At 45.4% G+C, this 144,179-nt stretch overlaps 5 protein-coding genes, 4 non-coding genes and 1 pseudogene across 12 annotated transcripts; 4 read left to right on the top strand and 6 right to left on the bottom strand.

Moving 5' to 3' along the window:
• Positions 1-31,240: 31,240 nt before the first annotated feature.
• LOC147982560 (uncharacterized) lies at positions 31,241-37,748 on the bottom strand (annotated as a pseudogene). The gene is made up of 3 exons (XR_015599416.1): positions 37,461-37,748; positions 35,450-37,342; positions 31,241-31,518 (listed from the first exon to the last, which is right to left on the bottom strand). The product of XR_015599416.1 is annotated as an uncharacterized LOC147982560 (transcript).
• Positions 37,749-86,579: 48,831 nt separating this feature from the next.
• On the top strand, positions 86,580-88,084 carry LOC125546397 (soluble inorganic pyrophosphatase 1-like). Of its 2 annotated transcripts, none has more exons than XM_087514466.1 (4): positions 86,580-86,680; positions 86,872-87,504; positions 87,611-87,692; positions 87,789-88,084. In XM_087514466.1, exons 2-4 carry the CDS (start codon positions 86,928-86,930, stop codon positions 87,829-87,831), a joined length of 702 nt encoding a protein of 233 aa, XP_087370592.1. In that variant the 5' UTR covers positions 86,580-86,680; positions 86,872-86,927; the 3' UTR covers positions 87,832-88,084. The 2 variants fall into 2 exon arrangements, with proteins under 2 accessions (XP_087370592.1, XP_048566612.2); XM_048710655.2 differs by having other exon boundaries at positions 86,586-86,680; positions 86,862-87,504.
• A 1,026-nt stretch (positions 88,085-89,110) lies between these two features.
• LOC125546392 (F-box/kelch-repeat protein At1g55270-like) lies at positions 89,111-93,123 on the bottom strand. The gene is made up of 2 exons (XM_048710649.2): positions 92,866-93,123; positions 89,111-90,915 (listed from the first exon to the last, which is right to left on the bottom strand). Exons 1-2 carry the CDS (start codon positions 92,893-92,895, stop codon positions 89,662-89,664), a joined length of 1,284 nt encoding a protein of 427 aa, XP_048566606.1. The 5' UTR covers positions 92,896-93,123; the 3' UTR covers positions 89,111-89,661.
• A 4,911-nt stretch (positions 93,124-98,034) lies between these two features.
• Positions 98,035-99,649, bottom strand: LOC125546394 (soluble inorganic pyrophosphatase 1-like). The gene is made up of 4 exons (XM_048710652.2): positions 99,463-99,649; positions 98,674-99,292; positions 98,486-98,567; positions 98,035-98,358 (listed from the first exon to the last, which is right to left on the bottom strand). Exons 2-4 carry the CDS (start codon positions 99,248-99,250, stop codon positions 98,316-98,318), a joined length of 702 nt encoding a protein of 233 aa, XP_048566609.2. The 5' UTR covers positions 99,251-99,292; positions 99,463-99,649; the 3' UTR covers positions 98,035-98,315.
• A 12,594-nt stretch (positions 99,650-112,243) lies between these two features.
• TRNAI-AAU (transfer RNA isoleucine (anticodon AAU)) lies at positions 112,244-112,317 on the top strand. Its single transcript has one exon. It is a non-coding gene; the product is annotated as a tRNA-Ile (tRNA).
• A 70-nt stretch (positions 112,318-112,387) lies between these two features.
• On the bottom strand, positions 112,388-112,461 carry TRNAV-AAC (transfer RNA valine (anticodon AAC)). The gene has a single exon. It is a non-coding gene; the product is annotated as a tRNA-Val (tRNA).
• A 7,074-nt stretch (positions 112,462-119,535) lies between these two features.
• Positions 119,536-119,609, top strand: TRNAI-AAU (transfer RNA isoleucine (anticodon AAU)). The gene has a single exon. It is a non-coding gene; the product is annotated as a tRNA-Ile (tRNA).
• A 288-nt stretch (positions 119,610-119,897) lies between these two features.
• Positions 119,898-119,971, bottom strand: TRNAV-AAC (transfer RNA valine (anticodon AAC)). The gene has a single exon. It is a non-coding gene; the product is annotated as a tRNA-Val (tRNA).
• An 846-nt stretch (positions 119,972-120,817) lies between these two features.
• LOC125546391 (hexose transporter) lies at positions 120,818-125,564 on the bottom strand. Of its 2 annotated transcripts, XR_007300629.2 has the most exons (4): positions 125,402-125,564; positions 125,136-125,296; positions 121,347-121,477; positions 120,818-121,145 (listed from the first exon to the last, which is right to left on the bottom strand). XR_007300629.2 is itself a non-coding variant. In XM_048710648.2 (2 exons), the coding sequence occupies exons 1-2, from the start codon at positions 125,486-125,488 to the stop codon at positions 125,144-125,146; spliced, it is 240 nt and encodes a 79-aa protein (XP_048566605.1). In that variant the 5' UTR covers positions 125,489-125,564; the 3' UTR covers positions 124,930-125,143. The 2 variants fall into 2 exon arrangements, 1 of the variants encoding a protein (XP_048566605.1); XM_048710648.2 differs by lacking the exons at positions 120,818-121,145; positions 121,347-121,477 and having other exon boundaries at positions 124,930-125,296.
• A 13,410-nt stretch (positions 125,565-138,974) lies between these two features.
• Positions 138,975-139,749, top strand: LOC125549576 (protein H2A.5-like). Its single transcript, XM_048712954.2, has 2 exons — positions 138,975-139,222; positions 139,318-139,749. The coding sequence occupies exons 1-2, from the start codon at positions 139,046-139,048 to the stop codon at positions 139,504-139,506; spliced, it is 366 nt and encodes a 121-aa protein (XP_048568911.1). The 5' UTR covers positions 138,975-139,045; the 3' UTR covers positions 139,507-139,749.
• The last annotated feature ends 4,430 nt before the right edge of the window (positions 139,750-144,179 follow it).

Raw genomic sequence — 144,179 nt, 5'->3', positions numbered from 1 at the left:
ACCTGAGATAATTTCCCCAACTCAGAGTGCATTTGCCTGGAAGAATGATTACAGATAATATCCTGATTGCCTATGAATGTGTCCACAAGATAAAGAACAAGAAAAGAGATCAATCGGGCCTATGTGCAGTTAAGTTGGACATGCACAAGGCATCTGACAGAGTTGAGTGGTCATTCTTGCATGATATGATGGTCAAGTTAGGTTTTCATGAGCAATGGATCCAAATGGTGATGGCTTGTGTGAGTTCTGTTAAATACAAAGTAAGATTCAATTCCCAGGAAACAGAGGCGTTCTACCCATCTAGGGGCATCAGGCAGGGTGACCCCCTATCTCCCTACTTATTCCTTCTTTGTGCAGAAGGTCTCTCTAGTCTATTGCAGTTTGAAGAAGCTGGTGGCATAGAGGGGATTAGAGTGTGCAGAAATGCACCATCAGTATCACACCTTTTATTCGCTAATGATTCTCTGATCCTCATGAAAGCAGATGTTCTAAATGCAGCTTCCTTACAGCATGTTCTAGAGGCCTATTGTGAAAGTTTAGGACAGTTGGTGAGTCCTGCAAAATCAAGTGTGTTCTTCAGCCCCAACACCCCAGCTTCCTCGAGGACTGAAATATGCCAAGAACTACACATTGATATAGAGGCTTTATATGATAAATATCTTGGGCTGCCAGCTATGGTAGGAGCAGATAGAAGTGATTTCTTCAGACACTTTTATGAACGAATTAAGGAAAAACTGAATGGGTGGATGGAGAAGCAACTCTCCACGGGAGGAAAGGAAATTTTATTAAAATCCGTGGCTCAGGCCATCCCAGTTTTTGCAATGTCAGTTTTCTCTCTACCAAAGAGTCTGTGCAAGGAGATAACAGATTTGATAGCACAATTCTGGTGGGGAGATGATGAGGATCATAAGAGAATGCATTGGTACACATGGCGGAAACTTTGTTATCCTAAATGTGATGGAGGGATGGGATTTAGAGATCTATACTCATTCAACCTGGCAATGTTATCGAAGCAGTGTTGGAGGCTCATTACTAACCCCGACTCCTTATGTGCTAAAGTTCTAAAAGCCAAATGCTACCCGAATGTGAGTCTTCTTCAAGCCACTTTGAAAAATGGGGCCTCTTTCACCTGGCAGAGTATAATGAAAGGGTTGGATACCTTCAAGCTAGGATATATTTGGCGGATTGGCACGGGGGGAAACGTGAATATTTGGACTGACTCGTGGATCCCTTCGAGTCAGGATAGGAAAATCATATCACACCGAGGCCAAACCATTCTTTCTTCCGTGAGTGACCTCATCGATCCAACGACAGAAACATGGGACGAAGAATTGGTCCGAATAATCTTTAATCCAGTGGATGTCAGGAGAATACTCCAAATCCCTCTGAATGTCGGAGCTTTTGAGGATTTCATTGCGTGGAACCCAGACGGTAAGGGTATTTTTTCTGTCAAATCGGGCTACAAATTGCAGTGGAACCATTCTTTACAGGCTCACGTAAATGTTCTACGTCGTTCGGGGGCCTCAAGATCTCCAGAAATATGGAACATACTATGGAAAATAAATGCTCCACGAAAAGTTCTCATTTTTGGATGGCGCGTCCTTCATGGGATTATCCCGCTAAAATCCATACTTACAAACAGACACATCGGCTCGGATGCGGCATGCCCGGTGTGTCATCAAGATGCAGAAGATATCCGTCATCTTCTGTTTGACTGTTGCCATGCTAGGGAACTCTGGAACAACCTTGGCATTTCAAAAATTGTGGATGAGGCCAAGCAAATTGATAGATCGGGCTCTGTTATTATGGAGCATCTATTAACAGTACCGGACAAGATCCTGCCAATTAAGCCAAACTTGAATATCAAACAGGTGTTGTTGGTTGGCGCATGGTATCTGTGGTGGATCAGGAGAGAACTTACTCATAATGGTAAACCACCACCCTCTATGAGATGGCATATGTCAGTTCTAGCTATTGCAAGTAACTTCCATGAGGCGAACAACAAACAGAAGTGTATAGGTGATCAGAGATGGTGCAAACCTGAATCGGCATTTGTGAAGTTGAATGTGGACGCCGCTTTCTTAGTTGAAGAAGGTGTGGGAGCTACCGCAACAATTATCAGGGATGACAAAGGACAATTCCTAGCAGGCCAATGTGAGTATATCATCCACGTACCAGATGCAGAAATAGCTGAAGCAACAACAATGAGGGATGGTCTTCTTTTTGACAATTCCTTGGGATTTCTGAGGGTAGAAGCTGAATCGGATTGTCTCAGTGTCATAAAAAATTTTCAAGGTCAGTCAAGATGGTGGAATGCAACAGCACCGATATATGCAGAGTGTCTGGATCTGACGTCTTCGATTGGGAAGGTCATTTTTAAACACTGTTTACGTTCGAGCAATCAAGCGGCGCATGTGCTAGCTAACTTTTGTTATTGTAACAAGATCTCTACTACTTGGACGGAGGAGCCCCCGAGCTGCCTCGTCTCTAGTCTCGTGGACGATGTATTTCCTTCGTTGAATCAATAAAGCTAGCCATGATGGCCTTCCCTCAAAAAAAATCTATTGAGTAGTTCTTGCGCTCATCCAGTAGCAACATCTTTCATACATGATCAGTGATCATGTACCAAATTTTTATTTAAACTGAATTTGCAAATCACCAAGAGCTCTACTACTTTCAGACTAGATTTACACTAAATACACTAGAGTATTTGACCAGTAGTCATGTGAACTCTTTGAATTTGTAAACACTTCTAGACTTGAGCTTTGAGAGTTCACAATTGCAAAAAATGCTCACAATTGCATTGAGAGCATTGATGAATTGAAGATCAACACAACGTTAAACTCAGCAATCCTAGATGACAATAAAAATGGAAGCTTTATTACCCCTGAACATCTGCATCATAGATGCATATAGCCACAATTAACATGGTTCAAAAAAGGGGGCAGTACTGTTGCATCTTTCCATGCAAGATCCAGACATTGTATCATGCAAGATTCAGACATTGTATCATCCAATGCTCATATACATTTACTTTTAGTCTGAAGATTATTTGCATAGATGGGTCACTTGTTTGTACTACTTCACATACCCCGAACACCACAACAACTGCTACTGCCGAAGGTAATTCTTTGCGGGTCTGATTTCTACCAGCGCCAAAAATATACAGTGTCTAATGGATCAATGGGTTGGATCAAGGAAAAAAATTGGGGCGAGGGGGAAGATGGAATCGGGGGCTCTGTACCTGCGGCGGCTGCGGCTGGAGGACGGCGCCGTCGACGAACTCGAGGGCGGGGGCACCGAATGCTCCTCTCATTGATGGGGGAGGGAAGGGGCTGGAGGCAAACCCTAGCCGCCAAGCGCACGAGTGCTGCAGCTAGGTGGAGTAACCTCTGCCGGAGATGACGGAGCAGGTGGCCGGCGTCGTGGTTGGTGAGGAGCAGGTGGCCTGGCGTCGTGGTTGGTGAGGAGAGCACGAGGAAGAGCGCCCCGTGCGCGATGACGGGCCGCTTGCGTCGACAAGGCGGCGCTGCCTCCGAGGCTCTGCCTCCGAGGAGGTGGTTGGTGCCTTGGCGGCCAGCGGCGGCGGAGGCCTAGAGGATGGAGGGACCGAGGAAGAGATGGAATCGAGGGCTTGAGAGATGTGATCGATTGGGGGAAGAAAGGGGATTGGCGATTTTAGTGGGGGGAGGCTTAGCAATGGCGCGCCCCCTAGCGGTGTGCCATTAGAATTTTTTTGGATAGCAATGGTGCACCCCTAGAGGTACGCCATTAGTAATCTTTTTTTTGGATAGCAATGGCGCACCCCCTAGCGGTGCGCCATTAGTATTTTTTAGGATTTTTTGTTGCCTAGAGGAGGCCCGGCAGCGGCGTCTTGAACCCTAGGTCTCGCCCGGGGGGGAGGGAGGGGGTGGGTGGTCGTCGTCGGCGGTGGAGCGGGGGAGGATGCGGGGGGTCGGCGACGACGGTGGGAGCGGGGGAGGGTGCGGGGGGTCGTCGGCGGTGGAGTGGGGGAGGGTGCGGGGGGTCAGCGGCGGCGGTGGAGCGGGGGAGGGTGCGGGGGGTTGTCGGCGGCGGTGGAGTGGGGGAGGGTGCGGGGGGTCGGCGGCGGCGGTGGAGCGGGGGAGGGTGCGGGGGGTTGTCGGTGGCAGTGGAGCAGGTGAGGGTGCGGGGGTGCTCGGCGGCGAGGGGGATCTGACGAGGAGGGATAGCGATCGAGATGAAGGGGGGTCGAGATCGAGTGTCCTCATGAATATTCAATATTTTTTCATATTGAATATAAAAAAATATCATCAAATTTGAAAAAAATATTCATGAATTCAAAAAATGCCCATGAATTAAATTTAATTATATTCATGAGTTCAAAAAATATTAACAAATTCAATACTTTTTATGAATTTGAAATTCAATACCATAATAAACATAAACAAATATTCGTGAGGACACTAGAACAGAAGAAATATCATTTCAATATGTCGAAATACAATCGAGAAATGAAGGCTACAATTTAAATACAATCGATCTTAGCTAGCTATCTGTTCACAATCTTTTTGCCCTTCTTTTTCGCAAATGGAGTTCTTCTATGGAACGGACGTCCTTTAGGTAGGGTGGTCCTGCTTCTTCTTGTGGTGTATGGCACTTCATCGTCGTCGTCATGTTCCATCTTCGGGTCGCCGTACTTGTCGAAGTCTTGCTCATTGGCGACTCCATCCATTCCGATGATCTTCCTTTTGCCTCTCCTCACGACAACACGACTGGGCTTTGACGCATCGATAATGAAGAAGCATTGGTTCACTTGGGAAGCCAGTATCCATGGATCATTTTTCATGGTGACGTTTGCGCCCGCGGTCTTGGATTTGGCTTCGGGTATAACCATGGTGGTGAAATACCGGTCTTCTTTGAGGACGCTTTTGGCCCATCTGACACGGAACATCGGGACCTTCTCTCCTGCGTAGCTCAGCTCCCAGATCTCCTCGATCCTTCCGTAATATGTGTCCTTGTCGTTACCGGTGTAGGATTCCATCGTTACCCTGGAGTTCTGATAACCATCGCTCTTCATGTCCTTGTCCTTGGTGTAGAATGTGTAGCCGTTGATATCGTATGCCTCATAGGTCATCAGGTTGTGCTCGGCGCCCTGTGACAAGGCGAATATGAATTTTTCTTCCGCGGAAGAATCCTCATGTAAAGGGTACGACAGAAGCTTCTTCTTGAACCAACGCGTGAAACATGAGTTGTGCTCTTTGATTATATCTCCGTCCGTCCTCTGTTTGCCTCGGTCATTGTACGTCTTCTCAATAAATATTGTGTGCTCTACCACCCAAGGATCGACCACGTCTATGTGTTATAGCGCAACTAGGTTTGCTCTTTCAAAGTCGGCGAGTCGACCCTCGAAGTCGACATGCATTTCGCGGCGACCCTCGCGGTGACCCCATCCAGCGAGCCTGCCGAGGTGCCTGTTGACGGGAAGACCAACGGGGTTCCTGATGCCTAGATAATTCGTGCAGTAGGAGATGCACTCTTCGGTCAGAAAGCCCCTGGCTATGCTTCCCTCTGGACGTGACATGTTGCGAACATATCCTTTGATGACACCATTCATCCTTTTGAACGGCATCATGATGTGCAGGAACGTCGGCCCGAGTTGGATGATATCCTCCACGATATGGACCAGCAGATGCACCATAACGTCGAAGAATGCAGGGGGGGTACATCTCAAGCTCGCACAGTATCACCACGATCTCTTCCTGTAGCCTTCTGAGTTGCCTCACGCCAACCGACTTCCGAGAGATGACGTCAAAAAAGTTGCATAGGCCAAATAGCGTTTCACGAAAATGCGCGTCCATGATCCCACGGATTGCAACTGGAAGTATCTGCATCATCAGCACGTGACAGTCATGAGACTTCATCCCGCTAAACTTCTGCTTCGCTGGGTCTAGGTATCTGCTTATCTTCCCCGCGTGACCGTAAGGAAGTTTTACTCCTACGAGGCAGGTGAAAAACTGCTCGATCTCCTCCTAACTTACAGTGAAGCACGTGGGAGGATAGTCATTTCCGGTCTTCTTGGCCTTTTTGCCTTTGCGACGACTTTCCGTGTCCTGCTTCGCCTCATCATCATCATCATCATCATTAGCATGAAGCTCCTCTGTGATGCCCATTGATTTCAAGTCTGCCCTTGCTTTCGGCCCATCTTTGTGAAGGAAATATGCCCTAGAGGCAATAATAATGTTATTATTTTATTTCCTTATATCATGATAAATGTTTATTATTCATGCTAGAATTGTATTATCCGGAAACATAATACTTGTGTGAATACATAGACAAACCAAACGTCACTAGTATGCCTCTACTTGACTAGCTCGTTAATCGAAGATGGTTGTGTTTCCTAACCATAGACATGTGTTGTCATTTGATTAATGGGATCACATCATTAGGAGAATGATGTGATTGACATGACCCATTCCATTAGCTTAGCACCCGATCGTTTAGTATGTTGCTATTGCTTTCTTCATGACTTATACATGTTCCTATGACTATGAGATTATGCAACTCCCGTTTACCGGAGGAACACTTTGTGTGCTACCAAACGTCACAACGTAACTGGGTGATTATAAAGGAGCTCTACAGGTGTCTCCAAAGGTGAATGTTGGGTTGGCGTATTTTGAGATTAGGATTTGTCACTCCGATTGTTGGAGAGGTATCTCTGGGCCCTCTCGGTAATGCACATCACATAAGCCTTGCAAGCATTACAACAAATGAGTTAGTTGCAAGATGATGTATTACGAAACGAGTAAAAAGACTTGCTGGTAACGAGATTGAACTAGGTATTGAGATACCGACGATCGAATCTCGGGCAAGTAACATACCGATGACAAAGGGAACAACGTATGTTGTTATGCGGTCTGACCGATAAAGATCTTCGTAGAATATGTAGGAGCCAATATGAGCATCCAGGTTCCGCTATTGGTTATTGACCGGAGACGTGTCTCGGTCATGTCCACATTGTTCTCGAACCCGTAGGGTCCGCACGCTTAAGGTTTTGATGACAATTATATTATGAGTTTATGAGTTTTGATGTACCGAAGTTAGTTCGGAGTCCTGGATGTGATCACGGACATGACGAGGAGTCTCGAAATGGTCGAGAAATAAAGATTGATATATTGGACGGCTATATTCGGACACCGGAAGTGTTCCGGGTGATTTCGGAGAAAACCGGAGAGCCGGAGGTTTACCGGAACCCCCCGGGAGAAGTAATGGGCCATATGGGCCTTAGTGGAGAGAGAGAGGGGCAGCCAAAGGTGGGCCGCACGCCTCCTCCCCCCCTGGTCCGAATTGGACTAGAAGAGGGGGGAGCGGCGCCCCCCTTTCCTTCTCCCTCCCCACTTCTTTCCCCCTCCTAGTAGGAGTCCTACTCCTACTAGGAGGAGGACTCCTCCTTGGTGCGCCATAGGGGCCGGCCGGCCTCCTCCCCTTGATCCTTTATATACGGGGCAGGGGGCACCCCTAGACACACAAGTTGATCCACGTGACCATATTCTTAGCCGTGTGCGGTGCCCCCTTCCACCATAATCCTCGATAATATTGTAGCGGTGCTTAGGCGAAGCCCTGCGATGGTAGTACATCAAGATCGTCACCACGCCGTCGTGCTGACGGAACTCTTCCCCGACACTTTGCTGGATTGGAGTCCGGGGATCGTCATGGAGCTGAACGTGTGCTAGAACTCGGAGGTGCCGTAGTTTCGGTGCTTGATCGGTCGGGCCGTGAAGACGTACGACTACATCAACCGCGTTGTGCTAACGCTTCCGCTGTCGGTCTACAAGGGTACGTAGATTACACTCTTCCCTCGTTGCTATGCATCACCATGATCTTGCGTGTGCGTAGGAATTTTTTTGAAATTACTACGTTCCCCAACAGTGGCATCAGAGCCTAGGTTTTATGTGTTGATGTTATATGCACAAGTAGAACACAAGTGAGTTGTGGGCGATATAAGTCATACTGCTTATCAGCATGTCATACTTTCGTTCGGCGGTATTGTTGGACGAAGCGGCCCGGACCGACATTACGCGTACGCTTACGCGAGACCGGTTCTCCCTACGTGCTTTGCACAAAGGTGGCTAGCGGGTGACAGTTTCTCCAACTTTAGTTGAACCGAGTGTGGCTATGCCCGGTCCTTGCGAAGGTTAAAACAACACCAACTTGAAAAGCTATCATTGTGGTTTTGATGCGTAGGTAAGATTGGTTCTTGCTTAAGCCCGTAGCAGCCACGTAAAACTTGCAACAACAAAGTAGAGGACGTCTAACTTGTTTTTGCAGGGCATGTTGTGATGTGATATGGTCAAGACATGATGCTGAATTTTATTGTATGAGATGATCATGTTTTGTAACCAAGTTATCGGCAACTGGCAGGAGCCATATGGTTGTCGCTTTATTGTATGCAAAGCAATTGCGCTGTAATGCTTTACTTTATCACTAAACGGTAGCGATAGTCATGGAAGCATAAAATTGGCGAGACGACAACGATGCTACGATGGTGATCAAGGTGTCGCGCCGGTGACAATGGTGATCAGGACGGTGCTTTGAAGATGGAGATCACAAGCACAAGATGATGATGGCCATATCATATCACTTATATTGATTGCATGTGATGTTTATCTTTTATGCATCTTATCTTGCTTTGATTGACGGTAGCATTTTAAGATGATCTCTCACTAATTATCAAGAAGTGTTCTCCCTGAGTATGCACCGTTGCGAAAGTTCTTCGTGCTGAGACACCACGTGATGATCGGGTGTGATAGGATCTACGTTCAAATACAACGGGTGCAAAACAGTTGCACACGCAGAATACTCAGGTTATACTTGACGAGCCAAGCATATACAGATATGGCCTCGGAACACAGAGACCGAAAGGTTGAGCGTGAATCATATAGTAGATATGATCAACATAGCGATGTTCACCAATGAAACTGCTCCATCTGGACCTAAGCCTGAAACAGAGTGCTTCTACTGCAAACAGACTGGTCACTGGAAGCGGAACTGCCCCAAGTATTTGGCGGATAAGAAGGATGGCAAGGTGAACAAAGGTATATGTGATATACATGTTATTGATGTGTACCTTACTAATGCTCGCAGTAGCACCTGGGTACTTGATACTGGTTCTGTTGCTAATATTTGCAACTCGAAATAGGGACTACGGATTAAGCAAAGATTGGCTAAGGACGAGGTGACGATGCGCGTGGGAAATGGTTCCAAAGTCGATGTGATCGCAGTCGGCATGCTACCTCTACATCTACCTTCGGGATTAGTATTAGACCTAAATAATTGTTATTTGGTGCCAGCGTTAAGCATGAACATTATATCTGGATCTTGTTTGATGCGAGACGGTTATTCCTTTAAATCAGAGAATAATGGTTGTTCTATTTATATGAGTAATATCTTTTATGGTCATGCACCCTTAAAGAATGGTCTATTCTTATTAAATCTCGATAGCAGTGACACACATATTCATAGTGTCGAAGCCAAAAGATGCGGAGTTGATAATGATAGTGCAACTTATTTGTGGCACTGCTGTTTGGGTCATATCGGTGTAAAGCGCATGAAGAAACTCCATACTGATGGGCTTTTGGAACCACTTGATTATGAATCACTTGGTACTTGCGAACCGTGCCTTATGGGTAAGATGACAAAAACACCGTTCTCCGGTACTATGGAGAGAGCAACAGATTTGTTGGAAATCATACATATAGATGTATGTGGTCCGATGAATGTTGAGGCTCGTGGCGGATATCGTTATTTTCTCACCTTCACAGATGACTTAAGCATATATGGGTATATCTACTTAATGAAACATAAGTCTGAAACGTTTGAAAAGTTCAAAGAATTTCAGAGTGAAGTTGAAAATCATCGTAACAAGAAAATAAAATTCCTACGATCTGATCGTGGAGGAGAATATTTGAGTTACGAGTTTGGTGTACATTTGAAACAATGTGGAATAGTTTCGCAACTCACGCCACCCGGAACACCACAGCGTAATGGTGTGTCCGAACGTCGTATTCGTACTTTACTAGATATGGTGCGATCTATGATGTCTCTTACTGATTTACCTCTATCGTTTTGGGGATATGCTCTAGAGACGGCCGCATTCACGTTAAATAAGGCACCATCAAAATCCGTTGAGACGACGCCTTATGAACTGTGGTTTGGCAAGAAACCAAAGTTGTCGTTTCTGAAAGTTTGGGGCTGCGATGCTTATGTGAAAAAGCTTCAACCTGATAAGCTCGAACCTAAATCGGAGAAATGTGTCTTCATAGGATATCCAAAGGAAACTATTGGATACACCTTCTATCACAGATCCGAAGGCAAGACTTTTGTTGCTAAATTCAGAAACTTTCTGGAGAAGGAGTTTCTCTCGAAAGAAGTGAGTGGGAGGAAAGTAGAACTTGACGAGGTAACTGTACCTGCTCCCTTATTGGAAAGTAGTACATCACAGAAACCTGTTTCTGTGACACCTACACCAATTAGTGAGGAAGCTAATGATAATGATCATGAAACTTCAGAACAAGATACTACTGAACCTCGTAGATCAACCAGAGTAAGATCCGCGCCAGAGTGGTACGGTAATCCTGTTCTGGAAGTCATGCTACTAGATCATGATGAACCTACGAACTATGAAGAAGCGATGGTGAGCCCAGATTCTGCAAAATGGCTTGAAGCCATGAAATCTGAGATGGGATCCATGTATGAGAACAAAGTATGGACTTTGGTTGACTTGCCCAATGATCGGCAAGCAATTGAGAATAAATGGATCTTCAAGAAGAAGACTGACGCTGACGGTAATATTACTGTCTACAAAGCTCGACTTGTCGCAAAAGGTTTTCGGCAAGTTCAAGGGATTGACTACGATGAGACCTTCTCACCCGTAGCGATGCTTAAGTCTGTCCGAATCATGTTAGCAATTGCCGCATTTTATGATTATGAAATTTGGCAAATGGATGTCAAAACTGCACTCCTGACTGGATTTCTGCAAGAAGAGTTGTATATGATGCAGCCGGAAGATTTTGTCGATCCAAAGGGAGCTAACAAAGTGTGCAAGCTCCAGCGATCCATTTATGGACTGGTGCAAGCCTCTCAGAGTTGGAATAAACGCTTTGATAGTGTGATCAAAGCATTTGGTTTTATACAGACTTTTGGAGAAGTCTATATTTACAAGAAAGTGAGTGGGAGCTCTGTAGCATTTCTGATATTATATGTAGATGACATATTACTAATCGGAAATGATATAGAATTTCTGGATAGCATAAAAGGATACTTGAATAAAAGTTTTTCAATGAAAGACCTCGGTGAAGCTGCCCACATATTGGGCATCAAGATCTATAGAGACAGATCGAGACGCTTAATTGGACTTTCACAAGGCACATACCTTGACAAAGTTTTGAAAAAGTTCAAAATGGATCAAGCAAAGAAAGGATTCTTGCCTGTGTTACAAGGTGTGAAATTGAGTAAGACTCAAAGTCCGACCAATGTAGAAGATAGAGAGAAAATGAAAGATGTTCCATATGCCTCAGCCATAGGCTCTATCATGTATGCAATGCTGTGTACTAGACCTGATGTGAGTCTTGCTATAAGTCTAGCAGGGAGGTACCAAAGTAATCCAAGAGTGGATCACTGGACAGCGGTCAAGAACATCCTGAAATACCTCAAAAGGACTAAGGATATGTTTCTCATATATGGAGGTGACAAAGAGCTCATCGTAAATGGTTACGTTGATGCAAGCTTTGACACTGATTCGGACGATTCTAAATCGCAAACCGGATACGTGTTTACATTAAACGGTGGAGCTGTTAGTTGGTGCAGTTCTAAACAAAGCGTTGTGGCGGGATCTACATGTGAAGCGGAGTACATAGCTGCTTCGGAAGCAGCAAACGAAGGAGTCTGGATGAAGGAGTTCATATCCGATCTAGGTGTCATACCTAGTGCATCGGGTCCAATGAAAATCTTTTGTGACAATACTGGTGCAATTGCCTTGGCAAAGGAATCCAGATTTCACAAGAGAACCAAGCACATCAAGAGACGCTTCAATTCCATCTGGGATCTAGTCCAGGTGGGAGACATAGAGATTTGCAAGATACATATGGATCTGAATGTAGCAGACCCGTTGACTAAGCCTCTTCCACGAGCAAAACATGATCAGCACCAAAGCTCCATGGGTGTTAGAATCATTACTGTGTAATCTAGATTATTGACTCTAGTGCAAGTGGGAGACTGAAGGAAATATGCCCTAGAGGCAATAATAATGTTATTATTTTATTTCCTTATATCATGATAAATGTTTATTATTCATGCTAGAATTGTATTATCCGGAAACATAATACTTGTGTGAATACATAGACAAACCAAACGTCACTAGTATGCCTCTACTTGACTAGCTCGTTAATCGAAGATGGTTATGTTTCCTAACCATAGACATGTGTTGTCATTTGATTAATGGGATCACATCATTAGGAGAATGATGTGATTGACACGACCCATTCCATTAGCTTAGCACCTGATCGTTTAGTATGTTGCTATTGCTTTCTTCATGACTTATACATGTTCCTATGACTATGAGATTATGCAACTCCCGTTTACCGGAGGAACACTTTGTGTGCTACCAAACGTCACAACGTAACTGGGTGATTATAAAGGAGCTCTACAGGTGTCTCCAAAGGTGAATGTTGGGTTGGCGTATTTCGAGATTAGGATTTGTCACTCCGATTGTCGGAGAGGTATCTCTGGGCCCTCTCGGTAATGCACATCACATAAGCCTTGCAAGCATTACAACAAATGAGTTAGTTGCAAGATGATGTATTACGAAACGAGTAAAGAGACTTGCCGGTAACGAGATTGAACTAGGTATTGAGATACCGACGATCGAATCTCGGGCAAGTAACATACCGATGACAAAGGGAACAACGTATGTTGTTATGCGGTCTGACCGATAAAGATCTTCGTAGAATATGTAGGAGCCAATATGAGCATCCAGGTTCCGCTATTGGTTATTGACCGGAGACGTGTCTCGGTCATGTCTACATTGTTCTCAAACCCGTAGGGTCCGCACGCTTAAGGTTTCGATGACAGTTATATTATGAGTTTTGATGTACCGAAGTTAGTTCGGAGTCCCGGATGTGATCACGGACATGACGAGGAGTCTCGAAATGGTCGAGACATAAAGATTGATATATTGGACGGCTATATTCGAACACCGGAAGTGTTCCGGGTGATTTCGGAGAAAACCGGAGAGCCAGAGGGTTACCGGAACCCCCCCCCCCCCGGTAGAAGTAATGGGCCATATGGGCCTTAGTGGAGAGAGAGGGGCAGCCAAAGGTGGGCCGCACGCCTCCTCCCCCTGGTCCGAATTGGACTAGGAGAGGGGGGCGGCGCCCCCCTTTCCTTCTCCCTCCCCACTTCTTTCCCCCTCCTAGTAGGAGTCCTACTCCTACTATGAGGAGGACTCCTCCTTGGCGCGCCATAGGGGCCGGCCGGCCTCCTCCCCTTGATCCTTTATATACGGGGGCAGGGGGCACCCCTAGACACACAAGTTGATCCACGTGATCATATTCTTAGCCGTGTGCGGTGCCCCCTTCCACCATAATCCTCGATAATATTGTAGCGGTGCTTAGGCGAAGCCCTGCGACGGTAGTACATCAAGATCGTCACCACGCCGTCGTGCTGACGGAACTCTTCCCTGACACTTTGCTGGATCGGAGTCCGGGGATCGTCATCGAGCTGAACGTGTGCTAGAACTCGGAGGTGCCGTAGTTTCGGTGCTTGATCGGTCGGGCCGTGAAGACGTACGACTACATCAACCGCGTTGTGCTAACGCTTCCGCTGTCGGTCTACAAGGGTACGTAGATCACACTCTTCCCTCGTTGCTATGCATCACCATGATCTTGCGTGTGCGTAGGAAATTTTTTGAAATTACTACGTTCCCCAACACTTTGGTCCTCTCTGGCATGTTGAGCAGGGTACCAAGCAGACTCTCGCACACGTTCTTCGTGATATGCATGACATCAAGGCTGTGAGGCACACGGTGGATCTTCCAGTACGGCAAGTCCCAGAAAACAGACCTCGTTTTCCATACCTTCAACAGCGGCTCTGGCGCCTTTCGCTTCTTTCCCGGCTGTGGACAATCTTTCCAATTTTCCATTAGCTCGTCTATTTCCTCGCCGCTCCTCGTACGCGGGCGTCTTCGGGGTTCGGTTTCACCATCGAACGGATTCTTGCGTTTTCTCCATGGGTCATCGTCGCGAAGCCACCTTAGATGTCCCATGAACACGGGTTTCGAAGACCCGGGATCTCTATCTAGCTGGCGATACGTTGTGTCATCCATGCACCTGACGCATTCAGAAAATCCGTGGACCACCTGCCCCGCGAGATATCCGTAACCGAGATAGTCGTGCACCGTCGTGAGCAGTGCGGTTCTCATAGGAAAATATTCTTTCTCTGCGACGTCCCACGTATTGGCTGGCGTTTTCCAGAGCGTGTCTAGCTCCTTTTTCAGCAGCCCTAGATACAGATTGATGCCGTTCCCTGGTTGTTTCGGCCCTTCAATTAGCATACTCATGTGAATGTACTTCCTCTTCATGCACAACCAGGGGGGAAGGTTGTACATCCACACAAACACAGACCAGGTGCTATGTGTGCTTCTCTGGCTGCCAAACGGATTGACTTCATCGGTGCTCGCGCCCAGCACGATGTTCCTTGGATCGTCCCCAAATCCTGGGTGTTCGAAATTCAATGCTTGCCACTGGCTCGCATCCTTAGGGTGACTCAGCATCTTGTCTTTTTTATTTATCTCCGGATCATTTCCGTCATCTTCTCGCTTCTTCTCCTCCCTATCCGTGTGCCAACGCAGGAGCTTTGCTAGCTTAGGGTCCACGAAATACCGCTGCAGACGAGGAGTGATCGGAAAGTACCACACCACTTTTCGAGGAGCTTTCTTCCTCTTCTTGTATCGAGTGACGCCGCACACCGGACATATGGTAGACTCCGCGCGCTCGTCCCGATAAATGATGCAATTGTTCATGCACACATGGTATTTCACGTGCGGTAAATCTAGAGGACACATGATTTTTTTTGCCTCCTCGAAACTGGTCGGGCACTTGTTCCCCTTGGGAAGACGTTCGTGCCAAAATGACATGTTCTCGTCGAAGCATGCGTCGGTCATTTTGTGTTTTACCTTCATCTCCAGAGCCATGAGCGTTACTTTCAGGCGGGTATCCTCGGGCCTGCATCCTTCATACAATGGAGTAACCGCGTCTATCTCCAGTTGATCCAGCTTGTCTTTCTCTCAGGCGGCAGCTCTTGCGTTATCCGTCTGCTTGAGAAGCAGCTCTTGAATATGAGGGTCCTGCACCCAGCCCATCGATAGTCCATCATTGTCTGCTCCGGCATCTTCATCTTTCTCATCATCATGTCCGGCATCTTCTACATGATGACTGTGTCCTGGAGATTCTTCGTCTTCTCGCCCGCCCTCGCGGCGGTGGTTGTCTTGCTGCCCTTCCTTATTTCTTTCCCGGCCCCCATGGACGACTTCATAGTCATCTTCATCACCTTGCCACCGATAGCCATCCATGAAACCACGCAAGAGCAGGTGGTCCCGCACCTGCCCGGAATCCGGGTCCGCAATAAGGCTCTTCAGCTTGCATCTTCGACACGGACATCTTATCTCCGTCTCGTTCTTTTGAAGCATCTCGGCCTTCGCGGAGCTCAAAAACCTATTCACGATGCCTTCGGTCATCATGCGGACCATGGTCGCCTGCGGGGTAGAGTAAAACGATATTTTAGAACCAAGAAAAAAATTGGCATGACTTTCCCTAAAAATAGGACCAAAAAGGATGCATAGTGCCAAAATTCTCGCCGAAACGGAAATGAATCAACATTCCGGCAAAATATTGGCAACTATCGCATTTCAAATACCGGTACCTGCAAACACAAACATACATGCAACACCACAAACATATGCAACACCACAAACATACATAGATCTAGTTAGGCCATAAAAAGTGCATGTGCACGTTGTTGGAGGGAGAAAAAAGTAGATCTACAACATAAAGAAAGCTTTCCCCTTACTTACCTATCAAAAAAAAGTAATTTAACCACTTAATTTGGATGAATCTATGGTGCAAATGAGGTGAGGATGAGGAGGCAGCCGAGACAAGCTTGGAGGAGGAGGTGGAGAGAATGAAGTGGGGAAAGTGAGTGTGTAGGTGGCTGTCCAAAATATCTAGCTGGTCCCAGGTTACTAATGGCGCACCACCTACAAATGCGCCATTAATAACCCTGGTTACTAATAACGCACCAGCTGCCATTAGTAGTTTTGCAAAAAGAAAAAAATGATAGTAGTGACGCACGTGGTGAGTGGTGCGCCATTACTAGTTACTAGTAATGACGCACCGTTCCGTGATGCGCCATTAGTATTTTTGGAAAAATAAAAAAAATATGTTAGTAGTAGCGCACCATGAATATAGTGCGTCATTAGTGTGTATCATGCTAATGGCGCACCGACACATGATACGCCATTAGTCATATTATTTATAGCCCTTTTCCTAGTAGTGTGGGGACGTGGCCCACGTGTCTTCACGGCACGACCCAAGTATAAACATACTTAAGAGGGTCGTGATGCGACTGGCCCGTTCAAGCATGGGCAAGGCCATGCCTACCCACTAGGACAGGTCTGCTTCCGTCGGTATGTTCAGCTTAAAACGGACGTGGTTTATGTCTTATGTTGAAACGGACTTGGGCCTTTCTAACCTGCATGCGTCAATTTGGGCTCTCACGTGATAAGTTGCACCGTTGTCCGATGAAAACCCATGTTGATCAGCCCAGTTTGTGAGACGTTTTTTTTTTTGCAAGTAAACCATTCAATTTCCTTGATGAAATAAACAAATTACATTATATCAAACAAAAGTGAAACAACCAAGATAAAAATAAAGTTACATCAACTATTCCTTAGGTCATTAACTCTAGATCCATCTCTTGCATCTCGACTTTTTCTTTGTACATCTAGTGAAGAAACAATAGAAGACCAAACCTGCACAAGCTAGACTAACCTCAAAGGTTCCAAAAAGTCATATAAGCCGACAGCCTAGGAGGCCGGAGGCGAAGAGAACCAAAGGAAATTATGAACCTAGCCGCCGGCGGCTAGGTTTTTTTTTCTCTTTCCTGATGCAATCTACCTCTCTCCATGGCAAGACAGAAAGTTCATGCAGTGTTTGATTTGAAGTTCTAAGTGGCTGTCCCGCAGCCAACTGTACTTGGTTGACACGGTATAGCTAGAACTAATGCTCAAAAGGATGTTGAGAAGCTCTAAAAAAGTAGCTTTGATGCTAATATTTCACATGCCAATTGTTAGAAAGTTAAAAAATTGGCTACCTATTCGTTCTTACACATCTCAAAAAAGTTTCTCGTTTTGGCAACTTCAAGTTTTGCCAAATATTGGCATGAAAGCAATTAGCCTCATAATAAAGTTGGAGACAAAATGCTAAACTTCCATGAAGGTTTCACTACTGCACTATGAGCAGAAGAAAGAGATGATACAAGGTATGGTACAGAAAACTCCTAGGCGTGTGGTTTGGCGCATGTGCTCCCTTAAAAATACGTTTTTCACTTATCCCGAAAATAGAATAAAATTCTCACATTTAAGTGACTCAAGTTCATTTCCAGATTTCAAGTTCCATGAAAATCGCAATTCATTGGCGAGATGTGAAAATTACATACCATAGAACCTTTTCAATCATGAAAATTGCCATCATGGCTCCCCCACTTTCGTTTTATTTAACCATACCATACCACAAGATAAATAATTTTTTTCATAAATATTTGCTGACACAACGAAAGTACCCTTCTCAGCTCAAGTTGAAATGAGCTCGGGTGGACAGTAAAATCGATTTTTTTGAAAATAAATTCAAAAACTTCAGCATTTTCTTGTCGTAAAACTTGACAAATGTTCTAACTGTTTGCAAATTTTTATCATGAAATCACATACGTGGAAGGCGTGGCAAAAAAAATCAATGCTCCAAATTGCTTTCAAAAGTAGCATCTTCGGAGAATCAATTTTGTTTTTTTCACCCCTTCAAAGAATGTGATATCATGATGGAAATTTGCAAGCACTTAGACCATTTGTCAAAGTTTATCATAAAAATATTCAGAATTTTTTGAATTTATTTTGATTTTTTATTATACTGCTCGTCCAAGCTCATTTGAGCTCGAGCTCACATACTCCACGTCCCTGACACAATATTCACTCTAATAATGAGACATCATGTTTATAAAAAAAAGGCACTACTAGGCGCCGGCGCACCGGCCCAACTTTGGGCCGGTCGTACCAGCATCGTCCGATAAAATAACGTGTAGCCGTACGATTCCCTCATCTTCTTTCGTCAGGCTTCTTCTTTCACAAAAAGAATTACATCGCGCCTCCATGGATGAGCTATGCGCCCGGCCTTGAAGCACCGCCCGGCGCACTCACCTGTTGTTGCCCTCCCCGCCGGTCGCCGGTCGCCGTCGTCATTGCCGGTCGCCGGTCACCGTGTTGCTGCCAGTCGTCGTCATGGTGGAAGCAAAAAATATAGCTGGATCTAACAAAAACAGAACATGGTGAAAGCAAAAATTAGAGTTGTTTTTAGTTAAAAAAAGATGGTGGTAGCAGAACAAATTGCTAGATTCAGCTTCCAGTGATAATAGCGCTCGGGTGGCTAGTTGTAGCATCTCTGCGTCTCCCGCCCGCCGGGTCAGAGTGCCAAGCAGCAAAAATTGGAAGCAACAAAAATCTTCTCCGCGGGTCAAAGTCCAGTGGTTAGTTGAAGCAAAATTAGAAACGCTTCCGGCACAAACAAACTTAGGTCTCAGCAAAAAAAGACATGAGCATTTAAGAGCTCTGCAATCATTGAAGCAAAAAAATATCTCGGTTCCAGCAAGAAAATACATCGGTTCCAGCAAAAACATAATTGGTTCGGCAAAACGAGAACAAATCCACAAAAAGTGGCCTCCCCTCTTGCAGCTCCCCTAGCAGTCGGTCGCAGCTCCGACGTGCACGCTTGCAGCTCCCGACATCGAACGGCGTTGGATGCAACACTCTTCACCGCTGGATGTAGCTTCCTTCGGCGAGGCATCGACCTTGTAGCATGTACAACAGCTGGTTGTAGCAAATCAGGGCACCGGTTCCAGCAAAAAACAAAGATGTTCATAATAATCGAATGGGGATGGTAGCAAAAAATGAAAAGGGTTGTAGCAAAATAAAAAGGTGGATCCAGCAAAAAAATACCTGGTTCTAGCAAATCCCCTCGGTTCTAGCACGAACTCGCCGCCCTCGTGGCCGGTTGCAGCTTGGCATGGCGACTGGTGCACCTTGGCCGCGGCGGCCATAGAGAGGGCGCACATCCAGCTGCTGGAGGAGGCAGACAAGGAGACGAGTGCGCCCTTGGATGTGAGCGGCCATGGAGAGGGGGTGCATCCTACGCCATCGATCCACACAAGGCGCATCAAGTCGCCGGCGGCCATGGCGACGAGCTCGCCACATCGGCGGCGACCACCAGAAACGAGTAGTTGGAGAGATAAAGAAGATAAGATGAACGAGAGAAGGCAACCACGGCGAGATCTTATCTGTTCCCCACCGTCGCGCGTGTGTGCGTGGGGCCCATGGCACGTGGGCCAGCAAGGTGGGCCAGCAAGGATGCGTGGAGAAGCTTTGCACGGGCTGCGTCGTGCGTAGTCTGTTCGATTGGGTTTAATCGAACATTCAGCGTGAGTCCGGCACAAATCTTCCGCCAGTGTACCGATCACCAACGTTTCCCTTATAAAAAATAAGTCAACTTTGTTTTGAATTTTCTGAATTAAATGGAATGCGTGCTGCTGAGGTTAAGCATCCACGTTCTGTATGGTCCATCTTAAGCCCAAGCCCCATGGGCGTGCGTCCTGTGGGCCCGCATAGGGTCCGCAATTGCCACGGGACCAAATTTCATGACACGGCTAGCCTAGCCCAGAAGCCGAATGCCTGTTAATCCCATCACGCCTGGGCTGTAGACCGGAATTACCTATCTGCCGGTTAACGCGTAAGGTTATCGACCGTCCGAGGGAGCGATGCACACGGGCCGGCCCACCTCAAGTGCGAGCCAACTGGTATTTGAAAGGTTCTAGAACCTTCCTTGAACTAAGTATTTCTGGTTTTCTGTTTATTTCTGGTTTTCAATGTTTTTATTTTTCATTTTCTGTCTCTTTTTTCGTTTTTATGCTTCCATTCCTTTTTCAATCAATTCCAAATTTTAAAAAAATGTTTAAATCTTCAAAAATTGTTGCTTCCTTAAAATAATGTTTGGAATTTAAAGAATGTCCGAATTTTAAATTTTCAAAATATATTAACGTTTCCAAAAAATGTTCCAAATAATCAAATTTTGTTCATATTTTTTAAACTTTTATTCAGTTATTTCAAAAAATGTCCACAAATTTTCAAAAAAGGTTCATAAAATTGAAAAAAAATGTTTGTGTTTGAAAAAAAGGTTCATAAAATTGAAAAAAAAATGCCATATTCCGGTGGAATATGCCATGCACCACATTATTTCATTAAACAGAAATTTTGCAGTTATGGCAATATCATCAATCTCCATTATTCTCTTTCCTTTTTCGTTATCTATTTTCTGGAAAATATTTTCTTTCGTATCCAAACAAATAGGGAACTGTAGAAGCTTCGTTGAGTTTCACATTTCTTTTCAACAATTGTTTCGGCGGGATTAATTGAGAAACAATCCCAGCCCTTAATGTTATTTCTCTCTGCCAAAAACCCTAGACCTCTTGGCCTATATAAACTCACTCTTCATCTACTGCCCATGCACCCCTCTCCACAACCAAGAGACCAAGGAAGAATACCCTGCCATGGCGCGCGCAGGACTAGAAGGAAGATTGGTCGTTTTCTTCCTCTTCACTATTAAGCTGAACCTCGACCTGTCTGCACCAAGCTTGAATATCTTCACCTTCACGGCTAGGTAGCCATCCAAGAACGCAAGCTAGAGGAACTCACATTGTTGCAATCTATCATGGCCGAAATGTTTATCTTTATCTTTTGATATTGGTCATGTGCCTCTGTAGTTTATCAATGAATAAGCTACCTAGGTTTTCTAATCTGGCATCCACTTATTTAGTTTTGACGACCATATATTCTTGGCTTCCATCTAATTTAGGCGCCACATGGGAAGGTCTGGTTAATTCTTCCACTCTTTTGATTTTGGGCCTACCTTTGCCATACTTTGTCATTGGCACCTCGGATAGAGGTTGGTATCAATCTCTCTAGGATAGATCGATCAATGGGTTATTTTTACTGGAATACGTTAGGATGTTCATTCTCTTAATCATGTAATAAATTGCATTTTGTTGGTTGAATAAGTCGTGTCTTGCACATAGTAGTTTTTTATCTGCACCGTGTAGTGGTTTTTATTGTGCGAGCTTTATTCATATTTATCAGTTGGCATTCCTACACATGCATGATAATGTTTTCAACATAACTTAGAAATTTTGATAATTATGTTCAAGTCCACTGTTTATATTTAGCATTCCAACTATTTTGTAAGTCCAATATATGACCTATAGGAATATTGGTGTACAGGTAGAGAAGAGGTGAGTCAGAGAGGGAACGGCGGCCGGCATGGACGTTACTTTTGAGGCAAGGAATGGCTCGTTCACCCTAGAAGTGTGGTACTTTGCGACCGTGAAGCAGATGAAGGAGATGATCCACAAGCGCTACCGCCACCTCCCGGTGAAGGCGCAGCGGCTTTTCCTCAATGGCAAGGAGCTTGACGACGACCGCAATACCGAGCACTACGGTATCATACAGGGGTCATGCATCCGCCTCGACCTGCCTGCAAGCGTGACCATATTACCTTTGTGATTTGTGCGTTTCGTGTTGTCGGCAAGGAGGAAGCACCGGATAGAAATAATAAGTTCACCACTTATCTATTTTACGCATGCATGCATTGTACTCCATACTGCTCCAAGTATGTACGGAATAAATCAGAGTCTCCGCCTCCGCCAGCTGCGACGCCCCTTGCCGTTATTGAGTCTGTATGCTGTTACGCTAGCAGGTTACGTGCATGCATGCACACATGCATCAACGAGTAATTCCTTGCATTTCTTGTTCTGTTTTGACGATGCTTGCTCGTCTACCAAAATTTTCTTCCTAAGCTCCAATGCGGCCTTCCCCTGCTGCTCCAATGGACACAGCGGACCGAAGATGCAGGTCGTTCTTCGTCGTGGCAGCCACTGGCGACGGCCGGCCATGTCCCGCCTCGCCGCTTCATATAAATACGGTCAAACTTTGTGAAGTTTGACTTCAGAGAATTCTAATATGCAGAGTAAAAAGGACCGGAGGGAGTAAATCTTAGGGATGAGATCAATTTTTGTTTCGCTGATCAATCCTTCCAACGAACAAAGGAAAAGAAAGGCAGGCCCAGCTCGACCCATCTGGCCCATGAACGTGCCGTAAAGAAAAATCGGACATGCACGTTATTTTAGTATCACCTTGTTAGCGGCTTGTGCAAAATGAAAAGCGTAAATTCACGTGAAGAAGTGTATTGTGACGATGAACCCGACCAAGTCAATCTGTGCTTTATTATTACTAGCAAAAATGCCCGTGTGTTGCAACGGGAAAAAAGTATCCACGTACTTGCTTGTCGAAGAAAAGCTTAAAGCACCAATCAAGATCTTTCACTTGTCAGACACGAGAAACTAAAATTCTCTTAATAAAATTCTAACTCTATAAGATCAGCAATAACATTTATAACTCGCAAATACATTTAATTCAGTGATGCTTCCCTACAAGCAAACATCGTTTGCAATGTACTTGGGTTGACCGGGTGGAGGAACTGGATGGAAGAGTGTGTTTCGTATCCCACTGGCGAGAGCAGGATAAAGATACTCCGTACTTGGGCTAATACAATAGGGAAAATCGAGGAGTTCATGTCACTGATCTGAGCCGCTAACTCTGTTTTCCATTTAATTCCGATTCCCTCTCCATTCTCTCATGTTGTTCATCTTGTTCACACCACATAAAGGTTCTATGTTTAATTGCGTATTTGTATCTTGGCTTCTGGTTCTGTTTGCAATAAACATAATAAAATTGTTGAGAAATAAAAACATGTGATCAATTGTATGGGAGGGATGCCTCCCAGTAGGTGTCTGTTGGGGAAGAGGTGTCTCCCCAACACACCCCTTCACCATGTATATAAGTGGGTCTCCCACATTGCAATGGAACTAGTGGATCATTTGGACTCTTCATGTGTCTCTTTTACTTTCACTCTATAACACGTTATCAGCACTTAGACTCTATCGAGAGCAATTGGCGACACGAAAAGAAACTGTCGAGTGGCCGTCCTTCTAAACATCGGCCAGTATGCATGGAGGCGCTCGGCCGTGGCAGCGCTCCTCCGAGGCGGAAGCACGACGCCAATACGTGAAGGCGTCGATCGCAGAACTACAAGCGGCGGCAACAGCATGCGATGGAGGGTTGATTGCGCAAGGACATGCAGCGGCAACACCATGGAGCATGCATGCATCCGTACAAGAGATTAATCATGAGAATGTTAATTTCTTTGTCTTCTTATGATTAAGGGATACAAGAATCTGATCCATTTGTTTTCCTGCGAGGATTGCTTGGCTTTTCGCTGAGAGGAAAACTCCATCTAAGCAGCAGTTATGTACGCTCGCGGCAGCCGGTGGAGTTGTCCTGTTGCATTCGCATCCGGCAAGCGAAGGCCTCTGATGCGGATCCATTCAACGCGGAATTGCCTGGTTCCACGCACAGATTGGGATTAGTCAATTGATTGCTTGATCAATCATCTTTCAATTATTTTTCCCTTGTACATCTACGCACTCACGAGATTTACTTCCATCTGAGCACGTACAGAAGGAGAAAACAAGAAGAAGAATCTCGGACATTGGAATCCATCGATTCCAGGAAGAACGAGAAAAGAGTCATGGCGGTGACGCGCCTGACGGCCACAAGGAATCGACGAAGGTGGCTATGCGTGCAGAACAAGCAGCGCGACATGGGGCGTTGTCGGGCCCGCGCGACGGTATGAATTACGGCGGCGGGAGGCATCATCAGCAAAATGCCTCACGGTCGGCGACCATGAATCTGTCCAAGTGCGGGAGCTTCCATAGCCTCAGGGCGTGATGGCAGCTGAGGCAGTGCCAAGTGCGCACGAAGCCCTCGGCTTTGGCCGACGAGGCTCCCTCCGGCGTGGCCTCGACCGCGTGGCGCTCGGTTCGCCGTATGGTAAAGCGATCCGGCGCGGCTGAAAATTTCCGAAAGGCAACAGTGGCTATTCCTCTCAGGGAATTGGCAATCGCATAGCAAAAGAAGAGAAGAGATATCCTCTCTTCGGTGATTTTGCAAATCAGCCTTTTTGATTGTATGGAAATCACGGATAAATCCTGACACTTTCGTTAGGATTATCCAACTTGCTACTAAGCTCTCAGGCTTATTGAAAATTACCCCGAGGCTTTACTATTTTTAGCACTCTAACCACATGGTTATTGATATTTGCGTTTTATGCCTGAGGCTTCAGAGCAAATATACATGATAGACCACAGGGTCTTGCTGAACTGCATAATAATTAATTATGCATCATTTTACATCATGTAAAATGACCGTTTGAGGCCCCCAAGTCCTCATATATGTTGCACAAGTATGTTTATACTTCTGCATTTATTCGTATTACATGAGTAATACTATTGCAAAGCAATATATTGATTCCATTATTGGCAACAATATGGAACTTGCTTGCAAATTTGGGAAACATAAGATTATCCAATGTTATTGTGAGGTCTATATTATGTCAGTCTGACATAATGACTACCTTCAATTTTGCACACAACTTATGGATTGCATAATGGCAACGAATCATTTTCGTTCACAACTGCGAGGTCTACACTACCATGTGGTGATTACCTTCAATGTGTTTTTATAATTAACACAAGGTTGTGAGAAGCTCCATAAGAGTGAGATCTACACTACTTAGTGATTATCTCCATGTGTTCGAAGCAAAAGTGATGGCACAAAACTTATGACATAGCCATTATGAGGCCTACACTGTTGATGCCTACCTTCAGATGTTTTTCCAAATACTTGTCAATTTCATAGCATTTGTCATTGGTTGTGACTATAGTGTCAAATACTCCATCAGGAGATGAATCCAAGGCAATGGTGACTATGCTGCATATTATGCTATGAAGAGAATTATGCAAAACACTTGCATATTTTGGTGATTACCTTCCATGCATACACAACTTATGGGACGTCATCATAGCTATGAATTAAGTTTCATGCACAGCTGAGAGGTTCATGCTATTTTATGGTGATTACCTTCATGTGTTATAAATAACATAAGGTTGTGGAGGCTATGATCAATGGAAACTGTCCATAAGAGTGAGGCACCACTAGGTGGTCGGCTACCTCTATGTGTTTTAAGGAAATTAATTAAAGGCTTGTCCCTTTCGAGGCGACTACCTTTAATTTGAAGATCTACACCACACTGTGGTGTTCTTCTGGAAGGCTTGCACTTTGGGTCAATAACAATCACCATGACCATGATTATGCTTAGCCATAGCATTTTCATCCTACATAATTTACTAAAGGTAAATTAATGCATGAGTATTTCATGCACCATATGGCTGACCTTTTTAAAAGGAAATGCGATGAGATGACATTTGGTGGGAGTAAGTATTTAACATGGGTCATGGACATAAAGATTTTTTCGACCCGGGCCTTATTGCCACGGAAAATCCACCTGCAGAAAATGTCATGGCTATTTATAAATAGCTAAGAATATGCATATTTGCATTTATGTACCATCGCAATGGCTCAGTTCTCAACTGAGTATGTAATGGATAATGAGCATCCATTTTTCCCTTTGAGCCTTCATTGAGGCGAGATATATTGTTATAAGCATCACATGAATGATTACTCATTCATTGTCAGGACTTCGAGTCCGTTGAGCCTTATAGTTCCGTTGTCAATAAATCAACACTATGTTGAGATTATGTGATAAGGCGGCTCCAGATGCATATCTGAATATAAGTCCTTATTGCACTTTACGTTCTCCTAGGATGATAAACAGAAATATCATCTTTGTTTCAGGTTTGCAATGCCTGAAATTCATGCTAGTGCTCTTAGTACTAAGCAATAGTGGTTAGAGAACCACGGGAGTTGAATGTAAGGTGAAGGAAAAATGACAAGCAGAAATGGAGTGTATATCTCAAAAGGGAATGTGTCATTTAATCTAAATGATCATAATGACAACTTTCAAGTTTGTCAAAGTGGTGGTTGTATGAAATGTTATACCAATGATTACCAATTGGTCAAGTATTGGGTTGAATCATACCACCGACTCACTGGAGGCAAATGATTTTAATGGGATAAGTTCGAAGTTCTACTTCAAAAAGGAAACAACCAGAACATATTCTGGCATGGTGGAAGGAGAATGGACTCCTCTATATTGATGATATGCTTGTGGAATGATATTACAAAGATATTTTGGAGATCTCATGTAGTCTCCTAGTTATCCCTAAATATCATTAGCCTGTAATTGTACTACTACATGTAGTATAAATTGCAACATCTTGTCTCTCGGACATGATAGTTGAGATAATTGAATGTATGAGTCAGTTCATACTCAATCTTGTTGCATACATAATAATTTTCCCTCCTTTATCATCATGGTATTGGACGATTAGAGAAATTATTGACAATTCTATTGGCCACAACTTGACAAGTTGCAATATTCCCAACAATCATCAGATTGTTTTATGCACTACATGTGACATTGGGGAATTAATTTTAAGGCACTCTCACCTTAAAATTTGAAATGAGCCAGCCAATATTCTTGATTGAATGCAAGAATATGTTTGGATTATTCAACCATTATCTGGGTTATCTTGGTACTTCATGGTGTTCATAGACGCATCTAGAAGATGGTCTTAGGTGTGTATATCCACACATAACCATGCATTTATTGAATTAAGTGCTCAAATTGACGAATTTAGAGCAAATTATCCTAACGTGGGATAATTCCATTGGAATGGAAATGTCGTTGAAGTTGATTCACGGACATTCAATGGTTATATTCAGTATATGGTACATAACCAGAATGGTTTGGCTGGATATCTTATGAAAGAGATTCAATATTGCATAGCCAATGTTGCAGAACTGTGATTTACTGACATTTTGTTGATGGTAACATGCGGTCTCACACTCCGCATATTTGGTCTAAATGAGATCAAATGATACTGCACCCCCTTGTAGTTTGTACGTGGAAATAAGTGAAGTATTTCCCATCTGCGGTAATTCGGTTGTATACCGATATCACCACCCCAGCGTACATCATGGGCCTTCACATATGGTTGGGATCTATGTGAGGAATAACTGTGGTATGTTCGTTAATCCGCCAAATACCTTAACCCTAGCAAGGGAGTTATTTGCAGCCCATACGCTGATTGCTTTTGCAATAAGAACATTTTCTGGCATTAGGGGGAGATGTGTACCACAAAGAATGCCAGGAAATGGATAACAAATGTCATAGACATTTTGTCCACGTACTTAAGAATCTGAACTGCATGTTCAGGTTATGAGAAATTTGCAGCATACTGCAAATAATCTGCCAAGTATATTTACTGATGACAAAGGTGTCAATATGGTCAAGTACCAGAATGAGTGGAGGTACCTAATAAACCACTCATCTCCCTAGATGAGAGCAAGAGGGGGAGAATTCTGGTCGCATGAGATTAAGTTCTCATATGTTTCAGCGGAAACATGGGAGATTGACTCCTCGATCAGTAAATATGATTCAACCTCGGGTTGAATGACACCCGAGGGATGCGCGGCATCCAAAGTCCAACACATATGTGCACACATTTTTAGGTGTTGGGAAATCGAAACACCTTGACTCTGTTGTTGTGGGAAATCACAAGGAGTTAAGAGGCGTAGTAAGAATTCCACAATGATATTGGTTCCTGAGAATCGTATATGAGAAAGTCTACATATGTCGACATAAAATTCTTCTTGAGAATTGCTAGAATCCTTTTGGGCCCTGAACCAAAATCCATGGAAACTGTTGTCTGCACTTATATTGGTTCAAATGAAAGGAAGCAATTAAGGAAGAGTGGCACTCGCTCATCAAAAGAGCGGTATTTACCATTGTAAAACCTGCTCCTCATATGTATCTTCCAGAGGGAAGAGAAGTGAATTTTCGTTTGGAAACGAAAATAAATGAGGTGGTGAGAAAGCGAGGCTTGTAGCACAAGGGTTTTTCGCAGAGACCCGACATCAGTTACGATCTAGCATACCTTTTTGGTATAAGTGGAATTATGTTTCGATACTGAATGTTAATGGCAGTACAGATCCATACGGTTGATGTATGTAATGTCTACATACTCCATGGGTCAATTAGTTTGGATGTATATATTGAAGTCATTGAATGACTTGATAGTCTGAATCCAAAGGTAAATCGCAACATGCATGTGTGGAACTTCTGAAATCATTCTATGACTTGAAGTAGTTGGAGATTTGTGTGGTGCAACCGACTAAGTGAGTTATTCCTTGACAAGGATTACTCTCATACTAATGATTGTTGACGTGTATTCATGAAGAAATCCTGGGTTGGACTTTACATCACCTTAATTTGTGGTGTCGATGATCTTATCATCAAAGTCTATATAAGACATGAAATACACAGAATCATGTTAAGACGGATATTTGGGTTAAACCAAATTATGCTAAGCTTATGACTTGAGCACATCCCCCTAAGATATCAGTCTTCATATATCCGAAAGTATTGGAGAAGTTCAATATGGATATATTATATCAAAGACACATATGGTCATGTTATACCTAATATGGGATATAGATCCTTGATACATAGGGGAGATGGTGAAGTGATAGAGGAGCATGAATTGCCATATCTAAATACCATCAAAGCACTCATATATCTTGCAAAATATGTTAGGCCTGACACTATAGTTTTTGGCAATTTATTGAGAGTGCAATTCCCTAAAAGGTATAAGGTTTGTGTAAGGAATATCCTGGGATATATCCAGGGCACGAAGGGTCTTGATCAATTTCATTCGAAAAATCAAGATGGGACCATGATTTGATATATTGATAGTGGCTAATTATCTGATCCCACAATGACATATCAAAGACTGGGTTTGCTGGAAGAGTACTTTGAAGGAAGTATTCAGAATAGACTCTAAACGAGTCCTTCCAGTGAACATTCTATTTCATTTGAAGCATCGGAAAATGTGGATGACTTCATAGAATGATTGGCCACATGTGAAATCATGTGGAGATTATCATTATCTACCAAGATAATGTCACTTGTATTGCTTATGGGTTATATTTATCCTTGTGAATTATAGAAATGTAAGAGGATAATATGCAAACAGATTATTGTGATATTCACAATATCTCTATCAATGTTTACATTCTAGAACTAGGTTCGTGGAATTGGTATGAGATATTCTTGAGGTTTGCAAAGTTCAGGGGGAGTAAAATCCCAAGTTATAACCCGTTGGTGATCCTCAAATCACTCATATTGTACTCTTTTTCCATTTATGAGTTTTCCATGATGGTTTCTCATATAAGGTTTTTAACGAGACAATATAAATACAAGTGCGGATATATGCCATATTGGTTTCTTCTTATTTTTTCCCACTGGGTTTTAAAGGAGTTTTCGATGGCATATTATTATAAGGTTTCTCCTCAATTTTTCCCACAGGGTTTTTGGAGGAGTTTTCAGTTTGCAATATACATATGACGAATTGATCAAGGGGGAGTGTTGAGAAATAAAAACATGTGATCAATTGTATGGGAGGGATGCCTCCCAGGAGGTGTCTGTTGGGGAAGAGGTGTCTCCCCAACACACCCCTTCACCATGTATATAAGTGGGTCTCCCACATTGCAATGGAACTAGTGGATCATTTGGACTCTTCATGTGTCTCTTTTACTTTCACTCTATAACAAAAATATTAGGTTGACTCACAATAACTTCAGTATAGAGACCTTACCGTGTCTCGGATCATCTAAAAACTCATCTAATCTTGTGCTTTCAGACACCGAAATTGAGACATGGCCAAGCATGTTGTCACTGCTGTGCTGCAAAGGTAGGCACAAGAAACATGTATGAGGCCACCAAACAATTCTTTTGTGTTATGAATGTACTCCAAAAGGACCAATCATACTAAAATATCATGGTACTGAGTTTTAACAGAATTTATTCCTCTCCAGCTGAACTAAATGAATATATAATTGAAAAGATGTCATGTGACACCTTCAAACTTCAAAGAAACGATTATCATGTATAATGTTTTGTCCCATTCAATCTTGTACAATTAATCTAGTTTCATAAGAAGACTTTGGGCTTTCCCTTGGCAATGCTCTGAATCTGGTTCTTCAACATGTGTAAGACAAATCTAAACATAAACGAAAATCAAGATCCAACAAATATGCTAGAAAAAGTATTTAGTTTCATCTTGCTGTCTGGACATGAAGTAAGAACATGAATCAATTTACCTGACGAGGATGTGTCAAGTTTCAGCTTGAAAGGAATTGTTATGATTACTATGAACAAAATATTTAGTTTCATCTTGCTCTCTGGAAAGGAAGTGTTATGATTACTATGAAAAATCTCCTCATGCACCAAACCACCTGATGAAATTAGAATGACACTTCAGGGTGTCATTACCTGAGAACTTGCTCGGTATTCCAAATTACAAACCTTACCTACACGGAATGGACGAGCAACCCTACCCCATTTATCTATTATACTAATCTTCCGCCAGTCAATACATTTTTTTAGATCATCAGGGGAGTTTGGAGCCCCCCCCCCCGGTTCCATTCATTTGTGAATAAATGAAACCACATAGGTCTAACATCCAAGCATGCCTCAAAACGCATGTCTCAAAGAGCAGGAAAATAAAACAGTAAGGGGGAACAAAAAATGCCTGCAGCCTATTACAGGATCGAGGATCCGACTTTCATGACACTGAACTTAACCGATGAAACACTACAGCAAAGTGATCCTCATTCCTCCTGCACCGTCTCAAAACCTCGTGTCTTCTGCAGCAAGCATCTCGCGGACCTCCTTGATATGCTCCATGAGTCCCCCTTTCATCTTCTTGAGGGGTTGATTTGGTGTGCCAGGCCAGTCGAGAGGCGATGCAGGGCTCGAAATCGCCTGAGCAGTTTTTTTTATGACGGATCACTTGGCCTTGAAGAGTCAGTACTCTGGAACCCACCTTTACAAGCCCCAGAACCAAGCTTGGGATAAGAAGAGTCATGAGTGGCACCTCCAGTGCCCATCAGGTTCCTCTTCACCCCAGAGTCAATTGGAGTGGGCTTTTGAGTATGCAGGATATCCAATGTAGTATCCCCTGCATTTTCTCGAGTGAGTCCTCGGAGTACAGAATCATCCACCTCTTGAGGGTCTTCCAGACCAGCCACCAGATCTGTTTAATATCATACCAGACTTCATTATCAAAAACATGTTTTATTTCTGGTTTTCCACAGGCACCACAAGACACAAGCACAAAAGGCATTAAGTACTTTATGTTTCTTGTTGGCAGGCCAAAATTTGGCTATGGAATAATAACTAGATCCTACCTCTATGGAAAGAAATGAGGAGACTGCATCCCAGATGTTCTTTGCAACCACACAGTCAAAAAACAAGTGGTTTACAGTTTCCTGTTCAGAACAAAAAAGACAGTCAGGGTTCCTATCTATGCCCCTTTTAAGTAAATTGTTCTTAGTCATAAGTTTGTTATGCGCCAGGAGCCAGAGAAAAACCTGGATTCTGGGGGGCACAACAATGGACCAAACAGAAGGGATGTAGACAGGCTTCACACCCCTAAAATTGATGATGGCATAAAGTGAGCTAGAAGAATAGACCCCTTTGGATTCATATTGCCAGACCATAGCATCATCATCTGTTTTGAGCACAGTCTCCTTTATGATTTGTTCAAGGGAGTACCACTCCTCCATCATGGCAGGGGTGGAAATTCTCCTAAAAGTAAGCTTAATGTTGCTCCCATCCCAAACTTCAGAAAATGTCACACATTCTTGATGACAAATGGAGTATAAAGGCCAAAATTGAACTGAGAGAGGGGAGGTTCCAAACCAAATATCCTCCCAAAATCTAATTTTCCTACCATTTCCCACTACCCATCTGTAGCCAAACTTAAGGGCCTTGGCAGCCCACATAACCCCTTTCCAAAAATTTGAGGAGGCTTGTGGTCTACATGCAAAAATATTAGGAGCATTCCTAATATACTTGCTATCTACAATTGATTTCCAAATTTTACCCTCATCTTGGGCGTATCTCTTGACCCAACTGCCCAATAAACACAGGTTAAGATCCCTGATATTGGGGATCCCAAGCCCTCCATGTTCTTTCTTCATACAAACTAGGCGCCAGTTGGCCAGGTGGAGTTTCTTGTTCCCCTCAAAGTCACTCCAAAGGCAATGAGCTAGTTGACTATTAATCAGATCTAGGGCCCATTTAGGGAACTTAAAGAAGGACAGTAAATAAATGGGGATACTAGCTAGACAAGCTTTAATGAGAGTTATTCTAGCCGGGTAGGACAGTAGTTTTCCCCTCCAGCCAGCCATCCTCTTTAAAATCTTATCAATAAGAGGCTGGATGTCTTCCCTCCTCAGCTTGTCATAATGTAAAGGAATCCCTAGATATTTTATTGGAAATGTACCAGAAGTACATCCAAAGGTATTCATGAAGTTCCTTAGCTCTCCTCCCTCAACTCCGAATGGAATGAGTTCACTTTTAGTATAATTGATTCTCATACCTGATACTCTCTCAAAGCAAGTCAAAACCATTTTCAAGTTAGCAGCCTTAGATTCATCCTTATCCATGAAGAGGATAGTGTCATCTGCATATTGCAGACATATCACTCCACCAGGGATAAGATTAGAACAAAGCCCTTTAATCAGGTTGTGAGAAGCTGCTTTAATGAGCATTCTAGTTAGCACATCTACCACAATGTTAAAAAGTAAAGGAGATATAGGATCTCCTTGTCTTAGTCCTTTGTTGGTTACAAAGAAGTCACTATCAACCCCATTGACCTTGACTCCCACAGAGCCCATATGAGTAATTTGATAGATCCATTTGGTCCAAACAGGACCAAAATTTCTTTTTTGGAGAATCTCCATCAAGAAATCCAGATTAACTTTATCAAATGCTTTCTCATAATCTAACTTTAGCACTAGTCCTGAATTATCAGAGTGGAAAGTATAATGTAAAACTTCATGAGCTGTCACTACACTTTCAAGGATGTATCTCCCTTTTATGAAAGCTGATTGGTTACTGGAAGTAAGGAAATTCGTGAGAGTGGCAAGCCTATTAGTTAAAACCTTGGTAAAAACCTTAAAAATACAGTTCAGCAAACTAATGGGTCTAAATTTCCTCATATCAGTAGCATCTTCTTCCTTAGGAATGAGAGTAATCATAGCAAAATTTAATCTATATATATCAAGTTTCCCTGCATGGAAGTCATCAAACAAAGCCATAACATCCTGCTTGATAACTTCCCAAAATTCCTGAAGAAAAAGAAAGGACAAGCCATCTGGTCCAGGTGCCCCTTCAGAGTATGAACCAAAAATGGCATCCTTCACCTCTTTTTCAGAAAATGGAGCTTGGAGATATTCATTATCATTCTCAGATATTTTCTCCTCAACAGAGAAAAAGTCTTGTCTTAAATTGAATCCTTCTCTATCTTCATTCTTAAAAAGATCTTTATAAAAATCAAAGGCTATTTTAATCATCTCTCTGGTGTCTGAGGTAGGACCATCAGGGCCAGCTAGAGAATGAATAAGAGTCTTTCTTCTCCTTTGGTTGGCTACAGCATTAAAGTATTTGGTATTCCTGTCTCCCTCTAATATATCTCTATCTCTAGATCTTTGTCTAGCCTTGGTTTCCTCTTTAATCCAGATATATCTAAGTTCTTTTAGAATATTCTGCATCCTAGCAGCCTCAACATCAGAGAGACAAGTTGTTTCAGATTTGATATCCAACCCATCATACTCTTCAGTGAGGGCAGTTTTCAGCTTCCTAATCTCTGCTTCTACATTTTTACTCCACCCTTTGGAGAATTTTCTGAATCTTCTAACTTTTTCTTGCCAGACATCTATTGGTTTGCCCTTCTTGACTAGAGCAGTCCAGTTTTTGATGGCCAAGTCCTTAAAATCTTTATGGAGCAGCCACCATTTTTCAAATTTGAAACTGGAGCCTCTAGTACTGCTCCCCAACCCTGAATCCCATAGAAGGGGAGTATGGTCACTCCCAGTTCTAGGGAGGGCTTGGGAGGTACATAGAGGGAACATAGCTTCCAGCTCAGTGGTGCAGAAGATCCTATCTATGGTAGTCATGATGTTATTCTCTTGGTTATTAGCCCAAGTGAACTTCCTACCTGACATCCTAATTTATAGAAGGCTCCAAATTTCTACCCAGGCATTAAATTTATCAGCCCAGAGATGATTAATGTTACCACTACTCTTATCTTGCTGATACCTAACTAGATTAAAATCTCCTCCTATGAGAGTGGGCATTTGGTCATCCACAAAGAGGCTATGAAGTTCAGAGATAAAAGCATCTTTTCCCTCATCATATGGAGACCCATAAACAGCTATCACTCTAAAGCAGGTCCCATTAGCTTTAATTTTTAGGTTGCAGGACACAGAGTAATTCAAAGAGCTCCATTGGAGGACCTCAAAAATATCTGCATCCACACCAACCAAGATACCACCAGCAGTGCCTATAGCAGGGAGATGGTGCCAGATAAAATTCTTATTCCCACTAATGGACTTAAGAAAGGCAGCAGTAAGCTCTTCTTTCTTAGTTTCCTAGAAAGCAACTATACTAGCATTTGTTTTAGTCAAGGTATCTACAATACAAGGCTTCTTCCCTGGGGTAGTGATACCCCTGATATTCCAAAATAAACAATTCATTTAAAAGAGTGCTCTCTTGGGGTGCTTGCCCCGCCTATGTTTGGAGATTTTGGACCAGATAATACTCTGGTCATCAGCAGCATTAGAGGTCCTGTTTAACCCCACAAGTGTAACAGGAGAATCTAAGACAGCTTTTTGGTTTTCAAGCCCAACAGGCTTACCCAGGGAGTCTATTTTTTTCTACACTATCTTTTCCTAAAGTGTTATGAACCTTGTCCCCAGTTATGCTATCTTCTTGAGCTATGCTATTTTCTATGCGGATAGGCCCTGCAGGCCCTTTAGGAATTTTGTTCTTAAAGACTATTGAAGCATAACTTTCTTTCTGCACATCAATCTCTACTCCCACCATTCTAGCTACAGAAATAAATGCAGGATCATGAAAATTCTCAAAGTAATTTTTCTTAATTGTACCTTTGTGTTTACCTTTAGCCTCTTCCAGGTTCTGGACCTTCTTTGACCCCATGGCAATCTCCATGATTGTTCTCCCACCAATGTCAATCCTGGAGCTCTTTCTTTGTGCCTGAACTGGTCCCCATTTTTGTAGTATGGGTGAGGCATGGGTTGTGTTTGTGGCAAGACTGGGGCTGAAAATCACCTCTTCCAGGGATTCACTTTCTACTACCACCTCAACTTGTTCTTCAAGCAAGCTGATGTTATCCTCCTCATCATCATCTCCAATCTCCATCTCTTGCAGCATCTTGAAGCTTTCATCTAAGGAAATGGGGTCCTGGAGTTGCTGTAAGTAGGCCAGAACATTTTGCTTAGTTTGGTGAGGAGTTCCAGAGGTAGAACCATTTCCCCAGATTGAGATGAGGAATTTTTTGCAGTGTGGTGAGAGCCTCCAGCCCCATCATCACTGTTGGTGGTGTTCAGTGATTCTTTTTCTTTGTTCTTCTCAGTGTCTTCATCCAGAAGATCATCTTGCTCAAGGTCCTCTACCGGTGGTTCCACAACTATTTTGATCTTATACAGCTTGTCTCCTATACCAAAGATTCTTTCAGCAGGAATTTTGGTAAAGTCTTTGCATCTGATTTTGATTCTAACCACCTCAAAGAAAGATTTGAAGTTTCCCTGCCAGTCCACATCAATCAAGGTGCCCAGAACAGAAGCAATTTGCTCTAGAACTGACCATTCTGCCCATGCTGGAGCCACTCCTCTTAACTGAAGCCAAACAGACTGGAGTTCAGCATGAAATTCCATCTCTCCTTTCCACACCTCGACATTGACTGAAACTCCCTCAATTTCAGGTAGTCCAAAGTTGGGGTATCCAGCGACTGTTGCTACAGGGATATGAGGGGGGAATTTGACAAGGAAAGTCTAGCTATCTAGCATCCTGATGTGCCATGGTCAATTGGTTTTGTATATTACAGAGAATTTATGGGCCAGTTCTTCCTTGGTGACCTGCCCAGCTTCTATGTAAACAATCCCAACGTTTTTCCTGTTCCCTACATGTTGATCATTGACATCTGGGACATCAATCTTGAAGAACCCTAAACCTGAAGCTGCACTGCCCACATACTTAGCACAATTCCTAGGCTTCTTTCTGACTGGACAGTCCTCTACCTTGTGTGTCACCATCTTGCAAATAAAACATGAGGGGGGCTTTGGGCACTGGGCCTTATGGTGCCCAGGCTCTCCACATGTGTAGCAAGTAACATCACTGTAGTCACCTCCAGTAGAATCCTTGGCCTTGTTAGCATTCTTGTTTTTGTTCTGTGGCTGCTTCTTCTTCTGCTGTTGAGTCTGATTGTTGTTCTCTCTGTTGTTATCTACTGCTGACTGCATCAAGGAAGCTTGCCCCTGACTTCCTTGCATTTGCATCTGGGGTGGTGCTTGCCCTTGGAATTGTTGCCCGGGGCCTCCTCCTTGTTGCTGCAGCTGTTGATTTTGCATATGATTTGGACCCCAATTGCCTGGCGCTCCCCACTGGTTCATCATCGGAGGCGGCTGCAGGAACGGCCCCTGGTACCATGGGGGAGGGGCACCTTGAAAGCCAAATCCGAAGGGGAATTCCTGTTGTGGGGGGCCAAACTGCTGTGGCGCCCACTGGTTCTGCCCGCCCCCTCCATGATTAGCTTGATCAAGATGATCATCGCCTCCCCGCTGGTTCCTGTTCGGGTCGCGTCTGCCTCGCCCTTGACCCCGGCCTTGAGCATCAGCCATCGCGATTAGATCTGAGAAATTGGGTTGTTCTCCTCTCCACTCACTTGCAGAAATTGAGATGGTGGGCACTGAGGGGAGGTGTTGATCCTGATCGCAGGCGGGGTGGCAGTCTGCCACGGTGAAGGAGCGGCGGCGGAGGAGGGATTTCTCGATCTAGACTAGGATCGAGGGGGGATTAGGGTTTGTGGCCGCGTCTCCCCCCCCCCCCCCCCCACAGCTGCCCAAAGTAGGCCCTGATGGCATCTCCTTCTCCCTCACGTGGCTCCTCCACCTCAGCACGCTCCGCTGTCTTTTGCTTCGGGTCGCACCTCTGTCTAACTTTCTCACTGACGAGTGGGGCCTTATACGGCGCCCCATCTGCAAAGCAGAGTATCTCTCCGACCTTGGCAACCAGCGTCTTCTCCGGCAAGGCCATGATCGCCGCAGAGTGCTGTCGGGAATTCACCCCATCTGCCATCACTCGAAACCCGGGGTCAGCCGCCCACTTGAGCGGCATACCAAGGTCCCAGGCAGATTGCTGGAGGCATGGGGGATTCGAGATCTCGCCGCCCAAGCTCATGGGAGAAAGGGTTGGAGAGACCAGAACGCCCTCCACTTGACTCTGCTCGCCGACGAGGGTGAGCTCATCTCCGCGCGCGCCCACGCAATCACATCCTCTGGTGAAATCTCTTCCCCCACCATCATCCGCTCCATCTCTTCCTCCGACGCCTCCATGCAGATCCGCGTGACTAGCTTGATCTTTGAGTCCCCCCTGAGAGGAAGCCGCATCGTCCTCCTCATACGCGCGCGATGCATCTCCTCCGCCATCTCTTCCCTGTCGTATCGCGTCCCCTCCCCCTCCTCTCCATAGCGAGTCAACAGGCGTGGGGGAGAAGCCAATACAACCAACGGCCGAGGGGGAGGAGTCAGCGTGACCGACGAGGAGGCTGCGGCGCGCCGGCGTGCGGGGTTCGTCGGCGGGATCTGCCGGATCTGGTGGCTACAGTGGTAGGTGGACGGGGCGAGGCAGGTTGCGTGCGCGAGACCGAGACCGAGAGCGGTCATTTCAATATCTATCCAGGCAATACATTTAGCTCCATCAATTAACATGAGCAGAACAGTCCAGCCCAATTTTCCTTCAATCTGAACCCCATGACGTGCAAAGGCAGCCCCTCTTCAACGGCAAGTAAACAGAGTGCATGTGCGCTCCCAGACTCACAATACCAATGAAACTCGATTGACCATGTGTTATGGGTAAGCTAGCAATGCCAACACGCTACAACAAATCTGAGCCAACGAAAATTCAACCTCGTCCTTGGCTAACCTGAGGTACTAATGGATTTCAGAGTTAGACCAAAAAGGCGTAGATGAGCACCATCTTAAACTGCAGGTCTCCTGTGTTTCTAGTCAATTCAAGGATTGTGGCCAATGCCTATAATATGTCATACATGGGGAGCGGATGTACTCCATCACGTCGCTAGTAATGGCTGCTTTATTGAACATTGTCCATGGTCCGGCGCGCTTCAAATTGTCATAACATACATCGAAGTGAACATGTATTAGTGAGGGTGCCAAGCAAACTGAGACGCCCATGTCAATGACACGGCAGGCGAGTTAAGGGGATACGTAGCTATTGGGGATGTGCCGTCGCGGCCGACCCGGCAAGCAGGTCCTGACCAGCCTGCCGCCGAGCGAGGGAATAGTGCCTAAGAGCCATCTGCGGTACTTCTCGTACACCATGAAGTAGATAGCTTTGGAACAGAATACGTATCGAACGTTGTTGATGTTCCTGCGGTAGAGCTCCTTGAGGACCTCGCGGTGGTTGATTTCCAGCAGCCTCCTGAAGGCCGGGAGAGATTTACTCGATCGAGAGGCATGGAGGCCGTCTTCGGTGTCATGCCGGCGATGTTGGCGGGGAGCATCTCCTCGTAGTCGGCTATGTCTGTCCCAGAACCATCAGCGCTTAATACACCTCCTCAGCCTCGTCATTGACCAGGTGGGTGCTCATGCGCGTGCTGGATTTTGCCGGGTTGCGCCGATGGGCTGATGGCCTTGGATTTCGCCGCGACCGACGCCATCCATCCGAGGAGAGGATGGGCTCCGGTAGCCGGAGATGGGGTGGGTGGTGGCGCTAGGTCGGGTAGCAGGGGATTTGGGGTTGCGGTCGAGAAAAATAGAAACGAAACAGCAGCTCGATCCCCTCCTCCGAAACGACGACAGAGAGAAGAACATCTCCACTTACCTAAAGAAGATCGACAGTGACCCCTACGTTGGTGCGTCAATCGTGGCCTTGTACCGCTGACGACACGGATTTGCATCCCCGTACCTATAGATGGGTCGGAGCTCTCCCGCTGCACCACCGTTGAAGCTTGTGTAGAGGGCGCCACCGGCCTCAGCTTCGGTCCATCCGTCCTCCTTCCCTCCCGATTAATAAAAAAATTAAGCATAAAGGATACCTTGTCCGCAATGAATCTAAATAATGTGTCTACATTTCCTTTTTAAGCAGTATATTTATGACCAAACTTGATGCCTTGGTCGAGCCCGGTACGATAAGGTGGCATTTTGTGAACCGATGTTTAATCAGTTTGGAATATGGAAATAAAAGGCATAAATCTTTAAGTCATTGTTAGCGGGGCAAAAAGATGTCGTTATCGCGGTCGCCATTCGTCAAACTCTATTAGTTGTGACATGGTATAACCATGAGGTGTTTTCTCAATTTCCTGCTTCTACTCTCTCATCACAATAAGCACTGGCGGACCTCCCTGGTGGGCAGGGTATGGCGCCTGCCATACCTTAATTTTGCCGTACCTTAATTTTGAGCAAAAAAAATTATATGTATGCATCGATACAGAGGCTGCCTTGTCCATCGATCGCTAATGGAAAAGGCTGCATCGTCGTTCACTCGTTCTTATGGGCCAACACGGCCAGTGGCCTGATGGGCTGAGACAGCCAGCCACCCACGAAACGACGAGTCACGGCTGGCCTGGCCAGGTTCGAGCGTAGGATTTTCTCTCGTCTCGACCACTACTCGACCTTTCGACACGACGCTACGTGGCAACCCTAGCGAGCGGCGGCGGCGGCTGGCCAGGTCGCCAGGAGCACAGGAGGCAGGAGCGGCGGCGGCGGCGACTGCCCAGGGCGGCGGCGACTGCCCAGGGCGGCGGCACCTCGGGAGCAAGTGAGGCGGTGCAAGCGGTGGCGCAAGCCGGGGCCTAGGCGCCTAGCGGTGGCGGCAGCAGCGGTCCGATAGTCCAGCCACTTCTGACTCCGGCGCAGTTCCGGCCAGATTGCAAGAAGATGGAAAAGAAAGGAAAGGGAATAAAGGAAAGGGTAGGAGGTAATTTTTGAACTTTTCTGAATTTTTATAGCAAATTTAACAGTAGCTGTAGCTTGAAGCAGATTGTAGATTTGTAATGACCGAATGGATGATATTTTAACAGTAGCTTAAAGCAGATTTGTAACAAAATTTAACAGCAGCTTGAAGCCTTAAATTCAATGTGAATAAGCCTGCTAGACTCACAGAGATTTATCATGAGGATTTCTCAGATTATGAACGTGACCATGTAGTTGATAACCTAGAGCTATTCATTATCCATATGAGAAGAATTGAAGACTTTAGAGCTTGTCATGATATTGCAAGCCTAGCTAAAAAGATGGTTGAACTTGAAAGCATGTTATGTTTCCCGCTGTTTATCGTCTCATTGAGTTGGCATTGCTACTCCCGGTAGCGACGGCAACAGTTAAAAGAGCCTTCTCATCAATGAAATTGCGCAGCAAGATGTCTGATGGCTGGCTTAATGACTTGATGGTGTGTTACATTGAGCGAGAGATCTTCAAAAGTATTGATCTTGGTAAAATTAAGAAAGATTTTTAGAAGGAGGGTAGGGCACTGCCATTGCCTGTGTCTACATTTTTATTGTAATTGGTTATTGGTTTGTAGTGAGCATTGTTAGTGTGTATTGACTCCTTTGATTCGCATAAAAAAAATTCTAGTAAGACTTCGCCCCACCTTAATTTTTTTTCGTGGTCCGCCTCTGACAATAAGTGGTGAAATATGATCATCTTTAGATGCTCGGTGGATCTCTCCTAATATTTCTATATATCTAGCAACAAGATGAGAGTTGCATCCATGAGCAAAAGATCTCCTTGGCTTCTCAAATGCATAGAATTTGGCAGACAATGATATGTTAGGTGACGCGCCGGTGCCGAGGACTTCTCAAAAGATCTCAGTTTTTTTGGTACTTTTTGGATTTCCTAGTTAGTTTTATTATTTTTCCTTTTTTCTTTTTATTTTATTTTATTTTATGTTCATTTACTTATTTAATTTTCTATAAAGTTAAATTTTGAAACCTTTTTAGATTTCTGATATTCTCCTAAAGTCATGAAATAGTTTCAAATTTGTGAATTTTTAAAATGTCTTAAACTTTTCAAAATTCATGAAAGATTTTAAAATCATGGACTTTTTCCTCAATTCATGAAATTTTCAATCCATAATCTTTTTTTAAATAGTTGAACTTTTTCACATTATTTAACTTTTGAAATTCATGAACAATTTTCAAATTCGTAAAGTTTTTTAAATTCACAATATTTTTTCAAATCCACATACTTTTATCAAATTTGCAAACTTTCTTCAAATTGCTTAATCTATTCAAATCTATGAACCCTCTCCAAATCCGTGGGCGTCTTTTAAATTGAAAAGTCAATACGTGATTGGTTTTTTTCTTAAAAAATAGAGCAGCACCCGAAAAAAAACTAGGTAGGTGAACACATGTCTGACCAGTCAGCAAGCGAACTGAGCGGTCCAAACTAGAAAGCGGGCAATCCCAGTCATAAATGGTCCACGGCCTACGGGACGGCCACTAGAGTGCTATGTGTTAATTCCGCGCCTGAAACGCTCATTAGGAGGACTCATCTCGCTGGGTGCACCAATGTCGCCCTTATAGTGAGATGAAGGGAACCACCGAGTAAAGGGCAGCACGAGATGAACAGTACGGGTGCGCTAGATGTCACAGCCTCATTTCTTTTTCATGTTTTTTGTATCTGTTTTTATTCCTTCTTTTTTACTTTTGGTTACACTTCCAAAAACTCTGATCATATATATACAATAAATAATGTTTTTAAATGTTAATCACGCATTTCAAAAATTATAAATGTGTATAGAAAAAATGTTGACCAAGTATACGAAAAATGCATACAAAACAATATATAATGCGTGTGAAAAAGTTGATCATGGATTTAAAATTGTTAATCGGGCATTTAAAAATAGTAAACAAGTATTTAAAAATCAAAATCAAGCATTTCAAAAATGTTAAATGTGAGAAAAAATTGACCATATATTCAGAAAATCTTGCATTTAAAAAAATGTTAATCAAACTGGAAAATGTTAAATGTCTATAGAAAAAAAGTTGACCATGTATCAATTTTTGTTTAATCTTGTACTTAAAATTTTTGTTTAATCTTGTACTTGAAATTTGTATAAAAAAGCAGACATAAAAAATATAAGATTCAAAAAATGTTTATTGTGTTTTAAAAAATGATAAACATGTATATAAAAAATGTTTGTACTGTATACAGAAAATGTTGAATGTGTACTAAAAAATTAGAAAACCAAAAAAGGAAAAGGAAAGAAAGAAACAAGAAAACCCGATGAAAACCGAGAAAGAACAAAAACAGAAGAAAATAAGAAAGAAAAGGAAAAACCTAGTGAAAATCAAGAAAGAACAAAGAAAACCTATGAGAAAACAAAGAAAACTGAAAACTGAAGAAAGCCGTGAAAACTAGAAAACCTGTAAGAACAATGCAGAAATGAAGAAAAATGATGAACAACTAAAGAAAAGAAAAAGGATCCAATGAAAACTTATAAAGAAATGAAGAAACGGAAAATAAAAGAAACGATTGGTGCAGAAAAAAACAATGAATTGGTCACTACCAAAACGTTCAAACCAGTGAAGCGTTCGCAAGTAGAAAAAAAATAGAAAAATGGGTCGGCTTGGGATGTTTTTTTTTATCGAAAGGGGTTTCCCCCCGCTCCATTTTATTATGAACGGAGCAAAGCGCAAGTCGCCGAAGGACTGTTACAAGCATTCGGGACCTGCCCGAATGGCAGGACCAGAGTAAACTGAAAATAAAAGAAGTTCAGTGACCTAAGCAAGCACCTAGCCACGCAACACATCCACCATAAAGGAAGATTGACGAAAATGCAGAGTGCCAACTAAACAAAACAGAAGGACTACGCCCTCGACCAGCCCAAGACAAGGCAGTATCTAGGATATGTAGAGATCATCTGCTCCACTCTGAATGAGTCTTCAGCGCCTCGTCCCGGGTCCTCTTCTCACAGGCTCTCAGCGCAACGCACATGCAATCCTGAGCAGCTCGCCTCTTCGCCGGTCTAGGAGTTGAATGCATCTTCTCAGCAGCACCGATTGGTCGCCCACACAGAGGATCTTCCATTGGTGCAATGACGAGCTGATCATCGTCAAGATTGCACGGGTGCTTGTCCACTGCACGCCCTGAAAGCACATGTCATTACGCGTAGTCCAAATGCTCTAAATGGTAGCAACACAGGCAATATTGGTAACAGATTTTTTGTTATTTAGGTTCCAGAAGGAAGAAAGTTCATTCATATTATTAGGACTACTAAACTCAAAAGAGTCAGATACATCATTCCAAACTTGTTTAGCAACCACACACTCAAAAACATAGGTGACAGACAGTTTCATCCTCATCACAGAACAAACATTTTAGATTTTCCACCTCCCTCCTTTTATTCAGGTTATCTCTGGTAAGAATCTTGTTATGAAAAGCTAGACAAAGAAAAACTAAATATCTGTGAGGCACAACGATTTTCCAGAATTTTTTCCAAATAGGGGTAGATACCCCACCCCAGTTAATCATGTTATAAAATGATTTAACTGAATAGATCCCTGATGATTCCAACCTCCAAATGGGTTGGTCCACCTCACCAGTAATAGGTATGTCAGAAATGATTCAGATCAAGTCATGCCATCTCTCCATAAACCCAGGCTCCACACATCTGTTGAAGGTAAGTTTTAGAGTAGAACCATCCCACACCTCAGAAACTGCACGATACAGCAGTTGGCAGATTTCATACACATCCCAGAATTGGGTTTTGAGGGAAGAATCCCCCGCCCAAACGTCATCCCAAAAGCTTATCTTTTCACCACTCCCCAGTTTCCATTTATAAAAAGGTCTAATCCCCTCCAAAGCCCAGGTGACCCCCTTCCAGAAGGGAGAGCCCACACCCTGCTTAGCCCACAATACATTTGGGTTGGCAGTTTTGTATTTGTGGTCAACCAGCCTAACCCGGTTTTTGTCACTGTCCATAAAATATCTTTTAGCCCAGGAGTCTAGCAAGGCCATATTGAATTCTCTTAGGTTAGGTACCCCAGAACACCAAAGTCCTTTTTCTGAGAGATTAACCCCCAGTTAGCAAGATGATACTTATGCTCATCCCCTAGGTTCCCCCAGAAAAAGTGTGCCATCTGTGAAGTGATGGCCTTGATTGCCCATTTGGGAAACTTGATGACAGACATTAGATACATAGGGATACTGGCAATACATGCCTTGAGGAGGACTAACTTTGCTTCATAGCTAAGTAGTCTCCCTTTCCAACCACATATCCTTTTGATGATTTTGTCTATTATATATTGAATGTCTTCTCTCCTCAATTTGAGATAGTGTAAAGGAACTCCTAGGTATTTTAGAGGGAAATCCCCCAACTTACAGCAGAAAATTTGAGACGGTAGTTTAGCATCATTTACATCCATATTAATAGGCACTAACTCACATTTGTCATAATTGATTTTCAACCCATAAAGGTTTTCAAAGCAAGCAAGTAGCCATTTTAAATTCCTAACATATTCAGGTTTGGGGTTAAGAAAAAGGATTGTATCATCAGCATATTGTAGGCATATCAGTCCTTGTGGGACGATATGGGGAACAATCCCAGATATGATATTACTATTAACAGCTTTGGCCAACATATGAGAGAACACATCAGCCACCAAATTGAAAAGCGTGGGGGAACTTGGATCCCCTTGTTTTAGCCCTCCCCCCCCCCCCCCACAAAGTAAGGCCCAAGGACATCATTGATTTTAACGCAGAAGGAGCTTTGTTGAAAAATGGATAGGTTCCATCTAATCCACTTAGCTCCAAAGCCCCTAAAGGTTAGCATTTCCACTAGAAAATCCCAGTTCACCCTATCATAAGCTTTTTCATAGTCTATTTTGAGAACAATCCCAGACTCTTTTGATTTATGGACTTCATGAATGGCCTCATGAGCAGTAACTACACTTTCTAGAATGAACCTGCCTCTCACAAAAGCAGATTGGCAGGGAGATAAGAGTATGGCCAACAGGGCCAACCCTGTTTGTCATAGCTTTACTAAAGATCTTAACAGAACAGTTACTCAAACAAATTGGTCTGAACTTCCTCATATTCTTGGCATCTGGCTCTTTAGGGATCAGAGTAACAATAGAATAGTTTAGTCTTTGGACATCCAGAGTCCCATTTTCAAAATCTCTAACCAGAGCCATAAAATCATGCTTGATCACCTCCCAAAAGTGTTGATAAACGAGAAAAGATAGACCATCAGGGCCAGGGGCCCCACTAGCATATGACCCCATGATGGCCTCATTAATTTCTTCTTCTGAGAAAGGTCTTTCCAGGGAAGCATTCTATGCATCTGTTACCATTTCTTCCTCAGACCAAAACTGGTCATCTAAGTGGATATTAGGTCTTGGCTCAAACCTAAAAAGGTTTTTATGAAAGTCAGTAGCAACCTCCAACATGTCTTTAGTGGAGTACACAGGCCCATTCAGGCCCTCCAGGACAGACAACTGATTTTTCCTTCTGCGTTGGTTAGCAACAGCATGGAAATAAGATGTGTTCCTATCCCCCTCTTTGATCTTCCTGTCTCTAGATCTCTGCCACATGGCAGTTTCCTCTTTCCTCCAGATTTCTTCAAGTTCCTCTTTGATTTGTTTCATTCAGAGGACATCCCCAGCATTGGTTCTGTTTTGTTCAGCAAAGATATCCAGGATATCAAACTCCTGGAGGAGGTCTTTCTTTTTCTTTTTCATGGCTGCTTCTAAGTTTATGCTCCAACCTTTAACACTTTTTCTAAAAAGCTTGGTTTTAAACTGCCAGGTCCCAATAGCAGTTGCACGTGGTGAAGGTGTGGCCCGGATTTTTTCCACCAAGGTTCTAAAATCTGGTTGTTCCAGCCACAATTTTTCAAATTTAAAAGGTTTAGATGGGTTACCATTACCCACCCCAGAATCAAGGAGAATTGGGGCATGGTCACTTCCCACCCTTGGAAGAGCACATAAGGTGGTGAGAGGGAAGTGACTGTCCCAACTAATATCAGAGAAAACTCTGTCAATAGTGGCAAAGATGGGGTTGTCTTGATTATTACTCCAGGTATAAACCCTGTTAGCCAACTTATACTCCATAAGTCCCATTTATTAATCCAGTCATTGAACAAGAAAGCCCAAGAAGTGTCTATATTACCTGAGGATTTATCTTTAGCTTCTCTGATCAGATTGAAATCTCCCCCCAATAAAACAGGATAACATAAGTTGTCCATACTCTCATGCAATTCAGCAATAAAGTCAAGCTTATCTACAGCATAAGCTGTACCATAAACCACAATCAAATGCCAGCAAAACCCATCAGTTTTATTTTTCAAGGTTATGATAATACAGTAATTTTTACTACTTACACTAAGCACCTCAAAAAGATTGGTTTTGGTACCCACAAGGATACCCCCAGCAGAGCCTACAACAGGAAGTATATGCCAATCATAAACAGTAGAGCCAGCTAGGGCATTAAGAAAGGAGTCAGACAAGGTTTCTCTCTTAATTTCTTGAAAGCCTAAAAAATCAGGCTTATACTTACTAACTAAGTCAGATAGGCACTGTAATTTCTCTTTTTGGCCCAAACCTCTAATATTCCAAAAAAACACCAATCATGGAATTTTGAAAGGGTGTATCAGACTAAAAAGTCCACCTCTCAAAGCATTCCCAGAGCCACCCACAGCACCAGCAGTGCCCCCTGGTGAGTAGGTGTTGGGAATGTCTCTTTTTGGAGTACAAACTCCATTATCAGTATTAGATCCAATGTCTAAACTATCAGGTAAGGATATTTGAGGATTCTGAGAAGCAAAAATAAGGCATTTTTCAGTTTCATCTCTAATAATTTTATTAATGATCTGATTTTTGTCTATCTCATCATCATCAATCTTAATGTTAACTGCAGAAGCATAAGCCTCCAAACTGGATGTAGATGCATCAGTAAATGACTTACTTTTAAAAGTGGGGGGGATCTTCAGGTTTTGTTTCATCTTGTAAGCTGCAGCTTTCTCCATGATATTTTGCCTGTTGTGGACCCTGGAACTCAGTCTTGGGGCAACCACTGGACCCCACTTGGGTTTGGGTGTAGCTTTTTCCTTGGTTTTACCACAAGTTCCACTATCTTCAGGCCACCAGCTATGTGTGCGCCAACAGTAACCATTTCTTCATCAGGTTCAGCAGCTTCACTGTCAGTGTCAGAAGCAGAATCTTCCAGTTCCTTCAGCAGACCAGAACAATATATCTTTTGAGCAGATACAAGGGAAGTGGTAGCAGCAATCCCACGTGATGATGCAGCAATCAGGGTGACTTCATTTGTTCTGTTGTGTGGGATGCTGAGGGTTTTGATTGCCTCAGCATAGGGTATTGAGGAGCACATGCTCTGGGCCACATTATCTGGATCAATCTTCTTGATGATGCAGCAATCGGCTTGGGATGTTTGTAGAGGGCCAGCCTATAAATATGGGATTGTTTGTTTTAGATTAACCATCGCAGTAATTACAAAGGAGAGTAAGAAAGACAGGCTATCCAATCGTTGCAGACTATGCAATTTGTGAGCTCCTGCTTGTTTCTGGCTGGAGAATTCAGCATCATCCCAAAGCTGTCAACGTCGTCAGGTTCATCTGTCAGCGCTTCTTTGCCCATTGATGAAGCAACGACATTTCTTTTTATGGACTTTGCTTCCAAGTTTGGTGACTGACTGGTGGATCACTTCAGACTTTTTTTTTCCCATTGGTGGGTGGATGGAGCTGGTAACTAAATTAAATTTGGGCCTTCGAGTATCGGTGCCGCTGTGTTTTCCCACTGGTGTTGGCGGATGTGTGTATGGGTGGAATTGGTAACTAGATCAAATTGGTAGAGTGAGGAGGACCATGAGTGCTGAGTGTGTATGTGTTTGTCTGTTGGAGGTTGCCATCACACGTACACGCACCACCACCATCGTCGGACGTGGACCATAGTGGCTAAGCTAGCTTTATTAGTTCTGTTTTTCCAACGCATATGGCACGTATGATGACTACTTGTAACCCTCTTTTAAGAGAGAATTGATCACGTGTTTGTTGCGAGGTGAGAGATGATGATGCCTCAATTCCTTGCTGTTTTTGGTTGAGTTGCAGGCAATGTTAGTGTCGGTGCGTCTGTATGTACGCCGTGTATGTTCCACCATCTACATTCTCGGTTCGTTGCGGTTCAGTTAGCACGTTGAATCTGGCGTAAAATTTCCAACGATAAGTAATTTCGCCGGGTCAACAGTATTACCTATTAGTAGTACCGGAAAGGCCACTGGCGTTAGTGGCCGTTCCAGTGTGCATGTTTACCAGGGCAAGCAAGCCATTTCAAGGCTACTTGGACTGAATTTGCTGCAGCCGTCGGTGGCGTGCATGCGTTCCTTCTTCAACAGATAATTCGGCCAGGTCAACAGTTACCTACTAGTACAGGAAAGGCCACCGGGACAAGTGGCCTTTCCGGTGTGCATGTTTACCAGGGCAAGCAAGCTAGCCAATTAAAGGCCGCTTACCTGGACTGAATTTGCTGAAGCTGTCGGTGGCGTGCGTCCCTTCTTCCACTGGAGATCGACGACTTGATCGTCACCAGCCGCCTAATTAGTTTGCTTGGCCGTAACAGCTAGTAGATGATGGTGCGATTCCAGCCTCCCATACATCCATCAAACGCGCCATGACTGCCCAACTGACCCGTGGAGTATTATTGTATACTGCCCAAGCATGCATTAGAATGGCCAAAATAACAAAATTGGTGCTTCAAAATGCTTCCAACAATAGTCTTTTCGAACCATAATTCTTTTTTTGCCCAGACCTCCATGAATGTCATTTCAACCTGAAATTTTGCACGTAGTTAGAAAATTTATCTATGCTCATCCCAAAAAATATTCAGATGTTTTTGAAACTTTTTTCTATTTTTTTCATTTTTTACTGTTCATGCGGGAGCATATGAGCTCGGGATCAAATACTTCATGTCCACTAGTATAACGATCGATCGATGTAAACAATCTTCGTTAACTTATCACAGATTCACAGCGTGATCTCATCTGAATTGAACTCTCCTCCAGGCTCCGGCACCAGCACGTACGCGGAGACAGATGGAATTTCTCCTCCCAATTACTCCTAGCTAGCTAGTTTAATTTATATATTTTCCTTTTGCGAGATGATCGGGTCGCGCCGGGTTGATCTTGAAACTAAAGAATAGTTTGACGTGCATGGGTCGATGGATCCATGCGGTGTCTCGGAAAAGAAGACCATGCAAGCAGCCAGAAGAAAATAATCTGTAAGTATACATAGGGTGTTGGTGGTGCAGCACGCATGCACGCACTACAAAAGCTCTAGCGCCTCGTGTGATTATTAGCTTATAATATTGGATCCGTGGGTCCCAAGCTATCATTGTTGCTGGTTAGATCACACGTTACGTTTTAATCACATCTGAATCCATTCAGATTATGCAGATGCTGGAAGGAAGGCCACCGACAGGTAGGGAGGCAGGCAGGGGATCGACGGTGCAGCAGATTCTGTGATGGATTGGGGTTGGTAAGGGCATCCCCAACCCCAACCCGCAAAACCGTTCGCATACGTTTGAAATGCGGACGTCGTCCAACGCGGTCCTGTATCGGTCCGTGACATAGTTTGGACGTATTTTCTCTCGTAAATCAGAGACAAATACGAGGGTTTTGCGGGAGTCCGGACCGCTGTCAAGCCTGCTTCTGACCGCGCACTTCCAACCCAAACCACTCATCCCTCCCGCGCGTGCTTCCCGTCCGAAACGGTCGACGCCCTCCAGAGCACCAGTCCCCCAATTCGTGCCCGCCAGAGCGGATGCGACCACTCACTGACGCCGGCATTGAAGCGGCGTGATGGCCAAGTCAGCGTCGTCTGCGCCGCTTACCGGTGCAAACGACACGACAACCATTCGTCCGTCCATATGCCGCCCATATTAACGAGACACGGTTGCCGAGGTGCCTACTCCGGCGCCACCTATTCATTTGTTCGTCGCCCACAATTGCTATATAAATTGCTGCCTCCGCCATAGCCGTAGTCATCCGCCTCCGATTCATCTCCGCACCACTCCCTCCATGGATTCCTCCCCCACCAAAGCTCTCTGGCACGGGCTGACGCCGGACCAGAAGAAGGAGATGGCCGCCATTGCTGCTGGCGAACAGCCGGAGAACGATGACAACCCAACGGAGGACGCGGACGACGACGAGCCGGCGCCACCCTCCTCCTGCTCTGCGCCACTCTCGCCGGTGCATTGCACCGTCACCATCGGCGAGGCCCATGCCCATTACATGGACATGGTGTGGGGGGAGCGGGAGGACCAGTTCCGGGAGGCGCGGGCTGACGCCACCTAAAACCAGCACTTCCTCCAGGAGCACCTACAGGCGGAGGAGCGTAGGGTGACCGCGCCGGATGCGGACCCGACGGAGCAGGAGGCGCTGCTATAGTCCTATCGCTCCGCCCGCGAGATCCGCCTCGCTCGCTGGTGGGTGGCGAATGTGGCGGCCACCTACAAGGAGTGCAACGACAAGGCGGGCGAGGCGGTGTTCGGCGAGACCGGCAACGAGGTGGAGAACAACACCAAGGTCGCGTCCTGCCGCCACGATCACAAAGCCGGCACGTCCGCATTCATCGCCGGTAACAAGGAAGAGTAGTGCACGGTAGGTCACTGCCGCTCGGGTCTTAGGAAGGCCACTGTCCTCCCCTCCCGTCGACACCAAGCTTGGAGGGCTCAACATCAGCGGCTGATTAGCCGTTGGCGACGACGTAGAGGCGGACAACTTCACTTCTCTTCGGGTCTTCGGAGGCAGAGGTTACGGAGGTGGAGCTGGAGAGTGCCGAGTCGGAGCTGGAGAAGGAGAAGCGCTTAAGTTCTCCGGGCTCATGACCGGACACGGTGAATGGGCGCCGGCGACCATTTAAATTAGGTATTAATTATACCTGCAGAGCTGGACTGGCATCGATTAGTTGATGTAAATGTAATGAAACCTGTTATGTTTACTCTATATGTAATCTGTATATGTTTGATTGAATTTCTTCTGGATGGTTTGAACTGTTGTCAAAATAAATGCGGCCACGGTTGGATGGTGGCCTCCCACATGCGGACGAAAATTTACTGGTCGCCATTGAAGATGCCCTAATAGAGCAGTACTACAGTCATGTACAGAAAGAGCAGTAGCGACTGGCCTGGTGCATTGTTTACCTTACATCATCATGGGAGCTGTCGGTGGCGTGTAGCTAGGCAGAGATCGATCGATAGATAGCTTGAGATCGATGGATGAATATTCTGACGGGATATCTATACATCAGCATCGTAACCACCAGCTGCTGCTTAATTAGCATGCACTTAGCTTTGCCGTAACAGCCACATACATGTAGATGGTTCAATTCCATCTTCCGGTCGATCGATCGATCCAGTTGAACCGCATGCACTTGCAATTGCAATTGACGCCACCACCATATATATGACGTACAAGGAACTAATTAGTTGCCGGTGTTGATTGTGTTTGTCAGTGCCTGATTGAGTGCCACCAAATCATATATATCACGAGGAGCGCGTGCGTGTGATGTGTATCATCAAAGCATAGGTATTGCCTGCTTGCCTGCACCGACTATACTAGAATGTATTCGTAATAAAACCATGCCTAAAGTACTCAATTAAAGAGATGTCCATCTGTAACTAACAAAGAGTCGCAACTTTTTTGCTTAACAAACTTGGAAGCGGCAGGTCACCGTCAGTCGTTGTACTACTTACATCTCAATCAGTCGTTTAGGAATCAGCTTTATGATTAATTAAAAAGTTACTCCCTCCCTTTCTGTTTATAGGATTCAATTCAAAAATCTCACCAACCAAGATAGATGGTGAGTGATGAAATACTTTTTGTAATTTGCAAAAGCACCAAATTAATGCTCTTATTTTTCTCAAAAGATTATATTTACCAATGTATTAATTGCAATGCATTCATGCATAAAGTATATGCATTGATTAATTTTCTCTTAATACTTGTATGCAATTATTTAATGCACCTTGGAATCTGAACTTGTGATGGAGAACAACCAAATTGAGCCTTATAAAATAGAAAAACTAAGATTTTGAGATAAGCTCTATAAACCGGAAAGGAGGGAGTATGTACTAGTACACATACGATCGAGCTGGTGACGATATCTTACTGGATCTCCCGACTGCTCGTCTCCTGTGTCCACACTCACTGGCACAACTCTCTTAACTGAGACAGCTATGTGGGCGCAAGAGTACATTACTACTCCCTCCATTCCACAATGTAGTGCTTCCTTTATTCTCGTGCTTCAACTTTTACTGTAAATTTAACTACCAAGACCGATTGCGGCGGGAGCAAAAATTATATCACTAAATTCGTATTTGAAAGAAGTTTTCAATTATATAATTTTTCTCTCCGCCGCAGTTGGTCTCATTGGTTAAATTTATGGTCAAAGTTAAACTTCGGAAAGCGCGGGCGCATTATATTTTGGAATGAAGAGAGTATATATTAGTCCCTTCCTCAATTCTTTACGTATTTTCTGTAAGCCTGAACCTTAGAACAATCAATTGGTATCGACGTGTGCAGATCGATCGTTGCCTGTGTTCAACATATCACAGCACAGAAATGGGTAATAACTAACTAAACGTGCATCCATGTATGTACTGATCTTTTCTGTGAGGTATTTATGTATTAATCATAGTGAAAGGAGTACATCAAGTGCTGTTGCATGTCGTGCAGCAGCAGACCTGGAAAAAAATCTCTACCAGTACAGAGGTGCGATTGTGATCGTGACTGGTCTCGGTGTCTTTTAGGTTGGCTTGATCATGCATTAGTTAATTCTGAAAGTTTTCCGCAAAAAAAAATGTTAATTCTGAAAGTTCAATCTGTGTGTGTGCGTGCGCTTAATTACTTGTGTGCCATGGATATGCGAATCATTCTACTCGTTCGACTGGTACACATATAAGCGGCATATTCTGTTTATAAACCATCTGATTCGATTCGGTGGCAAGGAATGTGCTAGGTAGCTGTGAATGCTAAGCAAAGCATCTCTTCTATTTCCCGCTGAACCGATAAAAGAGGACAAGAGAAAAGAAAGGCAGACGAGGAAAAAACTCACTGAAGTTACATATAGATTTCCGTGTTATTCCACCAAAACATCTACTCCCCCCGTTCGCGAATAAGTATACATCTAGTTTTTATTCTAAGTAAAAGTTTTGAAACGCTGATCAACTATATAGAAAAAAAGTAGCAGCACTTATGGCCCTAAATTAGTATCATTAGATTCGTTTTGAAATGTACTTTCATAATATATCAATTTGATGTCATATATGCTATTATTATTTTTTATAAAATTAATCAAAATTATAAAATTTTGACTTAGGACAAAAAGTAGAAGTACACTTATTCATAGACGAAAGGAATAGGTTCTTTCCGGTTCAGTTAGACACAAAGGCCAAGTGTTATCCTTCTTTTTAAAAAGGAAAAAGAAAAAGTTAGCCCCAAAGACGCGTTGAAGCTGGCTTATAATTTTCAACTGATAGATAATTTCGCCAGGTCAACAGTAGAGTATTACCTGCTACTACTAGTACTCCTGCCATACAGCAAAGGCCACTAGCGCTAGTGGCCTTCCCGGTTTGCATGTTTACCCGGGCAAGCAATCCAAATAAAGGCTACTTGGACTGAATTTGCTGAAGCTGTCCGTGGCGTGCGTCCCTTCTTCCATCGAGAGATGGATATCCTGACGGCATATCCATATCATCGTTGTCGTCATCGCCGACGACTTCATTGTCACCAGCTGCCTAACTAGTTTGCTTGGCCGTAACAGCTAGATGATGGTGCGATTCCAGCCACCGATCCATCCATCAAACGCGCATGACTGCCCGTTTGCGGCCTAAGGACCAGGGCGGCCTGGGAGTCATTTCATCCAAACGGTGAATATTGCCCTTCTCTTCAAATGGCTCTGGCGTATTCAGGCATGTGGCTCGAGATTATCTGCGTGAAGTATCTCCACGGGCAGCCACTGGCATTCGCTCCCAGATCCGGAGGATCCCAATTCTGGCAATCAGTGATCCGTCTGATGACAGTCTTGCGCATAGGGACCGCTATTAAAGTTGGTTCCGGATCCGGCACATTATTCTGGCTCGATTGGTGGGCGGGGCCTCGCCCGTTTGTGGAACGCTTCTACACGTTATTCTCGTTTTGTGTCCGACCACAACTCTCTGTAGCTGTGGCCTTAGCTGACTTGGGTGCCATTGCTTTTCGCCGTACCTTCGGGGCGGTTGAGCTCGAGCAATGGGACGAAATGCTCGATTGTATTGCCCTCCATCCCCCCTCCCTTGAGCCCGACTTGCTGTCTTGGCACCTGGAGCCAAATGGCAGATTCTCGACTAGATCTCTTTACCAAGCGATCGTTCCCACCCCTGGCCCGATGGAACTATCGATGATCTGAGAGATCAAACTCCCATTGAAGATACGCATCTTTCTCTGGCAATGGGTCCGAGGCCGCCTCCCGTCGGGGACGGAGGTCAGGAAACGTAACGGTCCTGGGGATGGCCTCTGTCCCATTCGTTTGGTCCCGGAAGACTGTAACCACATCTTCTTCCGGTGCCCTGTAGCGCAGTTCCTATGGAGCTGCTTCCAGGAGGTGGTTGGCGGCAATTGGTACCATGACAACCTCCCGAACCTATTTGGGGAAGCCCTTAGGCTCCCCGGCCCTAGCCACCCTCCAATTTGGGTGGCTTTGGGCACTCTTGCTTGGACCCTTTGATGTTCCGGCAATAAACTAGTCATCGAGCGTATCATTCCATACCGTGTGACTGATGCAATCTATAAAATATGTGGCTTCTTACAGCTCTGGAGACCGTTTAGCAGGCGGTGCGACCATGACGTCATCGACAACATTATGACAGGTCTTCGTTCCGTAGCATCGGCTTTCGCTCCTCCACCACCTCCACCGTCACCACCCCCGAGCCGGATTAGCTCTCTTTTTTAGACTTCTTTGGGGCTTGTTCCGATGTGCCCCCAGCATGACTTTGTACCTTGTTCCTACTATGTATTGTTGTGTTGGATGCTTGGTCCGTTGCTTTATAATATAAAGCGGGGGAAAACCCTTTTTCTCAATGCGCATGACTGCCCAACTGACCAGTCAGTTGCAAACACATACTAGTAGTAATACTATGCCGTACCAGCAGCAAGCTAATCACCATAAGTTAAGTAATGAACTCATATTGTGTTGTTGATCGCTAATACCCCCTTCATTTTCCCTTAAACATGGCCACTATAAAAAATACATTTCACATTTATGCAAAACCACCAATATTAATCGAGATAAAAACTAATGATACTCTTTTTTACGCAAAAAAAAGATATTCCCTCATATTTGCAACCTGTTTAATACTTGCATGCATGCATTCATAATGACACTCACTCACTTCCTCGCTCAACGCCCTCTCAACTTGCTATTCCTTCCTTGCATGCATACGGCGTATTAATGATCCTAGTAAACGAAAATAAAAAGATGACTTGCAAAGAAGTCATTAAATTTTACCTTCGCATCTGTAATCTTGGTTTGTGGCATTCTATATAGAAATAAAGAGAGTATGTAAAAATCTCATCAATTAAATTTTCATGATTGAAGCCCGTGGTATTGAGTGTCGCCAAAGTATCATGATAAATTGAGACACAACCGCTGGCTTGTGGTGTGTGTGCGCCAACGGCATACTCCGCATGATCGATGACGACGACCCCTACATGCAGCCTACGTGCACCACGGTATTTTGCACAAAACATTGCTGCTCAAGGAGAGGTCTTTAGCAGCTCATGGTTTTTCACTTTCAGTGAGATTTTGGTGAAGCTCGCTGAATTCCAGTGATTTTACCGGACAAAGAAATAATAATATATCTTTTCCGGTAAAAATGTTTTGGCAGTCTCAGTAGTTCACAACATTTGAAAACTGATTTATTTGTTTTATATTTGGTTGCATCCTAGCCACATGAATGTTTAGGTCTTTTGGTCAACCGAGATCGTCGAATGTCGGTGATAGTCTAGCTAACAAGTGAAAAGTTGTGACTAAACCCGGACAACCTGTTTTTAGGCTTATGTTTGTGACTCCTTCTCCTGATTAATGAATTTGGTAGATCTCCTACCAACATTCAAAGAAAAAACCCAGACAAGTGATCTCCTGACTGCTTTTGTCGACACTAACCCAGACAGGACCCTCCTAATGGTGACAGCTATGTGGGTACACTACTGCAGTACTGACGGTAGATCTAGGAGCCGTCGGTGGCGTGCGTGCAAGCAGAGATCGGCCGATAGACAGACAGTTTCAGATGTGAATATGCGATGGACGGATGGATATTCTGACGGACTGGATATCCACATCGTCGTCATTGTCACCAGCTGCTTAATTGGCAGTTCCTTGCTTGCCCGTAACAGCCACATACATATTGATGGTTCAATCCCATCTCCCGATGGATCGATCCAGCCCAACCGCATACAATCACAATTGGACGCCACCACCTTTCTTCAATCAAAACACATACGATATATGTTGTACAAGCCACTAACTAATTTGTCCGTTGTTGATCGTGTTTGTCAGTGCCGGATTGAGTGCCACCAAAGCGCATAAGTATCACGAGGAGCGTGTGTGTGTGTGTGTGTTGTGTGTATCATCGAAGCATAGATACTGCTTGCTTGCCTGCCTGCACCGACAATATTAGTATAGTGTATTCTTAATAAAGCCGTGCCTAAAGTGCTTGAATTAAAAAAAATAAAGTGCTTGAATTAAAAAAATATCCATCTGTAACTAACAAAGAGTCACAATTTTTTTGCTTAACAAACTTGGAAGCGGTAGGTCACCGTCAGTCCTACTTACATGTCAATCAATCGTTTAGGATTCAGTTTTCTATTATATTAATCAAAAAGCACTCTCTTAACGGAGTACAGTACGAATCTACAATGAGGGCAGTTTGATGTTGTTGAGTATATTGTGTGCGTGTATATTTGTGTGTAGGGCCCACCTCCTGTTTCCTTGTATAGTTGAGGTTGTGGCACACCTCTGTACTTATATATACATGCCTGGTGTATCGATCAATACATCGAGATTGCACAGCCCATGACTTGTCCTTCTACATAGTATCTATCGCAGCACGACCCTAAACCCTAAAGCCGCCGCCGCTACTACCTGCCGCCGCCGCCTACACCTCCCTCCCGGTCGCCGTCGCCGCTGCTGGTCGCCGCCGCCTCTTCCCACCACCTCCCACGCCGCTGCCGCCGCCTCTTCCCGAGGCCGCCGCCGCGGCTTCTCTCGCTTCCGCCCGCGCCCTCCCTCTCCCTTTGCTCCCACCCGCGCCGCCCCTTACCCTCCCACCCGCGCCGCACCCGCCCCACCCCACCTGCCACCTGCGCCACCGCACCTCCCAGCCCGCGCCGCAACCCGCCCCGCGGATCCCAAACCCTAACCCTTGCCATGAGCTCCTCCTCGTCCACCGTCTCCAACTCGTTCGTCGGTCTCGATGTCACTCTCGTCCGCGACCTCAACATCCATGAGCGTGTTTCGGTCAAGCTTGATCACACCATCGCGTCCTACTCCGCCTGGAAGCGGTATTTTTTGCTTGTGTTCCGTGAGTACCTCCTGCACGGCCACGTGGACGGCACCGTGGACTCGACGCTCATGATCAACGAGGAGGAGTGGATGATCCTCGACGCCACCATTATCCGCTGGTTCTACCTCACCATCTCCAGCGACCTCTTCCACACCGTGGTGGACGACGAGGATGACGCCCATGCGGTCTGGACCAAGCTCAACGGCCTCTTCACCGACAACCGGCTACAGCGCAAGGTCCTACTCTATGGTGAGTTTTACGGGTGCCAGCAACTTGACTCATCCATCGATGATTTTTGCATGCGCCTCAAGAAGCTCGCCGATGAGCTCCGTGATCTCGGGGAAAAGATCGGCGACGAGCTCCTCATCAGCACTCTCTCCGGCGGCCTCAACGAGGACTTCGGGAACGCGGCCTCCAACCTCACCCTCATCCCGGAGCCCACCTTCGCCAAGGTGGTCGCGTACCTCAAGTTGGAGGAGCGACGGATGCGGGTGGCGCGGACTCGCGCGACCCACACCGCCCTCGTCGCCGGCACCCGCGGGGGTTCTGCCCCGCCGCCGCGCCCGACGCCGCCACAGCCGGTGGCGCCTGCCTTCCTGCCAGGTTTCCCGCCCGCCCCGCCCACCCCCTTCCCGCCGCCCCAGCCGGCGGCCAATGGGGGGGTCGTCGCGGCGGCCGTCGTGGTGGCCGCAAGCAGGGGGCGCATGCGCTCAGGGAGGAGCACGCCGCCCACCGCAGCAGGCTTATCAGCCGGCCCCGTGGTACGCTGGCCAGAACCCATGGACCAGCGTTGTGCACGCCTACTCCATGCCGGTTCCTCGGGCCCCTGCCCCGGGACTTCTCGGTGCCCGGCCACAGCCACATCAGGCGTTCTACGCCGCGTCGCCGCCCTACGCGGCACCCTACGGCCAGCAGACGCAGCCAGGTGGGCCGCAGCCGCTACTGTCCCTGACAGCCGCGCCACCTCTCCCGCCGGCGCCGTGGGACCCGGCACTTCTGGCGGCTCTTCACACCGCTCCCTCCCCGTCCAGCTACACCGGTGGTGGCGACTGGTACATGGACACCGGAGCCACCGCCCACATGGCGGCCTATCACGATACTCTCCACACCTTCTATCCTATCCATACTTCCAACCGCATCACCGTCGGTGACGGCTCCTCTCTCTCCCTATCACCCATATAGGTCACGCATATTTTCCGTCTAACTCCACTCCAATATCCATGTCTAATGTCCTAGTTTCCCCTAAACTTATCAAAAATCTCGTTTCTGTTCATTCTTTTACACGTGAAAATCCGGTTAAGGTTGAATTTGACGCATGTGGTTTTTCTGTTAAGGACGCTCGCACGCGGATGGTGCTCCACCGATGTGACAGCCCTGACGAGCTCTACCCGGTTCACTCCGCCACCTCCACCACTTCCGCCGCCCCTATCGCCCTCGCCACCGGAGTGGATCTTTGGCATGCTCGCTTGGGTCATCCTAATCCTGCCACCCTTCGCCACATACTTCGGAGTTTTTCTTTCACGTGTAATAAGAACAAGGATCACTCATGTCATGCATGTCGCCTCGCAAACATGCTCGTCTTCCGTTCAGGGCTTCTTCTTTTGTCGCATCGTACTCGTTTGAGTTAATTCATAGTGATGTTTGGACCTCTCCTGTTGCTAGTAATACGGGCTTTCTTTATTATCTTGTCATACTTGATGATTTTTCGCATTATGTGTGGACCTTCCCGTTACGCCGCAAGTCGGATGTTATATCCACTCTCGCCGCGTTCTACTCCTACGTCCTCACACAGTTTGGTCGTCCCATTCTCGCGCTGCAGACAGACAACGGGAAGGAGTTTGACAACCTCAATGTTCGTAATCTTCTTACCACACATGGCACAATTTTCTGTTTCACTTGCCCGTACACCTCGCAGCAGAACGGTCGCGCTGAGCGCATCCTTCGCACTCTCAATGACTGCGTTGGGACTCTTCTCTTTCATGCCAATGTGCCTCCGCGCTTTTGGCCTGACGCTCTCGCCACCGCTTCCCTTCTCATCAACATCCGTCCATGTCGTACTCGCGGGAACTTTACACCTCATCATCTTCTCTTGGTGCACCCCCCTCTTATGATGGGCTTCGCATCTTTGGCTGCCTCTGCTACACTAGCATCGCCGCTACTGCGCCTCATAAGCTTGCACCCCGCTCCATCGCCTGCATCTTTCTCGGCTACCCACCTAACGCTAAGGGCTACCGCTGCTATGATCCCATCTCCCATCGTGTTTTCACCTCCCGGCACGTTTACTTTGATGAGATGGTGTTTCCGTTTCAGCAGCAGGTACCTCTTGTCGCCTCGTCACCGCCGGCCACTGGCGGCTCTTCGACGACTTTGTCAGGTGGACGGTCTCGTTCGGCTCGTGGACCGCCTCCGGCCTTTGGCGGTCCTCGCGCCCTCATGCCGGCGCCCGCTCCCTCGGCCGACCCTGTCGGCGCAGCTGGCGCCTCTCCTTCACCCGCCTGAAGGAAATATGCCCTAGAGGCAATAATAAAGTTATTATTTATTTCCTTATTTCATGATAAATGTTTATTATTCATGCTAGAATTGTATTAACCGGAAACATAATACATGTGTGAATACATAGACAAACAGAGTGTCACTAGTATGCCTCTACTTGACTAGCTCATTAATCAAAGATGGTTATGTTTCCTAACCATAGACAAAGAGTTGTTATTTGATTAACGGGATCACATCATTAGGAGAATGATGTTATTGACTTGACCCATTCCGTTAGCTTAGCACTCGATCGTTTAGTATGTTGCTATTGCTTTCTTCATGACTTATACATGTTCCTATGACTATGAGATTATGCAACTCCCGTTTACCGGAGGAACACTTTGTGTGCTACCAAACGTCACAACGTAACTGGGTGATTATAAAGGAGCTCTACAGGTGTCTCCAAAGGTACATGTTGGGTTGGCGTATTTCGAGATTAGGATTTGTCACTCCGATTGTCGGAGAGGTATCTCTGGGCCCTCTCGGTAATGCACATCACATAAGCCTTGCAAGCATTACAACTAATTAGTTAGTTGTGAGATGATGTATTACGGAACGAGTAAAGAGACTTGCCAGTAACGAGATTGAACTAGGTATTAAGATACCGACGATCGAATCTCGGGCAAGTAACATACCGATGACAAAGGGAACAACGTATGTTGTTATGCGGTCTGACCGATAAAGATCTTCGTAGAATATGTAGGAGCCAATATGAGCATCCAGGTTCCGCTCTTGGTTATTGACTGGAGACGTGTCTCGGTCATGTCTACATTGTTCTCGAACCCGTAGGGTCCGCACGCTTAAGGTTTCGATGACAGTTATATTATGAGTTTATGAGTTTTGATGTACCGAAGGAGTTCGGAGTCCCGGATGGGATCGGGGACATGACGAGGAGTCTCGAAATGGTCAAGACATAAAGATTTATATATTGGAAGCCTATATTTGGATATCGGAAGTGTTCCGGGTGAAATCGGGATTTTACCGGAGTACCGGGAGGTTACCGGAACCCCTCGGGAGGTATATGGGCCTTAGTGGGCCTTAGTGGAAGAGAGGAGAGGTGGCCAGGGCTGGGCCGCGCGCCCCTCCCCCCTAGTCCGAATAGGACAAGGAGAGGGGGGCGGCGCCCCCCCTTCCTTCTCTCTCTCCTCTTTCCCCCCTCCCGAATCCTATTCCAACTAGGAAAGGGGGGAATCCTACTCCCGGAGGGAGTAGGTGTAACACCCTCGATGCGACTATATCTCCCACGTGTCGAGGAACGACTTAGAGGCATAATCGCATTGAAGGCATATGTCGCAAGTTAGGCAATCTTCACAACATCCCATGTAATATAAATAATAAAGGGGAGATAACATAGTTGGCTTACACTCGCCACGTCAATCAAGTACATAATTAACATTACATCATCCAAAAACTCATGGCCCGACTACGGCGCCAAAATAAAAGATAACCCAACAAGCGACACGGTCCCGATCACCCCCAACTGGGCACCACTACTGATCATCAGGAAAGGAAACATAGTAACGTTGAGAGTCCTCGTCGAACTCCCACTTGAGCTCGAGCGCGTCTCCTGGAGCGGAATCATCAGGCCCTGCATCTGGTGTAATAGTAATCTGTGAGCCACAGGGACTCAGCAATCTCGCACCCTCGCGATCAAGACTATTTAAGCTTATAGGTAAGGTAAGGTAAATATATGTGGAGCTGCAGCAAGCGACTAGCAAAATATGGTGGCTAACTTATTCGCAAAAGAGAGCGAGAAGAGGCAAAGCACGAGCGAGAAACTAGAGAGCAACCTGCGCAAACATTACTCCAACACCGTGTCCACTTCCCGGACTCCGCCGAGAAGAGGCCATCACGGTAACACACTCAGTTGATTCATTTTAATTAATTAAGGTTCAAGTTATCTACAACCGGACATTAACAAATTCCCATCTGCCCATAACCGCGGGCACGGCTTTTGAAAGTTCAAATCCCTGCAGGGGAGTCCCAACTTAGCCCATGACAAGCTCTCACGGTCAACGAAGGAATAGACCTCCTCCCAAGACGTTCCGATCAGACTCGGTATCTCGGTTCTTCAAGACACTTCGACAAGTTAAAACAAGACCAGCAACACCGCCCGAATGTGCCGACAAATCCCGATAGGAGCTGCACATATCTCTTTCTCAGGGCACACTCAGATTGTCCAAACTTCTGGTAGGCCAGCCCAGAGTTGCCCCTGGTAGCCACCGGCGGCTGACAATTTGGACCAACACTCAGAGGAGCACTGGCCCGGGGGGGTTAAAATAATGATGACCCTTGAGTCTGCAGAACCCAAGGGAAAGAAAAGGCTAGGTGGCTAATGGTAAAATCAAGGTTGGGCATTGCTGGAAAAGCTTTAATCAAGGCGAACTATCAAGGGGTTCCCATTATAACCCAACCGCGTAAGGAACGCAAAAATCAGGGAACATAACACCGATATGACGGAAACTAGGGCGGCAAGAGTGGAACAAAACACTAGGCGAGAGGCCGAGCCTTCCACCCTTTACCAAGTGTATAGATGCATTAAGATAACAAGATAATATAATGATATCCCAACAAGTAAATAAATTTCCCAACAAGGAACGGCCTCCAATCTTCACCTGCAACTAGCAACGCTATAAGAGGGGCTGAGCACAGCGGTAACTTAGCCAATCAACGGTTTGCTAGGACAAGGTGGGTTAGAGGTTTGACATGGCAATTTGGGAGTCTTGAAAGCAAGTGGTAGGCATCGTAGCATTGGCATAGCAAAAAAGCGAGCAAACTAGCATAGCAAAGATAGTAGTGATTTCGAGGGTATGATCATCTTGCCTGCACAGTTGTCAGAGTTGACTGGATCCTCGAAAGCAAACTCAATGGGCTCCTCGTTAGCGAACTCGTCTCCCGGCTCTACCCAAACAATACAAACAAGCAACAAGGACACAAATCAACCACGTGCAAGGATCAAACAATATGATGCAATGATGGTATGCTATGCGGGATGCGATGCGGGATGCAAATGCAAGATTTGACAAGGGATGCAAGAACCTGGCCTCAACTTGGGAAACCAAGTGTGCCACTGGAAAGATGAGATGAAATCGCTTGAAAACGATATAAAGAACGTCGGAATCGGAGTTACGGTTTGGAAATGGCAAGCGATTCAAAAATGACAACGGTCTGTGATTTACAGCAAGTAGTCATCTAAATGCAATGAGATGAACATGCTACAGCACCCAAACAGGACAACAAAATACATGGCAGGGATGCATACAAGATGCTTAACAAAAGTCTAGCACTGAGCTACGGCCAATTCATCCATTAACAGGTTCAAACAAGCATGGCAAAAATGCATATGGCAAACAGATCTCAGACAGTGAAATCAACACTTGTCTGGAATTTCAGATCAGGTAGCCCACTTCGGAGCAACAAAACTACATGCTACAGGACCTGAACATGGCAAAGTAAAGCATGGAATGGAGCTACTCAAAGAGCTTAACAAAAGTCCCTTAGTGACCTTGAGCCAAAAGGGATCAGAAAATACAATTGCAAGCATGTGAACATAGCAAAAACATAATCAGTTCTCAGACTTAGTGAAAACTGGCACATGCTGAAACAGATATCAAGTAGGCATGTTTACGAGCTCGATGCACTCACTACAGGGCAAGTCATGACAAACTAAGCATGCACCCATCAAGATTACACAAAATTCAAGCTAGACATGGCAAGAACAATAGCATAGCATGCACGGATCAACTACAACAACATCGGCAAAATTGCAAACAAGTTGACAATCTGCCCAGATTCACAAAGTAGCAAAAGTAGAGCTCGATTGACTCAATCTAGGGTGCTCCATAATTGCAAACAAAGACATGGATGGATATAGCACTACAAGATTAACAAAACATCCTTACTGATCATCCTCAAAAGAGGCACGGATCACTAGGAAACAACATGAACATATGGCCATATGAGATAAACAGACCAAGGACTTAGTGGAAATGCTAAGTCCCTGAAAACAGAATTAACAAGTGCACCACTTTGCAAGCTTGTGCAAGTCAACACACACATCACAAAAATACATGGGTTGCACCTCTAGAAAGATGACAAAACCCTTAACAAAATATATGTAGAACTCACGGGCATATCATGCACACATTAATGATGGCAAAAATGACAAAAAGCTAAATGGAGCAGCAGATCTGACAATTAACTCAAGTAGCCCTCTTCTAACAGCATTTCGGGCATCAAGATGAACTCAAATGAAAATGATGCAATGGAATGAAATGATGTACTCTCTGAGATGAACATTTTTATATGCTATATGCATGAATCGGAGCTACAGATGCAAACTTACGAGGCCATGAACATTGCAAAAAAAATAACTAGGACGGGCAAAAAGTCAACCGGCTAGGGTTTTCCAGATCTGGATCGAGCGACACAGGAAACGAGGATGGCCGGGGCTCTCGCCGGAGCTGTGGGCTGCGGTGGCCGGAGTGGGGCGCCGACGACGAGGGAGAGGAGGAGGAGGCCGGGGAGGCGCGGCCGGGCGCGGACGCCGAGGGGCGTGGGAGGCGGTGCGGCGGCGGCGCGCGCGCGCCGGCGGGGAGGCGGCGGCGATGGCGTGCGGAGGCGGCGGGGCCGGCGAGCGCGGCGGCGGCGGCTCGCTCGCGCGGGGCGCGGGCGGCGGAAGACGCGGGCCGGGGAGGGCCCGCCCTGGGCCAAGCGGGCCGGCGGCGCGGAGCGGCGATGTGGGGCGCCCCGAGGACACGTGGCAGCGGCCCGTTGGTCGGCTGCGGCGGGCGGACGTGTCCGGCCTGAATCAGACACGTCCGGCGGCGAGGGGAGCAGTTTTTTTAGGGTTAGAGAGAGGAGATCCGAGATTTAGAATGGGTGTGTATATATAGGCATAGATGGAGCTATGAGAGTCCAAATGAGGTGTGGTTTTCGGCGATCGTGATCGAGCAATCTAGATGATGGAGAAGGCTTAGGTGGGTTTTGGGCCAAATTGGAAGGGTGTTGGGCTGCAACACACACGAGGCCTTTTCGGTCCCTTGGTTGACCGTTGGAGTATCAAACGAAGTCCAAATGATACGAAACTTGACAGGCGGTCTACCGGTAGTAAGCCAAGGCCGCTTGGCAAGTCTCGGTCCAATCCGGAAATGTTTAATCCCCACACACGAAAGAAAGCTAGAAATGACCACCGGAGGAGAACGAAACGCCGGAATGCAAAACAGACAATGGGGAAAATGCTCGAATGCATAAGACGAACACGTATGCAAATGCAATGCACATGATGACATGATATGAGATGCATGACAACGATAACAACACACAGAGACAAAGACCCGAACCCGAGAAAATAAATAACTTAACGCCGAAACGGCAAGAGTTGGAGTACAAATTGGGAAAGTTACATCCGGGGTGTTACAACACTCCACCACTACGAAAGGATCTCGTCCCGAGATCTAGGACTGAAAGAACGCCGGGTACTCAGAACGGAGGCGATCCTCGCATTCCCAGGTAGCTTCACGGTCGGAATGGTGTGACCACTTGACTTTGAGAAATTTGATTGACTTGTTGCGAGTCTTGCGTTCAGTCTCTTCAAGAATAGCAAATGGGTGCTCACGATAAGTGAGATCTTCTTGGAGCTCAATGTCCTCAAAGTTGACGGTGCGGTCAGGAGTATTGAAGCACTTTCGGAGCTGAGAGACATGGAACACGTCTTGAACATTTGCAAAGTTTGAAGGAAGCTCGAGTTGATAGGCGAGATCGCCTCTCTTGCTGACAATCTTGAAAGGTCCCACGTATCTAGGGGCAAGCTTCCCTTTGATACCGAAGCGACGAGTACCTTTCATAGGAGAGACGCGGAGGTAAACATGATATCCGATCTCGAAAGCCAAATCACGGTGCTTACTATCATAGTAGCTCTTCTGGCGGGATTGGGCTGCTTTGAGGTTATCTTGAATGACTTTGCACATTTCCTCTGCCTCTGTGATTAAGTCATTACCCAAAAGCTGACGTTCACCGGTTTCAGACCAGTTGAGAGGGGTACGGCACTTCCTGCCATACAGAATTTCAAATGGGGCCTTGCCCGAACTTGCTTGAAAACTGTTGTTGTAGGAGAATTCAGCATAAGGAAGACAATCCTCCCACTTCATGCCGAAGGAGATCACATAAGCCCTGAGCATATCTTCAAGAATCTGGTTGACACGCTCGACTTGACCGCTAGTTTGAGGATGGAAAGCTGTGCTGAAGCGGATGTTAGTGCCCCTGACCTTCTGAAAAGAATCCCAAAACTTTGAGGTAAAGATGTTGCCACGGTCTGAAGAGATCACCTGAGGAATACCGTGTAGAGAGACAATTCAAGAGGTATAGAGTTCCGCCAATTGAGCTGCAGTGATCGACTCTTTGATAGGCAGAAAGTGAGCCACTTTAGTGAGTTTGTCGATGACAACGAATATAGCATCATTGCCACGCTTGGACTTTGGAAACCCAGTCACGAAGTCCATCTCAATGTGGTCAAACTTCCATTCTGGAATGGCAAGAGGTTGGAGGAGACCCGCTGGCCTTTGATGTTCTGCCTTCACTCTTCTGCAGACATCACATTCATTCACGAATTGACCAATCTCGCGCTTCATTCGAGTCCACCAATAAGCTTGCTTAAGGTCCTGATACATCTTCGTGCTCCCAGGGTGGATGGAGAGGAGAGAATTGTGAGCCTCGTTCATGATCACTTTACGGAGGTCACCTTTGGGTACAACAATATGATCCTCGAAGAAGAGAGTGTCCTTGTCATCAAGGCGGTAGCACTTGTACTTGGACTGACTCTTGGCAATCCCAATCTTCACCTTTTTCACCATAGCATCAAGAAGCTGGGCTTGGCGAATCTGGTCTTCCAAGGTAGGAGAGACTTGAATGTTGGCGAGGAAACCTTGAGGAACAACTTGCAGATTAAGTTTGCGGAAAGCTTCACAAAGCTCGGGTTGATAAGGCTTGAGAATCACACTGTTGCAATAAGCTTTCTTGCTCAATGCGTCAGCAACCACATTGGCCTTGCCTGGAGTATACTCGATACTCGGTTTATACTCTTGAATCATTTCGACCCATCAAGTTTGCCTGAGGTTGAGATTAGGCTGAGTGAAGATGTACTTGAGACTCTTGTGATCAGTGAAAATGTCCACTTTTCTTCCTAATAGAAGATGTCTCCAAGTCAAAAGAGCATGCACAACTGCCGCCAACTCGAGATCATGAGTGGGGTACTTCTTCTCATTAGGCTTCAATTGGCGAGAGGTATAAGCAACAACTTTCTTCTCTTGCATTAATACCGCGCCAAGACCTTGGAGAGAGGCATCACAAAAGACCTCGTACGGTTTGGATTCATCAGGCGGAGTCAGAACTGGAGCAGTGATCAATTTCTCTTTCAAAGTGTTGAAAGCAATGTCACACTCCGGAGACCAAACGTACTTGACGTGCTTCTGAAGAAGATTAGAGAGAGGCTTCGCAATCTTAGAAAAGTTTTCAATGAATCTTTGGCAATAGCTTGCGAGACCGAGGAAGCTACGGAGTTGCTTCATGTTCTGAGGAGGTTCCCAATTAACAATTGCAGACACCTTCTCAGGATTCACGGCAATACCCTTGGCAGAGATGATATGACCAAGATAAAGAACCTCATCGAGCCAAAATTCACACTTGGAGAACTTGGCGTAGAACTGATGTTCCCTCAACTTATCGAGCACCAAACGCAAGTGCTTGGCATGATCTTCCTTATTCTTTGAGAAAACCAAAATGTCATCGAGATAGACCAAAACGAAGTCATTGGTGTAGGCGTTGAAGATGAAGTTCATCATGCGAGAGAAGGTCGGAGGAGCGTTGACGAGGCCAAAAGACATGGCAGTGTATTCATATGAACCAAAGCTTGTCCTGAAAGCCGTCTTGGGAATATCTTGCTCACGGATTCGAATCTGATGATAGCCCATACGGAGATCAAGCTTGGAGAATACTTGGGCACCTTTGAGTTGTTCGAACAGCCCATTGATGTTGGGAAGTGGGTATTTGTTCTTGATGGTCTTCTTGTTCACTAGACGGTAATCAACACAAAGTCGGTCCGTTCCATCCTTCTTCTTCACAAAAAGAACACCACAACCCCACGGAAAAGAACTAGGCCGGATGAGACCCGTTTTCTCTTGAATATCGAGTTGCTGCTTCAGCTCCTTCAACTCTTCAGGTCCGAGCTTGTAAGGACGTTTGTACACAGGTTCCGTGTCGGGCTCAAGATCAATAACGAATTCAACTGGCCGGTGCGGAGGCATTCCTGGAAGCTCTTCTGGAAAGACGTCTTGATATTCGCAAACGACTGGAATCTGCGAGATAGCATCCGGTTCACCCTTCTCATTGAGAGAAAACAGACGGATGGTATTATCCCGAGAGGCAAAGACAATTACATCCTCCGACGAATGAGTCAATTGAATCTGCCTGGCTGCACAATCAAGCTGAGCCTTGTGCTTAGAAAGCCAATCCATTCCAAGAATAAGATCAATATCCGAGTTACCAAGAACCATTGGAGATGCCAGAAACTTGAAGTCACCCATCATGATAGAAATATCCGGAATCTCGTGGTTAGCGAGCAAACATTTACCCGGAGAGACAACTGCTAACGGTTTATGCATAACTTGGAAAGTCAACTCATGCTTAGATGCAGAAGGCTTGGAGATGAAACAATGAGATGCGCCAGTATCAAAAATAACTTTTGTGGGAACATCGTTAACTGGAAGGTTACCCATGATCACATCTGACGAGTCCTCTGCGTGGGCTGCATTCATCAAATTGACCTTGGCATGCTTGGGGTTATGCTTGACCACAGCTGTACTTGCCGATCTGACAGGAGGAGGAGGAGGAAGACGCCTCTGGTTGAAACACTTGTTGGCATAGTGACCCTTCTATTGGCACTTGTTGCACGTGACCTCTGAAAGCGGACGGTGATACGGAGCACTCGATCTTGGAGCTTGAGACGAAGTCTTGTTCTGAAAGCCAGGGTTGGGTGGGTGGGAAGAACCACTGCCACCTTTGCTCTTCTGCTGATACGGCTAACGGAACGGAGGAGGAGGAAGCCAATACTTCTGCTGCTTGGCCACTTGAGTAGAGGAAGAAGGAGTAACATCTCTGACTCGCTTCTTGGAAGCATCACACCTCAACTGAGCAGCCTCTTGCTTCAATGCCATGTTGTAGAACTCATTGTATTTCAAGGGCTCAAAGAGAACAAGAGCTAGCTGAATTTCTTCTCCGAGACCACCCCTGAACTGGTATATCATGCTCTTCTCATCAGGGACGTCCTGCTTGGCAAAGCGGGCGAGCTTCTGGAACAACTTGTTGTAGTCATAGACAGACAAAGAGCCTTGCTTCAGGTTGCGGAATTCCTCACGCTTGCTTTCAACCACGCTCTGAGGAATATGATGAGCTCAGAAATCTTGACGGAATTCATCCCAAGTGATAACATGTCCACCTCTGGAGTCCTTGTATTGCTGGAACCATTCTGCAGCTTGATCTTTGAGTTGGAAGAAAGCGAACTTGACAAAGTCCTCAGGCCTGATGTTACTGCACTCGAAATGCTTGCACAGATCCACAAGGCAATCGTCATCATCGGTTGCCTCAACACAATTGCTGAAAGTCTTTGGCCCGTTAGCAAGGAACTGGTTGAGTGTAGCAAAGTGATTCTGATTGTTGCCTTGATTCCCTTGGTTGCCTTGATTGCGCTCTTGCAGAATTTGCATGATCAACTGTGTGTTTGCATTGGTTGCGGCCATCACAGCTTTCCATGCCTCCGGAGAAGGGGGAGGTGATGGCGGATTAGGATTCGGAGTCGTGCGCGTTGGAGGAGCCATCCTGAAGAGGTTGACATCCATTAGCACATTGATAGATAAATATTGAAGCTGAATCCAACGGAATGAAAATTGCAACATATAGTCTTCACATCCGAACAAAATGAACGAATGCATTCCTCTTGAAATGGTCACATATCCATAAATTGAGAAGCCCCGTAGAATTAAGGTAGAGAAATAAATCAACAAGGTACGGATCAAGAACGAATAATCGGTAAGAAATCCCAATTTCAAACCAATATCTGTGGAAGAAGAACTAGAGCTACTAGAATTCCCACCTATGAAACTCCCGAACCTTTCCGGTTATGCAATCAGGTGTTGGGGATACAGGGCAAGCATAATATCTCACCCAAACTAGCAAATCCTACATCCAGCTGTATCCATCCTTCAACACATAACCAGGAAAACTTCGGAAACCGTCTACCTCAACCTTCAAAAAGCATCCGTTATACAAGTTATAGCGATACTCCCGAACTCCCGCCCCAGTACTGGGTGGCGTCGAGGTTATCTCACCAACGAACTGCATAAAAGAGATTTTCGATGTCGGCGTACTAAACTCAGGTATTCCAGAACTGCAATGATAAAATTATGATGACAACACCTCAGAGCTCAACTCCCCGGGACACTTCCACTAAACCCCTGACAGGAGGCACCAAGACAATGCTCTCATCATAAAACCATCGGAACGATTCCAAGATACCCGCGTGATCCAAAATTTTTTTTTGTGAAATTTGAGAAGAGAAGAGTCAAAACTCTACGTCAGGATGCCTTACCAGAGCGATGAGGAGACTGGGAAGTAAAAAGAATTCCTAAACTCTCCGATATATAATTCCTAAATGACTCAAAACATTTTTCTAGACACAACTCGGCCGCTAAAAACGATCAAGCAATGGGGCTCCTAAGGTCGGGGAAGGCTCTGATACCAACTTGTAACACCCTCGATGCGACTATATCTCCCACGTGTCGAGACACGACTTAGAGGCATAATCACATTGAAGGCATATGTCGCAAGTTAGGCAATCTTCACAACATCCCATGTAATATAAATAATAAAGGGGAGATGACATAGTTGGCTTACACTCGCCACATCAATCAAGTACATAATTAACATTACATCATCCAAACACTCATGGCCCGACTACGGCGCCAAAATAAAAGATAACCCAACAAGCGACACGGTCCCGATCACCCCCAACTGGGCATCACTACTGATCATCAGGAAAGGAAACATAGTAACGTTGAGAGTCCTCGTCGAACTCCCACTTGAGCTCGAGCGCGTCTCCTGGAGCGGAATCATCAGGCCCTGCATCTGGTGTAATAGTAATCTGTGAGCCACAGGGACTCAGCAATGTCGCACCCTCGCGATCAAGACTATTTAAGCTTATAGGTAAGGTAAGGTAAATATATGTGGAGCTGCAGCAAGCGACTAGCAAAATATGGTGGCTAACTTATTCGCAAAAGAGAGCGAGAAGAGGCAAAGCACGAGCGAGAAACTAGAGAGCAACCTGCGCAAACATTACTCCAACACCGTGTCCACTTCCCGTACTCCGCCGAGAAGAGGCCATCACGGTAACACACTCAGTTGATTCATTTTAATTAATTAAGGTTCAAGTTATCTACAACCGGACATTAACAAATTCCCATCTGCCCATAACCGCGGGCACGGCTTTTGAAAGTTCAAATCCCTACAGGGGAGTCCCAACTTAGCCCATGACAAGCTCTCACGGTCAACGAAGGAATAGACCTCCTCCCAAGACGTTCCGATCAGACTCGGTATCTCGGTTCTTCAAGACACTTCGACAGGTTAAAACAAGACCAGCAACACCGCCCGAATGTGCCGACAAATCCCGATAGGAGCTGCACATATCTCTTTCTCAGGGCACACTCAGATTGTCCAAACTTCTGGTAGGCCAGCCCAGAGTTGCCCCTGGTAGCCACCGGCGGCTGACAGTTTGGACCAACACTCAGAGGAGCACTGGCCCGGGGGGGTTAAAATAATGATGACCCTTGAGTCTGCAGAACCCAAGGGAAAGAAAAGGCTAGGTGGCTAATGGTAAAATCAAGGTTGGGCATTGCTGGAAAAGCTTTAATCAAGGCGAACTATCAAGGGGTTCCCATTATAACCCAACCGCGTAAGGAACGCAAAAATCAGGGAACATAACACCGATATGACGGAAACTAGGGCGGCAAGAGTGGAACAAAACACTAGGCGAGAGGCCGAGCCTTCCACCCTTTACCAAGTGTATAGATGCATTAAGATAACAAGATAATATAATGATATCCCAACAAGTAAATAAATTTCCCAACAAGGAACGGCCTCCAATCTTCACCTGCAACTAGCAACGCTATAAGAGGGGCTGAGCACAGCGGTAACTTAGCCAATCAACGGTTTGCTAGGACAAGGTGGGTTAGAGGTTTGACATGGCAATTTGGGAGTCTTGAAAGCAAGTGGTAGGCATCGTAGCATTGGCATAGCAAAAAAGCGAGCAAACTAGCATAGCAAAGATAGTAGTGATTTCGAGGGTATGATCATCTTGCCTGCACAGTTGTCAGAGTTGACTGGATCCTCGAAAGCAAACTCAATGGGCTCCTCGTTAGCGAACTCGTCTCCCGGCTCTACCCAAACAATACAAACAAGCAACAAGGACACAAATCAACCACGTGCAAGGATCAAACAATATGATGCAATGATGGTATGCTATGCGGGATGCGATGCGGGATGCAAATGCAAGATTTGACAAGGGATGCAAGAACCTGGCCTCAACTTGGGAAACCAAGTGTGCCACTGGAAAGATGAGATGAAATCGCTTGAAAACGATATAAAGAACGTCGGAATCGGAGTTACGGTTTGGAAATGGCAAGCGATTCAAAAATGACAACGGTCTGTGATTTACAGCAAGTAGTCATCTAAATGCAATGAGATGAACATGCTACAGCACCCAAACAGGACAACAAAATACATGGCAGGGATGCATACAAGATGCTTAACAAAAGTCTAGCACTGAGCTACGGCCAATTCATCCATTAACAGGTTCAAACAAGCATGGCAAAAATGCATATGGCAAACAGATCTCAGACAGTGAAATCAACACTTGTCTGGAATTTCAGATCAGGTAGCCCACTTCGGAGCAACAAAACTACATGCTACAGGACCTGAACATGGCAAAGTAAAGCATGGAATGGAGCTACTCAAAGAGCTTAACAAAAGTCCCTTAGTGACCTTGAGCCAAAAGGGATCAGAAAATACAATTGCAAGCATGTGAACATAGCAAAAACATAATCAGTTCTCAGACTTAGTGAAAACTGGCACATGCTGAAACAGATATCAAGTAGGCATGTTTACGAGCTCGATGCACTCACTACAGGGCAAGTCATGACAAACTAAGCATGCACCCATCAAGATTACACAAAATTCAAGCTAGACATGGCAAGAACAATAGCATAGCATGCACGGATCAACTACAACAACATCGGCAAAATTGCAAACAAGTTGACAATCTGCCCAGATTCACAAAGTAGCAAAAGTAGAGCTCGATTGACTCAATCTAGGGTGCTCCATAATTGCAAACAAAGACATGGATGGATATAGCACTACAAGATTAACAAAACATCCTTACTGATCATCCTCAAAAGAGGCACGGATCACTAGGAAACAACATGAACATATGGCCATATGAGATAAACAGACCAAGGACTTAGTGGAAATGCTAAGTCCCTGAAAACAGAATTAACAAGTGCACCACTTTGCAAGCTTGTGCAAGTCAACACACACATCACAAAAATACATGGGTTGCACCTCTAGAAAGATGACAAAACCCTTAACAAAATATATGTAGAACTCACGGGCATATCATGCACACATTAATGATGGCAAAAATGACAAAAAGCTAAATGGAGCAGCAGATCTGACAATTAACTCAAGTAGCCCTCTTCTAACAGCATTTCGGGCATCAAGATGAACTCAAATGAAAATGATGCAATGGAATGAAATGATGTACTCTCTGAGATGAACATTTTTATATGCTATATGCATGAATTGGAGCTACAGATGCAAACTTACGAGGCCATGAAGATTGCAAAAAAAATAACTAGGACGGGCAAAAAGTCAATCGGCTAGGGTTTTCCAGATCTGGATCGGGCGACACAGAAAACGAGGATGGCCGGGGCTCTCGCCGGAGCTGCGGGCCGCGGTGGCCGGAGAGGGGCGCCGGCGATGAGGGAGAGGAGGAGGAGGCCGGGGAGGCGCGGCCGGGCGCGGACGCCGAGGGGCGTGGGAGGCGGTGCGGCGGTGGCCGGACGGCGGGCGACGCGCGCGCGCCGGCGGGGAGGCGGCGGCGATGGCGCGCGGAGGCGGCGATGGCGCGCGGAGGCGGCGGGGCCGGCGAGCGCGGCGGCGGCGGCTCCCTCGCGCGGGGCGCGGGCGGCGGAAGACGCGGGCCAGGGAGGGCCCGCCCTGGGCCAAGCGGGCCGGCGGCGCGGAGCGGCGATGTGGGGCGCCCTGAGGACACGTGGCAGTGGCCCGTTGGTCGGCTGCGGAGGGCGGACGTGTCCGGCCTGAATCGGACACGTCCGGCGGCGAGGGGAGCAGTTTTTTTTAGGGTTAGAGAGAGGAGATCCGAGATTTAGAATGGGGGGTGTATATATAGGCATAGATGGAGCTATGAGAGTCCAAATGAGGTGTGGTTTTCGGCCACGCGATCGTGATCGAACAATCTAGATGATGGAGAAGGCTTAGGTGGGTTTTGGGCCAAATTGGAAGGGTGTTGGGCTGCAACACACACGAGGCCTTTTCAGTCCCTTGGTTGACCGTTGGAGTATCAAACGAAGTCCAAATGATACGAAACTTGATAGGCGGTCTACCGGTAGTAAGCCAAGGCCGCTTGGCAAGTCTCGGTCCAATCCGGAAATGTTTAATCCCCACACACGAAAGAAAGCTAGAAATGACCACCGGAGGAGAACGAAACGCCGGAATGCAAAACGGACAACGGGGAAAATGCTCGAATGCATGAGACGAACACGTATGCAAATGCAATGCACATGATGACATGATATGAGATGCATGACAATGATAACAACACACGGAGACAAAGACCCGAACCCGAGAAAATAAATAACTTAACGCCGAAACGGCAAGAGTTGGAGTACAAATTGGTAAAGTTACATCCGGGGTGTTACAGTAGGACTCCTCCTGGCGCGCCCTCTCCTGGCCGGCCGCACCCCCCCTTTGATCCTCTATATACGGAGGCAAGGGGCACCCCTAGACATCCACGTGATCATATTCTTAGCCGTGTGCGGTGCCCCCTTCCACAATAGTCCTCGATAATATTGTAGCGGTGCTTAGGCGAAGCCCTGCGACAGTAGTACATCAAGATCGTCACCACGCCGTCGTGCTGACGGAACTCTTCCCCGACACTTTGCTGGATCGGAGTCCGGGGATCGTCATCGAGCTGAACGTGTGCTAGAACTCGGAGGTACCGTAGTTTCGATGCTTGATCGGTCGGGCCGTGAAGACGTATGACTACATCAACCACGTTGTGCTAACGCTTCCGTTGTCGATCTACAAGGGTACGTAGATTACACTCTCCCCTCTCGTTGCTATGCATCACCATGATATTGCGTGTGCGTAGGAAATTTTTTGAAATTACTACGTTACCCAACAGTGGTATCAGAGCCTAGGTTTTATGTGTTGATGTTATATGCACGAGTAGAACACAAGTGAGTTGTGGGCGATATAAGTCATACTGCTTACCAGCATGTCATACTTTGGTTCGGCGGTATTGTTGGACGAAGCGGCCCGGACCGACATTACGCGTACGCTTACGCGAGACCGGTTCTCCCGACGTGCTTTGCACAAAGGTGGCTAGCGGGTGACAGTTTCTCCAACTTTAGTTGAACCGAGTGTGGCTACGCCCGGTCCTTGCGAAGGTTAAAACAGCACCAACTTGACAAACTATCGTTGTGGTTTTGATGCGTAGGTAAGATTGGTTCTTGCTTAAGCCCGTAGCAGCCACGTAAAAGTTGCAACAACAAAGTAGAGGACGTCTAACTTGTTTTTGCAGGGCATGTTGTGATGTGATATGGTCAAGACATGATGCTAAATTTTATTGTATGAGATGATCATGTTTTGTAACCGAGTTATCAGCAACTGGTAGGAGCCATATGGTTGTCGCTTTATTATATGCAATGCAATCGCGCTGTAATGCTTTACTTTATCACTAAGCGGTAGCGATAGTCGTGGAAGCATAAGATTGGCGAGATGACAACGATGCTACGATGGAGATCAAGGTGTCGCGCCGGTGACGATGGTGATCATGACAGTGCTTCGAAGATGGAGATCACAAGCACAAGATGATGATGGCCATATCATATCACTTATATTGATTGCATGTGATGTTTATCTTTTATGCATCTTATCTTGCTTTGATTGACGGTAGCATTATAAGATGATCTCTCACTAATTATCAAGAAGTGTTCTCCCTGAGTATGCATCGTTGTGAAAGTTCTTCGTGCTGAGACACCACGTGATGATCGGGTGTGATAGGCTCTACGTTCAAATATAACGGGTGCAAAACAGTTGCACACGCGGAATACTCAAGTTATACTTGACGAGCCAAGCATATACAGATATGGCCTCGGAACACGGAGACCGAAAGGTCGAGCGTGAATCATATAGTAGATATGATAAACATAGTGATGTTCACCAATGAAACTACTCCATCTCACGTGATGATCGGACATGGTTTAGTTGATTTGGATCATGTGATCACTTAGAGGATTAGAGGGATGTCTATCTAAGTGGGAGTTCTTAAGTAATATGATTAATTGAACTTAAATTTATCATGAACTTAGTCCTGGTAGTATTTTGCAAATTATGTTGTAGATCAATAGCTCGCGTTGTTGCTTCCCTGTGTTTATTTTGATATGTTCCTAGAGAAAATTGTGTTGAAAGATGTTAGTAGCAATGATGCGGATTGGATCCGTGATCTGAGGTTTATCCTCATTGCTGCACAGAAGAATTATGTCCTTGATGCACCGCTAGGTGACGGACCTATTGCAGGAGCAGATGCAGACGTTATGAACGTTTGGCTAGCTCAATATGATGACTACTTGATAGTTTAGTGCACCATGCTTAATATCTTAGAATCGGGACTTCAAAGATGTTTTGAACGTCATGGAGCATATGAGATGTTCCAGGAGTTGAAGTTAATATTTCAAGCAAATACCCGAGTTGAGAGATATGAAGTCTCCAACAAGTTCTATAGCTAAAAGATGGAGGAGAATCGCTCAACTAGTGAGCATGTGCTCAGATTGTCTGAGTACTACAATCGCTTGAATCAAGTGGGAGTTAATCTTCCAGATAAGATAGTGATTGACAGAATTCTCTAGTCACCATCACCAAGTTAGTAGAACTTCGTGATGAACTATGATATGCAAGGGATAACGGAAACGATTCCCAAGCTCTTCGTAATGCGGAAATTGACGAAGGTAGAAATCGAGAAAAACATCAAGTGTTGATGGTAGACAAGACCACTAGTTTCAAGAAAAGGGCAGAGGGAAGAAGGGGAACTTCAAGAAGAACAGCAAGCAAGTTGCTGCTCAAGTGAAGAAGCCCAAGTCTGGTCCTAAGCCTGAGACTAAGTGTTTCTACTGCAAAGGGACTGGTCACTGGAAGCGGAACTACCCCAAGTGATTGGTAGATAAGAAGGATGGCAAAGTGAACAAAGGTATATTTGATATACAGATTATTAATGTGTATTTTACTAGTGTTCATAGCAACCCCTCGGTATTTGATACTGGTTCAGTTGCTAAGAGTAGTAACTCGAAACAGGAGTTGCAGAATGAACAGAAACTAGTTAAGGGTGAAGTGACGATGTGTGTTGGAAGTAGTTCCAAGATTGATATGATCATCATCGCACACTCCCTATACTTTCGGGATTAGTGTTGAACCTAAATAAGTGTTATTTGGTGTTTGCGTTGAGCATGAATATGATTTGATCATGTTTATTGCAATACGGTTATTCATTTAAGTTAGACAATAATTGTTGTTCTGTTTACATGAATAAAACCTTATATGGTTACACACCCAATGAAAATGGTTCATTGGATCTCGATCGTAGTGATACACATATTCATAATATTGAAGACAAAACATGCAAAGTTAATAATGATAATGCAACTTATTTGTGGCACTGTCGTTTAGGTCATATTGGTGTAAAGCGCATGAAGAAACTCCATGCTGATGGGATTTTGGAATCACTTGATTATGAATCACTTGATGCTTGCGAACCATGCCTTATGGGCAAGATGACTAAGACTCCGTTCTCTGGAACAATGGAGCGAGCAACTGACTTATTGGAAATAATACATACTGATGTATGTGATCCGATGAGTGTTGAGGCTCACGGCGGGTATCGTTATTTTCTGACCTTCACAGATGATTTGAGCAGATATGGGTATATCTACTTGATGAAAGACAAGTCTGAAACATTTGAAAAGTTCAAAGAATTTCAGAGTGAAGTGCAGAATCATCGTAACAAAAATAAAAAGTTTCTACGATATGATCGCAGAAGTAAAATATTTGAGTTACGAGTTTGGCCTTCAGTTAAAAACAATGTGAAATAGTTTCACTACTCACGCCACCTGGAACACCACAGCATAATGGTGTGTCCGAACGTCATAACCATACTTTATTAGATATGGTGCGAACTATGATGTCACTTACCAATCTACCACTATCGTTTTGGGATTATGCATTAGAGATAGCTGCATTCACGTTAAATAGGGCACCATCTAAATCCGTTGAAACGACACCGTATGAACTATGATTTGGCAAGAAACCTAAGCTGTCGTTTCTTAAAGTTTGAGGTTGCAATGCTTATGTGAAAAAGTTTCAACCTGATAAGCTCAAACCCAAATCGGAGAAGTGCGTCTTCATAGGATACCCAAAAAGAAAATGTTGGGTACACCTTCTATCACAGATCCGAAGGCAAGATATTCGTTGCTTTGAATGGATCCTTTCTAGAGAAGGAATTTCTCTCGAAAGAAGTGAGTGGGAGGAAAGTAGAACTTGATGAGGTAACTGTACCTGCTCCCTTATTGGAAAGTAGTTCATCACAGAAATCTGTTCTTGTGACTACTACACCAATTAGTAAGGAAGCTAATGATGATGATCATGTAACTTCAGATCAAGTCACTACCGAATCTCGTAGGTAAACCAGAGTGAGATCCGCACCAGAGTGGTACGGTAATCCTGTTCTGGAAGTCATGTTACTAGACCATGACGAACTTGCGAACTATGAGGAAGCGATGATGAGCCCAGATTCCGCGAAATGGTTTGAGAACAAAGTATGGACTTTGATGGATTTGCCCGATGATCGGCAAGCCATAGAAAATAAATGGATCTTCAAGAGGAAGACGGACGCTGATAGTAGTGTTACTATCTACAAAGCTAGACTTGTCGAAAAAGGTTTTTGACAAAGTTCAAGATGTTGACTACGATGAAATTTTTTCACTCGTAGCGATGCTTAAGTCTGTCCAAATCATGTTAGCATTTGCCGCATTTTTATGAAATCTGGCAAATGGATAAACAAAACTACATTCCTTAATGGATTTAAAGAAGAGTTGTATATGATGCAACCAGAAGGTTTTGTCAATCCTAAAGGTGCTAAACAAAATATGCAAGCTCCAGCGATCCATCTATGGGCTGGTGCAAGCATCTCGGAGTTGGAATATACGCTTTGATAAGTTGATCAAAGCATATAGTTTTATACAGACTTGCGGTGAAGCCTGTATTTACAAGAAAGTGAGTGGGAGCACTACAGCATTTCTGATAAGTATATGTGTATGACATATTGTTGATCGGAAATAATGTAGAATTATTCTGCAAAGCATAAATGAGTGTTTGAAAGGATTTTTTTCAAAGAAAGGCCTCGGTGAAGCTGCTTACATATTGAGCATCAAGATCTATAGAGATAGATCAAGACGCTTGATAAGTTTTTTCAATGAGTACATACCTTAACAAGATTTTGAAGTAGTTCAAAATGGAACAGTCAAAGAAAAGAGTTCTTGGCTGTGTTACAAGGTGTGAAATTGAGTAAGACTCAAAGCCCGACCACGGCAGAAGATAGAAAGAGAATGAAAATCATTCCCTATGCCTCAGCCATAGGTTCTATAAAGTATGCCATGCTGTGTACCAGATCTATTGTATACCCTACACTGATTTTGGCAAGGGAGTACAATACTGATCTAGGAATAGATCACTGGACAGCGGTCAAAATTATCCTTAGTGGAATAAGGATATATTTCTCGATTATGGACATGACAAAAAGGTTCGTCGTAAAGGGTTACGTCGATGCAAATTTTGACACTGATCTAGATGACTCTAAGTCTCAATCTGGATACATATTTAAAGTGGGAGCAATTAGCTATAGTAGCTCCGTGCAGAGCATTGTTGACATAAAAATTTGCAAAATACATATGGATCTGAATATAGCAGACCCGTTGACTAAACTTTTCTCACAGGCAAAACATGATCACACCTTAGTACTCATTGGGTGTTAATCACATAGCGATGTGAACTAGATTATTGACTCTAGTAAACCCTTTGAGTGTTGGTCACATAATGATGTGAACTATTGGTGCTAAATCACATCGCAATGTGAACTAGATTATTGACTCTAGTGCAAGTGGGAGACTGAAGGAAATATGCCCTAGAGGCAATAATAAAGTTATTATTTATTTCCTTATTTCATGATAAATGTTTATTATTCATGCTAGAATTGTATTAACCGGAAACATAATACATGTGTGAATACATAGACAAACAGAGTGTCACTAGTATGCCTCTACTTGACTAGTTCATTAATCAAAGATGGTTATGTTTCCTAACCATAGACAAAGAGTTGTTATTTGATTAACGGGATCACATCATTAGGAGAATGATGTGATTGACTTGACCCATTCCGTTAGCTTAGCACTCGATCGTTTAGTATGTTGCATTGCTTTCTTCATGACTTATACATGTTCCTATGACTATGAGATTATGCAACTCCCGTTTACCGGAGGAACACTTTGTGTGCTACCAAACGTCACAACGTAACTGGGTGATTATAAAGGAGCTCTACAGGTGTCTCCAAAGGTACATGTTGGGTTGGCGTATTTCGAGATTAGGATTTGTCACTCCGATTGTCGGAGAGGTATCTCTGGGCCCTCTCGGTAATGCACATCACATAAGCCTTGCAAGCATTATAACTAATGAGTTAGTTGTGAGATGATGTATTACGGAACGAGTAAAGAGACTTGCCGGTAACGAGATTGAACTAGGTATTAAGATACCGACGATCGAATCTCGGGCAAGTAACATACCGATGACAAAGGGAACAACGTATGTTGTTATGCGGTCTGACCGATAAAGATCTTCATAGAATATGTAGGAGCCAATATGAGCATCCAGGTTCCGCTATTGGTTATTGACCGGAGACGTGTCTCGGTCATGTCTACATTGTTCTCGAACCCGTAGGGTCCGCACGCTTAAGGTTTCGATGACAGTTATATTATGAGTTTATGAGTTTTGATGTACCGAAGGAGTTCGGAGTCCCGGATGGGATCGGGGACATGACGAGGAGTCTCGAAATGGTCGAGACATAGAGATTGATATATTGGAAGCCTATATTTGGATATCGGAAGTGTTCCGGGTGAAATCGGGATTTTACCGGAGTACCGGGAGGTTACCGGAACCCCCCGGGAGGTATATGGGCCTTAGTGGGCCTTAGTGGAAGAGAGGAGAGGTGGCCAGGGCTGGGCCGCGCGCCCCTCCCCCCTAGTCCGAATAGGACAAGGAGAGGGGGGCGGCGCCCCCCCCCCCTTCCTTCTCTCTCTCCTCTTTCCCCCCTCCCGAATCCTATTCCAACTAGGAAAGGGGGGAATCCTACTCCCGGAGAGAGTAGGACTCCTCCTGGCGCGCCCTCTCCTAGCCGGCCGCACCCCCCCTTTGATCCTTTATATACGAAGGCAAGGGGCACCCCTAGAGACACAAGTTGATCCACGTGATCATATTCTTAGCCGTGTGTGGTGCCCCCTTCCACCATAGTCCTCGATAATATTGTAGCCGTGCTTAGGCGAAGCCCTGCGACGGTAGTACATCAAGATCGTCACCACGCCGTCGTGCTGACGGAACTCTTCCCCGACACTTTGCTGGATCGGAGTCCGGGGATCGTCATCGAGCTGAACGTGTGCTAGAACTCGGAGGTGCTGTAGTTTCGGTGCTTGATCGGTCGGGCCGTGAAGACGTACGACTACATCAACCACGTTGTGCTAACGCTTCCGTTGTCGATCTACAAGGGTACGTAGATTACACTCTCCCCTCTCGTTGCTATGCATCACCATGATCTTGCGTGTGCGTAGGAATTTTTTTTGAAATTACTACGTTACCCAACACCGCCGCCCCCGACTCGGGCGCCGCGGGGTCGGGCGCCGCTGGCTCGGCCGCTTCTTCGCCGGTCTTGACACCGGCCCCCTCGCCGGTTCCGACGCCGGCCACGACGCCGGCTTCCTCGCCGGCCCCGACGCCGGCCACCTCGCCAGCTCCCACGCCGGCCTCCTCGCCGGCTCCGACGCCGGCCGCCTCACCGGCCGCCTCGCCCAGTTACCCGGGCTCGTGCCGGCGTTCATTGTCCGAGTCTCCGGTACTCGAGCGACGAGTATGTCCTCGCAGCCTCCACCGCGACGCCGTCACCTCTTCCCGCGTCCGCTCGCGCCGCCCTCCATGATCCTCACTGGCTTGCGGCGATGCAGGAAGAGTTCGATGCTCTTCAACGGAACCGCACCTGGACATTGGTTCCCCGGCCTCCTCGCGCCAACGTCATCACCAGCAAGTGGGTCTTTCGCCATAAGACTCGCTCGGATGGTACTCTCGAGCGCTACAAGGCTCGCTGGGTGGTCCGTGGTTTCCGCCAGCGCGCTGGAGTGGACTTCACTGAGACGTTTGCCCCGGTTGTCAAACCGGGCACGATCCGCACCGTCCTCCAGCTCGCCGTCTCCCGCGGCTGGCCCGTTCACCAGATGGATGTCTCCAACGCCTTTCCCCACGGCCATCTTGAGGAGCAGGTGTATTGTGAGCAACCCACCGGTTTCGTCGACGCCTCACTTCCTGGCCATGTGTGTTTGTTGTCCCGTCAGACTAAACACATCGAGCTGGACATACACTTTGTGCGCGAGCAGGTGGCTCTTGGCCGTATACGGGTTCTCCATATGCCGACTGCACAACAGTTCGCCGATGTGATGACGAAGGGACTGCCGACTTCTACCTTCGTGGAGTTCCGTTCCAGTCTTTGCGTCACTGGCGCCGTTTCGACTGTGGGAGGTGTTGAGTATATTGTGTACGTGTATATTTGTGTGTAGGGCCCACCTCCTGTTTCCTTGTATAGTTGAGGTTGTGGCCCACCTCTGTACTTATATATACGTGCCTGGTGCACCGATCAATACATCGAGATTGCACAGCCCATGACTTGTCCTTCTAAGATGTATATATGTGTAGGTGGAGAAAAGGAGAAGAAATGGCAAGCAACACGTCCTGGCCTGCAATTAATTCACTACACTCTGTCGGTGGATGGATTAAAATGATTGACTATTGGAGCACGGTTAATTACTGCCCAATCGAATAATATGGAACCAGAGCTCCCCGCTTTCTAGATGATCCTTATAGAGTAGGAGTACATTCTATCTAAATCCATCTAATCTACTTACTTCGTTCCCTAATTTCATTCAAGAGAACAAAAACTATCGTTTTTAGCTAAATTTGACTTCCTTATGATTGACTAATGGAGTGCGGTTAATTAGCTGGAGCACACGACTAATTGAGGATGCATGAACAGGTCACGTAAGTATATATTAGTCCCTTCCTCGCAATTAATTAGGTATTTTCTTTTAAAGCCTGAACCTTAGAACAACCGTTCTACAGTAATTTAATCGGTATATATGGATGTCTGCGGATCGATAGTTCGCTGTATTCCTCACAAAGAAAGGAAGGGTCAATAACTAATTAAACGTGCACCCATGTATACACTAACCATTTTTTGCAGGGTATTTATGTATTAATCGTAGTCGGAAGTTTTCTCCGTAAAAAAAATATGGAAAACGATATATGATGGAGATACATAAGTGCTGCTTGTCGTGCATCAGCTGACAGGAAAAAAATACAACGGCGTGATTGTGCATGTGATTCGCCACGCGTTAGTTCATTCTCAAAGTCTATTCAATTGCATCCAGCCGTGGACGTACCACGTTTCTGGCAAACAGTGTATGAAAGACATACAGACAAACAGACAAAATCGAATGCAAGCAATGGTAGAGCAGATTCAGTCGATCCTTATTGCATCTATCAGGCGCGCGGGCAAACTTACGATTGTCGTGGAGGAGATTCGGTTAATTGATTTGCCTCCAAGTGGAACCGTTTGACTTGGACGGACAGATATACAGACACATGCATGGTTGAGTTGCAGGCTTCACCCCGGGGAGGGAGGAAGGGGGGATCTACTGCCGAATCGTATGCTAGTGTGTTTTAATAATTCATTTGATTGATAAAGTGGCATATGCGAAGGGATATATCACCTGATTCGTTTTGTACGACTGCATATTATTTGTGTGGGATCTAGTTGTGGATGCTAAGCTAAGCATATGTTCTATTCTTGCCCAGCGAACGAACGAAGCAACAGGCAGGGAAAAGAAAGAAAGACAGACAGACAGAAAGAATATGGCGCTGGCGCGTGTCGGTGCAGTGCAAGCATGTGTTGGTTGAGCCCGCCCACACGGAGCGGGAAGACGTGCAAATGCAAGCAAGGAAGGGCAAGGTTAATTACTACTCCCTTCATTCCAGATTACTCGTCGCAGAAATGGATGTATCTAAAACTAAAATACATTTAGATACATTCATACCTGCGACAAATAATTCGGAATCCTACAGTAGTTTGGAGTAGGTAGTTGGACTGAATCTTTGCTAGTAGCAATTGGCTGCTGTCGGTGGCTCCTACAGTAGTTTCATACGCAAGGAAGGAAGAATGGACGGGATATCCCAGTCATCAGCACCATCGTCGTCGACTCGTCCTAGTGTGGTACAACCAGCTTACACAAGCTTCTCAAGATGATGCTTTTTTGTTTTTTTACAGTGAAGTGATACTATTTTAAATTACTCCAAGACACACAGACCGACGGAGCTGCGTACCACGTCGTGCCCTATATACGCTGTAGAATTCGTAGAAAAGCGCATCGTATACCATAGTAGTGGTGGCACACGCCTGGACTGGACGCGCACAACGAAAGCGCCAGCCTACCTAGAATGGCCGTGTGAACCTTTTGGGGTCGTTGGCGTTCGCTGGCGCACGCGTTTCTTTCTTTCCAATAGGCTTGATTGTTGATTCAATCAATTTAAATTAAATTAAATCACACGGACCGTGCTGACAGTAGCGGTGCAACAGAAGAGAGACGGAAGGTCACCGACACGCAGAAATGGCAAAGGCAGCCGACAGTGGAGCTGCCAAATTCAGGCGTTCAGTGATGCACAACTCATGCTGATGAATGGCGTGAAATACAGAGGTACACAACCACATCGACCAACTATACATACATACATACTCCCTCCGTTCCTAAATATAAGTCTTTGTAGAGATTTCATTATAGACTACATACGAAGCAAAATCTATATGTCGTCTATAGTGAAATCTCTATAAAGACTTATATTTAGGAACGGAGGGAGTACATATTTGCACTAAAAAAACTATACATGCATACATACTGTACCTACATACATACATACATACATACAGTAAAAAATGTGAGTGCTATACAGAAATCTAACGCACATATGCACACGCAGTCACTTGTGAAGTTGTGATCGAGTCTCCTCTCCAGTCTCCACAGGGTAGTAGGAGCGTGTGTTGGCGTTGACGTGGCCTGGCCATCACGGCGGCAACAGCCTCAGTCCCACGTGGAGCCACGTCATAGACACCGGCAGGCAGTCGGTGGCGGCTATAAGAAGGGAGGCAGAGTCTCCTCTCTTCTCCACCATCACACTCACACCACAGCTGAGTCCACAGCAGAGCAGAGCACCATTCTTCTCTCCCATTCTACTCAACGCAAAAGTCCTCGAGGTACGTTTCCTTCGTTGCGTTGCGTTGCGTTCGTCTCTCTCCACCTCTCTGCTCCTCCTCTTCCCCCTCATACTCTGCTCCGCCCACATCTCCTCCACACCACTGGGACTTAGAGGGGTAGATCGCCCCCAGATTCATTGCGAGGCCTCGACTAACATACTGCTCACCTCCATTTTCGCAGATCAGATCAGATCAGATCGACCGCCCGCTAGGCACACTTCGCTTTGCCGCAACATCCATCCCATCCATGGCCCCCTCCCAAGAAGTCGCGCCCCCTGCCGCCGCCATCACCAAGGAGCCATCCACCAACGGCAACGGCAACGGCACGGCCGCACCCGCCCCGAAGACCAAGGCCCCGGCGCTGAACGAGCGGATCCTGTCCTCCATCACCCGCCGGTCGGTGGCGGCGCACCCGTGGCACGACCTGGAGATCGGCCCGGACGCGCCCACAATCTTCAACTGCGTGATCGAGATCCCCAAGGGGAGCAAGGTCAAGTACGAGCTGGACAAGAAGACGGGGCTCATCAAGGTGGACCGGGTGCTCTACTCCTCCGTCGTCTACCCGCACAACTACGGCTTCATCCCGCGCACCCTCTGCGACGACTCCGACCCCATCGACGTCCTCGTCATCATGCAGGAGCCCGTCGTCCCGGGGTGCTTCCTCCGCGCCAAGGCCATCGGACTCATGCCCATGATCGACCAGGGCGAGGCCGACGACAAGATCATCGCCGTCTGCGCCGACGACCCCGAGTACCGCCACTTCAACGACATCAAGGAGCTCCCGCCCCACCGCCTCGCCGAGATCAGGCGCTTCTTCGAAGACTGTAAGTCATTGATGCCTCTGAACTCTGATCATCAGAAGAGAATGTGCTCCTGAATGTGTTTTCTTCTGTTCCTGAATGTGTTTCTCTGATTGATTGGGGCATTCAGACAAGAAAAACGAGAACAAGGAGGTGGCCGTCAACGACTTCCTGCCGTCAGAGGACGCCTACGAGGCCATCCAGCACTCCATGTCAGTTCTCCTCCCCGGTTTTCGATTCTCGATTCATGTTGAAACATGAGAAATTGAACTGATGAATGATGATGTTGCATGATTTTTCCTTTTCAGGGATCTCTATGCCACCTACATTTGCGAGGGCCTGAGAAGGTAGATAATAGATCCGGTGATGCCATGCCGCTTGCTGGAGGATGTTGATGAAAAATTATTCGTGTCGAAACGTTACATACATTCTTGTTTTGTGTTACCTACCTGCATACATACACATACTAGTATATGATATGATCGCCCAAAGCCTTGCATTAAGGCAGTAGCAGCCAGATAAGCAGGGCATTCTTTTCCCAACTACCTTATGTAATACAATTTCCTGGCTGAATGAATATGAGATGTTGGTATACTTTTCCCCACATTGCAAATCTCTGCTGAATCGTTTATTTTGTCGCAACTGGACTGAACTGCTGAGTGCTGTGTGGATTTTCTGGAAGGCCTAGAATCACCTCACCAAAGTCAGTCAGTTAAGGACATGCTTGTGCCAACACAAGGAAGAAAGCAGTGGTGTTTCAGTCCCTTAATCAACTACTCCCTCTGTTCACTTTTATAAGGCTTTGTAGATGTTTCAGACATTGTGCAAAATAGCTCAATTTCACTTGTCTGAAACGACTTATAAAAGTGAACGGGAAACGACTTATAAAAGTGAACGGGGGGAGTATGATAAGTGTATTTTGTTATTCTCATCAACAGAAAGTGCCTTCATCAACAGTAATTTAAGAATTGCACTGAAATACAGAAAGACACATCATATGTCATATTCAAAACAGTTTCTTATAAAAACAGAAAAGAGAAGGACGCGTTGCTAACCTATCGAGTTACAGGCATTGCTCATTTCACCTTTCATCATGCAGTAAAATAAATGAACCGTCCCCTCGCCGTAGCTGCTCAGCGAAACAATGTGAATTCAAGAAGAAATTTCATGCCATCAAGTCATAGATCGTTGCAGATCTCAGATCAAGTCATGCCCTGCTATGGTCTGCTCTTGACCACAGGACAGGCAGGGGGTGTACAAATGGAAGATCAGATATGCCCACTGGTATCAACATAGAAAATGCTATCAGCGGCTCATCATCATCTCTTTTGTCCTCTGCGAGATTGATCGTCAAAAGAATCACAACATATTTCATCTCTTTCGTCCTGTGAATTTCATGAGTGGCAGGCCATGTTTGCCATGTTTTGCAAATTTGGTGAATTATTTCATCACCATCTTCATCAGCGGTACAACAAACTTACAAGACAAATCCATTTGTCAGATATATGATGTTAGTAATTAGCATCAGCGAGCAGATCACTACGACGCCGCACGAAATATCTCGGATAATCTTTTTCACCCACATTAAACATCCACTTGTCAGATGCGAAAAGCTGCCAGGCAGCAAGGATGATTCCAAAGCATAATAAACATAAGATTGATCTAGGGTGAGCATTGGTTTGTGCCCAAATCATTCAAACAAAACTTGTTGCTAAGGTTGGTTTTGGCACAAACCAAAGACACTTGTATTACATTTCTTACATGAGTCTAGTCTGTTGCTACAGCACATATTTTGGCATGCCTAATCTGCCAAAAAGCAAGAAAAACACATCCATGGACATGAGGATCAAGTGAAATCTTCTGCTGCCCATCGCCAGCAGCATCGGCCAACCAAAATTGGTGCTACGGAAGGTTCCTGTTCATCTCACAATGAAGACTGCCGTCAGCTCCACTCTCCTCTTTCATAAACATCATGCAACTTGGTCAAAATCTCGGAGAATTTGTAGGAATGCAACCAGTAGATATTAAATATGGCAGCATGGTGTGTCTTCCCTACAAGCAATGCTGGGGTACTCCACATTCCAGGTTCTAGCCGAGGGGTTCTTTAAAAATCTGAGCATCTTTCCCGCAAAAAAAAAACAAGTACATTTGAACATGTTTCCCCTAAACAGGCAGATACATTCAAGCTTGGAGAACTTGACAATGTATGATGTGGGCCTTCAAATTACGACCTGCAATTGCTGACCACAAATTAGCCATCAAAGACCTGTGCTGGTGGCCCTTCCGGGCAAAAGTCTCCCACACACGGGCACTCTCCATCTCAATAACTTTTGTTGGGTCACAGACATCAACAAGGGTCATGCCCATGTTATTACGGATAACACAGATCTTTCCATTCAGTGAGACCAAAGCCACGGCTTCAAAAGCTCGTGAGCTGCCCAGATGGCGTCTACTGTCCATGAATCTTGTCCACAATCCTATGTCCCCATCATAAACTCTTAGCTTGCAGGCATCCCGACAATCCGCTGAATAAAGACGACCATTAAAGGAAATGGTTGGATTCCGCAAGGCTGCAACCAGTGCATTACCAGTGGTCGACCACGTGTTGGATGTTGGCAGATAGACCTCGCTCACAACCTGGCGGTGAGAATCAAGTCCCTTTAGGAACCATTTGCCATCATATACAACTCCAGTGAACGGCACCATTCCTGTGTTCATTTCAGTGATGCAAGACCATCTATTCCTGTTCGGATTGTAAACCTCAGCAGATCTTAGAGTTCTCTGTGTCCCTTCACACTCCCCACCGGCAACATAGAGACAGTTGTTTATGACACAAGAGCCAAACAAGTGCCGCTTCCGTAGCATATCTGGAGCCCGGTGCCACTTGTTTGTCCGAGTACTGTAATACACGACATGCCTCATAGACCCCCGTACTGGGTTTTTGCCACCAAATAGGTACAAAGAGCAGCCACTGAGAACAGCGCAACCAAAGCCCACGGCTTCCGAATACTCTGGTGGAACTGGAGGAAGTGACCTCCAGAGCTGGTGCACTGGATCAAAGGCATGCCAAGATAGTTTCTGATCACGATCCCTTTTGAAGACGTAAACCCATTCTTCTTCCATGCCACATTTCTTCCGCAGTGAGTAATAATAATTCCCAGATAAAAGTCGGCTCCATTTTCTACAGACCAAGCGAAGATTAGGGTGCTCAGCTCGAGAAACCCGCATCAGACATGAAATAGCCAGGTCATCAGGAAGGCCAGGCAGAAGCGGCGCCTGAGTTCGGCACCTCTCCTTGCGTGAGCTCCTTGACTTGCGCTTGTTCGGTTTGACATCAGGTTGCATGCACAGCCTAGCACCAGGGACAAACTTTCTAGCATTGACGACAGTTTTAAGGCCTCCATCTACCCTGCAGTAGCAAGAGACAGACTCTCCCTGCAAACACATTGACCAATCATATAAGATGCCTTTATTCATCTGAATGTGGAACAACAAAAGTATGAAACAAAACCAAAGGGAAGTAGCTATGTATTATCATTTATCAAGGACACAAACACAACTTGTCCACCCACTAGCAAATATGTTCGAACTCATCATCAATTGTTGTATATCATATGAAAGAGGGAACGGGTCAGTCAACTGTACTGAATTAAAATATGTGAAAACTTATGGATGTAACTATGTAAGATCAAGTGGCTGTGACTTGGCTTAGAAGTTAGAACCCAGTACTATTCTTGTTCCACTGAACTCTGCATGAGAAAAGAAAAAAAATACAAATAGAAAGATGGTAGAAAAAGGAACTACCACTTTGATTAAATTAGTAAAGGAAAATTTAGCAGCTAAAGTTATACTCCCTCCGTCCCACAATATAAGATGTTTTTGCAAGCTGAAACAGCTTGCAATGCAAAAATGTCTTATATTGTGGGACGGGGGACTTGTAAAAACGTCTTATATTGTGGGACGGAGGGAGTAACAGGTTGGTTTTGGCTTTGGTTGTGATACTAATTCCTAACTGGTAAAGATGCACTTGCTAAGCTCCTTCAGCTACACATATAAATGCATCAGATGATCCTCGCTATATAACTACTACATGCGCAGAAGACCATGCAGAGAAGAGAAGGAATTCCATGTAATGGTGTTTCTAACCAAAGAAGTACCTCTTGAATAGTATCTCTAAGATTAAAGCAACACTAACATGTCACTAAATTAATTTCAATTAAATAAAGGACCAGCCACCTCCACGGTTAACCTAAACTTGAACTCCAAAAACAGCCGGAAGCACCCAGATCCCAACTCAAATCACAAAAATGAACATAATTTTGTCCTCACCCTTGGAAGATAATCATAACTCTATGCCAAAAACAAATTCCTTGGCCCATTGCAAGATCATATGTTTGAACCAAAAGCATTAAGCACCGACTCCAGAGCAATAACCCTAATTCAATGTACATACAGAATTCTCAAGCAAAGCTGTTTCTGACCGAGAAAATAGCAGTTGCACAGCAACTCTAAGCTAAAAGAAACACAGAGCTATGACTGACAAACTCTCGCATTAAATTTCCATGTAATAGTGATTCTAACCAAAGAAAGTAGCACTTGATGCATTCTGATGTTGGGTGCAAATTAAATGAATCTGGAGAAAATCAACTGCAGAACACGGCATCATCATTTGATACAAGCTCCAGCAAAACACATCATATGAAACAAATTAGTGTGTGAGTTCCAGCAAGTCATGTCTCTACATGCCCCCTAAAAGTTTCTGCACAATATCCCTTAGATCAAAACAACACTAACATGTCACTAAAATGATTTTGCAATGATAAAGAATCGATTACACGCTTCTACATTGACAGTGCAGCTGGCAAGCTTCATCAGCATAAACAATTCAGGACGACTGCCATTATATAATAATACTTCCTCCGTCCGAAAAAACTTATCCCTCAAATGAATGTATCTAGTGTTTTCGGACGGAGGGATATCTAAGAATTCCACCAGCCAGCCTGAATTACTACTCTCATTATCCCTATGTTGGACTGCTATGTGTATGCTAATCATGTAGTAATGTCATCATTTTAACCTCTCTGTGAGCCCTCCTTAGCCATGGTGAGTTCCTTGTCCTCTCCTTTCTCACCATGGCTGCTGAATTTCGCGGGATGGCAATCGAACCAGAGGATAATGGTGTTCTTAGATATTCTATAATCCTGGTTGTGCTGATGCGCCAAATCCCAGGCCTCCGGCCAGCAGGCCAGGCGAGAAAAAAAAACCTAGAGACGACGCCCCACCCCGTTCATAACAGATCGAAGCCAGCGTTCGCCGGATCCGGCGGAGGCACCGGCGAGCGAGCGAGAAATCCAGACAGAAGTAGAAGGGGTGGGGAAATCTCACCTCTTGCTCCGCGAGCCGGCGGCGCTGCATGAGATGCCTGATCTGCGCGTCCCGGTCCCCCGCCACCGCTGCTGTCCGCGCTCGTAGGATCCGCCTCCGCCGGCGTCGCCTCTTCCTCCGCCGACTGAAGGAGAAAATAACTCGAGCGCCGCGCTCGAGCTCGTCGCCGGCGGATAAGGGGGAAAGGGAGACTTTTGTTTTCTAGAAACAGGGGGTGGGTGGGGGAAGAGAGAGAGAGAGTGGGGAGGAGGCTGTGGGAGAGCAGCGTCGAAGAAACGGACGTCGACGGGGAAAGCCCATCCGCCACATGGGCCCAATCCACACGGCACCACTAAAATATGGGATTCACCCCTAAAAAAAACTAAAATATGGGATTCTGAAGAAAAAAAACCATTGTACATCGACTAAAAAATAATACACTTTCTTTTGTGGGTGCCGGGGAATTACCCGCGGCTAGACCCGGCAGCCCAAGACATGATCAAGCTAGACCAGAAGACCCATGATGAGGTCATTTAGGGCACCATATGGGCTAGCTCTCTATGGGTTGGGAGCCTGGAAGGAACCCGGCCAGGAAGATAAGACCCGGCCGGTAGAGAGTGGACCCGGCAAGACCCGGAGTCCCAGCACCAGAAGGAGTCCACCTAACTTGAAAGACACAAAACGTTTACAAGACTTGGAGTAAGACTCCGACTATGGATAGAACATGGAAACCTAATGTAAACCCCAGAGACCTGGCTATTATATAAGGTGGGTTCCTAGGTCGTCCAAAGGACATGTTAGAACTCTCGAGTTATTGGTAGCATAATAGCACCCTTGTAATCAAGATTATCATCATCATTAGCAATCAAGGAGTAAGCTATTACCTCTATCGTGAGGGGCCGAACCTGAGTAAACTCGCGTCTCTCGATTCCGATCAACCCCATCTAAGGTTCCACCTAGCAGCAATGGCCTCATAACTAAGTTCTCCTATGAGGACATCTACCATGACATAACCATGACAGTAGGGTAAAAGAGATTTCACTGCTTAACCCTGGAGATCACAATCGGTGCAACAAATCAATCTCATATGGACCAAACCTTAGCCAAACAACTGTTCGTATGTTATGACGATCTACTTGAGCTAAGCGATGAGCAACATTCTTTCCAGCACGGAGAACTGTTCCAATGGAGTATAGTCTATCTTGCGCAAGAAGACTCAAATATAATACACTTGTACAAAATAAAACCCCCTAAAAAGGTATCACAAAATAAAATCATCATTCGTCCATGAAGAAACCATGATTCACCGGAGCTCAATAAAAAGTTCACAATTTAATCACGGGTTGTCTTCATGTCAGACGGCGTCAAGTCTCACCGGAACATTATAGTGTATGTACTCACATCTCCTCATCGAGAGCATAAACCTTATCTTGGTCACAATTTTCAAACTCCACATCGAGCAACTTGGTTGTTGTGCAATGACACAAAATTAATAATAATCTTGTTTTGTTATGCGGCTTGGTGTTGATTTCAGTTTTTGGCACGGCAGAAAACATAATTAAAATGGCCTCAAGGGAAAAAAGATTTCAACATGAAAAATCTGTGTATGGCAAAACAGACAACTTTGATGTTTAGGTCGTCGCCATCTGATCTCATCTCGGGGGCCGACAATGTGCTTGGAGTGCTGAGATTTGACTTTTTTACTGGATGCTGAGATTTGACATTCAAAGTACTGTTGTGTGGCTTACGCCTCCCAACCGACCTTAGATGAAAAGTGCTCTACATGGATTTGTATTTGTCTTATTCGGGCGATTGATTTTGATATTTGAATCATATCAATCCAAAGTCGTATGCAAAAGTTCCGGCGACCACTAATGAAAAGTTGCAGCTCGGACCAGATACCCGTATAACCCATGCCTGATACGTGTTGAGAGTTGTTACATCTTTTGCATGAACGATTTGACCCTCAAGATTAGAGCTTGCCTCTAATTGATAAACATTCAACACAAAAGTTGTTCGTCTTGTCAAAACAGGTAAATTTTCTTTTGGTTGCGTCTCCAACCGAGGTCGTATGTGACCCTGTGAGTCCCCAAAACTGATTTGTTGTCTCATACCTAATCAAATAGTGTACATTCTGAATCCATCAAATCCAAGGAGGCAAGCATTGTTGAGTTAGGCATGTGAAGCATAGCAAAACAGCCATGCTTGAATTTTTTTTCCGAAGTTAAGGAAACCTATTTCCTGCCCGATGAATTCTGTGCTAAAGAACTTAATGAGCAACTGATAATGACCTTCAAAGTGATGGAGCACAAAACCAGTAAAAAGAACCGGAGCAACCTATTGTTCAATTCACCCAACCATCATGCTCTCCCAACGTATTTGAAGAGGTATGTCTAGCAAGTGATTTACCTAGTTTCAGTTTTGTCGCAACTTCATTGTTGATGCATCTATTGGCAAAATTCTAATAAACAATCTTGAGAGAATGATGAAGAAGAGTAATTTACTTGTTAGCGACAAAATTGGTATAGAGCATATCGGTGAACACATTGTACCATTCGGAGAGTATTATTGAAGTCAAAGCTATTCCCATTGTTTGATTTAAAATTTATATCTAAGTGGTAGCTTTGCTTACTTCTTACTTGGATTACATTCGGACTCAAATGAGGCATATATGTTATAATTATTTTGTTTTCAGCAATCTAAAGCAAGGTTAAATTCTGTTGGGAAACCCGATGATAGTTTAATTTCTTATTCAAATACATCAGAGATAGAGTGTAGAACACAATGCGTAGCTGAATGAGGTGATGCCAAATCCGAACCATTCATTTGATTACCTTCAAAGCATGGTGAGATTTACTCGGAGTGCTAAGATTTTAAATTTGGAGTAATGTTCAGCCGATTACGCCTCCAAGATGACCTCAGATGAAAAGGTGTTCTACTTGATTGTCTTTGTCTCGTCGAGCCGATCAACTTTGATATTTGAATCATCTCAATCTGTGGCCCTTTGCAAAAGTTACGGCTAACACAGTGCAGCCTGATCACTAATGAAAAGTTTCAACCGCAACAAGACACTCATACAACCCATGTCTAATACATGACGAGAGTTGTCATCTGTTTTGCGCGAGCGATTCGGCCCTCAAGATGGCCTCTAATCTAAAAATGTCTAACACGAAATTTGTTTGTCTCGTTGTAACGGATAGAATTTTTTTTCTGGGCGCATCACCATCCGAAGTCATATGCGGTATGTGAATCCCAAAAATTGAACTGTTGTCTCAGATCTATCTAAATATGAGTTTTGATGGATTTTGTAAGAATTTGGATGGCATTTGAAGTATTTTTCTTGTACGGTAAAGTCTAGTCACCTCATAAGTAGATGAGAGGTGATGACTAATTGAGCAACACACAATCGAGCAATCAATATATCACTTTTTACCTTCACTTTTACCTTCTCTTTTGTTTTTCTTCTTTCTCGTCTTCGTTCGTTCTTTGTGTTGGAGAGCAATGATCCATGGGGCCATAGGAGCGATCATTCTTCGTGTTGTTCTTATGCTTCTTTTATTTGGTTTGTTTTTAATCTTTTCTTTTGATTCTTCTTTGTTGCTTCTTTTGTTGATTTCTCTCTTCTCTATGTCTTTTTGAGTCTTGTGTTTCGAAAAGAGAAAACAACAACAAGAATTTTGTTTGGCTCTTATGTGCTTTATCTTCGATCTAATAAAAATACCCAAAATTATTTTTATGTCTTCTCTTTTTGTGTACAGTTGTTTGCATATTTCAGCTTAATCCACGGCGACACTTGTACTATGTTACTTATTATGCACATCATCCGATCGTGCAGGTGACAAGCAATAATGACGATTTAGTTGATGAAGTGGCCGTGGTAAAGAAAGCTGTATGAACTCCACTTTTTGTGATTTGCTGCGTGCAGACTTACAATAGTTCCTTCTAAGCTATCTCTATCATGTGAGGACCCACTTTTATTGATTGGTTTCCTTCCAAGTGTCAGATCTTGCAGTTAGAAATCATATTCATCCATCTGGAATTACTTGTCATAGAAATGGATATATCTAGAACTAAAATGCATTTAGATGCATCCATTTTTGCTGTAAGTAATTCTAGATTGAGGGGGTATTACATAAGGTAGTTGACAGAATGACTTCCTTTTATCACCTGGCCACTACTATTGCCTTAATCAAGGCTTAAGATGACCTATAGCTCAATCATATACTAGCATATGTATATGTAGGTATGTATGCAACACAAAACAAGAATATAATGTATGTATTTTTATGAGGCATAATTTTTTCGTCAGCATCGTTCATGCATCAAGTGGCAAGGCAGCACCAGATCACCATCCATCAGGCAGCATCCTCCTCCTACCTTCTCAGGCACCAGATCACCAAATTTGTGAAACATGACAAACATGGCCTGCCTGTTACTAATGAAATTTATGGGTCCCTTGAAAAGGTCTATGATATATGTTTGTTGTTTGATGCTCACTCATCACAGAGGACAGAAGTGATGATGAAGATAGTGACGATGATGAGCCGCTGATAGTATTTTCTATGCATATCTCATCTTCCATTTGTACACCCCTGCCTACACCAATGGTCAAGAGCATACCATGGCAGGGCTTGACTTGATCATAGATGTGCCAAGATCTATCTATGACTTGATGGCATGAAATCTCTTGTTAAATTCACATTGTTTTGCTGATGATTTATTTACTTTACTGCATGGAAGGTGAAACGAGGAATGCCTCTTGTAACTAAATCGGTTAGCATGCAAGTTCCTTATCTTTTCTAATTTGAATACGATTGGCCCCTCAGCTTTAAGAAACATGGCTATGATGAATGTCTATGTCTATGGCTGTGGCTTGTACATACGAGTTCTTGAATGACATTTGTCAGTAATATCTGACTTTGGTGTAGGCATTCTAGAAAATGCACACATCACTCAACAGATAGCACCACACCACAACAATTGATGTATGTTACTTCTCTAGACATATTTGTTTGCTGGTGAGATGGTTTGCACACTTACAACTGGAAAAGGAAAGAGTACTGAGCACATTTTTGCATAATCTGCATTGGTAAAATAGGAAATTCATTTTCTAACTCGTGGCTCGGTTGGTCACAAGTATTTAGTGCCAGGCTAATGCGACGAAATAAACGATTCAGCAGAGATTAGCAATGGGGAAAAAATACAGTATACCAACATCTCATATTCAGCCAGGAAAACGTATTACATAAGCTAGATGGAAAAAGAGTGACTTCCTTATCTGGCTACCACTGACTTGATCAAGGCTGTTTATGAGGTGTAGCTCCATCATCATATACTACTATATGTATGTAACAGAACAAGAATATAATGTATGTATTTTTATGAGGCATAATATTTTCGTCAGCATCGTTCATGCATCAAGTGGCAAGGCAGCACCAGATCACCATCCATCAGGCAGCATCCTCCTCCTCCTACCTTCTCAGGCCCTCCACAATGTAAGTAGCATAAAGATCCCTGAAAAACGAAAACGACGCAACATCGGCTCGATTGCATTTGCATATGACTCAAACAATTCGTTCCTAATTGCTCATGTGGTGAATAACACATATGCTGGTAGTGGAGGAGGAAGGAGAGAACTGACATGGAGTGCTGGATGGCCTCGTAGGCGTCCTCTGACGGCAGGAAGTCGTTGACGGCCACCTCCTTGTTCTCGTTTTTCTTGTCTGAATGCCCCAATCAATCAGAGAAACACATTCAGGAACAGAAGAAAACACATTCAGGAGCACATTCTCTTCTGATGATCAGAGTTCAGAGGCATCAATGACTTACAGTCTTCGAAGAAGCGCCTGATCTCGGCGAGGCGGTGGGGCGGGAGCTCCTTGATGTCGTTGAAGTGGCGGTACTCGGGGTCGTCGGCGCAGACGGCGATGATCTTGTCGTCGGCCTCGCCCTGGTCGATCATGGGCATGAGTCCGATGGCCTTGGCGCGGAGGAAGCACCCCGGGACGACGGGCTCCTGCATGATGACGAGGACGTCGATGGGGTCGGAGTCGTCGCAGAGGGTGCGCGGGATGAAGCCGTAGTTGTGCGGGTAGACGACGGAGGAGTAGAGCACCCGGTCCACCTTGATGAGCCCCGTCTTCTTGTCCAGCTCGTACTTGACCTTGCTCCCCTTGGGGATCTCGATCACGCAGTTGAAGATTGTGGGCGCGTCCGGGCCGATCTCCAGGTCGTGCCACGGGTGCGCCGCCACCGACCGGCGGGTGATGGAGGACAGGATCCGCTCGTTCAGCGCCGGGGCCTTGGTCTTCGGGGCGGGTGCGGCCGTGCCGTTGCCGTTGCCGTTGGTGGATGGCTCCTTGGTGATGGCGGCGGCAGGGGGCGCGACTTCTTGGGAGGGGGCCATGGATGGGATGGATGTTGCGGCGAGGCTAGCGCTCGATCTGATCTGCGGAAATGGAAGTGTGCAGTGTGTTAGTCGGGGCCTGGCAGTCGATCTTGGGGCGAGCTCACCACTCCCTTCCGGCGGTGTTGAGGAGATCTGGCCGGAGCAGAGTATGGGCGGGGGGGGGAAGAGCAGGAGGAGGTCGACGACGCAACGCAACGAAGCAAACGTACCTGAGGGAGGGACTTTGCGTTGAGTAGAATGGAAGAATGCTTCTCTGCTGTGCTGTGGACTGAGATCAGCTGTGGTGTGGTGATGAGAGGATACTCTGCCTCCCTTTTTATAGCCTCCACCGACTGCTGCCTGCCGGCGGAGGGCAGAGGAAGAAGATGAAGATGAGAAGGTGGTGCTGAATTGCTGACTCGGCCTTTGCTGCGAGATATGTTGCCGGCGTGAATTAAAATCAGGCTGACCATGAATGACGTGCCTCCACGTGGTGTCAAGCATGTTGCCGTGATGGGATGGCGAGGCCACGTCAACGCCAACACACGCTCCTACCCTGTGGAGAGGAGACTCGATCAGAACTTCACAAGTGACTGCGTGTGCATGTGCGTTTCATTTCTGTATAGGACTCACATTTTTACTATATGTATGTATGTATGTATGTATCTTCATTTTGGATAGAAGTAGCGGCATGTGTTGGCAAGATGGTGGATTCAGGCTCATTGTTGTAATACTTTGTAAGGTCCTGAGAATAATCAATAAAGTGGCCGTATGCATCTCCCAGATGCAGAGGCCGGGGGTCATCCTTCTTTTCTAAAAAATATATGTATGTATCTATGTATTGTATGTATTTAGACATATTTTAGTATGTATCTTCACTCATTTTAGTATGTATATGTAGTCAATATTTTGAAATAGGTAAAAGGTCTTATAGTTGGTTGATGTGGTTACGTACCTCTGTATTTCGTCGTGCGTTCAGTACAGACGTGTGCCGCTGCCATGCGCGCATACATGCCTAAGAACTAGTCTATGAGCTTCACCGGGCAGCAGCGTATGTACAGGGTACGTACTACTCCCTCCGTTCCTAAATACTTGTCTTTTTAGGCATTTTAACAAGTAACTACATACGGAGTAAAATGAATGAATCTACACTCTAAAATATGTCTACATATATCCGTATGTAATAGTCATTTGAAATGTCTAGAAAGACAAATATTTAGAAACGGAGGGAGTTATATTATAACTCCCTCCGTTTCTTTTTACTCCATATATAAGATTTGATCAAAATCAAACTACATAAAGTTTGATCAAATATATATTAAAAACTATGAACATCTATAATATTAAAACTATATAGTATGAAAATACATTTGGTGGTGTATCTGATAATGTTGATTTCATATTGTCAATGTTTATATCTTTTAATATAAAGTTAGTCAAATTTTATAAAGCATGACTTTAACCAAACCTTATATGCAAACTAAAAAAAACGGAAGGAGTACGGCGTATGCAGCTACGACGGTCTGTCGGTTCGTCTTGTAATTTTATATCACCTCACTTCTCAAAAAAAGCACGGTAAAATTCGCTACGCACGGACACGGCGACCTGTTCTGTTCGCCCGTTGGTCGCCGTGTGCGTCCATCTCCACCCATCCAGCTGGATGCACTCCGTTGGTAAAAAAATTGAATTGTTCTAAGTACAATTTTTTAAACATCAATACAGAGGCATGTAAGCGTTCATACATACACGCATACACTCATCTCTATAAACACACATGCACATCCTATCCTACGAGCATCGTAGTCGCCTCGTTGTCGAGGAGAACATCTCCTCCCACTAAAAGCAAATCGCCGGAAATCTGGAAATAAATCCAGAAATAATGCAAGCATCATGACTTGAGCATTGATGGCTGGGGATATCATTGTCCCTCTAACCATCCAATAAATTGGTTCGCGAATTGTTTTAGTAATATTATATATGGAGTTGATTAAAAAAATAGTTGCAGTAACTAAATTACAGACGATGACAATGCTTCGGCCCGGTGCATATAGCTTACTAATCTGTAGTACCTGTTCCCCGCAAAAAAAAGAAAAAAGAAATTCTGTAGTAGCTGTCTCCCTGAAGTAAGACCGACTTGAGAAGCTTGTGTAAGCTGGTTGTACTACACTACGACGATGACGATGATGCTGATGACTGGGAGTCTGGGATATCCCGTCCGTCTTCTGTTCGTCAGAATATTTATCCTTTCTTTTTTTTGAAAGCGAATATTTATCCTTTCTTCTGTCTGAAACTACTCACTTTAGGAGCCACAGACAACACTCAATTGGTAGTAGTAAGCGTCATATCCGTTTGGGTCACAGCAGATAAAAACGTCATCCGACACGACAACTCAAATCCAAAATGCGTCCACTTTGTGTTCGTACCATGTGTTCTCTCGGTGTTTGCCATGGCCCCACATATCGACCGGCCAACTACCGCACGTGGTTGTAATTACCGCGGCTACCTTCTAAGGGCCTGCTTGGTTGTAATTACCCCTACGAGCAGCGTAGTCGCCTCGTTGTCGAGGAGAACGTTTACTCCCACTGAAAACAAATCGTCGGAAATCCTGAAATAAATCTAGTAATAATACAAGCATCAGGACTTAAGCATTGATGGCTCGGGATATTACTGTCCCTCTAACCATCCAATAGATTGGTTCGCGATTGTTCTAGTACTATTATGTATGGAGTTAATTTAGAAAATAGTTACAATAATTAAATTACAGACGATGACAATGCTTCGGCCCGGTGCATATAGCTTACTAATCTGTAGTACCTGTTCCCCGCAAAAAAAAAGAAATTTTGTAGTAGCTGTCTCCCTGAAGTAGTCCTGGCCATCTCAGGCCCGGCCTTGTCGGCGCATCCAGGCCCGGCCCTAAAATTCAGGGCCTAGGCCCGATGGGCTTGACCATGGGCCGGGCTTGGGCTTGAGTTTTGAGCCCACCAGCAGGGCCTAGGCGGGCATGGGCTTAGCATATTGACATTTTAAGAAAGAGGCATAGCCCACGGCCCTAAGTCCTAAGGGCTTTTTAGAGCTTTTTACCAGATGGGTCGGTGTCGGTGTCAAAACCGGCGGATCTCGGGTAGGAAGTCCCGAACTGTGCTCTAGGCCGGATGGTAACAGGAGGCAAGGGACACGAAGTTTTACCCAGGTTCGGGCCCTCTCGATGGAGGTAAAACCCTACGTCTTGCTTGATTAATATTGATGATATGGGTAGTACAAGAGTAGATCTACCACGAGATCAGAGAGGCTAAACCCTAGAAGTTAGCATATGGTATGATTGTTGTTGAGTATCTTGTCCTACGGACTAAAACCCTCCGGTTTATATAGACGCCGGATAGGGTTAGGGTTACATAGAGTCGGTTACAATGGTAGGAGATCTGCATATCCGTATCGCCAAGCTTGCCTTCCACGCCAAGGAAAGGCCCTTCCAGACACGGGACGAAGTCTTCAATCTTGTATCTTCATAGTCCAGGAGTCCGGCTGAAGGTATAGTCCGGCCATCCGGACACCCCCTAATCCAGGACTCCCTCAGTAGCTCCTAAACCAGGCTTCAATGATGACGAGTCCGGCGCGCAGATTGTGTTCAGCATTACAAGGCGGGTTCCTCCTCCAAGTACTTCTTAGAAGATTTTGAACACAAAGATAGTGTCCGGCTCTGCAAAATAAGTTTCCACATATTGCCATAGAGAGAATAATATTTACACAAATCTAATCTGCTTACGTATTCCGTAATGTGACACACCACGGCCAAGTCTTTATCCGAGTCGTTTCATTATCCCACCTCAGTGCGTCATGCGAGGCGGTTTCCTTGGCATGTCTTGTTAAAGCAAACCGTGTCCCCTTATTCCGGGATTCTCATCAATACGGGCGTGGGTAACCCAACCGCGCCATTAATTACGGCGCTTGGAGATAAGCGAGTTTTACCAGGCTGGCGAGGACACGTAGTTGCGTCCACCCATATAAGGGGATAAAGATCCACCTTTTCACCTATGCCTTCTTCCTCCTTTGCTTATCCATTCTCGCGCACTCGAACTCCAGCGCCCAAGTCCGCACTCCCCACCTCAACCTTCTCCAGCCATGTCCGGAGCGGGAGGCAAGTGGATGGTCTCCTCCGTCACGGAGGGACACATCAAAAAACTGAGGAAGGCCGGATACTTGTGTAACGACATTGCGTACCGGCTTCCCGAAAAGGGGCAGTTCATCCCCACCCCTAGGCCCCGTGAGAGGGTGGTGTTCCTCCCCCATTTCCTTCGCGGACTGGGCTTCCCTCTTCACCCATTTGTCCGGGGGCTCATGTTCTACTATGGCCTGGATTTCCACGATCTGTCCCCGAACTTTGTCCTCAACATCTCGGCGTTTATCGTTGTGTGCGAGGCCTTCCTCTGCATCCGCGCCCCATTTTGGCCTATGGCTCAAGACTTTCAATGTCAAACCTCCGCATCCGCGTCTTGGTCTTGGGGGCTGTTGCGGCTGTGCCGTTGCCGTTGCCGTTGGTGGATGGGTCCTTGGTGATGGCGGCGGCAGGGGGCGCGACTTCTTGGGAGGGGGCCATGGATGGGATGGCTGTTGCGGCAAAGCGAAGTGTGCCTAGCGGACGGTGTGGTGGTGGAGAAGAGAGGAGACGCTGCCTCCACTGTCTGCGGGCTGTCGGTGCAGGGCCGAAGAAGAAGATGATGATGATGAGACGGTGTGGTGCTGACTTGGCCTTTTCTGCGTGATATGATGCCGGGCCGGCGTGAATTACTACTACTCAATCTGACCATGACGTGCCTCCACGTGGGGTCGAGGCCACGTCAACGCCAACACACGCCCCTACCTTGGAGAGGAGAGGAGAGGCGAGGAGACTCGATCAAGAAAAGTGACTTCGTGTGCACCTGCGTTCGCAGTAGGTATGTTGACGTGGTTTTCTGTATGTATTGCTCACATTTGTTTTACTGTGGTTCGTACGCCACTCATCCTCCCACTTCGCAAAGCCGTCAAACACTCTTTCCCCCTTCTTTTTTCCTTCTATTTTGCATGTGGACAGTATTTTTTTTCCATCACCGAATGCATGAATTTGTTCCACTGCCGCCTGCGTCTGCATTTTTTGCGTGTCGGTGGCCTTCCCTTCCGTTCCCTTGCGTTGTACTGCTACTGTCAGCAGGGTCCGTGCGATCGATTCGAATCCAACCTATGAAAACGCGTGATCCGGCTAACGCCAACGACTCCAAAAATCTGGATGGCACAACACAACCCATTTGCAGCCTTTCGTTCCTCGTCCCTGCGTGCGTGTGGCAGGTCATACGTACGTACGTGCTTACTGGCATGGCATACATAGTGGCATGCACGCGAACCACTGCTAGGACGACGACGCGCTTGTGCTGCTTGGATTGGATTTGGACCCAACGCTTCTCCTTGCTGCTGGCGTGCACAGCTCCGTCGGCGGGTCTCGTCTCGATCGTCCATCCTGTGTGGCCGGCCGATCTTTCTTTTCCGCGGCTTCCAGAATTAATAGACGGCCGTTTCGAAAAATAATAATTAATTAACGAAACCTGGAGCAGAGGTCACGTATATCTTTTTTATAAATATAAACGAATTAATAAACGACGATGATGATACGGATATCTCGTCAGAATCTCCATCCATCTGAAACTCTCTGGGCTCGCCACCGACAACTCTTGCTGCTAATAATTCAGTCCAACTACTTATACTCTAGTCTAGTAATTAACCTAACCCTCATCTTGCTTGTCTGTCCCCCCGGTAAACACAGACCAGGCCACCAGTGTGGACGGATTAACGCGTTTGTGCTCGATCTTGTGCCACCTTTTTTTTTGCGGTTGTGGCAACCTTTTTTTACCTATGTCTCTCCCTCCCCATCCTATCTACTCTACTAGTTGCTTCTGCAAACTTGTTTTCTGTTGAGCACTGTAATACAGAATTGCTGGCTCAACGGACGACACCGACACGCTCCAGCTCCAATATTACTCTACCGGTGGCATCGATCCCCATTCGGATCTTCCTCCTGCATGCATGCTGCCTTCTGTCTTTCTTTCTTTTCCCTGCCTGTTTGTTTGTTCCTTCCTTAGGCAAGAATGGAATACAATAGAATAGTAGATGCTTAGCTTAGCATCCACAGCTAGCTCACTCCCACCTCACTTATACGTATATAATTATGTGCAGACGTACCAATCAAATCGGATGATATATTCGTATATGCCGCTCAAGTAAATTATTAAAACATATAGTATATGATTCAATGAAATCCCTTTTCGTTGTGGGTAGATTCGTACTGTGCTCCTACATAGCTGTATTCTGTTGTTAAGAGAGCTGTGTCTGCGAGTGTCGACACAACATACGAGCGCCCGGGGTATATATCCAGCAAAATATCTCGCCTCCAGCTCGAACCTGCGTACTAGTACTACATGATCTTTTTAATTATCAATTAAACCGAATCCTAAGCAATTGATGTACTACATGAAGTGACAGGCAACCTGCCGCTTCCAAGTTTGTTAAGCCAAAAGTTGTTAGTATGTTATAGGGATGGACATCTCCTTAAATCGAGCACTTTAGGCACACTTTAATTATCAATACTAGTACAACCATTTTAGCATAGTCGGTGGAGGCAGGCAGGCAGGGGACACGCGCTCCTCATGATACATAATATGCTTTGATGATACTAAATCTCTGCAATGGAAAGCACGATCAACAACGGGCGATTAATTAATTTCATGGTACGACATAGTTTTATATGAAGGCTTGTGGTGGCGTCCAATTGCAATTGCAATTACAATTGCATGAGGTTGAGGTGGATCGATCTACCTAGCTGTTACGGCCAAGCAAACCAACTGCTTAAATGAGCTACTGGTGACGATGATGGTACATCTGAAACCATCTCTGCTTAGGCGCACGCACGCCACCGACGGCTTCAGCAAATCCATCCAAAGTAAACCTTTCATTTGGCTTGCTTTTGCCCAGCCGGCCACATACACAAGCCACCCGCGCTAGTGGAGACTGTTTCTGCATGTTCACGCCATTCAACCGTTAGCTAGCTAGAGTCCCATGATTCTCATCTCATGAACTGCATGAACACTCTGCCCTCGCTATGAGGTTCTTCAATAATAATAATAATAATAATAATAATAATAATAATAATAATAATAAAGAGTTTCATCTCATGTCAAACTGCTGCCCTAGGGACCAATAATTCTGCTTAAGAGTAATGCACTGATGCTCCTAATCCATGGCAGTCTCTGTTGCCTGTCGTTCGGTGGCCTTCCTTAATCTCAACTGAATGATGCATGCAATGATAAAACATACGTTGAACCAATGTTTGTTTTCCACCCGACCCGGTCAACTCGCGAGAAATAAGATAAATCGAAACCACCTGTATTCGATTCGAAAAGCAGTACACCCACCACTCCATACGATCCAGTAGTATGAGGACTCATAAGATCAGCATATGTAAGGACCAAAACAGGCTCCCGTGATCTTCTTATATAGTACGTACTTGTTTTCTTCACGTCGTTATGGGACAATAATATACAGGTTTTATTCTACCTGCTCAAATGTCTATAACGGAGAAAAAAAACAGAAAATAACTTGATGGCGTCGAACGGGACACCTTCAGTGTGTTAGACTGACGTGATAACCAACTACACCACGAAACCTATGCTGCTGACTTGTTTTCGGCAGTGTAAAACTTGCATGTTATCATCCCTTAACGACACTCAAGGAATCCTCATACTGCTGGATCGTAGGATCAGCTGTCTCCGTTGAGAGAGCCCTCCCTGCATGTCTGGTGTGCCGGCGCAACAAGCGGCCAAACTATCTGCAACCATGCTTGCATGCGCATGACTAGCTAACCTTTTGTTTGTCTTTTACTACTAGATAGATTGATAGCAAAACACAAACACAAGATTTCGGTCCAGCCAAACGACCTAAACTGAACACTCGATGCGAATTCAACTAAATACATTTTCAAAAAGTAAAAAATAAATAAAATACTCCCTCCTCTGTAAACAAATGCAAGGCATTTTAGGTTAGTATATCTTACATTAATTTCTCTTTGAGCAGCGGTGTTTCTTGGTGCAAAATACTGCAGCATCCGTCCTACCCTACGTCGGTGCAGGCACGCAGGAGACATCGTTATGGATCATCGAAAATGCAGTAAGCCGTTGGCACGGACACACCACAGGCACGCGCGTGCTCCTCGTGAGACTTTCGCCGGCGCAACTCAATCCGGCCGGCGGCCGTCAACCATACAAAATCGCTGGATGCATGATACGCACCGGCGACCAACAAAGAGTGCAGTATTAGTTGAGTACTAGTTAATTAACACATGCATGCATGGTGATTACTTTGCTGCTGCGATCGGCATATAAAAATGGTCATGCAACAAACTGGACCGTACGTTGGGTGGTCTGCGGTTCCGCTGGATCGGCCGGCCGGGAGATGAAATCGAGCCATCGCCTACCTATCTAGCTATGCTGTAGCTGTTACGGGTATTCTCAAAATAACCAAAAAAAAAGAGCTACTCCTTTTGTTCATTTTATAAGACTTCGAAAACATTTCAGACAATGTACAAACAGTCCATTTTAAGTTGTTTGAAATGACTTAGAAAAATGAATGGAGGGAGTAGCTGTTTACGGGCAAGCAAAAAAAAGGGGCAAATTTAGCCCAAGTAACGGCTTTTAATCGGCTTGCTTGCCCTGCCGATAAACACGCACTAGCACTGCTAGGACTTGTAAAATCAGACAAATTAGTCCGTCCACATACATACATACATACATACATACATACATACATATATATATATATATATACTAAACTGCAACTGATATATAGCTGGCGGCACACGCAGACGCACACACACCATTTGCTATATACAGACTCAACTCACGCGCCTAAGCCACGACCACGACCACGACGACACCGACACGTACGCTCCATCTATCTATCTATCTTTGGTCCGATATTCCTCCTGCAAATGGTAATGGTAGCCTCCACCTTTCTTTACTTTTATCGATTCAGCGGGAAAATAGAATAGATGCTTAGCTTAGTGCTCACAACTAGTCATATACTAAGACGCACGCACCGAATCAGATTGTTTATAAGCACAAGAAATATGCCACTTATATACATGTATCAGTTGAATCGAACCGAACCGAATGATTCCTGCGCATATGCCACATCAGTAATTGCACGCACATGACATATGTATCTTGATGACTTAGCATCTACCTCTTCCCCCCCTCCCCAGGGTGCAGCATGCAACTCAACCAACAACACCAAGCAAGGAATTATATATACTGCATCAAAATTCGTCACCATCTCTGACCTCGCGACAAACAAACACGCGCTCATTTCTATCATAAATTAAAGTGTAGGCATGTGCAGAAAGGTTACATGTTCCGTCTGCACATACATATCATGTGTGTTGGCAAGAAAGAATAAAACTTTAATAGCCAGTTTGATCCACGTCCGACGTTAGTGGTGCGTGACTCAGCAACTTGGCGAGGCATCATTCCAACAAAAACACACGCTCTACTTCATCCATGAATGACTCAGTTGAAGATAAAAAAGGTCATAATTCGGTACAAGAGCAGGACAAAGTAGACAACAATGAAAGATAACAACACCTAGGGGGTGCTAATCAGAGGATCAAGTGGTCTGTTCACAAGGCCATCAGCATGGATCCGCCACTGCCATCACTGCACCGTAGCCTAGCCTCGTCAACAATCTTCGCGAAAACCACAGCGTCGGGGCAGTGGCGGTTGTTAAAGATGCGCGAGCTGCGCTCCTGCCATCATCAGTTAATTAATTACCCCCTCCGTCCCGTAATATAAAAGCATTTTTGACACTACACTAGGGCAGGGTGAAGACCACTTAGTAGTAGCGCGGATGTGGTGGGTCCGTACTGCTGCTCATGTCCATTTGCAGCACTGGGCTTCAGCCCGCGCTACTGCCCACTGTTACTTATCTATCTATAGAGTTTTCCCTAGTAGTGAACACATCATTAAAGAAAAGACAAAATTCTGTAACACCTACTTAGTTCATGGTATTAGCCAGTACATTATAAATTGGATACATTCATTAGCAGGATAACACAATGGGAAGTACGTCCCATCGTAATAAGATATACAATGAACACCCAAGAATCTAAGCATCTCCCACATACCGAGCGATAAAAGTCTTGCTATGAGTACAGATTGTACTTTCAAATCAGACAGACAGATCAGCCAATTTTATGATCTAGCTATCACTTTTGCTATACAAAAATGTTATCTATGGATACTAGGGTAAAGGATAATTATTTAACACTGTTAGAGTAAATCTGAGGCATACCGTCGATCATCCGAGGACCAAGCAATCACACGAGTACGACACCGAGATTTGTTAACGAGGTTCACCGATATGGCTACATCCCCGGGGCTTGACTACGGGCGCTCCTTTCCGTGACACCGCTACAATACCGCACCCGGTCGCCCTGGACACCGCCACATGTCGCCGGCTTCCCCTGCGTTCCGGTGCTATTATGTTGGCATAGGTTACATCGTGTGTCTACCCCATCTATATATGAGAGGCCTATGATACAAGTGTCCTATTAGGACACGACTCCATATCCTATCTAAACACAATACTCCTACAAGCCCAACTGTAACCTACCTTGTACACTATATTCGACACAATTTCAACAAACTCCACCTTGGCGAATATACTCCATCACCCTGGATTTGTCCATGCGTCAAACTTCCATGTACATTGGACTTGAGCTTATCCCATGAGAACCGCTGCTACTCCAAAGACTCCATATGATTCCACCTGCAACTTGTAGTCCTTCCTTTTCTTGACCACAGTCAACACTCGAGCAAAATTAAGTTCCTTGTTACTCTAGTTTGTGCTCCCAACTTCCAGAGTATGCGTCCAACGCCATCACACACTGATCACTGACCTACGTGAAAGTGAACAACTCGCATATTGGATGTCACACATAAGAATTACCTGAACTCAACAGCACCGCTCTTTTCTCGACCGCCTGTCTGAAACTTGAAGGAATTTCACCGTTGCTTGTAGTCATCCCGAGTCAAATTCGCAGTTGTCTCATCACATGTATGACCGCCGGCCAGAGCCCTGGCCCGTCTCCATGCCCCATGCATACCGCACGCCTCGCCGCTATTACCGCGTCGAGCCTCCGCTGTCCCGGTCGAGTCTCAAGGGTCGTGAACCCACACCACTCAACCTCCACTGCAGAGTACCACCGATCATCACTGACCGATGACGAGTTTCACACTTCCATCAGACCACTGGGCTCCAGTCCGAACTGCATGTCACTCGCTTTTCCCGCTGAATAGGCTTCGATTCTCTGTGCACTTACGCCGTAGCCCCTCTATCCAGCTCCACCTTCAACATGACTCCATGGTAGATGATCAGTCCACCCCTGCGCCTCGTCGACTTCAAGCTCCATGTATACACCACCTTGAATCAATCCCGCGTCATAGTCTTGTCGAAGTCACACAAGCCCTCGGGGCCTGCGCCACATGTTTCCACGCCCCAGAAGTCGGTCACCATCAGCATCACGCTCCTATGTCATCGTCGCCAATCCCACCACTGTCTTCTGTACCAACAGACTTGCGTCGATCCGTCAGACTGCCTAGTTCGACCCAGTCGAAACTCGTTCGACTGTATGACACGCTCGAGGCTCCCAAATCGTCTTCCGCAAATTTCCATCCATCACATGATAATTCCATCTTAACTGACATGACTTCCTACAAGTCCTTCAAGCATCCCCATTGTGCCAACAAATCTTTCACTCTTGTCTGCCATAACCCAAGGTTTTCAGTTTCATGAACTTCTTCACCTCAAACCTGGTACCCGTTGGCACCATGGTTCTTTATACGGATGACAATATGAAAAAATATCCGAGCTTCCAACACGTGCTCAAGTACACAAGATGCACCAGTAGCAAATTCCTACCCAAAATCCTTCTTGTACTCACGTGTAGCTCCCAGGCACAGCTTCCAATGCTAGTAATTGCTTTGCCTCTGTCCTAGCCTTCCCGATGGATGCGGATCATTATCAATGGATTTCATTTCATCTGCTGATTTTATCTGACTGCCTCGTGCCTTTGTCTCCCTTGCCGGCTGCTGCCGCTGCTACTAATCCGCGTGCAGATCTCCGAACACAGAGACGAGGAGAACACGGCTCCTCCTGGGACTCGGTCCCTTTTTTGTCCAAAACTATAGAGTCCCATCTCATGAACTGCTGGAACCCCCAATAATTCCGCCTAAGAGTAATGCACTGTCGGTGGCCTTCCTTAATGACTTAATCTGAACTGAATGATGCACGCAATGCAATGGTAAAAACATAGTAACGCGTGATCTAACCAACACCAACCACCACCACTACGGACGGATCCAATTATGCCAATCTACTACGTACGAGTACGAAGCAGGTGCTTTCATCGTGTGTGTGCGTGCGTGCGCGTGTTGCAGCACCGACACGCTAGCTACGTGCTGGTTCTTTTCTCCCTGCACAGCTCGGTCTTCTTTTCGACGACACCGATCACATCACATGGATCCATCCATCGGTGCACGCTGAACCATTGTTTGCTTTCCACCAGACCCGATCGACTCGCGGAAAACAAGATGAACTGAAAAGCACATGTATTCGAAAATGCAATACACCCGGCACGCCATACGAATACGATCTAGCAGTATGAGGAATCATAAGTAAGGTCAGCACAATAAGGACCAAAGGAGGCTTCCGTGATCTTAGGCCCTGTTCGGCAAATCGCTACAGGGCGGAGCGCCGTTTCAGCCACTTCCCAAATTAGAACTGGATGCTGCTCCGCTCTGGCGTGGAGTTGGAGAGCGGAGAGAGTCCGGAAGGCTCTTATTATTGTTTTATTCACGTCGTTAAGGGATGATTACATACAAGTTTTATTCTGAATTCTTAAATATGTAGACCAAAAAATTATACAATCGCGCAAGAGGCCTATTAGCTCAGCTGGTTAGAGCGTCGTGCTAATAACGCGAAGGTCACAGGTTCGAGACCTGTATGGGCCATTAATCTTTTTTTTCTTTCTTCTTTTTTTTACTCAATGGAAAATGCGAGCAAAAAGAAAACATAATTAGATGGCTTCGCCCGGGGTCGAACCGGAGACCTTCAGTGTGTTAGACTGACGTGATAACCAACTACACCACGAAACCTTGCCGACGGATTTGTTTTCAGTACTTTCCAACTTGTATATTATCTCCCTTGAGAGAGCCTGCTCTATCCGCACAACAAGCGACGAGGATCGATGGAGCAAAATATCTCCAACTATGCTTGCATTGCATGCACATGGCTAACTTTTTGTTTGTCTTTCAGAAAGATACAAAACACAAGCACAAGATTACGATTCAGCCAAAGGACCTAAACTAAACACTCGATGCAAATTCAACCAAGTATTTGAAAAACAAATAATGATAATAGTTCGAAATGTTGTGTTTTACTTAAACGTTCAACCAAGTACACACCACAGGCGCACGCACACACCAAAAATGCAGTACATGCCGTTGGCGCGCGCGTGCTCCTCGTGATACTTTGGCGGCACTCAATCCGTCCGGCAGAGTCGGCCTTGCCCGGCGACCCGTCTGGTCCGGGCGATGTGGTGATGCCCGATGTTGTGCAGGGAGCTCCCAATGCTCTGGCAAGTGGCAGCAGCCTCCCAATCCAGTCTGCAGCTCGTCCCAATCGCTCCACTTGCGCCGCTTCAGACGTCGACTGCATCGCCCACCGCCGTCGCTCTAGCGGCGGATGCCCTTGCTCGGCGCAGGTCAGACCCGGCCATTAGTGGGCTTATGGCCGGTGCTCATCCCAATTGCGGTCGTGGCCTGCAGGCCACCACCCCGGCTCCTCTTGCCACCGTCTCCACCAGCCAGCTGCTGTCGTCCCCGGCGTCGACGTCTACACCCTTGACGGGGCTATGGCCAGTAGTCGCCGTAGTGCGAGCTTCTTCATGTCTCTTCGTCTTGTACCTATTCTAAAGAGATGAGAAATAAAGGGCTAATGGTGATAAATAATGAAGCAGGCGGTGAGAAGCTCAACAAGAAAGTGAATCAATTGGGAAAGAAATAAGCCCGGTTTGAAAATGGCCAATCACTGATTTTATCTGTCGATTTTACAAAAAGTTTGAAACAAATAAAAAATAGGCACATCATATTGTGATACTTTGTTCATTTGGATAAAATAAAATCTAGAAACTAGAAAAAAAATTATCTACAAAAAATTGATATGATAAATGTTCACTATGTTGTAACAATTTGTTCATCTAGGGAAAAATATATATTACTTATTCATAAAGTGCAATAAAATGTAAAATCTTGCATGAATCATAACATTGGATCAATATTCTCAACGTTGATGACAGACTAAGAAATTCTTATGCGACTGATAAATAAAACACTTTTATTCTTATTTCAGAACCTACTAATCATCAACATATAAATTATTTGATAGTTATAGTAAGATTACACAAGTGGGAGGAGTTGTAACCGAATTGATGAAAAGTGGCAACCATCCAGGTCATTCAATACATAACATATTTATTGTAGAGTTATCTAAAAAATGATGTCGAGATATTTCCAGTTCATGAATATTCTAGAACCAAGATATGAAACACCCTACTACAATCTCTTCTGTACATAACAAACTTGCTAAGGAATTCTCTAAATTAATCATGTCATGGTACTTCCGTTCCATGAATATTCTACATTCAAGACCTAGAATATACAACTTTAGAATACTCTATAGACCTAGAGGTTTTCTAAAAATATCTCATGGTTGTTCTTGATGTCCTCTAGAGCCCTGTTCTCAAACATATTTCTCGTGTCTAACACACCAAAATCTTCTAGAAGCCTTTTGCAAGTTTCTCAAAATTTCTATTACTTTTCTAGTGTGTAATGCTTATTGCTGAAAACTACCCCTCGATGTTACTTGTATGATGAATCATCTTCCTGCTAATCTTTTAGGCCACGATATTCCACCTGTTTTTTATTGCATGGAGACTATCCTCACTTAAACTCGTTCATTATTAATCCAAGATTTGTGATTATTCATTGTGCTGGGCCAGGAGCGAGGCCAATTGGTTCCGGTTCGTGTCTGGAACCGGGACCAAAGGGGTCAGATGAACCGGGACCAACGGCCCCCGAGGCCCGGCCGGCGCCCTGGCCTCACAAACCGGGACTGATGCACCCTTTGGTCTCGGTTCGTAAGTGAACCGGGATTAATGCCCTTATCCTGGCCTCAACCAAAGCCATGTTTTCTACTAGTGTAAGAGCAACTCTAACCAGAGGATCCATTTCATCCGCCCATATCCGTTTGGGTCGCGACAGACAAAAACGTCGACCCAACATGAGAACCCAAATCCAAAATGCATCTGCTTTGTCTCCGCGTCGTGCGTCCCCTCGGTGTTTGTCGTGGCCCCACATGTCGGCCGGCCAACCACCGCACGTGGTTGTAATTAATGCGGCTACCTACCGAGGGCCCGCTTGGCGGTGTGTGGAAGGGCCGCGTGCCCATCCTTTTTAATGGAAGTGTGCGGCGGGGCCGGCCTCATCCACTTCCCGTCCACATATGGCAACCTTTGCTCCCTCGCCGGCGGCCAGAAAACCCTAGCCAGCCATCCCGAAACCCTAGCAAGCCATGGGCTTCTTCAACAGGAAGGGGAAGGGGAGGTTCAGCGCCGGCCCGAGCTCTTCCCACGGGCTCCCTCCTCCGCCGCCGCTGGCTAAACGCGGCACGCCACCTCGGGAGCGAGAGCGGCTGTACATACAAGTCCACCAGGCGCGGTGGCACTTGAAGTGCTACCGGCCCCTACAGTATCCGGATGTGAACCTGCCACACGGATGGCATCTGGAACCTACCATAATATATAAGAACCATGTGACTACTAAAAAAAGGTTAAGACACCATCTAGATGATTCAATGAAAACCACATCGTAAATCTCTTATGTACTCTAGATGTTTTTGTTTATATATATCTTATTATAATCTAGATACCATTATCGAAGATATTTTTTGTACCATACACTTTGTAGATGTATACAAAATTGTTAAATGATAAACATGGTGGACATACACACTATATTCATACCAGTGTCACAAGTTAATCCAAAAAGATATATAATTTTGACTTACCTTTTCCTCGGACATTTAAGAATATTGGGTTTAAATATCATTTTAAGTTGAATTATATTGCAAAAAGATTTTTTTTATTTTGAAATATGTCTAAATTACCATATTTAATATATAACATATGATCGTGAGTTGACCAAATAATGTATAAAAATTTAATATAAATTATATTTGTTTTAACTCGTCTGAATGGCCAAAATTGTACATATACGAACGCACTAAGTTTTTATAACAGAAAAGGTCACTGACTTTTGATAATAGATGAAATTTTGTCAGAATGTTGATCTTAATATATATGTGCTCATTAGAATTAGAGCAATGCTAGATCCAAACGGGATGTTACGTACGTTTACATAGACTAACACAATTGTCAAAAGTTGATTGGAGGGAAGGGGGAAGGAGGGGCCCACCCTAGTGAAAATTGGGGGGGGGGGGGGTGATAGAATTAATAGGCAGGTTACGTAGTCCTTCGCAAGGGCTTACGTAGATGTAGTCGTATTGTTAGAATTATACCTTATAAAAAATATGTATCAGCACACACATAAATATTGATGTGGGACAAACTCTAAATCAAGTTACTCGCTTATATAATCTAAATATCAAATCTTGTGTTCGACTATTCACATTATTATTCTGTTTTGTAATCAAATATTTCCACAATTGAGTCTTCACTAAAAGTTAAATTTTTTTCATTTTTATTGTTTACTTTCTTGTTCTTGGTTTTCCAAAATTTACATTGAAGTTATATGTATTTCAGAATATATGTTATATAGGCGTTAATATAATTAATTTTCTTATGAGAGCGGAGGATAAGGCCCCCTTAGGCCCCAACTAAACTATGTCATTGGCAAAAGGTCTTTCACTCTTGGCCACAACTTTTTATCTTATTGCTGGATATATGAGACAATTACTCAGAGAAAGTCACCGAGCATCTGAATATGAGTTGGTTCCACCAGTTATTGCTATAGGTGAAGAGAAGAAAAAAAAAGTTGAGTAAACATCTCATAGGTATATCATCAAGTAGAAAAATAAAATTTGGTCACCATTGATAGAGTCTGGCGAATGGCAGCCAACAACGACATCATTTTGTCTTGTCAACCATGAATTAATTTTTTTGCCTTTCAGTTGCATTATTCAAGTTGCTTAAACGTTAGTTTAAGAAGTGCCACGTTGACATATTTGGCTCCACCAAGGTGCTCAATTTTGTCGTAAATGTATTGCTTGACAAGTGAAATCCAAACAAGGTACTCGGAGTCATTGTATACGAGGCATCATTTGTGGTTAATTACTATTATCCACCCCTCCTAACTTAAAACTTCGGGTGATTGCTGTCAATTCTTAACATCATGATCTCTCTTCAAATATAACGTAGCTCTTCCTTACTGTAATGATATGCAGGTTTCCATTTTGAGCCCTCGGATATTAGTTTAACCGATTGTTCGTTACCAAATTATTTGGAAGGGTAGTTCTCTTTAGAAACTCACGTGGTGTACTTTGGAAAGTTACTCTTTATCTCCTTGCCCACATATTCTCTGTTTGTAGCAGTTATACTTGCCAGCACCAGTTCAGGCTCAAATTCAGGCAAAAGGCATGGATGATCATATCCTACTTGTGCTCAAACTAGTTCAAGTTAATTGTACTTTGTTGCTATGTAACTCATGTCTCTTGTTAATAATATCCTCGCATGCAGAGTTTGTTTGATCTTATTATGAAATTTTAAGATCAATTTCATAAAGAGTTATTGGACTGGCCAAATGGTCCAAATCTCGCTAATAACACGCCCACAAGCAAAATATGTGCTTTCAGGTGATCATTCTTCTACTTCTCTAGCCCGAGACCGATGATGCAGCGGGTCAATGTGCCATTAGAGGTGAAGTCCTCAATTATTGGCACCGTGAAAATTAGAAATGGTTTTGAGCAAAGGTATAGCCACCCTACCAGAACAACGAGATAGGTAATCATGTCTTTTGGGCATGTGAAGACCAAGACACGTCCCAAGTTATCCATGTTTGGCACATCGCCACTGGCATGTTCTAGGCTAGGCATGGAGCTTCTATCAGTTGCCCAGCCGACTAGAAGACCGCGGTGAGGTACATCCATAGAGTCACCTGCCCCCGCGTCGTCCTCCTGGGCGACTCGGGTGGCGACTAGGGTTCCCCCCGCGCCGCCACCCCCTTTTTCCCCGTTCTCCCTCGCCGCCACCTGAGGGTCTCGCCCAGAAATTGCCCGCGGACGCCGGGGAAGGTGGCGGCGAGGCCTCTGGCGCTTCGTCCATGGCGGAGGTCTTCGGATCTGGGGCGGCGGCCCTGTTTGGCGAGGCAGCGGCGTCCTCTCGGCTGGCCCCGGCTGCGGGTGCTTCTGGACGGATTGCTCGACCACGCGGGTGGTGAGCCGCCGGCGGGGGCTGGCTACGGCGCGGAGTTTTCCCCTCCTCGCCGGATCTGAGGTCTGGCTCCCTCCTCCTTGACTCCCTCTATACTGTCGTCCCCTGTTGCTTGTGTCTCGTGCGCCGGATCTGGTGATGATGTGTGCTTTGTGGTGAGGCTTGGGACTACGAGAAACCGTTTGGTTGGCTTGTCCGGCCCGGGGGCAGCAACGCCTTTGGCGCCGTTCTTCCTCCCTAGAGGTGCCGCCGAGGTCCTCCCCTTTCCACCCTCGTTCCCCCTCCCGGGTGAAAGCCCAAATCTGGCTAGGATTGGGCAGCAACGGCGCGTTTCATGTCGTGCTCCTCCTTGGAGGTGCCTCCTGGGGAGGGCTCGTGTTCAGGTGAGGTGTGTCAAAGGTCCGAGCTTTGGGCGGCTCTGGTTGTCTGGCGGCGGCGGTTTCGTCGGGATTTGCATGGCCGGCATTGTCCCCGTTCCCCTCAAGGGTGGTGCCCACTGGTTGTGGCATGTTTGGCTCAAGGCTGGCGGTACGGCGCCTTCGATCCGGCGGTAGGGGATGGGGTTCCCCTTCCCAGCATTAGTAACACGGCCCCGGCTGTGGGCTCCCGGTGCTCTTCTTCAACGGCCGACGGGTCTTGCTCCTCGACGTTCTGCGGTCTTCCATGATGTCCTTGCTGCCTTTCTTCAGCGGCTGCTCCCGATGGCTTTCCGGCAGTCTATTGGTGTCCTTGGTTGCGGCGGTATAGTGGATGTTGTGTGCTCATTGTCCATGGTGTTGTGCTCTACGGTTTCTCCTGGCCCCGAGGTTGCCATCGATTCTGCTCTAGGGTGAGCGCTTCTCAGGTCCGCTGGTTCGATGCCTTTCGATCCAAGGCGAGAGGGAAGGGTCCCTCTGCGGCGCGAGAGGAGGAAGACACCTGGTTTTCTTCATCCTGAGAGTCAGCCCAGTTCATGCCCACACTCTGTTCTAGCAGGTCTTCATCCTGCTCTGCCTGTCGCTACCTTCGTTATCAGTTTTGCTGCTGTCTTCGGCTAGTACAAGCAATGGGCTCGATTGTATTTTCCTTTCGTGCTTGTGCGCTGCGTTGAGTTGTAACCTTCCTAGAGTGCTCCCTTGTATCGTTGGGCCGATGTGGTTTGGTGTTTGTTTGTAATTCCTGGCCGGTTGATGGCTTTGTTAATTCAAAGCCGGGCTCTTCGCGAGCCTTCGTTCAAAAAAAAAAGACCGCGGTGCATCTGCCACAATATTGCGTCTACCTTTTGAAATCTACTCCTGAACTACTGTCACATCATGAGGCATGGTGTAGGACATTGTAGACGACCGTGAGCAAATATATCAAGCTTGCTCTCGTCGGTGGCAGCGTTTCGGTGTAATATGGTAGCGCGATAGAGCTTCTTGGCGAGGAATCCAAGCATGAGGTGATGAAGAGAGGAGCAAGGTTGGGAAAGCAACTGGTGGAAATGGTTCCAGATAAGGAGACCGGGTGGCGCATCTTGGCTAACTTCTCATAACATCAAGGCACATGATAAGAAAGGAATCATACGATCAATCCACCCAGCACTCCATACGATCAACCCAGCAGTACGAGGAATCATAAGATCAGCATATATAAGGACCAAAAGAGGCTCCCGTGATCTTCTTACTGATTTCTTCACGTTGTTAGGGACGATGATATACAAGTTTTATTCCATATTCCTTAATATGTATGCAGAAGCCCCAAAGGCCTATTAGCTCAGCTGGTTAGAGCGTCGTGCTAATAACGCGAAGGTCACAGGTTCGAGACCTGTATGGGCCATTCTTTTTTCTTTTATTTGTTTTCCATCCCACCCGGTCGGCTTGCGAAAAACAAGATGAATTGAAACCACCTGCATTCGAAATGCAGTACACGCAGCAGTAAGATCAGCATATATGAGGACCAAAAGAGGCTGGATGATAAGATACAAAGAGTTTTATTCCATCATCCCAAATATGTAGTAAGAAAAAGTGTACAGAAAAGCTATTAGCTCACAGGTTCGAGACCTGCATGGGCCAATTTTTTTAATTTTATTTCAATGGTGCGAGAAAAAAAAGAAGCAATTAGGAGTGGCTTCGCCCGGGTTCGAACCGGAGACCTTCAGTGTGTTAGACTGACGTGATAACCAACTACACCACGAAACCTTTGGATGAATTTGCTTCAGTAGTTTGTTTCTTTTATATGATCCTCTTTGAGAGAACCCTCCCTGCATGTGAGCGTGTCTGCTCTGTCCGCACAACAAGCGGCCGGGATTGATGGAGCAAAATATCTCGAACTATGCTTGCATTGCACGCACATGACAAAACTTTCGTTTCTCTTTTCTCTTTTAGATATAGATGGCAGAAAAAACAAAAGACAAGATTTCGGTCCAGCCAAACGACTTGTACATTCAATGCAAATTCAACTAAATAAATAAAAACCAAAATGATAATTTGCAATGTTGTGTGTTACTGAAGCTACTTGAATATTTAGACACAAAGCTCAACATTTCAACTCGTACTCACTCGCAAAAAAAAAACATTTCAACTCGTACTAACGTGACTAAAATCCGGTCGGCGAAATCCTCACTGGAATTGAAAACCCACGACGAGCTTCGAGACGACCTCTCTTTGAGCAGCGGTGCTTCGTTGTGCAAAACACCGCAGCGACGTTGGTGCATGTAGGCACTGGCGGAGCTACAGCCAGGCAAAACTGTGCTATGGCCCGCCCATGTTTAATGGAGATACACTAGGATATGCAAGCAAATAAGGCATGGAATTAAAACAGCCGAACTTCTCTTCAATTTGGCCCGCCCAGGTTTTTAATTGTAGCTCCGCCACTGCATGCAAGCAGGGGATATCGTTGTCGATCGTCGAAAATGCAGTATGCCGCGCGTGCTCCTTGTGAGGCTAGTCATAGTAGGAGTAGCTTAGGTAGTAACATAGCGCACCTCGAGAATTTTTTGCTTATGTGGCAAGTAGTTAATGAGAAGTAGTAACATAATATGTTACTGTAACATAGCGATTTCCAAGACAACATGAGTCTACAAGCTATTAAATGAGGCCACATATGGCACTAGTACTATGTTACTTTGCACTATGAAAATAGTAACTTAGACTAATGTCATGCATATGACACTAGTCTAAGTTACTCCTCACTATGACCAGCCTGAGACTTTGGCGTGCCTATCTAGTCTAGCTATAGGTATGCAGTAGCTAACTATAGTTAACCATCTGGTGAGTGGTGACTGATCGACGACGGCATGGATATGCTGTCCGTCAGAATATCCATCCCTCTCTTCCATTTCTCCATCTCTCCATCCAAGAACGTCACCGACAGCTGCTCCAGCAAAAAAAAAAGAAGTAAATTTAGCCCAATTAACGGCCTTTGATCGGCTTTGCTTGCCCTGCCGGTAAACACAACTAGTTAAAAAAAGAAGAAAATAGAAGAGATGCTTAGCTTAGTGCTCACAACTAGTCATATATTAAGACGAACCCACCGAATCAGATTGTTTATAAGCACAAGAAATATGCCACTTACATACATGTACCAGTTGAATCGAACCGAACCGAATGGTCCGCGCGCATATGCCACATCAGTAAGTGCACACACAAGACATGTGTATCTTGACTTGGCATCTATCTCATTCTCTTCCCCTCCCTAGGTGCAGCCTGCAACTCAACCAACAACAGCAAGCAAGGAATTATATTTTTCGACAAAAGGGTGGATTTTATTAGCTCAAAAAGGAGCATCAAAAAGATATAAACTTAAAGAGCACACACCCGACTTCTGCATAGTTAGGATGCACACAGCCTAACACAAAAACAAGGCGACAAATAGCAAAGTCATATAAGACCAAAGCTATGCAGAAGGGTTGCAAACACGGCGACAAGGAATTAATATATATATTGCATCATCATTCATCACCATCCCTCACCTCGCGACAAACGAACACGCGCTCATTTCTATCATAAATTAAAGTGTAGGCGCATGCACAAGGGTTGCAAGTTGGGTTCTACACACATACCATGTGCGCTGGAAAGAAAGAATAAAGCTATAAATAGCCAGTTTGATCCATGTCCCATGTTAGTGGTGCATGACTCAGCAACTTGCCGAGGCATAATTCAAACACACACACTCGGCTCCGAAGGTCCTTCTCAATCTTATCAATTTAATCTAATTGCCAACTCCATCCATAAATACCTCAGTTGAAGAAGAAACACCAGTCACCAGACCTGGAACCAAAGTCCGTCGAAAAATATGCAGACATTCTTTTCTTCCTCTTGAAAACCTTTTAGTTTATTGACGGGCAAAGGAGCACGGGTGAACCTGAAGACGTTGACAGTTGTGAGATGACGATCAAGTCTCCAGCAGGAGCTGAGAAGGTGTGTGATCTGATAACGATCAGAGACCTTGTCTTTCTTTGCGAATTCACTCCTTCATTCATTCCAGATGATCTGAAACGCAGCAAGGACCTAGCTCACGATCAGGCAAACACCCCAAGAAAGCCCCACGCGGGAAGGTGCTAATCAGGTTCCAGGGATCTGTTCACGACGGCCACCAGTTTGGATCTGCCGCTGCTACAACCGCGCCATGGCCAAACAATCTTCAGGAAAAACGTAGCGTCGGGCAGTGGTGAATATCAAAGATGGGCCAACTGCAATAGGTAATGATCGATGGGCATAAGGGGCAGTGACTGATGAACCAGACGGCGTTGACAAATTAAGGCTACTGGAGCCACAAGGCAATGATCGATGCTGCTGGTGCTCTAGGTGCATCTGTAAGCGCTGAATTCTACAGCAAAAGAAAAGGACAGACAACAGAAATGGCGCAATCAGAGCACAAGTCAAACACCTGGAGTTGCATTGCAACCAGGAGCTAAGAAATCATATAATCTGATACGACTACATGGCCTGTATGGATAGCTTGTCTTTCTTACCCTTCTTTCGAACTCATTCATTCATTTCAGATGGCCTGAAATGCATAACCGCAGCGGGGACCTAACACAATCAGAAGTTGCAATCCATTCAGAGAGCGAGCGGGTTCAGGACTGAAAAGCTACTGAGATACTGACTGAGATTAAGCAAGCCCAAGCAAAGCTTTCGATTATTTATCATGTCTGGAAAACCAAACAGGAGCCGTAAATGTCAATTGTCTGTTTTGGTAGTCACGATGACAAGAAAACCAAACAGAACCAAACTAGGCCGTAGACTGCATAGCTACGAATTCATTCGGTCATAGACAAAATCAGACACTTGTTGCGCATGACCAGAAAACACCCAGATTCCTTCTGAAACTACTCTATACTAAACAAATGATGATGATCTGTTTTGTGGTTGCCCTGCCCTAGGATTCTGGGAGGTAAGAAAACCAAACAGGAACTGCAACACATCATTCAGTGAGATCAGGCAGGGCTGAGATTGAGAGGCTACTGCTGACCGTGATGTAGTACTCATGCCAAGCAAAGCAAAACAGCTTTGGGATTATGATGATTAGTTAGTGCTGGCAAGATTAAGAGAAGCTCTAGTTAGCCGCCATGAACGTCGGCAATCCCCTACTAGCAGCAGGCATAACAAACATTCTCGCAAAAAGAAACTGCAGGCATAACAAACAAACATATTTATACGAGCAGGCTTGCACCGTAATTTTCCCTTATTTATGTGAGGAAGCTTGCACTGCAATTTTCCCTTATTTATGTGAGCAAGCTTGCACTACCTGTACTAATTACACAGGGCTAGATGCCTTGGTGATCGCCCGGTCTAGAGAAATAGGAGAAAAAGGGAAAAAGGGATCTCTTTCTCATCCATCTGCCTACCCTTCTGAAGTTTTGAACTCTGCGTCAGCAGTGAGGTTCCCCTGCTCGCCTGCCGGCGGCTGCCCGTGCTTCGTGACCTTTCTGGGGGCGTCGGGGTCGCCAAGCTTGTGCTTGAAGGCATCCGCAACTCCAAGAGTCAGGGTACGGAAACTACTCAGAAATTGCACCTCGGTGATGTAGGCAGGACTGTGAAGGAATCTGCTAGCTGAGATGTGATTTCAGGTGTGGTAACACACTAACAGTACCTCAGGGCAGCTAACGACTGATCTCGTGACCAAACAGAAATTGCAATCCATTCATTGAGTGGGACAGGACTGAGAAGCTGCTGCTGGGTGAGATGTACTAAGCCCAAGAAAAGCGGCTTTGGGATGATGATAATTCAATGTTCACAGGATAGGCAAAGCCCTAATTAGCCGTGATGAACAGCGGCAGTCTAACCAAACAAACATTATCTATGTAAGCAAGCTTGCACTGGCGATTGAAAGGTCTAGGAAAACAGGGCAAACTAAAAGGGGGGTCTGAGATAACGGGTTCTTACTCATAGCTGGTTCTGACTTGTCACTAGAAAACACTCCCAGATTTATAATGGCTTGTCTGTTTTTGGTATCTGAGACAAGAAAAGCCAGTCGGAAACTGCAGTTCAGTCATAAGAAAAGCCAATCGGGAATTGCAGTTCAGTCAAAGCTTTGGGACGGTTAATCTGGCCGTGACTTAAACAAACACTCCCAGATTTCTCACAAAACTGTAAAGAGAAGATGAAATTATTTGATTTTGTCAGTTCAGATAAGAAGAAAAGCAAACGGAAACTGCAATCCATCATTCAGTTAGTCAGGCAGGGCTGGGCCTGAGAGTGAGGCCAAGCAGAGCAACTTTCATGTAGTAAGGCAAGCAGAGCGGCTTTGGGAAGATGTAATTCAATGCTCACAAGATTAAGAGACGCCCTAATTAACCGTTATGAACACCAGCCATCTGCTACCTCCAGAGTCCAGGGAGACAAACCTCCAGAGTAATTATTTATGTGAGCAAAGCTTGCACTGCAAACAACTACAGTAGTAGTAGCGAGTGAGTGAGTGAGGCAGGACTGAGAAGCTGCTGCCTAAGGTGAAGTAAGCCCAAGCAAAGCTTTGGGATGGTTAATCTGGTCACAGATAGCTACTCGTAACTAGCAAAACAAACACTCCCAGGTTTCTTATGGAATTGTACACGTCAAGCATCTGTTTTGGTAGTTCAGACATGAAAACCAAACAGAAACTGCAAACCAACATTCAATGAGGCGGGAGAGGAAGCTAAAGCAGAGCAGCTTTGGGATGATGATAATTTGATGCTCATAAGATTAAGAAATGGCCTAATTCGCCGCGATGAACACCGCGTTAGCAGGTACCCTAACAACCAAACATTATTTATGTGAGCAAACTTGCACTGCCTAATTACACAGAGAGATAGATGCCTTGGTGATCTTCAGGTCTAGAAAAACAGGACAGGATAAAAGGGGGATCTGATTCTCGTCCATCTACCTAGCTACCTATCTGATCTCGGCGTCGGCGGTGAGCTCCCCCTGCTCGCCGGCGAGTCTGGTGCTGTCGTCGGCCGGCTGCTCGGTGACCTTGTTGGGGGCTTCGGGGTCGCCGAATTTGTCCTTGAAGGCGTCCTGCCGCTTCAACCAAATCATGTGCCCCTGCAAACAGCGCCATTTCCCGTCCCGCCGCGGTTAAAGATCCCGTCTTGATTGATTTCTGGAGCAGAGGGGAGGGGAGCAAGGAAGGAGATGAGGTGACGGAACCTGGAGCGCCGCCGCCCATGCGATGAGGAAGGAGGCGGCCCAGAAGCGCTTCTCCTTCACCAGCTTCGACAGATCCACCGCCGCCATCGTCGCCGACCTCCCACCTTCTGTTACTTTTTTTTTTTGAGAAAACCTACCTTCAGTTTTTTTTTGTGAGGGGACCTTTTTTTTGGTAACATTGAGGGACCTTTAGTATTCGGCCGGCCCAAGTAGCGTAGATCCACTTCCGGTTTCGTTTTTTTTCCTCTCTTTTTTCACATTTTATTTTAAATTTTGTGCAGTTTTTTTATCGAATCGAAAAAATCATGGAATTCATTATTTGTTAAAAAAAGATCACCAGATTCATCAGTTTTCATCGAATTAATAAAATTATCTAATTTATAAATTCTTCATCCAATTCAAAATTTGGAATCAGGAACATTTCTTGCAAATTTGCAAACACTTTTTGAAGTCATGAACATTTCTTTGAATTAAGTATTTTTTTGAATTCATCAGCAATTTTCAAACCATGAACATTTTTCGAATCCACAAACATTTTCTGAAATCATCAATATTTTTCAAAATAACAAGCATTTTTTTGAATTCACAAATATTTCTTTGAAACCCACGAACATATTTTTTTAATTCGGGAACATTCTTTGGAATCACATATATTTTCCAAATGCACAAACATTTTTTAAATTCATGAAAAACTTTCAAATTTAAGAATATATTTTTTCAATGTCACGAATATTTTTTAAATTCTTGAAGAGTTTGGAATTCAATATCATTTGAAATGCTGAACATTTTTTAATGAAGAAAAAACACAAACATGAACAAAAAACGAAACAAAAAAGCACAGGGCACCCTACCATTACATGGGCCGGCCCAAAGTCACGACGTCCTCGAATCATGCGCCAACCGACTGGGGGTGGGGACCATGCTATGGCCGAAATTGAGAAACAATATAATGGAGCTAGCTACGAGCAACCACAGCAATTTGACGCTCTACAACGTACGATCGCGCCGTTGGACGTCCAGGATCCGCTCAGGCTTCCGTAAACGGGCCGCTGCTCCGGAAATCTACCGAGGCGGCCTCTGGTTTATCGGGCCAAGTATGAACAGCCCGTTCTTCTTGTTGGGGAACGTTGCACAAAACAAAAATTTTCCTACGGTTTCACCAAGATCCATCTAGGAGTTCATCTAGCAACGAGTGATCGGATGCATCTACGTACCTTGTAGATCGCGAGCGGAAGCGTTCAAAGAACGGGGATGATGTAGTCGAACACGACGTGATTCAAATCACCGATGATCAAGCACCGAACGGACGGTGCCTCCGCGTTCAACACACGTACGGAACGGATGACGTCTCCTCCTTTCTTGATCCAGCAAGGGGGAAGGAGAGGTTGATGAAGATCCAGCAGCACGACGGTGTGGTGGTGGATGCAGGGCGTCACAGTAGCAGGGCTTCGCCTATACTACGAGAGAGAGACGTAACGGGGAGAGAGGGAAGCACCAAAGGCTGAGGTATGAAGTCCTCCCTCTCCTCAACTATATATAGGAGGGCCAAGGGGGGGTGGTGCGCAGCCTAGGAGATCCAATCTCCTAGGTGCGGCTGCCAAGGGGAGGTTTCCCTCCCCCCCAAGGCACCTAGGGGTGCCTTCCACCACTTGGACTCTTCCTTGGTGGAAACCCTAGGCGCATGGGCCTATAGGGGTTGGCGCCCCAGCCCACTATGGGCTGGGTCCCTCCTATTTCAGCCCATGGGGCCCTCCGGGATAGGTGGCCCCACCCGGTGGGCCCCCGGGACCCCTCCGGTGGTCCCGGTACAATACCGATAACCCCGAAACTTGTCCCGATGGCCGAAATAGCACTTCCTATATATAATTCTTTACTTCCGGACTATTCCGGAACTCCTCATGACGTCCGGGATCTCATCCGGGACTCCGAAAAACATTCGGGTTACTGCATACACATATCTTCATAACCCTAGCGTCACCGAACCTTAAGTGTGTAGACCCTACGGGTTCGGGAGACAAGCAGACATGACCGAGACGACTCTCCGGTCAATAACCAACAGCGGGATCTGGATACCCATGATGGCTCCCACATGCTCCACGATGATCTCATCGGATGAACCACGATGTCGAGGATTAATCAACCCCGTATACAATTCCCTTTGTCAATCGGTATGTTACTTGCCCGAGACTCGATCGTCGGTATCCCAATACCTTGTTCAATCTCGTTACCGGCAAGTCACTTTACTCGTACCGTAATGCATGATCCCGTGATCAACCACTTGGTCACCTTGAGCTCATAATGATGATGCATTACCGAGTGGGCCCAGTGATACCTCTCCGTTATCCGGAGTGACAAATCCCAGTCTCGATCCGTGTCAACCCAACAGACACTTTCGGAGATACCCGTAGTGCACCTTTATAGTCACCCAGTTACGTTGTGACGTTTGATACACCCAAAGCACTCTTACGGTATCCGGGAGTTACACGATCTCATGGTCAAAGGAAAAGATACTTGACATTGGAAAAGCTCTAGCAAACGAACTACACGATCTTGTGCTATGCTTAGGATTAGGTCTTGTCCATCACATCATTCTCCTAATGATGTGATCCCGTTATCAATGACATCCAATGTCCATAGCCAGGAAACCATGACTATCTGTTGATCAACGAGCTAGTCAACTAGAGGCTTACTAGGGACATATTATGGTCTATGTATTCACACGTGTATTTACGATTTCCGGATAATACAGTTATAGCATGAATAAAGACAATTATCATGAACAAAGAAATATAATAATAATGCTTTTATTATTGCCTCTAGGGCATATTTCCAACAGTCTCCCACTTGCACTAGAGTCAATAATCTAGTTACATTGTGATGAATCGAACACCCATGGAATTCTGGTGTTGATCATGTTTTGCCCTAGGGAGAGGTTTAGTCAACGGATCTACTATATTCAGGTCCGTATGTACTTTACAAATCTCTATGTCTCCATCTTGAACATTTTCACGAATGGAGTTGAAGCGACGCTTGATGTGCCTTGTCTTCTTGTGAAACCTGGGCTCCTTGGCAAGTGCAATAGCTCCAGTGTTGTCACAAAAGAGTTTGATTGGCCCCGATGCATTGGGTATGACTCCTAGGTCGGTGATGAACTCCTTCACCCATATAGCTTCATGTGCTGCCTCCGAGGCTGCCATGTACTCCGCTTCACATGTAGATCCCGCCACGACGCTCTGTTTGCAGCTGCACCAGCTCACTGCTCCACCATTCAACATATACACGTATCCGGTTTGTGACTTAGAGTCATCCAGATCTGTGTCGAAGCTAGCGTCGACGTAACCCTTTACGACGAGCTCTTCGTCACCTCCATAAACGAGAAACATTTCCTTAGTCCTTTTCAGGTACTTCAGGATATTCTTGACCGCTGTCCAGTGTTCCTTGCCGGGCTTACTTTGGTACCTTCCTACCAAACTTACGGCAAGGTTTACATCAGGTCTGGTACACAGCATGGCATACATAATAGAACCTATGGCTGAGGCATAGGGGATGATACTCATCTCTTCTATATCTTCTGCCGTGGTCGGACATTGAGCTGAGCTCAATTTCACACCTTGTAACACAGGTAAGAACCCCTTCTTAGAATGATCCATATTGAACTTCTTCAATATCTTATCAAGGTATGTGCTTTGTGAAAGACCTATGAGGCGTCTCGATCTATCTCTATAGATCTTGATGCCTAATATATAAGCAGCTTCTCCAAGGTCCTTCATTGAAAAACTCTTATTCAAGTAGGCCTTGATGCTGTCCAAGAGTTCTATATCATTTCCCATCAAAAGTATGTCATCTACATATAGTATGAGAAATGCTACAGAGCTCCCACTCACTTTCTTGTAAACGCAGGCTTCTCCATAAGTCTGCGTAAACCCAAACGCTTTGATCATCTCATCAAAGCGAATGTTCCAACTCCGAGATGCTTGCACCAGCCCATAAATCGAGCGTTGGAGCTTGCACACCTTGTTAGCATTCTTAGGATCGACAAAACCTTCCGGCTGCATCATATACAATTCTTCCTTAAGGAAACCATTAAGGAATGCTGTTTTGACGTCCATTTGCCATATTTCATAATCATAGAATGCGGCAATTGCTAACATGATTCGGACGGACTTTAGCTTCGCTACCGGCGAGAAAGTCTCATCGTAGTCAACCCCTTGAACTTGTCGATAACCCTTAGCGACAAGCCGAGCTTTATAGATGGTCACATTACCATCCGCGTCTGTCTTCTTCTTAAAGATCCATTTATTTTCTATGGCTCGCCGTTCAACGGGCAAGTCAGTCAAAGTCCATACTTCGTTTTCATACATGGATCCTATCTCGGATTTCATGGCTTCTAGCCATTTGTTGGAATCCGGTCCCGCCATCGCCTCTTCATAGTTCGAAGGTTCACCGTTGTCTAACAACATGATTTCCAAGACAGGGTTGCCGTACCACTCTGGTGCGGAACGTGTCCTTGTGAACCTTCGAATTTCAGTAGGAGCTTGATCAGAAGTATCTTGATCATCATGAATAACTTCCTCTCTAGTCAGTGCAGGCACCTCAGGAACATTTTCTTGAGTTGCGCCATTTATCGGTTCAAGAGGCAATACTTCATCAAGTTCTACTTTCCTCCCACTTACTTCTTTCGAGAGAAACTCTTTCTCTAGAAAGGATCCATTCCTGGCAACAAAGATCTTGCCTTCGGATCTGAGGTAGAAGGTATACCCATAAGTTTCTTTAGGGTATCCTATGAAGACGCATTTTTCTGACTTGGGTTCGAGCTTTTCAGATTGAAGTTTCTTGACATAAGCATCGCATCCCCAAACTTTTAGAAACGACAGCTTAGGGTTTTTTCCCAAACCATAATTCGTACGGTGTCGTCTCAACGGATTTCGACGGAGCCCTATTTAAAGTGAATGCGGCAGTCTCTAAAGCATACCCCCAAAAGGATAGCGGTAAATCGGCAAGAGACATCATAGATCGCACCATATCTAATAGAGTGCGATTACGACGTTCGGACACACCGTTACGCTGAGGTGTTCCAGGCGGCGTGAGTTGTGAAACTATTCCACATTTTCTTAAGTGTGTGCCAAATTCGTGACTCAAGTATTCTCCTCCACGATCTGATCGTAGAAACTTGATTTTCCTGTCACGTTGATTCTCAACCTCACTCTGAAATTCCTTGAACTTTTCAAAGGTTTCAGACTTGTGTTTCATTAAGTAGACATACCCATATCTACTCAAGTCATCAGTGAGGGTGAGAACATAACGATAGCCACCGCGAGCCTCAACACTCATTGGACCGCACACATCAGTATGTATGATTTCCAATAAGTTGGTTGCTCGCTCCATTGTTCCTGAGAACGGAGTCTTGGTCATTTTTCCCATGAGGCATGGTCCGCACGTGTCAAATGATTCATAATCAAGAGACTCTAAAAGTCCATCTGCATGGAGCTTCTTCATGCGTTTGACACCTATGTGACCAAGGCGGCAGTGCCACAAGTATGTGGGACTACCATTATCAACCTTACATCTTTTGGTACTCACACTATGAACATGTGTAGTAATATGCTCGAGATTCATTAAGAATAAACCATTGACTATCGGAGCATGACCATAAAACATATCTCTCATATAAATAGAACAACCATTATTCTCGGATTTAAATGAGTAGCCATCTCGTATTAAACGAGATCCTGATACAGTGTTCATGCTCAAACATGGTACTAAATAACAATTATTGAGGTTTATAACTAATCCCGTAGGTAAATGTAGAGGTAGCGTGCCGACGGCGATCACATCGACCTTGGAACCATTCCCGACGCGCATCGTCACCTCGTCCTTCGCCAGTTTCCGTTTATTCCGCAGCTCCTGTGGTGAGTTACAAATATGAGCAACGGCACCGGTATCAAATACCCAGGAGCTACTACGGGCACTAGTAAGGTACACATCAATTACATGTATATCACATATACCTTTTGTTTTGCCGGCCTTTTTATCCGCTAAGTACTTGGGGCAGTTCCGCTTCCAGTGACCCTTCCCTTTGCAATAAAAGCACTCTGTCTCAGGCTTGGGTCCATTCTTTGACTTCTTCCCGACAGCTTGCTTGCCGGGCGCAGCAACTTCCTTGCCGTCCTTCTTGAAGTTCTTTTTACCCTTGCCCTTCTTGAACTTAGTGGTTTTATTCATCATCAACACTTGATGTTCCTTCTTGACTTCTACCTCTGCTGATTTCAGCATAGCAAATACTTCAGGAATGGTCTTTACCATCCCCTGCATATTGAAGTTCATCACAAAGCTCTTGTAGCTTGGTGGAAGCGACTGGAGGATTCTGTCAATGACCGCGTCATCCGGGAGATTAACTCCTAGCCGAGTCAAGCGGTTATGTAACCCAGACATAGTGAGTATGTGCTCACTGACAGAACTATTTTCCTCCATCTTACAGCTGAAGAACTTATCGGAGACTTCATATCTCTCGATCCGGGCATGAGCTTGAAAAACCATTTTTAGCTCTTCGAACATCTCATATGCTCCATGTCTCTCAAAACGCTTTTGGAGCCCCGGCTCTAAGCTGTAAAGCATGCCGCACTGAACGAGGGAGTAGTCATCAGGACGTGTCTGCCAAGCGTTCATAGCGTCTTGGTTCTGTGGGACGGGTGGATCACCTAGCGGTGCTTGTAGGACATAATCTTTCTTGGCAGATATGAGGATGATCCTCAGGTTCCGGACCCAGTCCGTATAGTTGCTGCCATCGTCTTTCAGCTTGGTTTTCTCTAGGAACGCGTTGAAATTGAATACAACGTTGGCCATTTGATCTACAGGACATATTGTAAAGATTTTAGACTAAGTTCATGATAATTAAGTTCATCTAATCAAATTATTAATGAACTCCCACTCAGATTAGACATCCCTCTAGTCATCTAAGTGTTACACGATCCGAGTCGACTAGGCCATGTCCGATTAACACGTGAGACGGACTAGTCATCGCCGGTGAACATCTTCATGTTGATCGTATCTTCCATACGACTCGTGTTCGACCTTTCGGTCTCTGTGTTCCGAGGCCATGTCTTCACATGCTAGGCTCGTCAAGTTAACCCTAAGTGTTTTTGCATGTGTAAAACTTCTTACACCCGTTGTATGTGAACGTAAGGATCTATCACACCCGATTAACACGTGATGCTTCGAAACGACGAACTGTAGCAACGGTGCACAGTTAGGGGAGAACACTTCTTGAAATTGTTGTAAGGGATCATCTTATTTACTACCGTCGTACTAAGTAAACAAGATGCAAAACATGATAAACATCACATGCAATCAAATAATGATAGTGACATGATATGGCCAATATCACATAGCTCCTTTGATCTCCATCTTGGGGCTACATGATCATCCTTGTAGATCGTCATACTCATCGACATGTAAGTCGTGATTCCTATTACAAGAACATGATCAATCTCATACATCACATATATCATTCATCACATCCTTTTGGCCATATCACATCACATAGCATACCCTGCAAAAACAAGTTAGACGTCCTCTAATTGTTGTTTGCATGTTTTACGTGGCTGCTATGGGTTTCTAGCAAGAACGTTTCTTACCTACGCAAAGACCACAACGTGATATGCCAATTGCTATTTACCCTTCATAAGGACCCTTTTCATCGAATCCGATCCGACTAAAGTAGGAGAGACAGACACCCGCTAGCCACCTTATGCAACTAGTGCATGTCAGTCGGTGGAACCTGTCTCACGTAAGAGTACGTGTAAGGTCGGTCCGGGCCGCTTCATCCCACGATGCTGCCGAATCAAGATAAGACTAGTAACGGCAAGCATATTGAACAAAATCAACGCCCACAACTAGTTTGTGTTCTACTCGTGCAAGAGAACTACGCATAGACCTAGCTCATGATGCCACTGTTGGGGAACGTTGCAGAAAACAAAAAATTTCCTATGGTTTCACCAAGATCCATCTAGGAGTTCATCTAGCAATGAGTGATCGGATGCATCTACGTACCTTGTAGATCGCGAGCGGAAGCGTTCAAAGAACAGGGATGATGTAGTCGAACACGACGTGATTCAAATCAGCGATGATCAAGCACCGAACGGACGGTGCCTCCGCGTTCAACACACGTACGGAACGGATGACGTCTCCTCCTTTCTTGATCCAGCAAGGGGGAAGGAGAGGTTGATGAAGATCCAGCAGCACGACGGTGTGGTGGTGGATGCAGGGCGTCACAGTAGCAGGGCTTCGCCTATACTACGAGAGAGAGACGTAACGGGGAGAGAGGGAAGCACCAAAGGCTGAGGTATGAAGTCCTCCCTCTCCTCAACTATATATAGGAGGGCCAAGGGGGGGTGGTGCGCAGCCTAGGAGATCCAATCTCCTAGGTGCGGCTGCCAAGGGGAGGTTTCCCTCCCCCCCAAGGCACCTAGGGGTGCCTTCCACCACTTGGACTCTTCCTTGGCGGAAACCCTAGGCGCATGGGCCTATAGGGGTTGGCGCCCCAGCCCACTATGGGCTGGGTCCCTCCTATTTCAGCCCATGGGGCCCTCCGGGATAGGTGGCCCCACCCGGTGGGCCCCCGGGACCCCTCCGGTGGTCCCGGTACAATACCGACAACCCCGAAACTTGTCCCGATGGCCGAAACAGCACTTCCTATATATAATTCTTTACCTCCGGACTATTCCGGAACTCCTCGTGACGTCCGGGATCTCATCCGGGACTCCGAAAAACATTCGGGTTACTGCATACACATATCTTCATAACCCTAGCGTCACCGAACCTTAAGTGTGTAGACCCTACGGGTTCGGGAGACAAGCAGACATGACCGAGACGACTCTCCGGTCAATAACCAACAGCGGGATCTGGATACCCATGATGGCTCCCACATGCTCCACGATGATCTCATCGGATGAACCACGATGTCGAGGATTAATCAACCCCGTATACAATTCCCTTTGTCAATCGGTATGTTACTTGCCCGAGACTCGATCGTCGGTATCCCAATACCTTGTTCAATCTCGTTACCGGCAAGTCACTTTACTCGTACCGTAATGCATGATCCCGTGATCAACCACTTGGTCACCTTGAGCTCATAATGATGATGCATTACCGAGTGGGCCCAGTGATACCTCTCCGTTATCCGGAGTGACAAATCCCAGTCTCGATCCGTGTCAACCCAACAGACACTTTCGGAGATACCCGTAGTGCACCTTTATAGTCACCCAGTTACGTTGTGACGTTTGATACACCCAAAGCACTCTTACGGTATCCGGGAGTTACACGATCTCATGGTCAAAGGAAAAGATACTTGACATTGGAAAAGCTCTAGCAAACGAACTACACGATCTTGTGCTATGCTTAGGATTAGGTCTTGTCCATCACATCATTCTCCTAATGATGTGATCCCGTTATCAATGACATCCAATGTCCATAGCCAGGAAACCATGACTATCTGTTGATCAACGAGCTAGTCAACTAGAGGCTTACTAGGGACATATTATGGTCTATGCATTCACACGTGTATTTACGATTTCCGGATAATACAGTTATAGCATGAATAAAGACAATTATCATGAACAAAGAAATATAATAATAATGCTTTTATTATTGCCTCTAGGGCATATTTCCAACAGTCTCCCACTTGCACTAGAGTCAATAATCTAGTTACATTGTGATGAATCGAACACCCATGGAATTCTGGTGTTGATCATGTTTTGCCCTAGGGAGAGGTTTAGTCAACGGATCTACTATATTCAGGTCCGTATGTACTTTACAAATCTCTATGTCTCCATCTTGAACATTTTCACGAATGGAGTTGAAGCGACGCTTGATGTGCCTTGTCTTCTTGTGAAACCTGGGCTCCTTGGCAAGTGCAATAGCTCCAGTGTTGTCACAAAAGAGTTTGATTGGCCCCGATGCATTGGGTATGACTCCTAGGTCGGTGATGAACTCCTTCACCCATATAGCTTCATGTGCTGCCTCCGAGGCTGCCATGTACTCCGCTTCACATGTAGATCCCGCCACGACGCTCTGTTTGCAGCTGCACCAGCTCACTGCTCCACCATTCAACATATACACGTATCCGGTTTGTGACTTAGAGTCATCCAGATCTGTGTCGAAGCTAGCGTCGACGTAACCCTTTACGACGAGCTCTTCGTCACCTCCATAAACGAGAAACATTTCCTTAGTCCTTTTCAGGTACTTCAGGATATTCTTGACCGCTGTCCAGTGTTCCTTGCCGGGCTTACTTTGGTACCTTCCTACCAAACTTACGGCAAGGTTTACATCAGGTCTGGTACACAGCATGGCATACATAATAGAACCTATGGCTGAGGCATAGGGGATGATACTCATCTCTTCTATATCTTCTGCCGTGGTCGGACATTGAGCTGAGCTCAATTTCACACCTTGTAACACAGGTAAGAACCCCTTCTTAGAATGATCCATATTGAACTTCTTCAATATCTTATCAAGGTATGTGCTTTGTGAAAGACCTATGAGGCGTCTCGATCTATCTCTATAGATCTTGATGCCTAATATATAAGCAGCTACTAGGGACATATTATGGTCTATGTATTCACACGTGTATTTACGATTTCCGGATAATACAGTTATAGCATGAATAAAGACAATTATCATGAACAAAGAAATATAATAATAATGCTTTTATTATTGCCTCTAGGGCATATTTCCAACACTTCTTTTCTTGGGACAACGGCCCATTCTTCTTTGCTAAGCAGCCCACGCAGAAGCATCGCTGCTGCTCCTGTAGCAGACTTTCGCCCGTCCAGCGTCGTCTCTGAGACGGCCTCGCCTGCGCCGGGAAGGGGAACTCTACGCGCGTCCCCAACTTTGGCGGACGAAACTCCTATGGCATGCTCGCCCCGTCCCCTCGCTAATTCAGTCAGGCCCCCACTTCTTCTCTGCTTCTCCCTCTCCAACCGAACCCTAGCAAGAAATCGGTCCCGTGGCCAGCGACGCAGGGGCGCACGGTCAGACGGCGGCGGGATGCTTTCACACCTCCGCATGTGCGCTAGAGTTAGCAAGATGATACGAGCAAGGAGTAGATGGGATTGATAGGGCTGTTTTGCTTTGTTAAGACTCAAGTATGATGCATGTTCGTTGGCAACATTGTTTTCAACAGCATCTCCCAATTTAGTCATGTTGTAAATAATCAGGTGACCTTATCTATGATGCCTGCTTTCTGTGTTGATTGCAGTTCTCTGCAGGCATCTAATAAAGCATCTCGCTATTTCAATTTCAGTTTGTTATGTTTTCCCACATTAATTCGAACGTAGGCCAGGGGAAAATTCAGGATGTGATCATGCATTTTAGAGTGAACTCAAGGTTTCCTCCTTCCTGGAGCTCTTAATTCTAATCTTTTGGGCGTTTTGGGGCACCAGAATTGATTTATCTTCTAGGGCATTGGGCCAAATCTTTATTCATGCAGTGTTTTAGGAAGAGGCAAACAATACAAAGAGGGAAATGCCTTATGCCTCCCTGATAATAACCAAAAAAGAGCAAGTAAACTAAAGATTTTTGAGAACTCACATAAGATGACAACTGATCTAGCTGATTATTTCTATCAAGTTCAGAAATGTCTGTTAAAGAAAGAGGATTGTTTTGCTATTATGTTATCTACAAGGCCGCTTGTCAGTTTTTGTGTGCTACTGGATTTTCCTAATCTTCACTAGCTAATGTCTCATAATTATTCCACACAAGAATTAGGTTAGCATCATTGTTTATAAACTGTTATTATTATTATTATTATTATTATTATTATTATTATTATTATTATCTATTTATTTATGAATAGGAAGCTCTGGAAGCTCCATATAGCAAGGCTCCGGATTGGTCTAAATGCGCATATTCTGGTCCGACAAACGTGTTGCAAATTACCATGCAGCATTGTAAGTTAATTTTTTGCTTAGTGTACCAGGTATGTCGACTTCGTGAAGAAAATTACAATATTTCCTAGAGCAGAGTATTTCTATGATCTTTTTATGTGCGATTTAGCTATTTTTCGTATTTTAGCATGTGGATATATAGATTTCATAACTTGATTCTTCACAAAAATCATTTCGATGGTGGTATACTGTCTCGTGTATGTGAATACATCCTTTACTATCTAAACATGCGAGGTTCTCACTGAGTACTTTAGGTTTGTTCATCTTTGCGGAATTGCAAGTTTGTTTCTTTGGCATTGCCGAAAGGCTGCCAATGTCAACCATACGGATTTGGTTATATGTTACAACTCCTAATTTCTTGAATATTTCTATCATTCTTTCCTTAAGATGGACGGGGCGCAGCAAAGCGCGCCTCTATGGTCTAGTGTGATCATGGTCCTCGAGCGTCAACTGCTTACAGACGCAACGTGTTCCTATTCATTGAGCGCCAACTGGCTAATTGTTCCTGTATGAGTTGCAGTATAGAATGTGTGGTTGACTAGATAGCCTCTCACTTCAGTGGAATCTCCAATATTGGCGGCAATTGAGTTTGAATAAACTTTTTGAATTTGTTTACAAAAATGTAGCATCCCTATGACATGACCAATGTTCACATCACTCTGGCAAAGCTCAACAAGATAGTTCATGTTCATAACTTCCACATCATGGATGCGAAGGCCTTGCCTAATCTTGGCATATTGGAAAATGTAACCAAGTGTGCTAGCAAACACACTAAATTTAGCTTCCCTCCTCTGAGTACCTTCAATGAAGAACAGTTTCATAGAATTTTTGCCTCCGGGTGAGTAATATTTTGTGCACACATATTAGAGGCAAAAGTTTTAACTACTCACACTTATCTTAAATACCGTGGAGGACATCACTATTATCCTTGATATGCCCTTGCATCACCTCATGATAAACTTTATATTGCATCCTATTCCAAAAGTGAGGATTTACTTCTTCATTCCTTTCTTGGTATATGGATTGGCAATGCACATGGAAACAAAATCCTTCTTCTTGACCTCCTTGTAGTCACCCCTAGATGCTTATGTATTTTGAGACTTTTTTGTTGAGTGCTTCATGACATGCTTGAATTTCTTCTTTGGTGTGAGAAATGCTTCGATTTTTTGGGTCAATCATACCAAAACAAAAAGGGATTGCCAAAAATAACAAAACCAAAAGAAATCTTCTGTGTGAAAAAGAGTCTACCCTCCCCCTCCCAATTTCCGAATTTAATTTCCACATTAATGGAAAGAAACGAAACAAAGTGAGGACAAAAGATTCTCGTGTCCCTATTGGTCCATCCGGTCCTCCCACGGATCGCGCCCCTGAGCTAATCGTAGCCAACATCTTCCAGATCCAACGGCGAAGACCACTGGTGACACGGATCGCACCATCAAAGCCGATCCCAGCCGCCCGCACCATACAGATCCGACGGTGGAGAATGCTGGTCACACGGATCACACCCCCTCCCACGGATCGTGCGCCTCCGAGCCGATCCCTGCCGCCCTTCCTCCTAGATCCGACCGTGCGTCACGTGAATCGCGCATGTTACCACGGAGCACCCCCCCCCCCTATAAAAGTGGTGCCCTCGCGTTCACATCCATCACCGCCGTCCACCCACAATTCGAGATTCAAGTTCGCCGAAGAAGAAGGGGAGATGACCGGGAGGAAGAGCGGCGAGCGGAAGAAGGCGGTGACCCGGTCCATGAAGGCTGGACTCCAGTTCCCCGTCGGCCGCATCGGGCGCTATCTCAAGAAGGGCCGCTATGCAGAGCGCATCGGCTGGGGCGCCCCCATCTACCTCGCCGCCGTCCTCGAGTACCTTGCCGCCGAGGTAACCAACCAACCACCGATCTCGTCCATTCCTACTCTTCTTGTGCTGGACTGGGTGGTAACTGATCTCATCTCGGTGTGCTATTTGAACCACAGATGTTGGAGTTGGCGGGCAATGCGGCCAAGGACAACAAGAAGACCCGCATCATGCCGCGCCACCTGCTTATCGCCACTCGCAACGACGAGGAGCTATCCAAGCTGCTTGACGGCATCACCATCGCCCATAGTGGCGTGTTGCCCAACATCCACTCTGTGTTGTTCTCCAAGAAGGCCAACACGCTCTAGCATAGCAACTTCAAACAGAATCCAAGAATAATTGTTTACCTTATGAGTTTTTGCTTAGCTTGGATTCTCGTACCAAGAAAAGGAGTAATGTCTTTTCCCAATTTTTAAAACATAAACTTTGTTTTCCATTTTCCCCATAATGCGCATCTGCAGGCAGACCCGGGATTAATTCTTCACATGTTGTGTTGTGTAATGACAATGGTCTACTGGATCATAATAATGCAGAAATATCTCCTTCCCATATACATCTAGTACAATTAATACTTATAGTGCGATCCATATTACTCGCTGGAAAATGAATGTAATCATCTATCTGCCAGATGCCGTATACCGACAGACGGTTCCTTTTTTTTAGAACAGATGTTGTTGCAGTTTGTTCAGAATGAAGAGAAAGTTCTGCGGTGAAGTGGATGACAAGATCATTGCAGTCTTCACTGATGATATAAGGTACATGCATTTCAGTGAAGAACGAGAACGATGCTATGTGCACGATGGTTTCTGTCCGATTTTAGCACGATCTAGCAGATCAAGCCGTCGATGTGTACATTTTTTCAAGCATTTCGGTGAATAGCTGAAATCAGTCAAGGATGCCTATTATGTAATACATTTTTTCTGGCTCAATGGCATGTTATAGATTCTGACATTTGGAGAAAAAATAACTATGGCATACATACGAATTTAAATAGACAAGAACCGCAATAAGGAGATGGCTGACTCCCTGCCAAAAATAAAAGTGCTACTAATGAGGGCACAAATCCTTCCCTCTCCTCCTCCCCTCGCGTCCACTCCCCTCGGCCGGCGCCAATGGCCCCAGATCCCGAGCCGCCAGTGCCCTCCCCTCTGCTCCAACCCCAGCCGCCGCTGCCGCCGGCAAGGGCCGCGGTGGCGGTGGGCCCTGCATCGCAGATCCAGGGCGGATGGTAGCCACGGCGGACCCTGTGAGGCGGAGGTGGCGTCTCATGCGGGGAGGCTGGGGGCGGCAGTCAGGGCGGCGCCCTTGCCGCGCGACAGCGATGGGATCCTTCATGGCCGGCAGTGTGGCGGCTGCGTGCGCATGGGTGGCTCCGATGGCTGCGGATCTGGCGTCCCGTCCAGATCCGTCTCGGTACGGCCTTGGCCGGCCCGTGGCGCGAGGAGGACCGGTGATGGCGGCTGGAGGCTCCCTACCAGCGTGCCGACGGCGACCCTCGTCTCCACGGCGAGGCTCCATTCGGTTCCAGCCAGCTGCGAGGTTGGGGGCGCGACTTTCGATGAAAATCGCGCCGATTTCTGTCATGGCGGACGATGGCGGCGTCTATGACGTTGTTCCCTTCTCGAGGCATCGTTGTTGCAGGTCGTGGCACTCCACTCGTCATATTCCAAGAAAAACACTAGATCTGGATCTATCGGATCAGACGATGATGGTACCTTTGATGTTGTTGTCCCTTCTGAGGGCATCGTTTTGGAGCAAGTGCTGGTTGGACGGGACAAGCGAAAGAGCGGTGTCTCATCCACCGCAGGGCCGGCGGCGGATCCCGGTGACATGGCGCTGCGGAGGTTCGGCGACGGCCGCGTGTGGACGGGTACATGCAGCATGGTGGAGTTGTCTGACGTCGTGGTGGCGTCGACAGCAGGCCAGGCAAGGTCGATGGGTCAGTTACTGCTCTGGAGATGGACCAGTGAAAGATGGTGGCGGCAGCCTCTGAGAGTGTGTCGGTCCGGTATGGGATCCAGTCCCGATATGTGGCTGAACTAGGGCATCCGACTTTAGATGTTAGGGTTTGGTGTGATGTTCGTTTGGTATTAGGCCCGGATATTCGGCACACCTTCATCAATTGGATAAGGGTAGTCACAGGTGTTGCCTAGATGATGGCTTCAGGCTGACTGATGTATTATTTTGTATGGTCTTTGTGAATAATTAATAAAATAACCGCATGCACCGTCCAGATATAGAGACCAAGGGTCTATCCTCCTTTTCAAAAAAAAGAAGAGAAAACTAATGAGGGCACAAAGCATCAGGCTGACATTGTAAAGGGCCAAAAATAAAAGTGCGGCTAATAAAACCGTCAGTGTTCCATGATAGTTTTGGTTCTCAACGAATTCTAAGTGCAGAGCGGTGCAGACATGGCATCATTATTTTACAGGAATCCTTATGCTTGATGAATGACGGTCTGGCAGCTTGTCACTCTCTTGAGGATGTGAACAAGTCATGTAACTTGGAAGCCTTGAGAGAGGTAAGCCAGATAAATAAGGAGGAACTCCATTTCTAGCTCCCTTGTGCAATATGTGCTAGGCTCGTCGAGCTAAATATGAGATGTTTCATGCTGAATCATGTGTGTTTTAAGAAATGCAACTCTCATGTTGGTCAAATGTCCCAAATTAAGCTCGAATTTACAACTGTCCTTTAAATAAAATTGCCAAAAATAAGCTCTAATTTACAAAACAATCGTGCACTCATTAGTTACGATATGCCAAATTTGCTGCAACATACATAATACTCTTCTGGATGGATAGCAAGATTGGGACTTGGTGCCATGTTCGAGTCTTAAGATCAGGGCATGAATTGTTTCCCAAACCAGCGTTAATGTTGATCTAAAACAAAAAGAATCGAATTAATTATGTGTCTTAGTGAAAGAGAATTCCCTGACCAATCAGGTGTTGCTCTGTTTTTTTCAGTGTCAGCAGTCAGAATGCTTTGCCAAGCTAAAAGATCGGACGACTAGTCTATTGTAAAGCCGGTATAGAAATGATCTTAAAATAAGCACTCCCTCTGTATAGTAATATAAGACTTACATCACTAAAGTAGTGATCTAAAGGTCTTATATTACTTTAGAGAGGGACTACTAATGATCATGCAAATGTACAGAGTGCATACATGTCCAAGGCTCCATTAACATTAGACTCTGTGCACAACAACAATACAAGATAAGTACCTTGCTCATCTATAGCAATAGCGGCAGATCAACCTCTGTTTGCATGATGCACCCGTATGTTCTTCCCATAAAGCACCTGAATGAATCATCATGTTGAATTTTTTTACCTCATCAAGCGACAAAAAATGCATTGTGATAGCAAAATCGGCAAGCAGGATAACTGAGAAACTAGCATGATCTTAATAAATAGGTTTGCAAATCGGATATCAGAGAGGAAGTCTTGGCAGATCTCAAACGGATTAGAGACTCAGGTTCAGGCATCAAACAGATTGACCTGGAACTGAACACCAGGCATTCTGAACCATAAGTCAGCAGTAATCTTGATTTGTTCAATGTTCACACGCATTGTTCCTAACATTTACATTTAGATTTAGTTAAAACTGCACAAAGTGTTTGCACGAAATTTAGCTAGACAGAACAATGCATTATTGCTGGAGGTATGGTTCTCAAACTAGCATGAAGCAAAGGATCTCGAACATCAGTGAGTGCAGAGTGGCGCTCAGTGCTGCGCTGTGTGGATTTTCTGGAATGCCTAAAATCACTTCACTGAAGTCAGTTGAGGGACATGCTTGCCTGAAAAAACAGTGGTGTTTCAGTTCCTTCGTCAGCATAATTAACAATATTAAGTGGATGGGGTTATTCGCACGATTGTAAAAGCATAAATTCCAGACAGAGCATCTTGCTAAATCACTGTTCAGTCCCCGTGAAGGAACCTCGAATCAAGGTACAAATGTGTGCTACTCTCAGAAGCTTCACAAGAAATGCCTTTACCAAAGAAAATCTAGATACAAACTGTCTTTTTTCCATTTCCAGTGACGCACATGTGCGCATCGACGCTGTAGTCGTCTGTCCTCACAACTAGGGACCCATTCTTCATTTCAAGTCTTGTGGGATGACAGTGATATATTTCTTGAGGCATTAAAAAATGGGTAAAAGTTCTCTCGAGGCAATTGTTTGCAACAGTGATCTGTTGGATTATAGTGCAGGAGTATTTCCTTCCTGTGTTACATCCAGTACAATCAATACTTACAGGTGCAATTACACAACACCATAGCCTGTAAGAAATGAATCTCATACCGTATCTGCCAGATCCCAGAAGCATGTTGCTTTCAGTTATTCGCCCATTTATCAGTTAATGCCATATACCCATGTATGAGTCCATGATGTGTCTTTGAGTAAGGTCATGTGCCTACAATGGGTCAAGTTTGGTTCCAACTCAGCCACTGGGATGTTATTGCTGTTTGTTCAGTATCAAGACAAGGTTCTGCAGGCTGCAGCTATGTTGTTTTGAACAGGATGACAAGATCATTTCAATGATGATACATGGTACAGGCATTTGAATGATAGCAAGGAGCTCCTCGTTATCGCCTAGCTGAAATTAGGCAATGATTGTACCCTGCAGTCGATGTCTTTCTTCTGCTTAATAACATTTATGCAGAAATAATATGAGAGTCTGCAGCTTTTCATTGCCCATGCCTGGTTACTTTTACTGGCTACATTGGCGTTTTGGTTAGGTTATAATTTCAGACATTTGGAGGAAAAGTACCTATGGTATGCGACTTCAGATGGATGCATAATAAGTCTTAGCTCTTGCAACCAGTAACAACTATTCTAATATCTAACTAATATGCATTGGTGTGGATATGCCATCCTTGTTTCACATGAAACCTTATGCTATTTACAACATAGAGGCCTAAGAAAGTACTATAAAGCTGCTTGATGAATCACGGTGTCGTACCTCATTACTTGCTTGAGGATGTT

This window comes from Triticum urartu, chromosome 3A (assembly GCF_056163025.1).
Source record: "Triticum urartu cultivar PI428250 chromosome 3A, HENAU_Tu73, whole genome shotgun sequence".
Classification (NCBI taxonomy): Eukaryota; Viridiplantae; Streptophyta; class Magnoliopsida; order Poales; family Poaceae; genus Triticum; species Triticum urartu.
Note: the sequence above shows the minus strand (reverse complement) of the source record. Positions and strands in the feature narration are given on the sequence as shown.

What these genes read in the sequence shown, in the direction of transcription:
- LOC125546394 (XM_048710652.2), bottom strand. Translation starts at nt 99,250, where the DNA reads ATGGCCCCCTCCCAAGAAGTCGCGCCCCCTGCCGCCGCCATCACCAAG. An exon ending in CAGGCGCTTCTTCGAAGACT is followed by an intron (nt 98,568 to 98,673) that starts GTAAGTCATTGA and finishes TGGGGCATTCAG; the next exon opens with ACAAGAAAAACGAGAACAAG. An exon ending in GAGGCCATCCAGCACTCCAT is followed by an intron (nt 98,359 to 98,485) that starts GTCAGTTCTCTC and finishes TTCGTTTTTCAG; the next exon opens with GGATCTTTATGCTACTTACA.
- LOC125546392 (XM_048710649.2), bottom strand. Translation starts at nt 92,895, where the DNA reads ATGCAGCGCCGCCGGCTCGCGGAGCAAGAG. An exon ending in GCCGGCTCGCGGAGCAAGAG is followed by an intron (nt 90,916 to 92,865) that starts GTGAGATTTCCC and finishes ATGTGTTTGCAG; the next exon opens with GGAGAGTCTGTCTCTTGCTA.
- LOC125546391 (XM_048710648.2), bottom strand. Translation starts at nt 125,488, where the DNA reads ATGGCGGCGGTGGATCTGTCGAAGCTGGTGAAGGAGAAGCGCTTCTGG. An exon ending in CATGGGCGGCGGCGCTCCAG is followed by an intron (nt 125,297 to 125,401) that starts GTTCCGTCACCT and finishes CGCTGTTTGCAG; the next exon opens with GGGCACATGATTTGGTTGAA.
- LOC125546397 (XM_087514466.1), top strand. Translation starts at nt 86,928, where the DNA reads ATGGCCCCCTCCCAAGAAGTCGCGCCCCCTGCCGCCGCCATCACCAAG. An exon ending in CAGGCGCTTCTTCGAAGACT is followed by an intron (nt 87,505 to 87,610) that starts GTAAGTCATTGA and finishes TGGGGCATTCAG; the next exon opens with ACAAGAAAAACGAGAACAAG. An exon ending in GAGGCCATCCAGCACTCCAT is followed by an intron (nt 87,693 to 87,788) that starts GTCAGTTCTCCT and finishes TTTCCTTTTCAG; the next exon opens with GGATCTCTATGCCACCTACA.
- LOC125549576 (XM_048712954.2), top strand. Translation starts at nt 139,046, where the DNA reads ATGACCGGGAGGAAGAGCGGCGAGCGGAAGAAGGCGGTGACCCGGTCC. An exon ending in TCGAGTACCTTGCCGCCGAG is followed by an intron (nt 139,223 to 139,317) that starts GTAACCAACCAA and finishes TTTGAACCACAG; the next exon opens with ATGTTGGAGTTGGCGGGCAA.